Below are 144179 nucleotides of genomic sequence, written 5' to 3' on the forward strand. Positions count from 1 at the left end.
AGGAGCATCCAGGGTTAGGAGCATCCAGGGTTAGAGTTAGGAGCATCCAGGGTTAGGGTTAGGAGCATCCAGGGTTAGAGTTAGGAGCATCCAGGGTTAGGGTTAGGAGCATCCAGGGTTAGGAGCATCCAGGGTTAGGGTTAGGAGCATCCAGGGTTAGAGTTAGGAGCATCCAGGGTTAGGGTTAGGAGCATCCAGGGTTAGGGTTAGGAGCATCCAGGGTTAGGGTTAGGAGCATGCAGGGTTAGGGTTAGGAGCATGCAGGGTTAGGGTTAGGAGCATCCAGGGTTAGAGTTAGGAGCATCCAGGGTTAGAGTTAGGAGCATCCAGGGTTAGAGTCAGGAGCATCCAGGGTTAGGGTTAGGAGCATCCAGGGTTAGGGTTAGGAGCATCCAGGGTTAGGGTTAGGAGCATCCAGGGTTAGGGTTAGGAGCATCCAGGGTTAGAGTTAGGAGCATGCAGGGTTAGAGTTAGGAGCATGCAGGGTTAGGGTTGCAGGGTTAGGAGCATCCAGGGTTAGGGTTAGGAGCATCCAGGGTTAGAGTCAGGAGCATCCAGGGTTAGAGTTAGGAGCATGCAGGGTTAGGGTTAGGAACATCCAGGGTTAGAGTCAGGAGCATCCAGGGTTAGGTTAGGAGCATCCAGGGTTAGGGTTAGGAGCATCCAGGGTTAGGAGCATCCAGGGTTAGGGTTAGGGGCATCCAGGGTTAGGGTTAGGAGCATGCAGGGTTAGAGTAAGGAGCATGCAGGGTTAGAGTAAGGAGCATCCAGGGTTAGAGTCAGGAGCATCCAGGGTTAGAGTCAGGAGCATCCAGGGTTAGAGTCTGGAGCATCCAGGGTTAGAGTTAGGAGCATCCAGGGTTAGAGTTAGGAGCATCCAGGGTTAGAGTTAGGAGCATCCAGGGTTAGAGTTAGGAGCATTCAGGGTTAGGAGCATCCAGGGTTAGGAGCATCCAGGGTTAGGAGCATCCAGGGTTAGGAGCATCCAGGGTTAGGAGCATCCAGGGTTAGGGTTAGGAGCATCCAGGGTTAGAGTTAGGAGCATCCAGGGTTAGAGTTAGGAGCATCCAGGGTTAGGGTTAGGAGCATCCAGGGTTAGGGTTAGGAGCATCCAGGGTTAGAGTTAGGAGCATCCAGGGTTAGAGTTAGGAGCATCCAGGGTTAGAGTTAGGAGCATCCAGGGTTAGAGTTAGGAGCATCCAGGGTTAGAGTTAGGAGCATCCAGGGTTAGAGTTAGGAGCATCCAGGGTTAGAGTTAGGAGCATCCAGGGTTAGAGTTAGGAGCATCCAGGGTTAGGCTTAGGAGCATCCAGGGTTAGGGTTAGGAGCATGCAGGGTTAGGAGCATGCAGGGTTAGAGTTAGGAGCATCCAGGGTTAGAGTCAGGAGCATGCAGGGTTAGGAGCATCCAGGGTTAGGAGCATCCAGGGTTAGAGTTAGGAGCATCCAGGGTTAGGTTAGGAGCATCCAGGGTTAGAGTTAGGAGCATCCAGGGTTAGGGTTAGGAGCATCCAGGGTTAGGGTTAGGAGCATCCAGGGTTAGGGTTAGGAGCATCCAGGGTTAGGGTTAGGAGCATCCAGGGTTAGAGTTAGGAGCATCCAGGGTTAGGGTTAGGAGCATCCAGGGTTAGGGTTAGGAGCATCCAGGGTTAGGGTTAGGAGCATCCAGGGTTAGGGTTAGGAGCATCCAGGGTTAGAGTTAGGAGCATCCAGGGTTAGAGTTAGGAGCATCCAGGGTTAGGAGCATCCAGGGTTAGGAGCATCCAGGGTTAGAGTTAGGAGCATCCAGGGTTAGGGTTAGGAGCATCCAGGGTTAGGAGCATCCAGGGTTAGGAGCATCCAGGGTTAGAGTTAGGAGCATCCAGGGTTAGGGTTAGGAGCATCCAGGGTTAGGGTTAGGAGCATGCAGGGTTAGGAGCATGCAGGGTTAGGGTTAGGAGCATCCAGGGTTAGAGTCAGGAGCATGCAGGGTTAGGAGCATCCAGGGTTAGGAGCATCCAGGGTTAGAGTTAGGAGCATCCAGGGTTAGGGTTAGGAGCATCCAGGGTTAGAGTTAGGAGCATTCAGGGTTAGGGTTAGGAGCATCCAGGGTTAGGAGCATCCAGGGTTAGGGTTAGGAGCATCCAGGGTTAGGAGCATCCAGGGTTAGGAGCATCCAGGGTTAGAGTTAGGAGCATCCAGGGTTAGGGTTAGGAGCATCCAGGGTTAGAGTTAGGAGCATCCAGGGTTAGAGTTAGGAGCATCCAGGGTTAGGGTTAGGAGCATCCAGGGTTAGGGTTAGGAGCATCCAGGGTTAGAGTTAGGAGCATCCAGGGTTAGGAGCATCCAGGGTTAGGAGCATCCAGGGTTAGAGTTAGGAGCATCCAGGGTTAGGGTTAGGAGCATCCAGGGTTAGGGTTAGGAGCATCCAGGGTTAGGGTTAGGAGCATCCAGGGTTAGGGTTAGGAGCATCCAGGGTTAGGGTTAGGAGCATCCAGGGTTAGAGTTAGGAGCATCCAGGGTTAGGAGCATCCAGGGTTAGGAGCATCCAGGGTTAGGTTAGGAGCATCCAGGGTTAGGGTTAGGAGCATCCAGGGTTAGGAGCAGCATCCAGGGTTAGGAGCATCCAGGGTTAGAGTTAGGAGCATCCAGGGTTAGGGTTAGGAGCATCCAGGGTTAGGAGCATCCAGGGTTAGGGTTAGGAGCATCCAGGGTTAGGGTTAGGAGCATCCAGGGTTAGGGTTAGGAACATCCAGGGTTAGGGTTAGGAACATCCAGGGTTAGGGTTAGGAGCATCCAGGGTTAGGGTTAGGAGCATCCAGGGTTAGGAGCATCCAGGGTTAGGAGCATCCAGGGTTAGAGTTAGGAGCATCCAGGGTTAGGGTTAGGAGCATCCAGGGTTAGAGTTAGGAGCATCCAGGGTTAGGGTTAGGAGCATCCAGGGTTAGGAGCATCCAGGGTTAGGGTTAGGAGCATCCAGGGTTAGAGTTAGGAGCATCCAGGGTTAGAGTCAGGAGCATCCAGGGTTAGGGTTAGGAGCATGCAGGGTTAGGGTTAGGAGCATCCAGGGTTAGAGTTAGGAGCATCCAGGGTTAGAGTTAGGAGCATCCAGGGTTAGAGTCAGGAGCATCCAGGGTTAGGGTTAGGAGCATCCAGGGTTAGGGTTAGGAGCATCCAGGGTTAGGGTTAGGAGCATCCAGGGTTAGGGTTAGGAGCATCCAGGGTTAGAGTTAGGAGCATGCAGGGTTAGAGTTAGGAGCATGCAGGGTTAGGAGCATCCAGGGTTAGAGTTAGGAGCATCCAGGGTTAGGGTTAGGAGCATCCAGGGTTAGGAGCATCCAGGGTTAGGAGCATCCAGGGTTAGAGTTAGGAGCATCCAGGGTTAGGGTTAGGAGCATCCAGGGTTAGAGTTAGGAGCATCCAGGGTTAGGGTTAGGAGCATCCAGGGTTAGGAGCATCCAGGGTTAGGAGCATCCAGGGTTAGAGTTAGGAGCATCCAGGGTTAGGGTTAGGAGCATCCAGGGTTAGGGTTAGGAGCATCCAGGGTTAGAGTTAGGAGCATCCAGGGTTAGAGTTAGGAGCATCCAGGGTTAGGGTTAGGAGCATCCAGGGTTAGGGTTAGGAGCATCCAGGGTTAGGGTTAGGAGCATGCAGGGTTAGGGTTAGGAGCATCCAGGGTTAGAGTTAGGAGCATCCAGGGTTAGAGTTAGGAGCATCCAGGGTTAGAGTCAGGAGCATCCAGGGTTAGGGTTAGGAGCATCCAGGGTTAGGGTTAGGAGCATCCAGGGTTAGGGTTAGGAGCATCCAGGGTTAGGGTTAGGAGCATCCAGGGTTAGAGTTAGGAGCATGCAGGGTTAGAGTTAGGAGCATGCAGGGTTAGGAGCATGCAGGGTTAGGAGCATCCAGGGTTAGGGTTAGGAGCATCCAGGGTTAGAGTCAGGAGCATCCAGGGTTAGAGTTAGGAGCATGCAGGGTTAGGGTTAGGAACATCCAGGGTTAGAGTCAGGAGCATCCAGGGTTAGAGTTAGGAGCATCCAGGGTTAGGGTTAAGAGCATCCAGGGTTAGGGTTAGGAGCATCCAGGGTTAGGAGCATCCAGGGTTAGGGTTAGGGGCATCCAGGGTTAGGGTTAGGAGCATGCAGGGTTAGAGTAAGGAGCATGCAGGGTTAGAGTAAGGAGCATCCAGGGTTAGAGTCAGGAGCATCCAGGGTTAGAGTCAGGAGCATCCAGGGTTAGAGTCTGGAGCATCCAGGGTTAGAGTTAGGAGCATCCAGGGTTAGAGTTAGGAGCATCCAGGGTTAGAGTTAGGAGCATCCAGGGTTAGAGTTAGGAGCATTCAGGGTTAGGGCATCCAGGGTTAGGAGCATCCAGGGTTAGGAGCATCCAGGGTTAGAGTTAGGAGCATCCAGGGTTAGGGTTAGGAGCATCCAGGGTTAGAGTTAGGAGCATCCAGGGTTAGAGTTAGGAGCATCCAGGGTTAGAGTTAGGAGCATCCAGGGTTAGGGTTAGGAGCATCCAGGGTTAGGGTTAGGAGCATCCAGGGTTAGAGTTAGGAGCATCCAGGGTTAGAGTTAGGAGCATCCAGGGTTAGAGTTAGGAGCATCCAGGGTTAGAGTTAGGAGCATCCAGGGTTAGAGTTAGGAGCATCCAGGGTTAGAGTTAGGAGCATCCAGGGTTAGAGTTAGGAGCATCCAGGGTTAGAGTTAGGAGCATCCAGGGTTAGGGTTAGGAGCATCCAGGGTTAGGGTTAGGAGCATGCAGGGTTAGGAGCATGCAGGGTTAGGGTTAGGAGCATCCAGGGTTAGAGTCAGGAGCATGCAGGGTTAGGAGCATCCAGGGTTAGGAGCATCCAGGGTTAGAGTTAGGAGCATCCAGGGTTAGGGTTAGGAGCATCCAGGGTTAGAGTTAGGAGCATCCAGGGTTAGGGTTAGGAGCATCCAGGGTTAGGGTTAGGAGCATCCAGGGTTAGGAGCATCCAGGGTTAGGAGCATCCAGGGTTAGGAGCATCCAGGGTTAGGAGGAGCATCCAGGGTTAGGGTTAGGAGCATCCAGGGTTAGGGTTAGGAGCATCCAGGGTTAGGGTTAGGAGCATCCAGGGTTAGGGTTAGGAGCATCCAGGGTTAGAGTTAGGAGCATCCAGGGTTAGAGTTAGGAGCATCCAGGGTTAGGAGCATCCAGGGTTAGGAGCATCCAGGGTTAGAGTTAGGAGCATCCAGGGTTAGGGTTAGGAGCATCCAGGGTTAGGAGCATCCAGGGTTAGGAGCATCCAGGGTTAGAGTTAGGAGCATCCAGGGTTAGGGTTAGGAGCATCCAGGGTTAGGAGCATCCAGGGTTAGGGTTAGGAGCATCCAGGGTTAGGGTTAGGAGCATGCAGGGTTAGGGTTAGGAACATCCAGGGTTAGGGTTAGGAGCATCCAGGGTTAGAGTTAGGAGCATCCAGGGTTAGGGCTAGGAGCATGCAGGGTTAGGGTTAGGAGCATCCAGGGTTAGGGTTAGGAGCATCCAGGGTTAGGGTTAGGAGCATCCAGGGTTAGGGTTAGGAGCATCCAGGGTTAGAGTTAGGAGCATCCAGGGTTAGGGTTAGGAGCATCCAGGGTTAGGGTTAGGAGCATCCAGGGTTAGAGTTAGGAGCATCCAGGGTTAGAGTTAGGAGCATCCAGGGTTAGGAGCATCCAGGGTTAGAGTTAGGAGCATCCAGGGTTAGGGTTAGGAGCATCCAGGGTTAGGAGCATCCAGGGTTAGGAGCATCCAGGGTTAGGAGCATCCAGGGTTAGAGTTAGGAGCATCCAGGGTTAGGGTTAGGAGCATCCAGGGTTAGGAGCATCCAGGGTTAGGGTTAGGAGCATCCAGGGTTAGGGTTAGGAGCATCCAGGGTTAGGGTTAGGAACATCCAGGGTTAGGGTTAGGAGCATCCAGGGTTAGGGTTAGGAGCATGCAGGGTTAGGGTTAGGAACATCCAGGGTTAGGGTTAGGAGCATGCAGGGTTAGGGTTAGGAGCATCCAGGGTTAGAGTTAGGAGCATCCAGGGTTAGGGCTAGGAGCATGCAGGGTTAGGGTTAGGAGCATCCAGGGTTAGGGTTAGGAGCATCCAGGGTTAGAGTTAGGAGCATCCAGGGTTAGGGCTAGGAGCATGCAGGGTTAGGGCTAGGAGCATGCAGGGTTAGGGTTAGGAGCATCCAGGGTTAGGGTTAGGAGCATCCAGGGTTAGAGTTAGGAGCATCCAGGGTTAGGGTTAACTTCCATTGACATTGGTGATCTGTTCTAAAAGTAAACATATGGATGAAGTCAGGGATTAAATGCTAAAACAAACCTCAGATAGTTTTCTCTTATATAATGAGGGATTTATTATACTGTGATTAAAGTCCTTGGACGAGGTCAGATGGTAGATTGTACTGTGGTTTCTTAAAATGAATATTATTTTGAGTACAAAGAAAAACTACAATTTAATATGACCCGAGGAAGACTAGAGTAGAACAAAACGACTAGAGTGGATTGTATATATGTGATCAGTGGTATGACTGATTGTGATAGCTACGTTTATCCAACTAGTTGACTCTCTCTGATACAGACAAGCCATCACTGACAACAAACTTAACAATCAATGTTCACAAAAGTAACAAATGAAATCTTACCTTCTCAGACACTTCCTTAATCCTTCACCCCTGACCTCGTGAAACAGGTCTCTCCAGTGACGATCACCTTATATTTTAGGTCATGTTTCAGAACAATGTCCCGGGGACAACATGTCTGTGATTTTACAACAAAGCGCTCCTGGGGAAGGCAGACTGTAATCCCTCTCTATCCCAGTTAATCTCAGAGCCAGCAGCAGAGCGTATGAACAGAGCTATCTCTTTATCTCCCCCCTCTTTCCCTCTCTCCTCTCCTCCCCCTCTCTCCTCTCCTCCTCTCTCTGGGAGAAGAGCACTCTTCATTGGCAGTCCTAAACTGGCACACAAAGCTTCTTAACCCTTTCTGTTTTTAGCCAGAGGGCCAGCGGGCATTAAGGACTGGCAGGAACAAGTCTTTCTGTTTTTAGCCAGAGGGCCAGCGGGCATTAAGGACTGGCAGGAACAAGTCTTTCTGTTTTTAGCCAGAGGGCCAGCGGGCATTAAGGACTGGCAGGAACAAGTCTTTCTGTTTTTAGCCAGAGGGCCAGCGGGCATTAGGGACTGGCAGGAACAAGTGAAATGGCACAGTCTCATTGAAGATCTTGATCACTTTTCTAGCCTCTCTGTACTAAAACCTAATTATGACAAGTGCACCATGTTATGTATTGGATCGTTAAAAGACAGTGTGTTTACACTACCTTGTAGTTTACCAATAAAATGGGCGGATGGTGAAGTAGATGGGGCGCCAGGGTAGCCTAGTTGTTAGAGCTTTGGACTCGCAACAGGAAAGGTTGCAAGTTCAAACCCCCGAGCTGACAAGGTACAAATCTGTCGTTCTGCCCCTGAACAGGCAGTTAACCCACTGTTCCTAGGCCGTCATTGAAAATAAGAATTTGTTCTTAACTGACTTGCCTAGTTAAATAAAGGTAAAAAAATATTTTTTTAAAGACATACTTGGTATTCACATCTCAAAAAATATAAATGAATTTACCACAATTCATTTCAATAGAGAGTTAGCAAAAATAGATAAGATTCTGCACCATAGAGAGGAAAATACTTGTCTATTTATGGAAAAATCACATTGACTAACTTTGGTCCTGTGACAGTTTACTGACTTACTAATGGCACTGCCTAGTCCAGATGACTCATTTTTTAAATTATATGAGCAAAACATATTTCATTTTATTTAGAATGCAAAGCCAGACAAAATTAAACGTGCCTATTTATAAAATGAATATGAGTTTGGGGGGGGATAACATGATGAAATACTACAGCCTTAAACCTCTCACTAAAAGCTTCACTCATATATAAATTATACTTAAACCCCAAATGGTTCTCCAGTAGATTATTATGGAAGGCTCATCCTTTGATCAAAAAATGCCTTTTCCCTCCTTTATACAGATTAAAGCCCTTTTCTTAAACAATTACTTATCCTCCAGAAAAGACGAAAAGAAGAAATATTACGACGAATGTTTAACGCAAATATACTGATTAAACAAAACAACATTATTTATTATGGTTAAACCCAATATACTGATTAAACAAAACAACATTATTTATGGATTTTTTATATATTTTTTATATGTATGAATAATGATATTATGAATGAAAATTGAGTTTAGGTGTAATGGATTTTAATGGAGGAGTCATGTCACAAATGCAGCTATCGAAAATATCTGGGAATATCTGCTCAATCAACTGGTTGCAGTATTACAGGGAAGGTAGGGAACTTGTTTGTCTGTCATATATTAAAGATACTAATTGGCTGAAAGGAACTGCGATTAAATAGAAAAATATACCAGTTTCATTTGAGGACCAACATGTCCTACAATGTGATTTTCTGGATTTTTTTTCATTTTGTCTGTCATAGCTGAAGTGTACCTATGATGAAAATTACAGGCCTCTCATCTTTTTAAGTGGGAGAACTTGCACAATTGGTGGCTGACTAAATACTTTTTTGCCCCACTGTATGTAACATGTACGTGTAACAAAAAAGCTGTAAAAATATATATATTTGTTGCACTACTTTTTACCCCATCGGGTCCTGGTCAAAAGTAGTGCACTATATAGGGAATAGGGTGCCATTTGGGACCTAGGCAGAAAGTAATCCACAGATCAAGCTCTACAGTACCAGGTCCAGTTGGTCACCAGAGCTTCTTTAATCAGGAAAACAGTTTTCAGTTGTGCTAACATGATTGCAAACATTTTCCACCGCAGTTCCTGGGAAGGTTATTAAAAACAATTACAACAACAATACAGACAAACAATGAGCAGTGACCTCACCTGCAGAGAAACAAAGGACACGTAGCACGCAGACAGACACGTAGCACGCAGACAGACACGTAGCACGCAGACAGACACGTAGCACGCAGACAGACACGTAGCACGCAGACAGACACGTAGCACGCAGACAGACACGTAGCACGCAGACAGACACGTAGCACGCAGACAGACACGTAGCACGCAGACAGACACGTAGCACGCAGACAGACACGTAGCACGCAGACAGACACGTAGCACGCAGACAGACACGTAGCACGCAGACAGACACGTAGCACGCAGACAGACACGTAGCACGCACAGACACGTAGCACGCAGACAGACACGTAGCACGCAGACAGACACGTAGCACGCAGACAGACACGTAGCACGCAGACAGACACGTAGCACGCAGACAGACACGTAGCACGCAGACAGACACGTAGCACGCAGACAGACACGTAGCACGCAGACAGACACGTAGCACGCAGACAGACACGTAGCACGCAGACAGACACGTAGCACGCAGACAGACACGTAGCACGCAGACAGACACGTAGCACGCAGACAGACACGTAGCACGCAGACAGACACGTAGCACGCAGACAGACACGTAGCACGCAGACAGACACGTAGCACGCAGACAGACACGTAGCACGCAGACAGACACGTAGCACGCAGACAGACACGTAGCACGCAGACAGACACGTAGCACGCAGACAGACACGTAGCACGCAGACAGACACGTAGCACGCAGACAGACACGTAGCACGCAGACAGACACGTAGCACGCAGACAGACACGTAGCACGCAGACAGACACGTAGCACGCAGACAGACACGTAGCACGCAGACAGACACGTAGCACGCAGACAGACACGTAGCACGCAGACAGACACGTAGCACGCAGACAGACACGTAGCACAGACACGACACGTAGCACGCACGACAGACACGTAGCACGCAGACAGACACGTAGCACGCAGACAGACACGTAGCACGCAGACAGACACGTAGCACGCAGACAGACACGTAGCACGCAGACAGACACGTAGCACGCAGACAGACACGTAGCACGCAGACAGACACGTAGCACGCAGACAGACACGTAGCACGCAGACAGACACGTAGCACGCAGACAGACACGTAGCGCGCAGACAGACACGTAGCACGCAGACAGACACGTAGCACGCAGACAGACACGTAGCACGCAGACAGACACGTAGCACGCAGACAGACACGTAGCACGCAGACAGACACGTAGCACGCAGACAGACACGTAGCACGCAGACAGACACGTAGCACGCAGACAGACACGTAGCACGCAGACAGACACGTAGCACGCAGACAGACACGTAGCACGCAGACAGACACGTAGCACGCAGACAGACACGTAGCACGCAGACAGACACGTAGCACGCAGACAGACAGTAGCACGCAGACAGACACGTAGCACGCAGACAGACACGTAGCACGCAGACAGACACGTAGCACGCAGACAGACACGTAGCACGCAGACAGACACGTAGCACGCAGACAGACACGTAGCACGCAGACAGACACGTAGCACGCAGACAGACACGTAGCACGCAGACAGACACGTAGCACGCAGACAGACACGTAGCACGCAGACAGACACGTAGCACGCAGACAGACACGTAGCACGCAGACAGACACGTAGCACGCAGACAGACACGTAGCACGCAGACAGACACGTAGCACGCAGACAGACACGTAGCACGCAGACAGACACGTAGCACGCAGACAGACACGTAGCACGCAGACAGACACGTAGCACGCAGACAGACACGTAGCACGCAGACAGACACGTAGCACGCAGACAGACACGTAGCACGCAGACAGACACGTAGCACGCAGACAGACACGTACCCCCACTACCCTGACCTGTAGCACCCCCCCACTACCCTGACCTGTAGTACCCCCATTACCCTGACCTGTAGTACCCCCCACTACCCTGACCTGTAGTACCCCCCCACTACCCTGACCTGTAGTACCCCCCACTACCCTGACCTGTAGTACCCCCACTACCCTGACCTGTAGTACCCCCACTACCCTGACCTGTAGTATCCCCCCACTACCCCTGGCCTGTACTCCCCCCACTACCCTGGCCTGTAGTATCCCCCCACTACCCTGACCTGTAGTATCCCCCCCCACTACCCTGACCTGTAGTATCCCCCCACTACCCTGACCTGTAGTATCCCCCCACTACCCTGACCTGTAGTATCCCCCCCACTACCCTGACCTGTAGTACCCCCCACTACCCTGACCTGTAGTATCCCCCCCACAGACCTGTAGTAGCCCCCCACAGACCTGTAGTACCCCCCACTACCCTGACCTGTAGTACCCCCCACTACCCTGACCTGTAGTATCCCCCCCCACTACCCTGACCTGTAGTATCCCCCCACTACCCTGACCTGTAGTATCCCCCCCACTACCCTGGCCTGTAGTATCCCCCCACTACCCTGGCCTGTAGTATCCCCCCACTACCCTGGCCTGTACCCCCCACTACCCTGGCCTGTAGTATCCCCCCACTACCCTGACCTGTAGTATCTCCCCACTACCCTGACCTGTAGTATCCCCCCACTACCCTGACCTGTAGTATCCCCCACTACCCTGACCTGTAGTATCCCCCCCCACTACCCTGACCTGTAGTATCCCCCCCCACTACCCTGACCTGTAGTATCCCCCCCACTACCCTGACCTGTAGTATCCCCCCACTACCCTGACCTGTAGTATCCCCCCACTACCCCTGACCTGTAGTACCCCCCACTACCCTGACCTGTAGTATCCCCCCACAGACCTGTACCCTGACCTGTAGTACCCCCCACTACCCTGACCTGTAGTACCCCCCACTACCCTGACCTGTAGTATCCCCCCACTACCCTGACCTGTAGTATCCCCCCACTACCCTGACCTGTAGTACCCCCCCACTACCCTGACCTGTAGTATCCCCCCACTACCCTGACCTGTAGTATCCCCCCCCACTACCCTGACCTGTAGTATCCCCCCCCCCTGACCTGTAGTATCCCCCCTACCCTGACCTGTAGTATCCCCCACTACCCTGACCTGTAGTATCCCCCCACTACCCTGACCTGTAGTATCCCCCCACTACCCTGACCTGTAGTACCCCCCACTACCCTGACCTGTAGTACCCCCCCCATTACCCTGACCTGTAGTACCCCCCCACTACCCTGACCTGTAGTACCCCCCCACTACCCTGACCTGTAGTACCCCCCCATTACCCTGACCTGTAGTACCCCCCCACTACCCTGACCTGTAGTACCCCCCCCCACTACCCTGACCTGTAGTACCCCCCCCACTACCCTGACCTGTAGTACCCCCCCCCACTACCCTGACCTGTAGTACCCCCCACTACCCTGACCTGTAGTACCCCCACTACCCTGACCTGTAGTATCCCCCCACTACCCTGACCTGTAGTATCCCCCCACTACCCTGACCTGTAGTATCCCCCCACTACCCTGACCTGTTGTATCCCCCCACTACCCTGACCTGTAGTATCCCCCCACTACCCTGACCTGTAGTACCCCCCACTACCCTGACCTGTAGTACCCCCCACTACCCTGACCTGTAGTACCCCCCCACTACCCTGACCTGTAGTATCCCCCACTACCCTGACCTGTAGTATCCCCCCCCACTACCCTGACCTGTAGTATCCCCCCCACTACCCTGACCTGTAGTATCCCCCACTACCCTGACCTGTAGTATCCCCCACTACCCTGACCTGTAGTATCCCCCCCACTACCCTGACCTGTAGTATCCCCCCACTACCCTGACCTGTAGTATCCCCCCACTACCCTGACCTGTAGTATCCCCCCACTACCCTGACCTGTAGTACCCCCCACTACCCTGACCTGTAGTATCCCCCCCACTACCCTGGCCTGTAGTATCCCCCCCCCACTACCCTGGCCTGTAGTATCCCCCCCCACTACCCTGGCCTGTAGTATCCCCCCACTACCCTGGCCTGTAGTATCCCCCCCACTACCCTGGCCTGTAGTATCCCCCCCCACTACCCTGGCCTGTAGTATCCCCCCCCACTACCCTGGCCTGTAGTATCCCCCCACTACCCTGGCCTGTAGTCTCCCCCACTACCCTGGCCTGTAGTATCTCCCCCCACTACCCTGACCTGTAGTATCCCCCCCCACTACCCTGACCTGTAGTATCCCCCCCCACTACCCTGACCTGTAGTATCCCCCCCACTACCCTGACCTGTAGTATCCCCCCCACTACCCTGACCTGTAGTATCCCCCCACTACCCTGACCTGTAGTACCCCCCACTACCCTGACCTGTAGTATCCCCCCACAGACCTGTACTACCCCCCACAGACCTGTAGTATCCCCCCACTACCCTGACCTGTAGTACCCCCCACTACCCTGACCTGTAGTATCCCCCCCCCCACTACCCTGGCCTGTAGTATTCCCCCCCCCACTACCCTGGCCTGTAGTATCTCCCCACTACCCTGGCCTGTAGTATCTCCCCCACTACCCTGACCTGTAGTATCCCCCCACTACCCTGACCTGTAGTATCCCCCCCCACTACCCTGACCTGTAGTATCCCCCCACTACCCTGACCTGTAGTATCCCCCCCACTACCCTGACCTGTAGTATCCCCCCCCACTACCCTGACCTGTAGTATCCCCCCACTACCCTGACCTGTAGTATCCCCCCCACTACCCTGACCTGTAGTATCCCCCACTACCCTGACCTGTAGTATCCCCCCCCACAGACCTGTAGTAGCCCCCCACAGACCTGTAGTACCCCCACTACCCTGACCTGTAGTACCCCCCACTACCCTGACCTGTAGTATCCCCCCACTACCCTGACCTGTAGTACCCCCCACTACCCTGACCTGTAGTATCCCCCCACTACCCTGACCTGTAGTATCCCCCCCACTACCCTGACCTATAGTATCCCCCTACCCTGACCTGTAGTATTCCCCCTACCCTGACCTGTAGTATCCCCCCACTACCCTGACCTGTAGTATCCCCCCACTACCCTGACCTGTAGTATCCCCCACTACCCTGACCTGTAGTATCCCCCCACTACCCTGACCTATAGTATCCCCCCACTACCCTGACCTGTAGTATCCCCCACTACCCTGACCTGTAGTATCCCCCACTACCCTGACCTGTAGTATCCCCCCACTACCCTGACCTGTAGTATCCAATAACTATTTGTTCACATGGAAATTAAGTAATAAAACAATTTCTAGTCTCAGCCATTTATTTTATTGTCCTTTTTAAATAGTTATCTTTTTGTTCAGAAACACATTTCATAATCAGATTTGATACATTTTAGTTAATGACATTTCATACATTTTAGTTAATGAAGTGTTAGAAACATGTCACAAAGTGTTAAAAAATGTTAGTAATTTTGTCACAATAACAAACTCACATAGATCTGCTGGAATAAACAAGTTATGACATAATGACCAGGTATGCCATAATGACCAGGTATGCCATAGGGATGACATAGTGACCAGGTATGACATAATGACCAGGTATGCCATAATGACCATGTATGCCTATCAGGGATGACATAGTGACCAGGTATGCCATAATGACCAGGTATGACATAGTCACCAGGTAAGCCTATCAGGGATGACATAGTCACCAGGTAAGCCTATCAGAGATGACATAGTCACCAAGTAAGCCTATTAGGGATGTCATAGTCACCAGGTAAGCCAATTAGGGATGACATAATGACCAGGTATGCCTATCAGGTATGACATAATGACCAGGTATGCCTATCAGGATGACATAGTCACCAGGTAAGCCTATCAGGGATGACATAGTGTCCAGGTATGCCTATCAGGGATGACATAGTCACCAGGTATGCCTATCAGGATGACATAGTCACCAGGTATGCCTATCAGGGATGACATAGTCACCAGGTAAGCCTATCAGGGATGACATAATGACCAGGTATGCCTATCAGGTATGACATAATGACCAGGTATGCCTATCAGGGATGACATAATGACCAGGTATGCCTATCAGGGATGACATAATGACCAGGTATGCCTATCAGGGATGACATAGTGTCCAGGTATGCCTATCAGGGATGACATAGTGACCAGGTATGCCTATCAGGGATGGCATAATGACCAGGTATCCCTATCAGGGATTACATAGTGACCAGGTATGACATAATGACCAGGTATGCCTATCAGGGATGACATAGTGACCAGGTATGCCTATCAGGGATAACATAGTGACCAGGTATGACAATGACCAGGTATGCCTATCAGGGATGACATAGTGACCAGGTATGACTTGGTCACCAGGTAAGCCTATCAGGGATGACATGGTCACCAGGTAAGCCTATCAGGGATGACATAGTCACCAGGTAAGCCTATCAGGGATGACATAGTCACCAGGTAAGCCTATCAGGGATGACATAGTCACCAGGTAAGCCTATCAGAGATGACATAGTCACCAAGTAAGCCTATTAGGGATGTCATAGTCACCAGGTAAGCCAATTAGGGATGACATTGTCACAGGTAATGCCCAGGGATGACATAGTGACCAGGTATGACAATGACCAGGTATGACATAATGACCAGGTTTCCTAAACAGGGATGACATAGTGACCAGGTATGCCTATCAGGTATGACATAATGACCAGGTATGCCTATCAGGATGACATAGTCACCAGGTAAGCCTATTAGGGATGACATTGTCACCAGGTAAGCCTATCAGGGATGACATTGTCACCAGGTAAGCCTATCAGGGATGACATAGTGACCAGGTATGACATAATGACCAGGTATGACATAATGACCAGGTATGCCTATCAGGGATGACATAGTGACCAGGTAAACCTATCAGGGATGACATTGTCACCAGGTAAGCCTATTAGGTATGACATTGTCACCAGGTATGCCTATCAGGTATGACATAATGACCAGGTAAGCCTATCAGGATGACATAGTCACCAGGTAAGCCTATTAGGGATGACATTGTCACCAGGTAAGCCTATCAGGGATGACATTGTCACCAGGTAAGCCTATCAGGGATGACATTGTCACCAGGTAAGCCTATCAGGGATGACATTGTCACCAGGTAAGCCTATCAGGGATGACATTGTCACCAGGTAAGCCTATCAGGGATGACATTGTCACCAGGTAAGCCTATCAGGGATGACATTGTCACCAGGTAAGCCTATCAGGGATGACATTGTCACCAGGTAAGCCTATCAGGATGACATTGTCACCAGGTAAGCCTATCAGAGCCCTTTTCTGCACTCCCCAGTCACGTGTCTGTCCCCCTAATGTGTTTCTCTGGCAGGTCCTCTGTTTAGATAGGCTATATATGTCCCCCTTTCTTTAACAGAATGCCCTTCGTATGAATACTATCCCTTTATCAGGTTAAATGAACCTCAATGAACTTTTCCTAAACCCCTGAGGAGTATCAATACCTCCAGTGCATGATGAAATGTAACTTTGATCTCTCTCTCTAATGAAATGCCATAAGGAGAATTTTTAATTGTTAGTCTATTAGCAGCGTAGTAATTTTTGGTGATTTTGTCAAAAAAATTATAAGTTCACCATCATTTGCTCAAAGTGAAGTCTGTGTTAGTATTTGTTTCACGCCAGGCCTTCCTAACCAGCCTGTCACGCCAGGCCTTCCTAACCAGACTGTCACGCCAGGCCTTCCTAACCAGACTGTCACGCCAGGCCTTCCTAACCAGACTGTCACGCCAGGCCTTCCTAACCAGACTGTCACGCCAGGCCTTCCTAACCAGACTGTCACGCCAGGCCTTCCTAACCAGACTGTCACGCCAGGCCTTCCTAACCAGACTGTCACGCCAGGCCTTCCTAACCAGCCTGTTAGGCCTTCCTAACCAGACCTTCCTAACCAGACTGTCACGCCAGGCCTTCCTAACCAGACTGTCACACAAGGCCTTCCCAACCAGACTGTCACACAAGGCCTTCCAAACCAGACTGTGGCACAGCAGGCCTTCCTAACCAGACTGTCACGCCAGGCCTTCCTAACCAGACTGTCACGCCAGGCCTTCCTAACCAGACTGTCACGCCAGGCCTTCCTAACCAGACTGTCACGCCAGGCCTTCCTAACCAGACTGTCACGCCAGGCCTTCCTAACCAGACTGTCACGCCAGGCCTTCCTAACCAGACTGTCACGCCAGGCCTTCCTAACCAGACTGTCACGCCAGGCCTTCCTAACCAGACTGTCACGCCAGGCCTTCCTAACCAGACTGTCACGCCAGGCCTTCCTAACCAGACTGTCACGCCAGGCCTTCCTAACCAGACTGTCACGCCAGGCCTTCCTAACCAGACTGTCACGCCAGGCCTTCCTAACCAGACTGTCACGCCAGGCCTTCCTAACCAGACTGTCACGCCAGGCCTTCCTAACCAGACTGTCACGCCAGGCCTTCCTAACCAGACTTCCTCAGACTGTCACAGGCCTTCCTAACCAGACTGTCACGCCAGGCCTTCCTAACCAGACTGTCACAGGCCTTCCTAGGCCTTCCTAACCAGACTGTCACGGCAGGCCTTCCTAACCAGACTGTCACGCAGGCCTTCCTAACCAGACTGTCACGGCAGGCCTTCCTAACCAGACTGTCACGCCAGGCCTTCCTAACCAGACTGTCACGCCAGGCCTTCCTAACCAGACTGTCACGCCAGGCCTTCCTAACCAGACTGTCACGCCAGGCCTTCCTAACCAGACTGTCACGCCAGGCCTTCCTAACCAGACTGTCACGGCAGGCCTTCCTAACCAGACTGTCACGCCAGGCCTTCCTAACCAGACTGTCACGCCAGGCCTTCCTAACCAGCCTGTTAGGCCTTCCTAACCAGACTGTCACACCAGGCCTTCCTAACCAGACTGTCACGCCAGGCCTTCCTAACCAGACTGTGTCACAGTATAAAGACACATCTATGTGCCAAATTGCAAATAGCCTTTATTAGTTGCATATTTTGTTTTACACAAATCAAATCTAAAAAGGGATCAATCATGAGAACTATATTTCTTAGTGATTTTATAATGGCTAACTATTAGCTTGGATTATTCAGTTGAACAATAATAGCAGTCTTGATTTAAGGCAGTCTACAGTGTCTGAACTACAAAGATAATGTAACACAGTACCCATACTAAGGGCGGCAGATAAGCTACCGAATAACATTGGGCAAGTAACCAAAAAAAGGTTTCTGGATTGAATCCCTGAGCCGACCAGGTGAAAAATATTTGACACCTGGACGTGACTCTCCGAGCGTGTCTTATGGCGAGGTGGGATATGCAAAAATACGTTTCCATTTCACACCTCATACAGGTTACCCACTTGTACATGCAATGATACAGGACAAATATAAGTTCTCCCTAGTTGACCCCTTTTCAAAATGCTAACATGCTACAACTCTTTAATACAGACTGTAATATAATAACAATAAAATATACACCCCTTGACATATTTTAATATATTCTGTATTTTTCTCCCAATACATTTTTTTTCCTAAATATTTTGTAAACATTTTCCAGTGTCTTTCATGATTTTAAAATCTGTCTTTCCCTCATTAGAATGAGTTGGCACAATCCTATCAGTGTTAACAAAATCATTGCACATTCCAACTCAATGTGGAGTTTCTCAATAGTTATCGGTTGCAAGAAACATAAAGATATTTCTGAGTCAGGATTAAAGAAAGTCAGGATTAAAGAAAGTCAGGATTAAAGAAAGTCAGGATTAGGGTTGCAAAGGGTCGGAAACTTTCTGGTAAATTTCCGGAATTTTTCCATGGGAAGTTAAGCCCCGGGAATTTGGGGAATTCTGCTTAAATTCATTAAAAAAAGTTCTTATAACAGTGAACCTTTTTGTGGGATACACATAAGGCAATTCTAGGTCTTGTGCCATATTTTGGTCAAACTATCCCCAATCCAATGGAATTGCAACCCTCTGCATGTGCAGTGCATTCTTCCATCACATGTACAGCTGATTCTCAAGATCTTACACACTAATGAGATGCTATTGAGCCCACACTACTATACTGTCTGAGCCAAGGACTAGATGCTTTCTGGTAAGTTTTTATTACAATACTGGGTAGGGGTGAATATATTTTATATGACACACGTGATTTTTTGTTAACCTCTTGAAGCTAGGGGGCACTATTTTTATGTTTGGAAAAATAACGTGCCCAAAGTAAACGGCCTATTTCTCAGGACCAGATGCTAGAATATGAATATAATTGACAGATTAGGATAGAAAACACTCTAAAGTTTCCAAAACTGTAAAAATATTGTCTGTGGTTATAGCAGAACTGATATTGCAGTTGATATATTATCGAATATATATTTTAAAAACTACCCGAGGAATGATGATAAAAAACGTTTGTTTCTGTGGACATTATGAAGACTCTTTGGAATTTCCGTCTGCGTTGTCGTGATCGCTCTTTCCTGTGAATTTCTGAACATAACGCGACAAACAAACGTCGGTATTTTGGGTATAAAATAATTTTTATGGAACAAAAGGAACATTTGTAACTGGGAGTCTCGTGAGTGAAAATATCCGAAGATCATCAAAGGTAAACGGTTCATTTGATTGGCTGTGCTGCTCATGCATTGAATCTTCTCCTCAAGGACATCATGGCACTGAAAACAATGGATACACTCTACAAGAGAGCCAAGTAAATGGTTAGGTATGTGAAGGGTCGTCAAGTTATAGCAGCAATCTACCTCACCAAGCAAAGTGAGAAGAGCACCACATTGAAGCTGCCCAGCAACACCCGTTGGGGTGGTGTTGTCATCATGTTTGACAGTCTCCTGGAGTGGAAGGAGTCTCTCTAAGGAATGGCCATATCACAGTCTGCCAATATGGACCGCTCCATCAAGAGGATCCTCCTGGATGATGTATTTTGGCAGAGAGTGGTAAGCTGCCTGAAACTCCTGAAACCTATAGCAGTAGACATTGCACAGATTGAGGGAGACAATGCCATCCTGTATGATGTTCAGACTCTGCTTGCAGATGTAAGAGAAGAAATCCGTACTGCCCTGCCCACTTCACTGTTGCTCCAAGCAGAGGAAACTGCAGTTCTGAAATACATCAAAAAGCGTGAAGACTTCTGCCTGAAGCCCAAACACACTGCAGCGTGTTGGACCCCAAGTATGCTGGCAAGAGCATCCAGTCTGGTGCAGAGATCAACAAGGCCTATGGTGTCATCACTACAGTATCTCACCACCTTGGCCTGGATGAGGGCAAGGTTCTTGGCAGTCTGGCAAAGTACACTTCCTAGCAAGGGCTTTGGGATGGAGATGCAATATGGCAGTCGTGCCAACATATCTCATCAGCCACTTGGTGGAAGGGACTTTGTGGATCTGAGGCTCTTTCCCCTGTTGCCTCCATCATCCTCCAAATCCCACCAACATCAGCCGCCTCAGAGCGCAACTGGTCCTTGTTAGGGAACCCACACACACCAAAGCACGCAACAGGCTGACCAAGGGTTGAAATATTAGTGTCAATCCAAGGCATATTTGAGGCTTTTTGAGCCTGACAACGAGCCATCCCCAACAAGGTTGGAAAGTGACAGTGAAGATGAAGCCTCCGAGTCTGATGTTAAAGAGGTGGACATTGAGGAGGTCCAGGGAGAAGACATGGAAGCCTGAGAGGATGACAACCAAAGCTTTCATTTCTAGACTATCATTTTACAGATGTATGTTGAAAACATTTTTGGGAGATGCAATGGATCATTCAATATTCCCTTTCTTTTGTTGTTCAGTGAAATCATCCCATGTGAAGAGTCAACTCATTTAATTAAAGTTCAATTCGTAACTAAAATATATTCACTGCTCAAAAAAATAAAGGGAACACTAAAATAACACATCCTAGCTCTGAATGAATTAAATATTCTTTTTAAATACTTTTTTCTTTACATAGTTGAATGTGCTGACATCAAAATCACACAAAAATTATCAATGGATATCAAATTTATCAACCCATGGAAGTCTGGATTTGGAGTCACACTCAAAATTAAAGTGGAAAACCACACTACAGACTGATCCAACTTTGATGTAATGTCCTTAAAACAAGTCAAAATGAGGCTCAGTAGTGTGTGTGGCCTCTACGTGCCTGTATGACTGTATGACCTCCCTACAACACCTGGGCATGCTCCTGATGAGGTGGCGGATGGTCTCCTGAGGGATCTCCTCCCAGACCTGGACTAAAGCATCCGCCAACTCCTGGACAGTCTGTGGTGTTGGTGGATGGAGCGAGACATGATGTCCCAGATGTGCTCCATTGGATTCAGGTCTGGGGAATGGGCGGCCCAGTCCATAGCATCAATGCCTTCCTCTTGCAGGAACTGCTGACACACTCCAGCCACATGAGGTCTAGCATAGTCTTGCATTAGGAGGAACCCAGGGCCAACCGCACCAGCATATGGTCTCACAAGGGGTCTGAGGATCTCATCTCGGTACCTAATGGAAGTCAGGCTACCTCTGGCGAGCACATGGAGGGCTGTGCGGCCCCCCCAAAGAAATGCCACCCCACACCATGACTGACCCACTGCCAAACCGGTCATGCTGGAGGATGTTGCAGGCAGCAGAACGTTCTCCATGGCGTCTCCAGACTCTGTCACGTCTGTCACATGTGCTCAGTGTGAACCTGCTTTCATCTGTGAAGAGCACAGAGCGCCAGTGGCGAATTTGCCAATCTTGGTCTTCTCTGGCAAATGCCAAACGTCCTGCACGGTGTTGGGCTGTAAGCACAACCCCCACCTGTGGACGTCGGGCCCTCATACCACCCTCATGGAGTCTGTTTCTGACCGTTTGAGCAGACACATGCACATTTGTGGCCTGCTGGAGGTCATTTTGCAGGGCTCTGGCAGTGCTCCTCCTGCTCCTCCTTGCACAAAGGCGGAGGTAGCGGTCCTGCTGCTGGGTTGTTGCCCTCCTACGGCCTCCTCCACATCTCCTGATGTACTGGCCTGTCTCCTGGTAGCGCCTCCATGATCTGGACACTACGCTGACAGACACAGCAAACCTTCTTGCCACAGCTCGCATTGATGTGCCATCCTGGATGAGCTGCACTACCTGAGCCACTTGTGTGGGTTGTAGACTCCGTCTCATGCTACCACTAGAGTGAAAGCACCTCCAGCATTCAAAAGTGACCAAAACATCAGCCAGGAGGCATAGGAACTAAGAAGTGGTCTGTGGTCACCACCTGCAGAACCACTCCTTTATTGGGGGTGTCTTGCTAATTGCCTATAATTTCCACCTGTTGTCTATTCCATTTGCACAACAGCATGTGACATTTATTGTCAACCAGGGTTGCTTCCTAAGTGGACAGTTTGATTTCCCAGAAGTGTGATTGACTTGGAGTCACATTGTGTTGTTTAAGTGTTCCATTTATTTTTTTGAGCAGTGTATATTTTTTCTATTGGAAGAATTGAATCATTTGCAAAAATGTCTACTTATGATAAGGTAAAAGGTTTATGTTTCTGTCTCCATATATGGTAAATATATCCAACGCAAAAATAATCTACATTGAAATGGTATTCATATAAATTTGCATATATTTCCATTAATTCCCATATTTTCCCGTTAATTCCCACGTGAAGTTTCCACCTCTGAATATTCCCCAAAAAGTGCAACTCTAGTCAGGATAAAAGACAGTCAGGATTAATAATAATCAGGATTAAAGAAAGTCAGTCAGGATTAAAGAAAATCAGTCAGGATTAAACATAGTCAGGATCAAAGATAGTCAGTCAGGATTAAACATAGATAGTCAGGATTAAACATAGATAGTCAGGATTAAACATAGATAGTCAGGATTAAACATAGATAGTCAGGATTAAACATAGATAGTCAGGATTAAACATAGATAGTCAGGATTAAACATCGATAGTCAGGATTAAAGATAGTCAGGATTAAAGATAGTCAGTCAGGATTAAAGATAGTCAGTCAGGATTAAACATAGTCAGGATTAAAAAGTCAGGATTAAAAAATCAGGATTAAAAATAGTCATGATTAAAGATAGTCAGGATCAAAGATAGTCAGTCAGGATTAACCACAGTCAGGATTAAAGATAGTCAATTAAGATTAAAGATAGTCAGTCAGGATTAAACATAGTCAGTCAGGATTAAAGATAGTCAGGATTAAAGATAGTCAGTCAGGATTAAAGATAGTCAGTCAGGATTAAAGATAGTCAGGGTTAAAGATAGTCGGTCAGGATTAAACATAGTCAGGATTAAAGATAGTCAGTCATGATTAACGATAGTCAGTCAGGATTAAAGATAGTCAGTCAGGATTAAAGATAGTCAGTCAGGATTAAAGATAGTCAGTCAGGATTAAAGATAGTCAGTCAGGATTAAAGATAGTCAGTCAGGATTAAAGATAGTCAGTCAGGATTAAAGATAGTCAGTCAGGATTAAAGATAGTCAGTCAGGATTAAACAGTCAGGATTAAAGATAGTCAGTCAGGATTAAAGATAGTCAGTCAGGATTAAACAGTCAGGATTAAAGATAGTCAGTCAGGATTAAAGATAGTCAGGATAAAACAAAAAAAGGCTGTGATTCTTCAATCTTGTCAGGGTGGTTGCATAAAAGTTCCCTTTGTCATAAGGCAGCAGTACCTGAAATCTAGACCTCTCTTTTCACTGTATCTCTTAAACATTTAGTATACATTTTTCTAATTGTATTTCTCATGCGCCGGCCTTTGATTGTTATAATTGTTTCACAAATTCCCTTTGTGTACTTTGTATTGTTTTGTTACTTTTTGTGAAGCAGGGTTCCCTTGCAAAAGAGACGTCGGCCTCAATGGGACTTCCCTGTATAAATAATGGTAAAAAAAAGAATAATGTTTTTAGCCAGGGGATAATCCATCTCTGGTTGTCTGGAGTCGACGGAATGAAAAATGGGACCCTCCGTCGACCTCCATTGTAGAAGGCACCTCTTCTTCCCTATGTCGTCTTCTCCTGTTGGATCTGAAAACAGCAAGCCTGGACAAGGACATGTCGAGAAAATCAATCAATCAATGGATCCCTCATAATAAATTCAGAAATAATCAATAAATCCACTTTCCAAACTAGAAAAGGAATATGTTCTTGAAGAAAAATAGTTTGCTTGCTTCAGCTGCGGAAAAGTACTGAGTGTTACCTTGAGTGTGGTGAACATGAGTCCCAGCTCTCCGTGCTGCAGATAGGGGTCCATTAGATCTTCTATCAAACTCACCTCAGCAGCCAGGTTCCTCATCCTAAAACAGGGACAAAGCTATCTGCACCTTGACTGGGACTGCAATGTAGGAAACTAGCTTTAAAACATAGAAATGTTGTCTCTGCAGCCTGTTGTCAGTAGGAGTAATGCCTCCTGTCCTCAGTAGTAATGTCTCCTGTCCTCAGTAGTAATGTCTCCTGTCCTCAGTAGTAATGCCTCCTGTCCTCAGTAGTAATGCCTCCTGTCCTCAGTAGTAATGCCTCCTGTCCTCAGTAGTAATGCCTCCTGTCCTCAGTAGTAATGCCTCCTGTCCTCAGTAGTAATGCCTCCTGTCCTCAGTAGTAATGCCTCCTGTCCTCAGTAGTAACGGTAGTAATACCTCCTGTCCTCAGTAGTAACGGTAGTAAATACCTCCTGTCCTCATTAGTAATGGTAGTAAATACCTCCTGTCCTCAGTAGTAATGCCTCCTGTCCACAGTAGTAACGGTAGTAATGCCTCCTGTCCTCAGTAGTAATGCCTCCTGTCCTCAGTAGTAATGCCTCCTGTCCTCAGTAGTAATGCCTCCTGTCCTCAGTAGTAATGCCTCCTGTCCTCAGTAGTAACAGTAGTAAATACCTCCTGTCCTCAGTAGTAATGCCACCTGTCCTCAGTAGTAAATACCTCCTGTCCTCAGTAGTAAATACCTCCTGTCCTCAGTAGTAAATACCTCCTGTCCTCAGTAGTAAATGCCTCCTGTCCTCAGTAGTAAATGCCTCCTGTCCTCAGTAGTAATGCCTCCTGTCCACAGTAGTAACGGTAGTAATGCCTCCTGTCCTCAGTAGTAATGCCTCCTGTCCTCAGTAGTAATGCCTCCTGTCCTCAGTAGTAACAGTAGTAAATACCTCCTGTCCTCAGGAGTAATGCCTCCTGTCCTCAGTAGTAAATACCTCCTGTCCTCAGTAGTAAATACCTCCTGTCCTCAGTAGTAATGCCTCCTGTCCTCAGTAGTAAATACCTCCTGTCCTCAGTAGTAAATACCTCCTGTCCTCAGTAGTAATGCCTCCTGTCCTCAGTAGTAAATACCTCCTGTCCTCAGTAGTAAATACCTCCTGTCCTCAGTAGTAAATACCTCCTGTCCTCAGTAGTAAATACCTCTTGTCCTCAGTAGTAATGCCTCCTGTCCTCAGTAGTAATGCCTCCTGTCCTCAGTAGTAACAGTAGTAAATACCTCCTGTCCTCAGTAGTAATGCCTCCTGTCCTCAGTAGTAAATACCTCCTGTCCTCAGTAGTAAATACCTCCTGTCCTCAGTAGTAAATACCTCCTGTCCTCAGTAGTAAATACCTCCTGTCCTCAGTAGTAAATACCTCCTGTCCTCAGTAGTAAATGCCTCCTGTCCTCAGTAGTAATGCCTCCTGTCCTCAGTAGTAACGGTAGTAATGCCTCCTGTCCTCAGTAGTAATGCCTCCTGTCCTCAGTAGTAATGCCTCCTGTCCTCAGTAGTAACAGTAGTAAATACCTCCTGTCCTCAGTAGTAATGCCTCCTGTCCTCAGTAGTAAATACCTCCTGTCCTCAGTAGTAAATACCTCCTGTCCTCAGTAGTAATGCCTCCTGTCCTCAGTAGTAAATACCTCCTGTCCTCAGTAGTAAATGCCTCCTGTCCTCAGTAGTAATGCCTCCTGTCCTCAGTAGTAAATACCTCCTGTCCTCAGTAGTAAATACCTCCTGTCCTCAGTAGTAAATGCCTCCTGTCCTCAGTAGTAAATGCCTCCTGTCCTCAGTAGTAAATGCCTCCTGTCCTCAGTAGTAATGCCTCCTGTCCTCAGTAGTAACGCCTCCTGTCCTCAGTAGTAACGGTAGTAATGCCTCCTGTCCTCAGTAGTAACGGTAGTAATGCCTCCTGTCCTCAGTAGTAACGGTAGTAATGCCTCCTGTCCTCAGTAGTAATGCCTCCTGTCCTCAGTAGTAATGCCTCCTGTCCTCAGTAGTAACGGTAGTAATGCCTCCTGTCCTCAGTAGTAACAGTAGTAATGCATCCTGTCCTCAGTAGTAACAGTAGTAATGCATCCTGTCCTCAGTAGTAACAGTAGTAATGCCTCCTGTCCTCAGTAGTAATGCCTCCTGTCCTCAGTAGTAACAGTAGTAATACCTCCTGTCCTCAGTAGTAACAGTAGTAATGCATCCTGTCCTCAGTAGTAACAGTAGTAATGCATCCTGTCCTCAGTAGTAACAGTAGTAATGCATCCTGTCCTCAGTAGTAACAGTAGTAATGCCTCCTGTCCTCAGTAGTAACAGTGGTTAATACCTCCTGTCCTCAGTAGTAACGGTAGTAATACCTCCTGTCCTCAGTAGTAACGGTAATAATGCCTCCTGTCCTCAGTAGTAACGGTAGTAATGCCTCCTGTCCTCAGTAGTAACGGTAGTAATACCTCCTGTCCTCAATAGTAACAGTAGTAATGCCTCCTGGCCTCAATAGTAACGGTAGTAATGCCTCCTGCCCTCAGTAGTAATGCCTCCTGTCCTTAGTAGTAACAGTAGTAATGCCTCCTGTCCTCAATAGTAACGGTAGTAATGCCTCCTGACCTCAGTAGTAACAGTAGTAATGCCTCCTGTCCTCAGTAGTAATGCCTCCTGCCCTCAGTAGTAATGCCTCCTGTCCTCAGTAGTAATGCCTCCTGCCCTCAGTAGTAATGCCTCCTGCCCTCAGTAGTAATGCCTCCTGTCCTCAGTAGTAACAGTAGTAATGCCTCCTGTCCTCAATAGTAACGGTAGTAATGCCTCCTGACCTCAGTAGTAACAGTAGTAATGCCTCCTGTCCTCAGTAGTAACAGTAGTAATGCCTCCTGTCCTCAGTAGTAATGCCTCCTGTCCTCAGTAGTAATGCCTCCTGTCCTCAGTAGTAATGCCTCCTGTCCTCAGTAGTAATGCCTCCTGTCCTCAGTAGTAATGCCTCCTGTCCTCAGTAGTAATGCCTCCTGTCCTCAGTAGTAATGCCTCCTGTCCTCAGTAGTAATGCCTCCTGTCCTCAGTAGTAACAGTAGTAATGCCTCCTGTCCTCAGTAGTAACGGTAGTAATGCCTCCTGTCCTCAGTAGTAACAGTAGTAATGCATCCTGTCCTCAGTAGTAACAGTAGTAATGCCTCCTGTCCTCAGTAGTAATGCCTCCTGTCCTCAGTAGTAACAGTAGTAATACCTCCTGTCCTCAGTAGTAACAGTAGTAATGCATCCTGTCCTCAGTAGTAACAGTAGTAATGCATCCTGTCCTCAGTAGTAACAGTAGTAATGCCTCCTGTCCTCAGTAGTAATGCCTCCTGTCCTCAGTAGTAACAGTAGTAATACCTCCTGTCCTCAGTAGTAACAGTAGTAATGCATCCTGTCCTCAGTAGTAACAGTAGTAATGCATCCTGTCCTCAGTAGTAACAGTAGTAATGCCTCCTGTCCTCAGTAGTAACAGTGGTAAATACCTCCTGTCCTCAGTAGTAACAGTGGTAAATACCTCCTGTCCTCAGTAGTAACGGTAGTAATACCTCCTGTCCTCAGTAGTAACGGTAGTAATGCCTCCTGTCCTCAGTAGTAACGGTAGTAATGCCTCCTGTCCTCAGTAGTAACGGTAGTAATACCTCCTGTCCTCAATAGTAACAGTAGTAATGCCTCCTGTCCTCAGTAGTAATACCTCCTGTCCTCAGTAGTAACGGTAGTAATGCCTCCTGTCCTCAGTAGTAACGGTAGTAATGCATCCTGTCCTCAGTAGTAACAGTAGTATTGCCTCCTGTCCTCAGTAGTAACAGTAGTAATGCCTCCTGTCCTCAGTAGTAATGCCTCCTGTCCTCAGTAGTAATGCCTCCTGTCCTCAGTAGTAACGGTAGTAATGCCTCCTGTCCTCAGTAGTAACAGTAGTAAATACCTCCTGTCCTCAGTAGTAACGGTAGTAATACCTCCTGTCCTCAGTAGTAACGGTAGTAATGCATCCTGTCCTCAATAGTAACGGTAGTAATACCTCCTGTCCTCAGTAGTAACGGTAGTAATGCCTCCTGTCCTCAGTAGTAACAGTAGGAATGCCTCCGTTCCTCAGTAGTAATGCCTCCTGTCCTCAGTAGTAATGTCTCCTGTCCTCAGTAGTAATGCATCCTGTCCTCAGTAGTAACGGTAGTAATGCCTCCTGTCCTCAGTAGTAATGCATCCTGTCCTCAGTAGTAACAGTAGTAAATACCTCCTGTCCTCAGTAGTAACAGTAGTAAATACCTCCTGTCCTCAGTAACGGTAGTAATGCCTCCTGTCCTCAGTAGTAACGGTAGTAATGCATCCTGTCCTCAGTAGTAACGGTAGTAATGCCTCCTGTCCTCAGTAGTAACAGTAGTAATGCATCCTGTCCTCAGTAGTAACAGTAGTAATGCGTCCTGTCCTCAGTAGTAATGCCTCCTGTCCTCAGTAGTAATGCCTCCTGTCCTCAGTAGTAACACTAGTAATACCTCCTGTCCTCAGTAGTAACAGTAGTAATGCATCCTGTCCTCAGTAGTAACAGTAGTAATGCATCCTGTCCTCAGTAGTAACAGTAGTAATGCCTCCTGTCCTCAGTAGTAACAGTGGTAAATACCTCCTGTCCTCAGTAGTAACGGTAGTAATACCTCCTGTCCTCAGTAGTAACGGTAGTAATGCCTCCTGTCCTCAGTAGTAACGGTAGTAATGCCTCCTGTCCTCAGTAGTAACGGTAGTAATACCTCCTGTCCTCAGTAGTAACGGTAGTAATACCTCCTGTCCTCAATAGTAACAGTAGTAATGCCTCCTGTCCTCAGTAGTAATACCTCCTGTCCTCAGTAGTAACGGTAGTAATGCCTCCTGTCCTCAGTAGTAACGGTAGTAATGCATCCTGTCCTCAGTAGTAACAGTAGTATTGCCTCCTGTCCTCAGTAGTAACAGTAGTAATGCCTCCTGTCCTCAGTAGTAATGCCTCCTGTCCTCAGTAGTAATGCATCCTGTCCTCAGTAGTAACGGTAGTAATACCTCCTGTCCTCAGTAGTAACGGTAGTAATGCATCCTGTCCTCAGTAGTAACGGTAGTAATACCTCCTGTCCTCAGTAGTAACGGTAGTAATGCCACCTGTCCTCAGTAGTAACAGTAGGAATGCCTCCGTTCCTCAGTAGTAATGCCTCCTGTCCTCAGTAGTAATGTCTCCTGTCCTCAGTAGTAATGCATCCTGTCCTCAGTAGTAACGGTAGTAATGCCTCCTGTCCTCAGTAGTAATGCATCCTGTCCTCAGTAGTAACAGTAGTAAATACCTCCTGTCCTCAGTAGTAACAGTAGTAAATACCTCCTGTCCTCAGTAACGGTAGTAATGCCTCCTGTCCTCAGTAGTAACGGTAGTAATGCATCCTGTCCTCAGTAGTAACGGTAGTAATGCCTCCTGTCCTCAGTAGTAACGGTAGTAATGCCTCCTGTCCTCAGTAGTAATGCCTCCTGTCCTCAGTAGTAACGGTAGTAATGCCTCCTGTCCTCAGTAGTAATGCCTCCTGACCTTAGTAGTAATGGTAGTAATGCCTCCTGTCCTCAGTAGTAACGGTAGTAATGCCTCCTGTCCTCGGCAGTAATGCCTCCTGTCCTCAGTTAGTAATGCCTCCTGTCCTCAGTAGTAATGCCTCCTGTCCTCAGTAGTAATGCCTCCTGTCCTCAGTAGTAATGCCTCCTGTCCTCAGTAGTAATGCCTCCTGTCCTCAGTAGTAACGGTAGTAATACCTCCTGTCCTCAGTAGTAACGGTAGTAAATACCTCCTGTCCTCAGTAGTAATGGTAGTAAATACCTCCTGTCCTCATTAGTAATGGTAGTAAATACCTCCTGTCCTCAGTAGTAATGCCTCCTGTCCTCAGTAGTAACAGTAGTAATACCTCCTGTCCTCAGTAGTAACAGTAGTAATGCATCCTGTCCTCAGTAGTAACAGTAGTAATGCCTCCTGTCCTCAGTAGTAACAGTGGTAAATACCTCCTGTCCTCAGTAGTAACGGTAGTAATACCTCCTGTCCTCAGTAGTAACGGTATTAATGCCTCCTGTCCTCAGTAGTAACGTAGTAATGCCTCCTGTCCTCAGTAGTAATGGTAGTAATACCTCCTGTCCTCAATAGTAACAGTAGTAATGCCTCCTGTCCTCAGTAGTAATACCTCCTGTCCTCAGTAGTAACGGTAGTAATGCCTCCTGTCCTCAGTAGTAACGGTAGTAATGCATCCTGTCCTCAGTAGTAACAGTAGTATTGCCTCCTGTCCTCAGTAGTAACAGTAGTAATGCCTCCTGTCCTCAGTAGTAATGCCTCCTGTCCTCAGTAGTAATGCATCCTGTCCTCAGTAGTAACGGTAGTAATGCCTCCTGTCCTCAGTAGTAACAGTAGTAAATACCTCCTGTCCTCAGTAGTAACGGTAGTAATACCTCCTGTCCTCAGTAGTAACGGTAGTAATGCATCCTGTCCTCAGTAGTAACGGTAGTAATACCTCCTGTCCTCAGTAGTAACGGTAGTAAATACCTCCTGTCCTCATTAGTAACGGTAGTAAATACCTCCTGTCCTCAGTAGTAATGCCTCCTGTCCACAGTAGTAACGGTAGTAATGCCTCCTGTCCTCAGTAGTAATGCCTCCTGTCCTCAGTAGTAATGCCTCCTGTCCTCAGTAGTAACGGTAGTAATGCCTCCTGTCCTCAGTAGTAACAGTAGTAAATACCTCCTGTCCTCAGTAGTAAATACCTCCTGTCCTCAGTAGTAATGCATCCTGTCCTCAGTAGTAACGGTAGTAATGCCTCCTGTCCTCAGTAGTAATGCCTCCTGACCTCAGTAGTAATGGTAGTAATGCCTCCTGTCCTCAGTAGTAACGGTAGTAATGCCTCCTGTCCTCGGCAGTAATGCCTCCTGTCCTCAGTTAGTAATGCCTCCTGTCCTCAGTAGTAATGCCTCCTGTCCTCAGTAGTAATGCCTCCTGTCCTCAGTAGTAACGGTAGTAAATACCTCCTGTCCTCAGTAGTAATGGTAGTAAATACCTCCTGTCCTCATTAGTAATGGTAGTAAATACCTCCTGTCCTCAGTAGTAATGCCTCCTGTCCACAGTAGTAACGGTAGTAATGCCTCCTGTCCTCAGTAGTAATGCCTCCTGTCCTCAGTAGTAATGCCTCCTGTCTTCAGTAGTAACGGTAGTAATGCCTCCTGTCCTCAGTAGTAACAGTAGTAAATACCTCCTGTCCTCAGTAGTAATGCCTCCTGTCCTCAGTAGTAAATACCTCCTGTCCTCAGTAGTAAATACCTCCTGTCCTCAGTAGTAATGCCTCCTGTCCTCAGTAGTAATGCCTCCTGTCCTCAGTAGTAATGCCTCCTGTCCTCAGTAGTAATGCCTCCTGTCCTCAGTAGTAATGCCTCCTGTCCTCAGTAGTAATGCCTCCTGTCCTCAGTAGTAATGCCTCCTGTCCTCAGTAGTAATGCCTCCTGTCCTCAGTAGTAATGCCTCCTGTCCTCAGTAGTAATGCCTCCTGTCCTCAGTAGTAATGCCTCCTGTCCTCAGTAGTAATGCCTCCTGTCCTCAGTAGTAATGCCTCCTGTCCTAAGTAGTAATGCCTCCTGTCCTAAGTAGTAATGCCTCCTGTCCTCAGTAGTAATGCCTCCTGTCCTCAGTAGTAATGCCTCCTGTCCTCAGTAGTAATACCTCCTGTCCTCAGTAGTAACGGTAGTAAATACCTCCTGTCCTCAGTAGTAATGCCTCCTGTCCACAGTAGTAACGGTAGTAATGCCTCCTGTCCTCAGTAGTAATGCCTCCTGTCCTCAGTAGTAATGCCTCCTGTCCTCAGTAGTAACGGTAGTAATGCCTCCTGTCCTCAGTAGTAACAGTAGTAAATACCTCCTGTCCTCACTAGTAATGCCTCCTGTCCTCAGTAGTAAATACCTCCTGTCCTCAGTAGTAAATACCTCCTGTCCTCAGTAGTAATGCCTCCTGTCCTCAGTAGTAATGCCTCCTGTCCTCAGTAGTAACAGTAGTAATACCTCCTGTCCTCAGTAGTAACAGTAGTAATGCATCCTGTCCTCAGTAGTAACAGTAGTAATGCCTCTTGTCCTCAGTAGTAACAGTGGTAAATACCTCCTGTCCTCAGTAGTAACGGTAGTAATACCTCCTGTCCTCAGTAGTAACGGTAGTAATGCCTCCTGTCCTCAGTAGTAACGGTAGTAATGCCTCCTGTCCTCAGTAGTAACGGTAGTAATACCTCCTGTCCTCAGTAGTAATACCTCCTGTCCTCAGTAGTAACGTAGTAATGCCTCCTGTCCTCAGTAGTAACGGTAGTAATGCATCCTGTCCTCAGTAGTAACAGTAGTATTGCCTCCTGTCCTCAGTAGTAACAGTAGTAATGCCTCCTGTCCTAAGTAGTAATGCCTCCTGTCCTAAGTAGTAATGCCTCCTGTCCTCAGTAGTAATGCCTCCTGTCCTCAGTAGTAATGCCTCCTGTCCTCAGTAGTAATGCCTCCTGTCCTCAGTAGTAATACCTCCTGTCCTCAGTAGTAACGGTAGTAAATACCTCCTGTCCTCATTAGTAATGGTAGTAAATACCTCCTGTCCTCAGTAGTAATGCCTCCTGTCCACAGTAGTAACGGTAGTAATGCCTCCTGTCCTCAGTAGTAATGCCTCCTGTCCTCAGTAGTAATGCCTCCTGTCCTCAGTAGTAACGGTAGTAATGCCTCCTGTCCTCAGTAGTAACAGTAGTAAATACCTCCTGTCCTCACTAGTAATGCCTCCTGTCCTCAGTAGTAAATACCTCCTGTCCTCAGTAGTAAATACCTCCTGTCCTCAGTAGTAATGCCTCCTGTCCTCAGTAGTAATGCCTCCTGTCCTCAGTAGTAACAGTAGTAATACCTCCTGTCCTCAGTAGTAACAGTAGTAATGCATCCTGTCCTCAGTAGTAACAGTAGTAATGCCTCTTGTCCTCAGTAGTAACAGTGGTAAATACCTCCTGTCCTCAGTAGTAACGGTAGTAATACCTCCTGTCCTCAGTAGTAACGGTAGTAATGCCTCCTGTCCTCAGTAGTAACGGTAGTAATGCCTCCTGTCCTCAGTAGTAACGGTAGTAATACCTCCTGTCCTCAGTAGTAATACCTCCTGTCCTCAGTAGTAACGGTAGTAATGCCTCCTGTCCTCAGTAGTAACGGTAGTAATGCATCCTGTCCTCAGTAGTAACAGTAGTATTGCCTCCTGTCCTCAGTAGTAACAGTAGTAATGCCTCCTGTCCTCAGTAGTAATGCCTCCTGTCCTCAGTAGTAATGCATCCTGTCCTCAGTAGTAACGGTAGTAATGCCTCCTGTCCTCAGTAGTAACAGTGGTAAATACCTCCTGTCCTCAGTAGTAACGGTAGTAATACCTCCTGTCCTCAGTAGTAATGCATCCTGTCCTCAGTAGTAATACCTCCTGTCCTCAGTAGTAATACCTCCTGTCCTCAGTAGTAACGGTAGTAAATACCTCCTGTCCTCAGTAGTAATGCCTCCTGTCCTCAGTAGTAACGGTAGTAAATACCTCCTGTCCTCATTAGTAACGGTAGTAAATACCTCCTGTCCTCAGTAGTAATGCATCCTGTCCACAGTAGTAACGGTAGTAATGCCTCCTGTCCTCAGTAGTAACAGTAGTAAATACCTCCTGTCCTCAGTAGTAAATACCTCCTGTCCTCAGTAGTAAATACCTCCTGTCCTCAGTAGTAATGCCTCCTGTCCTCAGTAGTAATGCCTCCTGTTCTAAGTAGTAATGCCTCCTGTCCTAAGTAGTAATGCCTCCTGTCCTCAGTAGTAATGCCTCCTGACCTCAGTAGTAATGCCTCCTGTCCTCAGTAGTAATGCCTCCTGTCCTCAGTAGTAACGGTAGTAATACCTCCTGTCCTCAGTAGTAACGGTAGTAAATACCTCCTGTCCTCATTAGTAATGGTAGTAAATACCTCCTGTCCTCAGTAGTAATGCCTCCTGTCCACAGTAGTAATGGTAGTAATGCCTCCTGTCCTCAGTAGTAATGCCTCCTGTCCTCAGTAGTAACGGTAGTAATGCCTCCTGTCCTCAGTAGTAACAGTAGTAAATACCTCCTGTCCTCAGTAGTAATGCCTCCTGTCCTCAGTAGTAAATACCTCCTGTCCTCAGTAGTAAATACCTCCTGTCCTCAGTAGTAAATACCTCCTGTCCTCAGTAGTAAATGCCTCCTGTCCTAAGTAGTAATGCCTCCTGTCCTCAGTAGTAATGCCTCCTGTCCTCAGTAGTAATGCCTCCTGTCCTCAGTAGTAAATGCCTCCTGTCCTCAGTAGTAATGCCTCCTGTCCTCAGTAGTAATGCCTCCTGTCCTCAGTAGTAATGCCTCCTGTCCTCAGTAGTAATGCCTCCTGTCCTCAGTAGTAATGCCTCCTGTCCTCAGTAGTAACGGTAGTAATACCTCCTGTCCTCAGTAGTAACGGTAGTAAATACCTCCTGTCCTCATTAGTAATGGTAGTAAATACCTCCTGTCCTCAGTAGTAATGCCTCCTGTCCACAGTAGTAACGGTAGTAATGCCTCCTGTCCTCAGTAGTAATGCCTCCTGTCCTCAGTAGTAATGCCTCCTGTCCTCAGTAGTAACAGTAGTAAATACCTCCTGTCCTCAGTAGTAATGCCTCCTGTCCTCAGTAGTAAATACCTCCGGTCCTCAGTAGTAAATACCTCCTGTCCTCAGTAGTAAATACCTCCTGTCCTCAGTAGTAAATACCTCCTGTCCTCAGTAGTAAATACCTCCTGTCCTCAGTAGTAAATGCCTCCTGTCCTCAGTAGTAAATGCCTCCTGTCCTCAGTAGTAAATGCCTCCTGTCCTCAGTAGTAAATACCTCCTGTCCTCAGTAGTAAATGCCTCCTGTCCTCAGTAGTAAATGCCTCCTGTCCTCAGTAGTAAATGCCTCCTGTCCTCAGTAGTAAATGCCTCCTGTCCTCAGTAGTAATGCCTCCTGTCCTCAGTAGTAATGCCTCCTGTCCTCAGTAGTAATGCCTCCTGTCCTCAGTAGTAATGCCTCCTGTCCTCAGTAGTAATGCCTCCTGTCCTCAGTAGTAATGCCTCCTGTCCTCAGTAGTAATGCCTCCTGTCCTCAGTAGTAATGCCTCCTGTCCTCAGTAGTAATGCCTCCTGTCCTCAGTAGTAATGCCTCCTGTCCTCAGTAGTAATGCATCCTGTCCTCAGTAGTAACAGTAGTAATGCATCCTGTCCTCAGTAGTAACAGTAGTAATGCATCCTGTCTTCAGTAGTAACAGTAGTAATGCCTCCTGTCCTCAGTAGTAATGCCTCCTGTCCTCAGTAGTAATGCCTCCTGTCCTCAGTAGTAATGCCTCCTGTCCTCAGTAGTAATGCCTCCTGTCCTCAGTAGTAATGCCTCCTGTCCTCAGTAGTAATGCCTCCTGTCCTCAGTAGTAATGCCTCCTGTCCTCAGTAGTAATGCCTCCTGTCCTCAGTAGTAATGCCTCCTGTCCTCAGTAGTAATGCCTCCTGTCCTCAGTAGTAATGCCTCCTGTCCTCAGTAGTAATGCCTCCTGTCCTCAGTAGTAATGCCTCCTGTCCTCAGTAGTAATGCATCCTGTCCTCAGTAGTAACAGTAGTAATGCATCCTGTCTTCAGTAGTAACAGTAGTAATGCCTCCTGTCCTCAGTAGTAATGCCTCCTGTCCTCAGTAGTAACGGTAGTAATACATCCTGTCCTCAGTAGTAATGCCTCCTGTCCTCAGTAGTAATGCCTCCTGTCCTCAGTAGTAATGCCTCCTGTCCTCAGTAGTAATGCCTCCTGTCCTCAGTAGTAATGCCTCCTGTCCTCAGTAGTAATGCCTCCTGTCCTCAGTAGTAATGCCTCCTGTCCTCAGTAGTAACGGTAGTAAATACCTCCTGTCCTCATTAGTAATGGTAGTAAATACCTCCTGTCCTCAGTAGTAATGCCTCCTGTCCACAGTAGTAACGGTAGTAATGCCTCCTGTCCTCAGTAGTAATGCCTCCTGTCCTCAGTAGTAATGCCTCCTGTCCTCAGTAGTAACGGTAGTAATGCCTCCTGTCCTCAGTAGTAACAGTAGTAAATACCTCCTGTCCTCAGTAGTCATGCCTCCTGTCCTCAGTAGTAAATACCTCCTGTCCTCAGTAGTAAATACCTCCTGTCCTCAGTAGTAATGCCTCCTGTCCTCAGTAGTAATGCCTCCTGTCCTCAGTAGTAACAGTAGTAATGCCTCTTGTCCTCAGTAGTAACAGTGGTAAATACCTCCTGTCCTCAGTAGTAACGGTAGTAATACCTCCTGTCCTCAGTAGTAACGGTAGTAATGCCTCCTGTCCTCAGTAGTAACGGTAGTAATGCCTCCTGTCCTCAGTAGTAACGGTAGTAATACCTCCTGTCCTCAGTAGTAATACCTCCTGTCCTCAGTAGTAACGGTAGTAATGCCTCCTGTCCTCAGTAGTAACGGTAGTAATGCATCCTGTCCTCAGTAGTAACGGTAGTATTGCCTCCTGTCCTCAGTAGTAACAGTAGTAATGCCTCCTGTCCTCAGTAGTAATGCATCCTGTCCTCAGTAGTAATGCATCCTGTCCTCAGTAGTAACGGTAGTAATGCCTCCTGTCCTCAGTAGTAACAGTAGTAAATACCTCCTGTCCTCAGTAGTAACGGTAGTAATACCTCCTGTCCTCAGTAGTAACGGTAGTAATGCATCCTGTCCTCAGTAGTAACGGTAGTAATACCTCCTGTCCTCAGTAGTAACAGTAGTAAATACCTCCTGTCCTCATTAGTAATGGTAGTAAATACCTCCTGTCCTCAGTAGTAATGCCTCCTGTCCACAGTAGTAACGGTAGTAATGCCTCCTGTCCTCAGTAGTAATGCCTCCTGTCCTCAGTAGTAATGCCTCCTGTCCTCAGTAGTAACGGTAGTAATGCCTCCTGTCCTCAGTAGTAACAGTACTAAATACCTCCTGTCCTCAGTAGTAATGCCTCCTGTCCTCAGTAGTAAATACCTCCTGTCCTCAGTAGTAAATACCTCCTGTCCTCAGTAGTAATGCCTCCTGTCCTCAGCAGTAATGCCTCCTGTCCTCAGTAGTAATGCCTCCTGTCCTCAGTAGTAATGCCTCCTGTCCTCAGTAGGAATGCCTCCTGTCCTCAGTAGGAATGCCTCCTGTCCTCAGTAGGAATGCCTCCTGTCCTCAGTAGTAACAGTAGTAATGCATCCTGTCCTCAGTAGTAACAGTACTAATGCATCCTGTCCTCAGTAGTAACAGTAGTAATGCCTCCTGTCTTCAGTAGTAACAGTAGTAATGCATCCTGTCCTCAGTAGTAACAGTAGTAATGCATCCTGTCCTCAGTAGTAACAGTAGTAATGCATCCTGCCTTCAGTAGTAACAGTAGTAATGCCTCCTGTCCTCAGTAGTAATGCCTCCTGTCCTCAGTAGTAACGGTAGTAATGCATCCTGTCCTCAGTAGTAACGGTAGTAATGCCTCCTTACCGTGCTCTAAGCACCACGTAGAGAAACAGAGGTAAGAGGTCATCCATGGACAACAGGAAGTTCCCCTCTAGCAGGGCTTGTACTTCCTGGGTCAGCTCCTCAAAGGTACGCTGGATCACCTGCAGCTTGTCTGACGGGGTGAAGGTGGTGCTGCGAGAGGTAAACAAACAAACAACACACAAACAAACAACACACAAACAAACAACACACAAACACACAAACAAATCCAAGTTTATTTGTCACGTGCGCCCAATACAACAGGTGTAGTAGACCTTACAGTGAAATGCTGAATACAACAGGTGTAGTAGACCTTACAGTGAAATGCTGAATACAACAGGTGTAGTAGACCTCACAGCGAAATGCTTACTTACAGGCTCTAACCAATAGTGCGGAGAAAAAAAAGTGTGTGTGTGTGTAAGTAAAGAAATAAAACAACAGTAAAAAGACATTTGAAAATAACAGTAGAGAGGCTATATACAGACACCGGTTAGTCGGGTTGATTGAGGTAGTATGCACATGTAGATATGACTAAAGTGACTATGCATATATGATGAACAGAGTTAGCAGTAGCATAAAAGAGGGGTTGGGGGAATGCAGATAGCCCGGTTAGCCACTGTACGGGGCACTGGTTGGTTGGGGGGTGCAGATAGCCCGGTTAGCCACTGTACGGGGCACTGGTTGGTCGGGGGAATGCAGATAGCCCGGTTAGCCACTGTACAGGGGCACTGGTTGGTCGGGGGTTACAGATAGCCCGGTTAGCCACTGTACAGGGGCACTGGTTGGTGGGGGGATGCAGATAGCCCGGTTAGCCACTGTACGGGGCACTGGTTGGTCGGGGGAATGCAGATAGCCCGGTTAGCCAATGTACGGGGCACTGGTTGGTCGGGGGATGCAGATAGCCCGGTTAGCCAATGTACGGGGGCACTGGTTGGTCGGGGGATGCAGATAGCCCGGTTAGCCACTGTACGGGGCACTGGTTGGTCGGGGGATGCAGATAGCCCGGTTAGCCACTGTACGGGGGCACTGGTTGGTCGGGGGATGCAGATAGCCTGGTTAGCCAATGTATGGGGCACTGGTTGGTCGGGGGATGCAGATAGCCTGGTTAGCCACTGTACAGGGGCACTGGTTGGTCGGGGGAATGCAGATAGCCTGGTTAGCCACTGTACAGGGGCACTGGTTGGTCGGGGGAATGCAGATAGCCTGGTTAGCCAATGTATGGGGCACTGGTTGGTCGGGGGATGCAGATAGCCTGGTTAGCCACTGTACGGGGCACTGGTTGGTCGGGGGAATGCAGATAGCCTGGTTAGCCAATGTATGGGGCACTGGTTGGTCGGGGGATGCAGATAGCCTGGTTAGCCAATGTATGGGGCACTGGTTGGTCGGGGGAATGCAGATAGCCTGGTTAGCCACTGTACGGGGGCACTGGTTGGTCGGGGGAATGCAGATAGCCCGGTTAGCCAATGTACGGGGCACTGGTTGGTCGGGGGATGCAGATAGCCCGGTTAGCCACTGTACAGGGGCACTGGTTGGTCGGGGGGGATTTGCAGATAGCCCGGTTAGCCACTGTACGGGGGCACTGGTTGGTCGGGCCAATGAAAGACAGAAAAGACTTATACATGATACAAGACAATATCTGCCTCCCAAATGGGCCCCGGATCAAAAGCAGTCACCTATAAAGGGAATGAGGGTCCATTTGGGAGGTTGCCTGAGGGATATGACACTGTAGCATCCCTTACCTGATCTGTTGTAAAGTCTTCACTGCAGAAGCAAAGCAAGCATTTTTGGTGCTGGGAAGGACCTAATCGCAGAAATATATCAGAGGTTTGAGTAACAGATATTTATCAAGTGGACGACATTGATGGAAAAGGGTATAGGACATGAAATATCAAGAGGAGGAAAAGTCTCTGGGTGAAAATAGGGTACTATACCATCCCCTGTAGTAATACCGTAACAAGGTTTGTTAGATATTAATCTCATGAAATCAAGCTGCCCCGGGGGGCTCAAGCTACCTCGGGAGATCCAAGCTACCTCGGGAGATCAAAGCTACCTCGGGAGATCAAAGCTACCTCGGGAGATCAAAGCTACCTCGGGAGATCAAAGCTACCTCGGGAGATCAAAGCTACCTCGGGAGATCAAAGATCACAGATTTCCTAGAAGAGCTAAAGAGGATCAACTGCATGAGGACAAAGGCTACATAGTACAGAAAGAGTTACATGTGTGGGTAAAAGCAAGATGGATTCTAAGAGATGGTTCAAAAGACTGGAGAGAAGCAGGAAAGACCACATAAGAAGAAGAGAGTAGAGATCTAGAGCCCACCTGCTGCTTCTCTCCCAACACGGTGACGGAGACCGGCCAGAACTTCCTGAGAGGTAATCACAGAGGGTCGACATTAATAATCACAGAGGGTTCAGATAATCACAGAGGGTCGACATTAATAATCAGAGGGTCGACATTAATAATCACAGAGGGTCGACATTAATAATCACAGAGGGTTCAGATAATCACAGAGGGTCGACATGAATAATCACAGAGGGTCGACATTAATAATCACAGAGGGTCAGATAATAATCACAGAGGGTCGACATTAATAATCACAGAGGGTTCAGATAATCACAGAGGGTCGACATTAATAATCAGAGGGTCGACATTAATAATCACAGAGGGTCGACATTAATAATCACAGAGGGTCGACATTAATCAGAGGGTCGACATGAATAATCACAGAAAGTAGTTTTTACCATAAAGAGGTACAGAAGATCAGATACTGCACTGATCAGTGTACAGAGAAGAATTCCGCTGTAGTTAACGAGACACTGTGTTGGTTAAATATCCGTCCGCTGCTGAGTAGATACAGCTGTAAGACGGTGTGTGAGTGTGTATGTGAGCGTGCCTGTGCGCTTGTGTACGTGTGTTGGGGTTTGGCAAAATGTTCCCTCTAAACTGCGCACGTGTGCGGGCGTGCAGTAGCTCCGAGACTGCCATTGCCAAGCACAGAAGAAACATCAGCCCATGGAGCATGAGGTTGAATTTCACTCAACTTCCTAGAGTTTTCCCTGTTAGTTAACGTTTCCCTTTACTGTGGGAAATGTGATGCAATGTTATCCACTTTCAATGCAACATGCCGAAACAAAACGAACTATGCAAAAGATTTTGTTGTAGGCAGAACACATCGGAGTAGGATTCTATTGTGCACTACTCAGCCCGTACTCCACACAGACGGTGCGGCATAACCAATCAGAGCTGCAGTAGGCCTATATGCAAATAGACCATTGCCATATATGGATCTGTGCCATTCACTTTGAACTGGACTGTGTTTACAGCATGAGCGGTCATGAGTAGAAGAGCTTGTTTTGAGATCAAAGCAAGTGCTGCAAGTAGCCAAGCGTGAACATTTATTCATATCCTTTACTAGTTATTGAGTTATTATCCCAGTAATAGATTATTTGTAGTCAACAATGGGGGAGTGATTGCTCCCTACAAGAGCACAAAATGTGTACATTTCTAGACATCTTTGGAAAGTGAGTCAGGCAAAGAGCTTTTTTTTTGTCTTAAAGTGGCAGTGTTGTATTTTGAGACAGGCTTGAATAAGCTCAGTAGCCAATAGGCAGGGGGAGCATAATTTGTCTGATTCTCTGTAATATTGGTATTGGAATAATAATACATTTTAATAATACATTTTATTTTGTAAAGTGGCTTCTTGCATAAAACAACACAACAACATTCTCAGTGGATAAACAGGATAAACAGGTTAATGTCAAGCCCTGCATGTTTGTTTCTCATGGAATGTAGACCTACATTGAAAACATTGAACACCACCGATTGGCTGCTAGGTGTTCTAAACCTTTTGACCAGTAGAATACGCCATGTGTCTGACCCGTTGAATTGCGACTCCACTTTGTCTCTGTACTGATGTTTTGCCTCCGATTGCCTTACGGAGGGAATAACTACACTGTTTGTATTTAACCATATTCCCAGTCACCTTGCCATGGTTAAATGCGGTGGTTCTCAGTATTGTGCAAATGCTGCCATGGTTTGGGTAGGTTTTAATAGTCACGGTGGGAACAACATCCACTATGCACTTCCTGATGAACTCAGTCACCGTATCAGTGTATACATCAATGTTATGTTATTCTCAGAGGCAACCCGGAACATATCCCAGTCCGCGTGATCAAAACATCTTGAAGCATGGATTCCGATTGGTCAGAGGCATGATCTGATTTGAAGAAGGGAGGGCGGGGGAGGGCCTTGTAACAATGGTTTTCCTCAGATTTAATTTATCACAGTCCCAAACTACAAATACATGCAAGCCTCAGGATATTTGGTTTCCAGTTTGCACAAAGTCCAGTGTGGTTCCTTGAGAGCCGTCGTGGTATCGGCTTGAGGGGGAATATACACGGCTGTGACGATTACTGAAGATAATTATCTCCGGAGGTAAAGCGGACGGCACTCAATTTGTTTTTCTACTAGCACTGACTTTGTTGATAACTTTTGTGATGTATTGATAACACGATGTATTGATAATACGATTGTGATGTATTGTTGTCTCACCTAGCTATCTGTAGATGAACGCACTAATTGTAAGTCGCTCTGGATAAGAGTGTTAGAGAGCTAAATGACTAAAATGTCGGAAAGAATTCAGACCCTTTGCAATGAAATTGAAATTGAGCTCAGGTGTATCCTGTTTCCATTGATCATCCTTGAGATGTTTCTACAACTTGATGGGAGTCCACCTGTGGTAAATTAAATTGATTGGACATGATTTGGAAAGGCACACACCTGTCTATATTAGGTCCCACAGTTAACAGTGCATGTCAGGCCAAAAACCAAGCCATGAGGTCAAAGGAATTGTCCGTAGAGCTCCGAGACAGGATTGTGTCAAGGCACAGATCTGGGGAAGGGGACCAAAACATTTCTGCAGCATTGAAGGTCCCCAAGAACACAGTGGCCTCTATCATTCTTAACCTGTTGAGTAGGGGGCAGTATTTTAATGTTTGGATGAAAAATGTACCCAAATTAAACTGCCTATTTCTCAGGCCCAGAATCTAGAATATGCATATAATTGTCAGATTAGGATAGAAAACACTGATATTGCAGGGGAAAACCTGAGGAAAATCCAACCCGGCTGTTTTTCCTGAAAGCTCTCTGTTCCATTGCCTGCCTTCGCTCCATTTAAAGGGATATCATTTAAAGGGATATCAACCAGATTCATTTTCCTATGGCTTTCCCATGGTATGAACAGTCTTTAGACATAGTTTCAGTCTTTTATTTTGAAAAATGAGCGAGAAAGATCACATTGCGTCAGTGGATGTCTGGGTGAAGCAGAGTTTTGCATGTACAACAGCTTGGAGCAGATATTTTCTCTCTCCTATTGAAGCAGCTACAGTCCCGGTTGATATATTATAGATTATATGTTGTAAAAAACAACCTGAGGATTGATTATAAAAAAGGTTTGACATGTTTCTACGAACTTTACTATTTGGAATTTTCATCTGCGATGTCGTGACCGCTCGAGCCTGTGGATTTTCTGAATGCGCCAACCAAATGGAGGTATTTTGGATATGAAAATAATCTTTATGGAACAAAAGGAACATTTATTGTGTAACTGGGAGTCTCGTGAGTGCAAACATCCGAAGATCATCAAAGGTAAGCAATTTAATTGATTACTTTTCTGACTTTCGTGACCAATCTACTTGGCTGCTAGCTGTTTGTGATGTTTTGTCTACTGAGAGAGATGTCCTTCCATAAACGCTTGGTATGCTTTCGCCGAAAAGCTTTATTGAAATCTGATACGCCAGGTGGATTAACAACAAGCTAAGTTGTGTTTTGCTATATTGCACTTGTGATTTCATGAAAAATAAATATTTTTAGTAATTTAATTTGAATTTGGCGCTCTGCAATTTGAAAATGATCAGTGCGCCAAGAAGTTAAATGGAAAAAGTTTGGAACCACTATGGTGGAAATTACAACATTATTCTCTACTCTACTCTATTCTAGTCTACTAGAGTAGCAGCATACCACCCTGCATCCCATACCACATTGATTTATATTACATTACAATGTATTCTTAATTGTACTTATTAGTAGTATTTATAACCAGGACCATACAACCCAGCATCCCATTGCTGGCTTGATTCTGAAGCTAAGCAGGGTTGGTCCTGTTCAGTCACTGGATGGGAGACCAGATGCTGCTGGAAGTGGTGTTGGAGGGCCAGTAGGAGGTGCTCTTCCCTCTGGTCGAAAAAAAATATCCCAATGCCCCAGGGCAGTGATTAGGGATATTGCCCTGTGTTGGATGCTGTCTTTCAGATGGGAAGTTAAACGGCTGTCCTGACTCTCTGTGGTCACTAAAGACCCCATGGCACTTATCGTAAGAGTAACCCTGGTGTCCTGGCTAAATTCCCAAGCTGTCCCTCATACCATCACCTAATCATCCCCAGCTTATTCATCCCCCCCTCCTCTCCCCTGTAACTATTCCCCAAGTCGTTGCTGTTAAGAGAACGTGTTCTCAGTCAATTTACCTGGTTAAATAAAGTACTTTCACACTTGTCGGTTTTTCTTAGAGGCCTCAGAGGCTTAATGCTGACAGTTGATTGAGACAATGGTGATAAAACCTAAAGACTGAAATGTTGGCCTGTCTGCCAGGCCCTCCAGTTTATTTCTCCCACATCGCACAGTGAACACTGGGCTTTATCATTTTGAGGAAAGGACCTAGTTGGTATTTCTGGATAACGAAGTAGTAATTTGGCACATTTGGCACCATGTACATCTTGCTGTCTGTTGCGTGACAGCACAAAGTACCCTTTCATGATATTACATATCTGTTCTTTGTCACAGGGACTCAGGTGGACTAAAAAGAGTGGCAACCTAACCCTGCTTGTTTGAGCTCTCTGCATCACACTTCAGAGTGTGGGGGGTCGACCAGCTTCATTACTGCAATAATTAATCAATATTAAATATTTGTAGAAATCTATAAGTCTCTTTCCTTTGAATCAGAAATATTCCACGACACTCCCCGAGACTCTTCCTAGAGCCGTCCGGCCAAACTGAACAATCAGGAGAGAAGGGCCTCAGGGAGGTGACCAAGAACCTGATGGTCACTGACAGACCTCCAGAGTTCCTCTGTGGAGATGGGAGAACCTTCCAGAAGGACAACCATCTCTGCAGCACTCCACCAATCAGCGTCACCTGGCACCATCCCTACGGTGAAGCATGGTGGTGGCATCATGCTGTGGTGATGTAGAATGGAACAAAGTACAGAGAGATCCTTAATGAAAACCTGCTCCAGAGCGCTCAGGACCTCAGACTGGGGTGAAGGTTCACCATCCAACCAACGACCCTGACAGAGCTTGGGACAAGTCTCTGAATCTGCAGCCAGAGCCTGGAGAACCTGGGAGAAACTCCCCCCCATCCAAACAGAGCAGAGGATCTGCAGAGGAGAATGGGAGAAACTCCCCAAAATACAGATTTGCCAAGCGTGTAGTGTCATACCCAAGAAGACTCAAGGCTGTAATCTCTGCCAAAGGTGCTTCAACAAAGTACTGAGTAAAGGGTCTGAATGTTTATAGAAATGTTATATTTCAGTATTTTTATTTTATTTGCAAAAATGTCTAAAAACCTGTTTTTGCTTTGTTATTATGGGGTACTGTGATGTCATTATGGGGTATTGTGATGTCCTTATGGGGTATTGTGATGTCATTATGGGGTATTGTGATGTCCTTATGGGGTATTGTGATGTCATTATGGGGTATTGTGATGTCCTTATGGGGTATTGTGATGTCCTTATGGGGTATTGTGATGTCATTATGGGGTATTGTGATGTCCTTATGGGGTATTGTGATGTCATTATGGGGTATTGTGATGTCATTATGGGGTATTGTGATGTCATTATGGGGTATTGTGATGTCATTATGGGGTATTGTGATGTCATTATGGGGTATTGTGTTTAGATTGATGAGGGGGAAAAAACAATTTAATCCATTTTAGAATAAGGCTCTAATATAACAAAATGTGTAAAAAGTCAAGGGGTCTGAATACTTTCCAAATGCAAATGTAAATTTAAACTGTTCTGGCGAACTACGGTAAACTTCATAATGTAAAAGAATGTGAAAGGTGACATGAAGAACGTGCTCTGCTTTATCTCCTTCACAACCATCGTCTATTTATTGCCTTACTTCTCTTATCCTACCTCATTTACACACACTGTATATAGACTTTTTCTATTGTGTTATTGACTGTATGTTTGTTCATTCCATGTGTAACTGTTTGTGTCGCGCTGCTTTGCTTTATCTTGGCCAGATCGCAGTTGTAAATGAGAACTTGTTCTCAACTGGCCGACCTGGTTAAATAAAGGTGAAATAAAAAATGAAAATAAATCATGCATTGCACAAGTTGACTCCAGGAATTACCTTAAAAAGCAGATACAAATATTAAAATGTATTGAAAAACTTCAGATAAATAGTTATCTGTGTAGTATATACGGTATACCGCACAAGCCTAGTGTGTCTGTGTAGTATATACGGTATACCCATGTGTATGTGTGTGCCTCCATATTTAACTTACTGTAGGACCCCCAGGAAGGCCAACAGGCCCAGGTCAGGCTGTTTGTTGAGCCTCAGGACACAGTCCCAGTACACCTCCTCCTCTCTCTCCTTGTCCAAGGCATACAGGGTGAACAGAGGAGGGTACAGCCTGGGCAGCAGGACTGGTAGTAGGAGAGTGGAGCTACTCACCACCAAGCTACCATAAAGGACAGGAGGTAGGGAGTGACACACAACGCAGATAGACAGAAACGCAGACAGACAGGCAGACAGACAGACAGACACGCAGACAGACAGACAGGCAGACAGACAGGCAGACAGACAGGCAGCCAGACACAGACAGGCAGACAGAGACAGACAGACAGACAGACAGACACGCAGACAGAGACAGACAGACACGCAGACAGGCAGCCAAGCAGACAGACACGCAGACAGACAGACACAGGCAGCCAAGCAGACAGACACGCAGACAGACACGCAGACAGACACGCAGACAGTGGAAAGGAGGGATTCACACAGAGGAAGGGGACTAATTATATTAATATACAGAAGTAAAAAGTCTGAATACAGAAAGCTGATCTGACCAAGGCAGACTCATCTGACCAAGGCAGACTCATCTGACCAAGGCAGACTCATCTGACCAAGACAGACACCCTATTCTAGCCAGTCACGCCCAACATGGTGTTTGATGGAACTTTGATGGTCCACAAATATTATTCAACTGTGTGTGTGACAATAAACACTAACAAAGCCATGCACTATATACAGTAATATAACGTCCATCATATTGGAATCCAGTACCATGACTGGGACTGTAGAGGGCGGATAAAGGTTATGAAGTATAAAGTGTAGACTCACCCTTGTTGGTCTGTTTCTGAGGATCCTTTGGGGTCAGGGTGAATAACACCTCCCTCGTCAGGGAGGTCAGGGAACAGAAACCTGGACAACACAGAGAGGATGAGGTGAGACAGAAACCTGGACAACAGAGATGATGAGGGGAGACAGAAACCTGGACAACAGAGATGATGAGGGGAGACAGAAACCTGGACAACAGAGATGATGAGGGGAGACAGAAACCTGGACAACAGAGATGATGAGGGGAGACAGAAACCTGGACAACACAGAGAGGATGAGGGGAGACAGAAACCTGGACAACATAGAGAGGATGAGGGGAGACAGAAACCTGGACAACACAGAGAGGATGAGGGGAGACAGAAACCTGGACAACACAGAGAGGATGAGGGGAGACAGAAACCTAGACAACACAGAGAGGATGAGGGGAGACAGAAACCTGGACAACACAGAGAGGATGAGGGGAGACAGAAACCTGGACAACACAGAGAGGATGAGGGGAGACAGAAACCTGGACAACACAGAGAGGATGAGGGGAGACAGAAACCTGGACAACAGAGAGGATGAGGTGAGAACATGTCACTCAGGTGTTGTGGAACATATCCCTGTAATTAGACAACAGGTGCTGTGGAACATATCATCTAGTGTCCTGTACCTGTAGCATCTCTACATCTAGTGTCCTGTACCTGTAGCATCTCTACATCTAGTGTCCTGTACCTGTAGTATCTCTACATCTAGTGTCCTGTACCTGCAGTATCTCTACATCTAGTGTCCTGTACCTGTACCTGTAGTATCTCTACATCTAGTGTACTGTACCTGTACCTGTAGTATCTCTACATCTAGTGTCCTGTACCTGTAGCATCTCTCTATACTGGGGCATCAGTTTAGACAGTGGTACAACATCTAGTGTCCTGTACCTGTAGCATCTCTACATCTAGTGTCCTGTACCTGTAGCATCTCTACATCTAGTGTCCTGTACCTGTAGCATCTCTCTATACTGGGGCATCAGTTTAGACAGTGGTACAACATCTAGTGTCCTGTACCTGTAGTATCTCTACATCTAGTGTACTGAACCTGTAGTATCTCTCTATACTGGGGCATCAGTCTAGACAGTGGTACAACATCTAGTGTCCTGTACCTGACCAGCTGGAAGATCCGTATGAGGTAGGACCTGATCTCTTCCACAGCCTGTTGTAGCAACCTTCTGTTAGATCCTACCCCTATATAGGTAATCCTGTACACAGTCACGAGGGTCTCCAGTAACCCCCCCAATGGGTGGAGGGGGGTTTCGCAGGCCTGGAGAAGGACAGGACAGGGGAGGAGGAGGATGATGGAGAAGAGAGGTGCAATGAGGGGAAGAAGAAGAATCATCTACAGACAAATCATCTAGCACAAGGTCTTACGCAACAACAGCCCCAATCTGTTAGCGTATCATGTCGAAACATAACTAGGTATACTGGGAATATCAGTCTGCTATCAGTCTGCTACCCTTGACAGCTGTTGACCTTATCAGTCTGCTATCAGTCTGCTACCCTTGACAGCTGTTGACCCTATCAGTTTGCTACCCTTGACAGCTGTTGACCATATCAGTCTGCTACCCTTGACAGCTGTTGACCCTATCAGTCTGCTACCCTTGCCAGCTGTTGACCTTATCAGTCTGCTACCCTTGACAGCTGTTGACCCTATCAGTCTGCTACCCTTGACAGTTGTTGACCCTATCAGTCTGCTACCCTTGACAGCTGTTGACCTTATCAGTCTGCTACCCTTGACAGCTGTTGACCATATCAGTCTGCTACCCTTGACAGCTGTTGACCCTATCAGTCTGCTACCCTTGACAGCTGTTGACCCTATCAGTCTGCTACCCTTGACAGCTGTTGACCTTAGTCTGCTACCCTTGACAGCTGTTGACCCTATCAGTCTGCTACCCTTGACAGCTGTTGACCCTCAGTCTGCTACCCTTGACAGCTGTTGACCTTATCAGTCTGCTACCCTTGACAGCTGTTGACCTTATCTGTCTGCTATCAGTCTGCTACCCTTGACAGTTGTTGACCTTATCAGTCTGCTAACAGTCTGCTACCCTTGACAGCTGTTGACCATATCAGTCTGCTATCAGTCTGCTACCCTTGACAGTTGTTGACCTTATCAGTCTGCTACCCTTGACAGCTGTTGACCTTATCAGTCTGCTACCCTTGACAGCTGTTGACCCTCATTCTGCTACCCTTGACAGCTGTTGACCTTATCAGTCTGCTATCAGTCTGCTACCCTTGACAGCTGTTGACCTTATCAGTCTGCTAACAGTCTGCTACCCTTGACAGCTGTTGACCATATCAGTCTGCTTTCAGTCTGCTACCCTTGACAGTTGTTGACCTTAGTCTGCTACCCTTGACAGCTGTTGACCCTATCAGTCTGCTACCCTTGACAGCTGTTGACCTTATCAGTCTGCTGCCCTTGACAGCTGTTGACCCTATCAGTCTGCTACCCTTGACAGCTGTTGACCCTATCAGTCTGCTACCCTTGACAGCTGTTCACCTTATCAGTCTGCTACCCTTGACAGCTGTTGCCCTTATCAGTCTGCTACCCTTGACAGCTGTTGCCCTTATCAGTCTGCTACCCTTGACAGCTGTTGACCTTATCAGTCTGCTACCCTTGACAGCTGTTGACCTTATCAGTCTGCTACCCTTGACAGCTGTTGACCTTAGTCTGCTACCCTTGACAGCTGTTGACCTTATCAGTCTGCTACCCTTGACAGCTGTTGACCCTCAGTCTGCTACCCTTGACAGCTGTTGACCTTAGTCTGCTATCAGTCTGCTACCCTTGACAGCTGTTGACCTTATCTGTCTGCTATCAGTCTGCTACCCTTGACAGTTGTTGACCTTATCAGTCTGCTACCCTTGACAGCTGTTGACCTTATCAGTCTGCTATCCGTCTGCTACCCTTGACAGCTGTTGACCTTATCAGTCTGCTACCCTTGACAGCTGTTGACCCTATCAGTCTGCTGCCCTTGACAGCTGTTGACCTTATCAGTCTGCTATCAGTCTGCTACCCTTGACAGCTGTTGACCATATCAGTCTGCTACCCTGTTGACCTACAGTACGGTGTGTAAAATGTGTGTTATTCACCTTGGTGAGGTATCGTTGGATGACGTCATACCCCCTAGCAGTAACTGGACCTGTGTGTTGAGGAATCACCTCCAGCTTCTCTAGGACTCGACTCTGAGACCTGCTCAGCAGCTCTGGACTGGAGACAGACATCATAGACCCATCACTATAGAAACCATGCACCGTGAGTGTTTGTTCAGGTGTGTAAATGAACATAATACAAAAATCTGCATAAAGCAAGACACATATTTTTTTTGCATGGTCTGGGTGGTCTCAGTCCACCGCATCCGCAGATGTCGCACTTTCACATTTGAGGTGAAAGGTGACCGAGTTAGAGAGGTGTTTGTCAGACCAGGAGACATCCCATCTGAGGTGAAAGGGGACAGAACTAGAGAGGTGTTTGTCAGACCAGGAGACATCCCATCTGAGGTGAAAGGTGACCGAGTTAGAGAGGTGTTTGTCAGACCAGGAGACAGTTTGGCCTACAAACTATTAGACAGGTCCTCACCCCGGGGTTAGACAGGTCCTCACCCCGGGGTTAGACAGGTCCTCACCCCGGGGTTAGACAGGACATCACCCCGGGGTTAGACAGGACATCACCCCGGGGTTAGACAGGACATCACCCCGGGGTTAGACAGGACATCACCCCGGGGTTAGACAGGACATCACCCCGGGGTTAGACAGGACATCACCCCGGGGTTAGACAGGTCATCACCCCGGGGTTAGACAGGTCATCACCCCGGGGTTAGACAGGTCATCACCCCGGGGTTAGACAGGACATCACCCCGGGGTTAGACAGGTCATCACCCCGGGGTTAGACAGGTCATCACCCCGGGGTTAGACAGGTCATCACCCCGGGGTTAGACAGGTCATCACCCCGGGGTTAGACAGGTCATCACCCCGGGGTTAGACAGGACATCACCCCGGGGTTAGACAGGTCATCACCCCGGGGTTAGACAGGTCATCACCCCGGGGTTAGACAGGTCATCACCCCGGGGTTAGACAGGTCATCACCCCGGGGTTAGACAGGTCATCACCCCGGGGTTAGACAGGTCATCACCCCGGGGTTAGACAGGTCATCACCCCGGGGTTAGACAGGTCATCACCCCGGGGTTAGACAGGTCATCACCCCGGGGTTAGACAGGTCATCACCCCGGGGTTAGACAGGACATCACCCCGGGGTTAGACAGGACATCACCCCGGGGTTAGACAGGACATCACCCCGGGGTTAGACAGGACATCACCCCGGGGTTAGACAGGACATCACCCCGGGGTTAGACAGGTCATTACCCCGGGGTTAGACAGGTCATTACCCCGGGGTTAGACAGGTCATTACCCTAAGACTACTAAGAACACACTAACTTCTGTCTGTCGGGTCCCAACAGTTCAGGCTACACACTAATATGACCCCTCTGTGGAAAGGTGAGACTCTCTCGAACACGTACGTGTTGGTTGTTTTGCTTTAGGATCCCAACAGGACTTACAAAGACTCGTCTGATTGGTCCACTGACCCGTTAAAACATTCTATGAAAGTATAATGAACAAAAAATATACACGTTTTGAGGTTGTGTGCAATTGGCTGACTGCAGGAATGTCCACCAGAGCTGTTGGGCGGAGAATGTAATGTTCATTTCTCTACCATAAGCCGCCTCCAACGTCATTTTAGATAATTTGTCAGTACGTCCAACCGGCCTCACAACCACAGACCACGCCAGCTCAGGACCTCCACATTCGGCTTCTTCACCTGAGGGATCATCTGAGACCAGCCACCAGGACAGCTGATGAAACTGAGGAGTATTTCTGTCTGTAATAAAGCCCTTTTTGTGGGGAAAAACTCATTCTGATTGGCTTGGCCTGGCTCCCCAGTGGGTGGGCCCATGCCCTCCCAGGCCCCTGCCCAGTCATGTGAAATCCATAGATTAGGGCCTAATGAATTTATGTATTATTTATTTTCAACTCTTTGAAAATAGTTATATTTTTGTTTATATTTTTGTTCAGTATATATAAAATTGCAGTTTAAACATTAAGAAAAATTGTCAAGGTATGTGTGTATGTGTGTGTACCTGTCTCTGCGTCCTGTGGTGAGTGTAACAGCGATGTTTTCCCAGGCCCTCATTCTCTCCTCAGGCTGTCCCGGGGCCTCACAGCCCAGCCTGCTCCAACACTCTGAGAACACTGCCTTCCACTTCTGCTCTGGGCATACGGCTAGACGGCCCAACTCACTGTAGAGAAACACAGACAGCCTCACTGTAGAGAAACACAGGCAGACAGGCAGCGAGCCACAGGCAGACAGGCAGAGAGCCACAGGCAGACAGGCAGAGAGCCACAGACAGACAGGCAGAGAGCCACAGACAGACAGTCAGAGAGCCACAGACAGACAGTCAGAGAGAGGCAGAGAGAGAGACGCGCAGGAAGAGATGAAAGCTCACACTTTACACCAGATGACATTAGATTTCTAGAGTATAAAGAAGACGATCCTTACAGCACCCTGGTTGATTGCTTCTTGTCAAGTTCATAGAGATTAGGCTTCATGTAGGTTCCCGTGATCTTCAGCCCTGAGGTCCACTCTCCACTAAACAGACCCTCTATGGAGTCTCCATTGGACATGGACAGGTAACCCTGTGGACAGACGGCAACACAAGATTAGTATTTAATGCAGTGTCTTCTGACAGAGGGCGTCAATTCTGACGACTAACGTCTCACGTAATTGGTCAGCTGCTCGAAAAGTTATTGACCGAGGCTAGTTAGTTAAGAACAAAATGATGGCCTAGGAACAGTGGGTTAACTGGTCTAGGAACAGTGGGTTAACTGGCCTAGGAACAGTGGGTTAACTGGTCTAGGAACAGTGGGTTAACTGGCCTAGGAACAGTGGGTTAACTGGTCTAGGAACAGTGGGTTAACTGGCCTAGGAACAGTGGGTTAACTGGCCTAGGAACAGTGGGTTAACTGGCCTAGGAACAGTGGGTTAACTGGCCTAGGAACAGTGGGTTAACTGGCCTAGCAACAGTGGGTTAACTGGCCTAGCAACAGTGGGTTAACTGGCCTAGCAACAGTGGGTTAACTGGCCTAGGAACAGTGGGTTAACTGGCCTAGGAACAGTGGGTTAACTGGCCTAGGAACAGTGGGTTAACTGGCCTAGGAACAGTGGGTTAACTGGCCTAGGAACAGTGGGTTAACTGGCCTAGGAACAGTGGGTTAACTGGCCTAGGAACAGTGGGTTAACTGGCCTAGGAACAGTGGGTTAACTGGCCTAGGAACAGTGGGTTAACTGGCCTAGGAACAGTGGGTTAACTGGCCTAGGAACAGTGGGTTAACTGGCCTAGGAACAGTGGGTTAACTGGCCTAGGAACAGTGGGTTAACTGGCCTAGCAACAGTGGGTTAACTGGTCTAGCAACAGTGGGTTACCTGGTCTAGGAACAGTGGGTTACCTGGTCTAGGAACAGTGGGGTTACCTGGTCTAGGAACAGTGGGTTACCTGGTCTAGGAACAGTGGGTTACCTGGTCTAGGAACAGTGGGTTAACTGGTCTAGGAACAGTGGGTTAACTGGTCTAGGAACAGTGGGTTAACTGGCCTAGGAACAGTGGGTTAACTGGCCTAGGAACAGTGGGTTAACTGGTCTAGGAACAGTGGGTTAACTGGCCTAGGAACAGTGGGTTAACTGGCCTAGGAACAGTGGGTTAACTGGCCTAGGAACAGTGGGTTAACTGGCCTAGGAACAGTGGGTTAACTGGCCTAGGAACAGTGGGTTAACTGGCCTAGGAACAGTGGGTTAACTGGCCTAGGAACAGTGGGTTAACTGGTCTAGGAACAGTGGGTTAACTGGCCTAGGAACAGTGGGTTAACTGGCCTAGGAACAGTGGGTTAACTGGCCTAGGAACAGTGGGTTAACTGGCCTAGGAACAGTGGGTTAACTGGCCTAGGAACAGTGGGTTAACTGGCCTAGGAACAGTGGGTTAACTGGCCTAGGAACAGTGGGTTAACTGGCCTAGGAACAGTGGGTTAACTGGCCTAGGAACAGTGGGTTAACTGGCCTAGGAACAGTGGGTTAACTGGCCTAGGAACAGTGGGTTAACTGGCCTAGGAACAGTGGGTTAACTGGCCTAGGAACAGTGGGTTAACTGGCCTAGGAACAGTGGGTTAACTGGCCTAGGAACAGTGGGTTAACTGGCCTAGGAACAGTGGGTTAACTGGCCTAGGAACAGTGGGTTAACTGGTCTAGGAACAGTGGGTTAACTGGTCTAGGAACAGTGGGTTAACTGGTCTAGCAACAGTGGGTTAACTGGTCTAGGAACAGTGGGTTAACTGCCTTGTTCAACACTCTAACCACTAGGCTACCCTGCATCCCTCTCTATCTATACCTTACCTTGCCATTAGGGGTCCAGTCTTCTGAGAACTCTCCCTCAAAAGCTGTGTCATCATCAGATACTAGCAGACCAGTACCCTAACAGAGAAAATATTACATTCAACATTGAGATCAAGTTAGATAGGAAGGGTTGAGGGTAGCTGAAGAATGGGATTAAAAACAAACATATAAACTAGGTTGTGACAGTAAAATGTATATAGTATGTATAAACAGGAAGTAGAAGCCTAAGTGTTGTTGTTTATTAGTTTACTCCAATTAGAAGAGGGATGGTAGGGTTAGGGGACAATAATAAAGGAAAATATATATACAGTATATTTATATATATTTACCCCCCCAAAATATATATGAGGGATTGGAAATAATGCAGATAATTACATTGATAGAAATCACAATCTATTTGCAATATTAAAGCTGATCTACAGCCTAAAAGATATAATGACTCACCACCATCTTGTTGTTGCTGAAGGTCCCTTCATAGTAAAGACCAAACTGAGTGACTACCACACCACTGCCTTGTCGCTGGTCATCAGTCCACAGGCCCATGTACTTCTCTCCTCTGAAACAAGACAGATGGACTGGAGCAAAGCAGAGCAGCAACCTGAGACCAGGCCATTCAACCACAGACCTGAGACCAGGCCATTCAACCACAGACCTGAGACCAGGCTATTCAACCACAGATCTGAGACCAGGCTATTCAACCACAGACCTGAGACCAGGCTATTCAACCACAGACCTGAGACCAGGCTATTCAACCACAGACCTGAGACCAGGCCATTCAACCACAGACCTGAGACCAGGCCATTCAACCACAGACCTGAGACCAGGTTATTCAACCACAGACCTGAGACCAGGCCATTCAACCACAGACCTGAGACCAGGATATTCAACCTGAGACCAGGCCATTCAACCACAGACCTGAGACCAGGCTATTCAACCACAGACCAGGCTATTCAACCACAGACCTGAGACCAGGCTATTCAACCACAGACCTGAGACCAGGCCATTCAACCACAGACCTGAGACCAGGCCATTCAACCACAGACCAGGCTATTCAACCACAGACCTGAGACCAGGCCATTCAACCACAGACCTGAGACCAGGCCATTCAACCACAGACCTGAGACCAGGTTATTCAACCACAGACCTGAGACCAGGCTATTCAACCACAGACCAGGCCATTCAACCACAGACCTGAGACCAGGCCATTCAACCACAGACCAGACCAGGCCATTCAACCACAGACCTGAGACCAGGCCATTCAACCACAGACCAGGCTATTCAACCACAGACCTGAGACCAGGCCATTCAACCACAGACCAGGCCATTCAACCACAGACCTGAACCACAGACCAGGCCATTCAACCACAGACCAGGCCATTCAACCACAGACCAGGCCATTCAACCACAGACCAGGCCATTCAACCACAGACCAGGCCATTCAACCACAGACCAGGCCATTCAACCACAGACCAGGCCATTCAACCACAGACCAGGCCATTCAACCACAGACCAGGCCATTCAACCAGACAGACCAGGCCATTCAACCACAGACCAGGCCATTCAACCACAGACCAGGCCATTCAACCACACTGAGACCAGGCCATTCAACCACAGACCAGGCCATTCAACCACAGACCAGGCCATTCAACCACAGACCAGGCCATTCAACCACAGACCAGGCCATTCAACCACAGACCAGGCCATTCAACCACAGACCAGGCCATTCAACCACAGACCAGGCCATTCAACCACAGACCAGGCCATTCAACCAGACCTGAGACCAGGCCATTCAACCAGACAGACCAGGCCATTCAACCACAGACCAGACCCATTCAACCACAGACCTGAGACCATTCAACCACAGACCTGGCCCATTCAACCACAGACCTGAGACCAGGCCATTCAACCACAGACCTGAGACCAGGCCATTCAACCACAGACCTGAGACCAGGCCATTCAACCACAGACCTGAGACCAGGCCATTCAACCACAGACCTGAGACCAGGCCATTCAACCACAGACCTGAGACCAGGCCATTCAACCACAGACCTGAGACCAGGCCATTCAACCACAGACCTGAGACCAGGCCATTCAACCACAGACCTGAGACCAGGCCATTCAACCACAGACCTGAGACCAGGCCATTCAACCACAGACCTGAGACCAGGCCATTCAACCACAGACCTGAGACCAGGCCATTCAACCACAGACCTGAGACCAGGCCATTCAACCACAGACCTGAGACCAGGCTATTCAACCACAGACCTGAGACCAGGCTATTCAACCACAGACCTGAGACCAGGCTATTCAACCACAGACCTGAGACCAGGCTATTCAACCACAGACCTGAGACCAGGCTATTCAACCACAGACCTGAGACCAGGCCATTCAACCACAGACCTGAGACCAGGCTATTCAACCACAGACCTGAGACCAGGCTATTCAACCACAGACCTGAGACCAGGCTATTCAACCACAGACCTGAGACCAGGCTTTTCAACCACAGACCTGAGACCAGGCTATTCAACCACAGACCTGAGACCAGGCTATTCAACCACAGACCTGTGACCAGGCTTTTCAACTACAGCTGTACGTTTGTATCAACAGATCTGAGACCAGGCTAAGAAACCACAGATGTACGTTTTCATCAAAAGATTTGAGACCAGGCTAAGAAACCACAGATGTACGTTTTCGATGACAAATCAAGTCAATCAAGCGCTGTACTATACCTAGTGATGTCATCAAACACTCCATATCCCATCTTCTTGTCTTGAAGCCACTGGCCAACGAAAACACTGGAAGAAGAACCAATCAGCTTCCCAGAGCTCAGCATCCCATGGCCCTGACGGATGTTCTCATGGAAGGATCCCTCATACACCTGACCTGTAGCATACCTGGAGAGAACTACAATCATTCACCTGTAACATACCTGGAGAGAACTACAACCATACACCTGTAGCATACCTGGAGAGAACTACAACCATACACCTGTAGCATACCTGGAGAGAACTACAATCATACCTGGAGAGAGCTATAATCATTCACCTGTAACATACCTGGAGAGAACTACAATCATTCACCTGTATCATACCTGGAGAGAACTACAATCATTCACCTGTATCATACCTGGAGAGAACTACAATCATTCACCTGTATCATACCTGGAGAGAACTACAATCATACACCTGTAACATACCTGGAGAGAACTACAATCATCCACCTGTAACATACATGGAGAGAACTACAATCATCCACCTGTAACATACCTGGAGAGAACTACAATCATACCTGGAGAGAATTACAATCATTCACCTGTAACATACCTGGAGAGAACTACAATCATACACCTGTAACATACCTGGAGAGTACCACAATCATACACCTGACCTGTAGCATGCCTGGAGAGAACTACAATCATACCTGAGGAGAACTACAATCATACACCTGTAGCATACCTGGAGAGAACTACAATCATACACCTGTCTGTAGCATACCTGTAGAGAACTACAATCATACACCTGTATCATACCTGGAGAGAACTACAATCATACACCTGTAACATACCTGGAGAGAACCACAATCATACACCTGACCTGTAGCATGCCTGGAGAGAACTACAATCATACCTGAGGAGAACTACAATCATACACCTGTAGCATACCTGGAGAGAACTACAATCATACACCTGTCTGTAGCATACCTGTAGAGAACTACAATCATACACCTGACCTGTAGCATACCTGGAGAGAACTACAAACATACACCTGTAGCATACCTGGAGAGAACTACAATCATACCTGGAGAGAACTACAACCATTCACCTGTAACATACCTGGAGAGAACTACAAATATACACCTGACCTGTAGCGTACCTGGAGAGAACTACAATCATACACCTGTAGCATACCTGGAGAGAACTACAAATATACACCTGTAGCATACCTGAAGAGAACAACAATCATACCTGGAGAGAACTACAATCATACACCCGTCTGTAGCATACCTGTAGAGAACTACAATCATACACCTGTAACATACCTGGAGAGAACAACAATCATACCTGGAGAGAACTACAATCATACACCTGTAACATACATTGAGAGAACTACAACCATACACCTGTAGCATACCTGTAGAGAACTACAATCATACCTGGAGAGAACTAAAATCATACACCCGTCTGTAGCATACCTGTAGAGAACTACAATCATACACCTGACCTGTAGCATACCTGGAGAGAACTACAATCATACCTGGAGAGAACTACAATCATACACCTGTAACATACATTGAGAGAACTACAACCATACACCTGTAGCATACCTGGAGAGAACTACAACCATACACCTGTAGCATACCTGTAGAGAACTACAATCATACCTGTAACATACCTGGAGAGAACTACAATCATACACCCGTCTGTAGCATACCTGTAGAGAACTACAATCATACACCTGACCTGTAGCGTACCTGGAGAGAACTACAATCATACACCTGACCTGTAGCATACCTGGAGAGAACTACAATCATTCACCTGTAACATACCTGGAGAGAACTACAATCATACCTGGAGAGAACTACAATCATTCACCTGTAACATACCTGGAGAGAACTACAATCATACCTGGAGAGAACTATAATCATTCACCTGTAACATACCTGGAGAGAACTACAATCATACCTGGAGAGAACTACAATCATTCACCTGTAACATACCTGGAGAGAACTACAATCATACACCTGTAACATACCTGGAGAGAGCTACAATCATACCTGGAGAGAACTACAATCATTCACCTGTAACATACCTGGAGAGAACTACAAACATACACCTGTAGTATACCTGGAGAGAACTACAATCATACCTGGAGAGAACTACAATCATACCTGGAGAGAACTACAATCATACACCGGTAGCATACCTGGAGAGAACTAATCATACCTGGAGAGAACTACAATCATAAACTGTAACATACCTGGAGAGAACTACAATCATACACCTGTAGCATACCTGGAGAGAACTACAATCATTCACCTGTAACATACCTGGAGAGACTACAATCATCCACCTGTAACATACCTGGAGAGAGCTACAATCATACCTGGAGAGAACTACAATCATTCACCTGTAACATACCTGGAGAGAACTACAATCATACACCTGTAGCATACCTGGAGAGAACTACAATCATACCTGGAGAGAACTACAATCCTTCACCTGTAACATACCTGGAGAGAACTACAATCATACCTGGAGAGAACTACAATCATACCTGAAGAGAACTACAATCATACCTGGAGAGAACTACAATCATTCACCTGTAACATACCTGGAGAGAACTACAATCATCCACCTGTAACATACCTGGAGAGAACTACAATCATCCACCTGTAACATACCTGGAGAGAACTACAATCATCCACCTGTAACATACCTGGAGAGAACTACAATCATACCTGTAGAGAACTACAATCATTCACCTGTAACATACCTGGAGAGAACTATAATCATACACCTGACCTGAACACAGTAACTCCCTGTCTGTAGTATATACAGGTGAACACAGTAACTCCCTGTCTGTAGTATATACAGGTGAACACAGTAACTCCCTGTCTGTAGTATATACAGGTGAACACAGTAACTCCCTGTCTGTAGTATATACAGGTGAACACAGTAACTCCCTGTCTGTAGTATATACAGGTGAACACAGTAACTCCCTGTCTGTAGTATATACAGGTGAACACAGTAACTCCCTGTCTGTAGTATATACAGGTGAACACAGTAACTCCCTGTCTGTAGTATATACAGGTGAACACAGTAACTCCCTGTCTGTAGTATATACAGGTGAACACAGTAACTCCCTGTCTGTAGTATATACAGGTGAACACAGTAACTCCCTGTCTGTAGTATATACAGGTGAACACAGTAACTCCCTGTCTGTAGTATATACAGGTGAACACAGTAACTCCCTGTCTGTAGTATATACAGGTGAACACAGTAACTCCCTGTCTGTAGTATATACAGGTGAACACAGTAACTCCCTGTCTGTAGTATATACAGGTGAACACAGTAACTCCCTGTCTGTAGTATATACAGGTGAACACAGTAACTCCCTGTCTGTAGTATATACAGGTGAACACAGTAACTCCCTGTCTGTAGTATATACAGGTGAACACAGTAACTCCCTGTCTGTAGTATATACAGGTGAACACAGTAACTCCCTGTCTGTAGTATATACAGGTGAACACAGTAACTCACCTGTATGTCCCAAAGCCATGCATCTTCCCATCTCGCCAGTGGCCCTGGTAACGATCACTCTTGTTGAGGATCTTGTTTGGCATTATACAGTCTCCATAGCTACAGGCACAAGAGACAAAAACACATTGGTTACAACATCTGCATGTTGACCATGCCTCTCACACTGCCTGGTTTAACCACTGTGAACTCTGAACTCTGCATTAATCGGGCTAACACTGACCCGTCCTCCAGTCCTTGTTTAAAGGTCCCCGTGAACTTTCTGCCATCTGGCCATTTCATGATCCCTCTGTTCGAAAAAGAAGAAGACAATCTGTCAACAAAACAAAAAGTGTAGTTTGTCCTTATTATACAATAATGCAGAATTGTATGTTAAGGATAGACCTACTAGAAAGTGTAAATAATCTAGCTAATACAAACGACTGGTCTTAGAACACCTTCAGTCCCCTGTTCTCTGTAAGGTTCTCGGTAAGGTTCTCGGTTCTCTGTAAGGTTCTCGGTAAGGTTCTCGGTAAGGTTCTCGGTAAGGTTCTCTGTAAGGTTCTCGGTAAGGTTCTCGGTAAGGTTCTCGGTAAGGTTCTCTGTAAAGTTCTCTGTAAGGTTCTCTGTAAGGTTCTCTGTAATGTTCTCTGTAAACCCGTCCCTCCTTTAGACTCACTTGCCGTGGGGTTTGCCAGACAGCCAGCGGCCTGAGTAGGAGGCATCCTTCAGACGTAGGTCTTTGTAGAAGATGTAGGAGGCGGTACGAGAGACAGCGGGGACCCCAGGACCGCTCCCCTCTCCGGTCAACACCGCCTCCACGGCCTGGTTAATAGCCCTCAGCCACTTAGCCTAGAGGGACAGAGGGACACAGTGGGATAACACGTCCACCTTAAGAGTCAAAGACAGCTGTGGTTAGTCTGATGTGGATATACTGGGAGAGTTGGGATTATGAGGTGTGTCAACCAGACACTAGACTGAGAGCTGTACCTTCTCCTGAGGAGAGGATGCTATCAGAGTTGGGATTATGAGGTGTGTCAACCAGACACTAGACTGAGAGCTGTACCTTCTCCTGAGGAGAGGATGCTATCAGAGTTGGGATTGTGAGGTGTGTCAACCAGACACTACACTGAGAGCTGTACCTTCTCCTGAGGTGAGGATGCTATCAGAGTGAAACTCTCCTCTGGAGTTGTCACCTTAATTCCATACCTGGGGGGCAGAAGAAGACAACATTAGATAGAACAGTAGGAGATTTAAAAACAAGCTTTCTAGGGGTGTTGGTCGGATTCGCGTTTATCGTCAAAGGAATGAGCGTTACACCGAGGCCTGTACTCTGGAGCGGGATCGATTTGGAGGTGGAGGGTCCGTCATGGTCTGGGAAGGTGTGTCACAGCATCATCGGACTGAGCCTGTTGTCATTGCAGGCAATCTCAATGCTGTGCGTTACAGGGAAGACATCCTCCTCCCTCATGTGGTACCCTTCCTGCAGGCTCATCCTGACACGACCCTCCAGCATGACAATGCCACCAGCCTTACTGCTCGTTCTGTGAGTGATTTCCTGCAGACAGGAATATCAGTATTCTGCCATGGCCAGTGAAGAGCCCAGATCTCAATACCATTGAGCACGTCTGGAACCTGTTGGATCGGAGGGTGAGGTCTAGTGCCATTCCCCCCAGAAATGTCCGGGAACTTGCTGGTGCCTTGGTGGAAGAGTGGGGTAACATCTCACAGCAAGAACTGACAAATCTGGTGCAGTCCATGAGGAGGAGATGCACTGCAGTACTTAATGCAGCTGGTGGCCACAACAGATACTGACTGTTACTTTTGATTTTGACCCCCCTTTGTTCAGGGACACAATATAACAATTGTGTTAGTCACATGTCTGTGGAACTTGTTCAGTTTATGTCTCAGTTGTTGAATCTTGTTATGTTTATACAAATATTTACACATGTTAAGTTTGCTGAATATAAACTCAGTTGACAGTGAAAGGACGTTTATTTTTTAGCTGAGTTTACATTAGTTATTGATTAGTCTGGTGTTACCAGACCTCAACCCCATACTCTCCCTTGCTAGAACAGGCTAGTCAGTTATTGGTTGACAGAAGGATAGCAGGTAGACTAAACTTACAGGTTGCTGCTGGCAGTGATGGGTTCCACCCAGAGAGTGGCCAGGGAGTAGACATGATGAGATGAGAACTGGAGGGAGACAGAACAGTGATGAGTTCCACCCAGAGAGTGGCCAGGGAGTAGACATGATGAGATGAGAACTGGAGGGAGACAGAACAGTGATGAGTTCCACCCAGAGAGTGGCCAGGGAGTAGACATGATGAGATGAGAACTGGAGGGAGACAGAACAGTGATGAGTTCCACCCAGAGAGTGGCCAGGGAGTAGACATGATGAGATGAGAACTGGAGGGAGACAGAACAGTGATGTCAGTGATGGGTTCCACCCAGAGAGTGGCCAGGGAGTAGACATGATGAGATGAGAACTGGAGGGAGACAGAACAGTGATGTCAGTGATTGGTTCCACCCAGAGAGTGGCCAGGGAGTAGACATGATGAGATGAGAACTGAAGGGAGACAGAACAGTGATGAGTTCCACCCAGAGAGTGGCCAGGGAGTAGACATGATGAGATGAGAACTGGAGGGAGACAGAACAGTGATGTCAGTGATTGGTTCCACCCAGGAAGTGGCCAGGGAGTAGACATGATGAGATGAGAACTGGAGGGAGACAGAACAGTGATTGGTTCCACCCAGAGAGTGGCCAGGGAGTAGACATGATGAGATGAGAACTGAAGGGAGACAGAACAGTGATGAGTTCCACCCAGAGAATGGCCAGTGAGTAGACATGATGAGATGAGAACTGGAGGGAGACAGAACAGTGATTGGTTCTACCCAGAGAGTGGCCAGGGAGTAGACATGATGAGATGAGAACTGGAGGGAGACAGAACAGTGATTGGTTCCACCCAGAGAGTGGCCAGGGAGTAGACATGATGAGATGAGAACTGGAGGGAGACAGAACAGTGATGTCAGTGATTGGTTCCACCCAGAGAGTGGCCAGGGAGTAGACATGATGAGATGAGAACTGAAGGGAGACAGAACAGTGATGAGTTCCACCCAGAGAGTGGCCAGGGAGTAGACATGATGAGATGAGAACTGGAGGGAGACAGAACAGTGATGAGTTCCACCCAGAGAGTGGCCAGGGAGTAGACATGATGAGATGAGAACTGGAGGGAGACAGAACAGTGATGAGTTCCACCCAGAGAGTGGCCAGGGAGTAGACATGATGAGATGAGAACTGGAGGGAGACAGAACAGTGATGTCAGTGATGGGTTCCACCCAGAGAGTGGCCAGGGAGTAGACATGATGAGATGAGAACTGGAGGGAGACAGAACAGTGATGAGTTCCACCCAGAGAGTTGCCAGGGAGTAGACATGATGAGATGAGAACTGGAGGGAGACAGAACAGTGATGAGTTCCACCCAGAGAGTTGCCAGGGAGTAGTCAAGCAGAAGTCAAGCAGAAGTCAAGCAGAACAAGCAGAACAAGTAGAAGTAAAGCAGAAGTCAAGCAGAACTCCACATGTTACAGGATGACTTGCCTCTGGTAACAAAACTACACTGAGGGCACAAAACATTAGGAACACCTTCATAATATTGAGTTGAACCCCCTTCCCTTTTCCCCTCAGAACAGCCTCAATACGTCGGGGTCATGGACTCTACAAGGTGTCTAAAGTGTTCCACAGGGATGCTGGTCCATGTTGTCTCTACAAGGTGTTGAAAGCAGGGATGCTGGTCCATGTTGACTCTACAAGGTGTTGAAAGCGTTCCCCAGGGATGCTGAACCATGTTGACTCCAACGCTTCCCACACTGGCGTCAAGTTGGCTGGGTGTCCTTTGGGTGGTGGACCGTTCACAAAGGAAACTGTTGAGCGTTAAAAACCCAGCAGCGTTGTAGTTCTTTGACACAAACCTCCCCTTCATCTACACTGATTGATGACATCAATAAGGGATCATATCTTTCACCTGGATTCACCTGGAGGGTCACTGTCATGGAAAGAGCAGGTATTCCTAATGGTTTGTCCACTCAGTGTACATTGTAGATATCATTTTTAACCACGTTATGAAACTTTAAAAGAAATGTCATTGTTTATATTGTGAGAACTTATAGATTGTTTCATTTCTGTATTTCTTCGGTTTATGTTACTGTACATGTAGAGTCATTTTTCAGTATCTGCTGAATCAATAGGTTTCTGGACAAGTCTCTTCCCCTTCTGCTGTGTGTGTGTGTGTGTGTGTGTGTGTGTGTGTGTGTGTGTGTGTGTGTGTGTGTGTGTGTGTGTGTGTGTTCAAGAGACAAAGAGGAGAAGGACATTCTGGGAACTCTAATGACACCGTCAAAAAGTAAAATTTGAGAAAATTATAAAACACACAGAGAGCAGTAGCCTATAGCAGTCACCACAGCTCCAACAGAGAGAGCAGTAGCCTATAGCAGTCACCACAGCTCCAACAGAGAGAGCAGTAGCCTATAGCAGTCACCACAGCTCCAACAGAGAGAATAGTAGCCTATAGCAGTCACCACAGCTCCAACAGAGAGAGCAGTAGCCTATAGCAGTCACCACAGCTCCAACAGAGAGAGCAGTAGCCAATAGCAGTCACCACAGCTCCAACAGAGAGAATAGTAGCCAATAGCAGTCACCTCACACAGCTCCAACAGAGAGAATAGTAGCCAATAGCAGTCACCACAGCTCCAACAGAGAGAGCAGTAGCCTATAGCAGTCACCACAGCTCCAACAGAGAGAGCAGTAGCCAATAGCAGTCACCACAGCTCCAACAGAGACAGCAGTAGCCAATAGCAGTCACCACAGCTCCAACAGAGAGAGCAGTAGCCAATAGCAGTCACCACAGCTCCAACAGAGAGAGCAGTAGCCAATAGCAGTCACCACAGCTCCAACAGAGAGAGCAGTAGCCAATAGCAGTCACCACAGCTCCAACAGAGAGAGCAGTAGCCAATAGCAGTCACCACAGCTCCAACAGAGAGAGCAGTAGCCTATAGCAGTCACCACAGCTCCAACAGAGAGAGCAGTAGCCTATAGCAGTCACCACAGCTCCAACAGAGAGAGCAGTAGCCTATAGCAGTCACCACAGCTCCAACAGAGAGCAGTAGCCAATAGCAGTCACCACAGCTCCAACAGAGAGAGCAGTAGCCAATAGCAGTCACCACAGCTCCAACAGAGAGAGCAGTAGCCAATAGCAGTCACCACAGCTCCAACAGAGAGAGCAGTAGCCAATAGCAGTCACCACAGCTCCAACAGAGAGAATAGTAGCCTATAGCAGTCACCACAGCTCCAACAGAGAGAATAGTAGCCTATAGCAGTCACCACAGCTCCAACAGAGAGAATAGTAGCCTATAGCAGTCACCACAGCTCCAACAGAGAGAGCAGTAGCCAATAGCAGTCACCACAGCTCCAACAGAGAGAGCAGTAGCCAATAGCAGTCACCACAGCTCCAACAGAGAGAGCAGTAGCCTATAGCAGTCACCACAGCTCCAACAGAGAGAATAGTAGCCTATAGCAGTCACCACAGCTCCAACAGAGAGAATAGTAGCCTATAGCAGTCACCACAGCTCCAACAGAGAGAGCAGTAGCCTATAGCAGTCACCACAGCTCCAACAGAGAGAATAGTAGCCTATAGCAGTCACCACAGCTCCAACAGAGAGAGCAGTAGCCTATAGCAGTCACCACAGCTCCAACAGAGAGAGCAGTAGCCTATAGCAGTCACCACAGCTCCAACAGAGAGAGCAGTAGCCTATAGCAGTCACCACAGCTCCAACAGAGAGAGCAGTAGCCTATAGCAGTCACCACAGCTCCAACAGAGAGAGCAGTAGCCTATAGCAGTCACCACAGCTCCAACAGAGAGAGCAGTAGCCTATAGCAGTCACCACAGCTCCAACAGAGAGAGCAGTAGCCTATAGCAGTCACCACAGCTCCAACAGAGAGAGCAGTAGCCTATAGCAGTCACCACAGCTCCAACAGAGAGAGCAGTAGCCTATAGCAGTCACCACAGCTCCAACAGAGAGAGCAGTAGCCTATAGCAGTCACCACAGCTCCAACAGAGAGAGCAGTAGCCTATAGCAGCTCCAACATAGGCGGTTCATCAACTGTCAACAAACCAGAATAAAGGACAACAGTGTTCATTGAAAAGGACCTTCTCAAAGGACAGTGTTGCAATGTTATAGCCAGGTTGCAACAGGGTAAGTTGTACTGTAAGTCACTGCTGATAAGGCTCTGTGCTGTGTAAATACAACAGGAGGACAAAGCCTGGTGCAAATCTCCTAACCCAGGCCATTGTTCCACAATCACACCCAAAACAGACATACAGGCAGCCAAGGACAGCCCCTTCAGTAGCTTGGAAAATGGATGACAAGCTTTATCAAGCCAAGCCATAAGAACCCAGGAGATACAATACCAGGAGAGGACAGGTTCAATCCCAAGACAGCACACAGTGTATACTTACAAAGCTCTTAGAAGGGATGGTACCCTGATGGAATAAAGACACAATATCAGCCTTATAGAATCAAATCTTACCAACTCTTTCACTGGTTTCAATGGTTCCTTACCAACTCTTTCATTGGTTTCAATGGTTCCTTACCAACTCTTTCATTGGTTTCAATAGTTCCTTACCAACTCTTTCACTGGTTTCAATAGTCCCTTACCAACTCTTTCACTGGTTTCAATAGTTCCTTACCAACTCTTTCACTGGTTTCAATAGTTCCTTACCAACTCTTTCACTGGTTTCAATAGTTCCTTACCAACTCTTTCACTGGTTTCAATAGTCCCTTACCAACTCTTTCACTGGTTTCAATAGTCCCTTACCAACTCTTTCACTGGTTTCAATAGTCCCTTACCAACTCTTTCACTGGTTTCAATAGTCCCTTACCAACTCTTTCACTGGTTTCAATAGTCCCTTACCAACTCTTTCACTGGTTTCAATAGTCCCTTACCAACTCTTTCACTGGTTTCAATAGTTCCTTACCAACTCTTTCACTGGTTTCAATAGTTCCTTACCAACTCTTTCACTGGTTTCAATAGTTCCTTACCAACTCTTTCACTGGTTTCAATAGTTCCTTACCAACTCTTTCACTGGTTTCAATAGTTCCTTACCAACTCTTTCACTGGTTTCAATAGTTCCTTACCAACTCTTTCACTGGTTTCAATAGTTCAATAGTTTTCTACGTGAAAACTATTTCTAAGATGCATACTTTCAGTTTTTTCCGAACTCACTTCCCTCTTTAGACACCCTCAGATAAACCTCGACAGTCGATGTAGCCTACGCCGGCTCAGATCAAACCTCGACAGTCGATGTAGCCTACGCCGGCTCAGATCAAACCTCGACAGTCGATGTAGCCTACGCCGGCTCAGATCAAACCTCGACAGTCGATGTAGCCTACGCCGGCTCAGATCAAACCTCGACAGTCGATGTAGCCTACGTCGGCTCAGATCAAACCTCTACAGTCGATGCAGCCTATGTCGGCTCAGATCAGACCTCTACAGTCGATGTAGCCCACGCCGGCTCAGATCAGACCTCTACAGTCGATGCAGCCTATGTCGGCTCAGATCAAACCTCTACAGTCGATGTAGCCTACGCCGGCTCAGATCAAACCTCGACAGTCGATGTAGCCTACGTCGGCTCAGATCAAACCTCTACAGTCGATGCAGCCTATGTCGGCTCAGATCAGACCTCTACAGTCGATGTAGCCCACGTCGGCTCAGATCAGACCTCTACAGTCGATGCAGCCTATGTCGGCTCAGATCAAACCTCTACAGTCGATGTAGCCTATGCCGGCTCAGATCACACTGCTGCCCTCGATGTAGCCTACGTCGACTGACGTAGCCTCGCAAGCCAATCGTAGAATGCGTACAATCTGGCCAGGTTGATATCAATATTTTAATCTGGTAACATCGCACAGTGTGACGTGATTGTAACAGATTAGTCTGCTAAGGCCTTAAATGCCTGATTCAGAGTTGAGATAAACGTGTGCTACCCAGCCCTTCACTAGCCTTATCGATGTTGATGTGTGCCTACTGTTTAGAGATTATGGTTCCCATAGACTCTTACCTGTGCATGAATCAGAGCGTCGTTGAACAGGATGAACCAGTTAACAGAGAACCTCCCGGCGTTCTGGAGGGTCAGGCTCTTGTTGCTACTCTCATACACCAGCCTGCGCTGGGGATTACGGAGGACATCCTGGGAGCAGAGCAGAGTACTACTGTATTTAGAGAGTAACTTATTCTCTACACAGCAGCCTGGGGCTTCTGAAGGAAATCCTGCAGACAAGCAGGACCTAACACAGTATAAACACATCTGAGATGAGGCTAACAGTATTAGATCTATAGACAGGATAACTAGTGAGATCTACAGACAGGATAACTAGTGAGATCTACAGACAGGATAACTAGTGGGATCTATAGACAGGATAACTAGTGAGATCTACAGACAGGATAACTAGTGGGATCTATAGACAGGATAACTAGTGAGATCTACAGACAGGGTAACTAGTGGGATCTACAGACAGGATAACTAGTGGGATCTATAAACAGGATAACTAGTGAGATCTAGACAGGATAACTAGTGAGATCTACAGACAGGATAACTAGTGAGATCTACAGACAGGATAACTAGTGGGATCTACTACAGACAGGATAACTAGTGGGATCTATAGACAGAATAACTAGTGGGATCTACAGACAGGATAACTGGTGAGATCTACAGACAGGATAACTGGTGAGATCTACAGACAGGATAACTAGTGATATCTAGACAGGATAACTAGTGAGATCTACAGACAGGATAACTAGTGAGATCTACAGACAGGATAACTAGTGGGATCTACAGACAGGATAACTAGTGGGATCTACAGACAGGATAACTAGTGAGATCTACAGACAGGAAAACTAGTGAGATCTACAGACAGGATAACTAGTGAGATCTACAGACAGGATAACTAGTGGGAACTATAGTAGACAGGATAACTAGTGGGATCTACAGACAGGATAACTAGTGGGATCTACAGACAGGATAACTAGTGGGATCTACAGACAGGATAACTAGTGAGATCTACAGACAGGATAACTAGTGAGATCTACAGACAGGATAACTAGTGAGATCTACAGACAGGATAACTAGTGAGATCTACAGACAGGATAACTAGTGAGATCTACAGACAGGATAACTAGTGAGATCTACAGACAGGATAACTAGTGAGATCTACAGACAGGATAACTAGTGAGATCTAGTGGTTAGAGGAGGCAGGTAGCCTAGTGGTTAGAGGAGGCAGGTAGCCTAGTGGTTAGAGGAGGCAGGTAGCCTAGTGGTTAGAGGAGGCAGGTAGCCTAGTGGTTAGAGGAGGCAGGTAGCCTAGTGGTTCGAGGCAGGTAGGTAGCCTAGTGGTTAGAGGCAGGTAGGTAGCCTAGTGGTTAGAGGAGGCGGGTAGCCTAGTGGTTAGAGGAGGGAGGCAGGTAGCCTAGTGGTTAGAGGAGGGAGGCAGGTAGCCTAGTGGTTAGAGGAGGCAGGTAGCCTAGTGGGTAGAGGAGGCAGGTAGCCTAGTGGTTAGAGGAGGCGGGTAGCCTAGTGGGTAGAGGAAGCAGGTAGCCTAGTGGTTAGAGGAGGCAGGTAGCCTAGTGGTTAGAGGAGGCAGGTAGCCTAGTGGTTAGAGGAGGCAGGTAGCCTAGTGGTTAGAGGAGGCAGGTAGCCTAGTGGTTAGAGGAGGCAGGTAGCCTAGTGGTTAGAGGAGGCAGGTAGCCTAGTGGTTAGAAGAGGCAGGTAGCCTAGTGGTTAGAGGAGGCAGGTAGCCTAGTGGTTAGAGGAGGCAGGTAGCCTAGTGGTTAGAGGAGGCAGGTAGCCTAGTGGTTAGAGGAGGCAGGTAGCCTAGTGGTTAGAGGAGGCAGGTAGCCTAGTGGTTAGAGGAGGCAGGTAGCCTAGTGGTTAGAGTGCTGGGCCTGTAACCAAACGGTTGCTGGATCGAATCCCTGAGCTGACAAGGTCAAATCTGTCGTTCTGCCCCTGAACAAGGCAGTTAACCCACTGTTCCTAGGCCGTCATTGTAAATAAGAATCTGTTCTTAACTGACTTGCCTAGTTAAATAAAGGTTAAATAATATATATATTTGTTTTTTAATCGTTCAATATTTCGTGATAGTTCACCAATAACATGTCTACGGTTCTATAGTCTTGCATCATCATACGCCCAAGTCTCATTGAAAATCAATCAGTGCTCTTCCAGTACAGTACTGGAGATGGCTCAATAACTTTTGATATTTAAATGGAGCCACAACAAAATGTCTATGGTTCTGTAACATCAGTAACAGGACCACTCTACTCACAGTAGTTTTCCCAGAATATGTCCTCCAGAATTGGTTCGTTGTCTCTGCCTCCTTCCTCTTCCTCCCCAGGCTGAGAGACAGTGCCTCATACTTGGAGCAGCCCTCCTGCAGCCTCTGGTATTCCACTGTACTCTGAGATTACCAGGAGAAAGGCTTTAAATGTGATTGATTGATTGATTGATTGATTGATTGATTGACTGATTGATTGAGAAGAAAAGAGAAGAGAAGAGAAGCAAATATATAGTGACAACATTCCACAAAGACTTCAGAACCTGTTGGAAGTACTGATAGATGGAAGGTACGTACCACATCGAAACAGGTGGCCAGTTTGAGCAGCAGCCTGGCGTACTCGTGGATGTGTTGCATAGGAGAGTAGAACAGCAACACCAACAGGTCCAACAGAGGAACCTTGTCTTCACTGGACTCTGACAGCTGTCGCAAAACCTCAAACTTCTTACCAAAACACTCCCTGGAGAGGACATCAAGGGGAGTTGTATCAGGAATGTGAATGTACTATGAATATAAACTCAGCTAAAAAAATTATAATAAACGTCCTCTCACTGAGTTTATATTCAGCAAACTTAACATGTGTAAATATTTCTATGAACATAACAAGATTCAACAACTGAGACATAAACTGAACAAATTCCACAGACATGTGACTAACAGAAATTGAATAATGTGTCCCTGAACAAAGGCAGGGTCAATATCAAAAGTAACAGTCAGTATCTGGTGTGGCCACCAGCTGCATTAAGTACTGCCGTGCATCTCCTCCTCATGGACTGCACCAGATTTGCCAGTTCTTGCAGTGAGATGTTAACCCACTCTTCCACCAAGGCACCTGCAATTTCCTGGACATTTCTGGGGGGAATGGCCTAAACCCTAGATCAGTTCCTCCGATCACCAGTCAGTTCCACTGATCACCAGTAAGTTCCACTGATCACCAGTCCGTTCCTCCGATCACCAGTCCGTTCCTCCGATCACCAGTCCGATCACCAGTCCGTTCCTCCGATCACCAGTCCGATCACCAATCCGTTCCTCCGATCACCAGTCTAGCGGTGATAGAGCTGCCAACGGAGCTAATGCAGTCACTCTACAGCTGGAGGTGGGGGACCAGGTCTCCATACGCCCAATGGCTAACATACCTGTATGGGACTCTGTGGAACATCCGTGAACCTCACGGTCCTCTACAGGTCAGTTGGTAGAGCATGGTGCTTGCTACCGGCAGCATTGTGGGTTTGATTCCAGGGACCACATGACAATAAGTGGGTTTGGATAAAAACCATCTGCTAAATTGCATATTACTATTTGTTAATATTATTTTTGTAAACAGTGACTCTTTCCCACATAACTGTAACACCTGTATTGGATGCATCCAGATGGGAATCGTTGGGAGAAATACATTGGTTGGCTAGCTGTCCTCTACTGTCTAGGTAGAGTCACATTACCACGTTATCTTGTCGTTACACTCTTGCTCAACACCAAGACAAATTTCTCTCACCACTGCTGCACATTGCAATGCATTCTTTAAGAGAAGTAGAGAGTTTCTACCTGATCAATACACAGTTAGCGATGAGGAAGTCAATGTGGTTAGCGATGAGGAAGTCAATGTGATTAGCGATGAGGAAGTCAATGTGGTTAGCGATGAGGAAGTCAATGTGATTAGCGATGAGGAAGTCAATGTGGTTAGCGATGAGGAAGTCAATGTGGTTAGCGATGAGGAAGTCAATGTGGTTAGCGATGAGGTCAATGTGGTTAATGAACATGTACAGAGTTAATACAAAGAGATAGTAGTAACTGGGATAAGGTAAAAATGTGGTTAGCGATGAGGAAGTCAATGTGGTTAGCGATGAGGAAGTCAATATGGTTAGCGATGAGGAAGTCAATGTGGTTAGCGATGAGGAAGTCAATATGGTTAGCGATGAGGAAGTCAATATGGTTAGCGATGAGGAAGTCAATGTGGTTAGCGATGAGGAAGTCAATGTGGTTAGCGATGAGGAAGTCAATGTGATTAGCAATGAGGAAGTCAATGTGGTTAGCGATGAGGAAGTCAATGTGGTTAGCGATGAGGAAGTCAATATGGTTAGCGATGAGGAAGTCAATATGGTTAGCGATGAGGAAGTCAATATGGTTAGCGATGAGGAAGTCAATATGGTTAATGTAACTGGGGTGATGTACAGTACAATAGACAGTAAGAGTTTACACAAAAGATAGTGTAACTGGGATAAGGTAAAATAGAAGGACTTACACAGAGGGCTTCATGAGGGCTTGGAATCCCCCCATAACCAGGAAATTACCCACTGAGCAACAGTACCTGCAGAGAGAGAGAGAGAGAAAACAGATGGTGAGCAGACGCAGGAGGAGGAGAAGGGAACACTCAGGAGGAGGAGGAGGAGAAGGGAACACTCAGGAGGAGGAGAAGGGAACACTCAGGAGGAGGAGAAGGGAACACTCAGGAGGAGGAGAAGGGAACACTCAGGAGGAGGAGAAGGGAACACTCAGGAGGAGGAGAAGGGGAACACACTCAGGAGGAGGAGAAGGGAACACTCAGGAGGAGGAGAAGGGAACACTCAGGAGGAGGAGAAGGGAACACTCAGGAGGAGGAGAAGGGAACACTCAGGAGGAGGAGAAGGGAACACTCAGGAGGGAGGAGAAGGGAACACTCAGGAGGAGGAGGAAGGGAACACTCAGGAGGAGGAGAAGGGAACACTCAGGAGGAGGAGGAGGGGAACACTCAGGAGGAGGAGAAGGGAACACTCAGGAGGAGGAGAAGGGAACACTCAGGAGGAGGAGAGGGGAACACTCAGGAGGAGGAGAAGGGAACACTCAGGAGGAGGAGAAGGGAACACTCAGGAGGAGGAGAAGGGAACACTCAGGAGGAGGAGAAGGGAACACTCAGGAGGAGGAGGAGGAGAGGGGAACACTCAGGAGGAGGAGGAGGAGAAGGGAACACTCAGGAGGAGGAGGAGGAGAAGGGAACACTCAGGAGGAGGAGGAGAAGGGAACACTCAGGAGGAGGAGGAGGAGGAAGGGAACACTCAGGAGGAGGAGGAGGAGAAGGGAACACTCAGGAGGAGGAGGAGGAGGAACACTCAGGAGGAGGAGGAACACTCAGGAGGAGGAGGAGGAGGAGGAGGAGAACACTCAGGAGGAGGAGGAGGGAGGAGGAAGGGAACACTCAGGAGGAGGAGGAGGAGAAGGGAACACTCAGGAGGAGGAGGAGGAGAAGGGAACACTCAGGAGGAGGAGGAGGAGAAGGGAACACTCAGGAGGAGGAGGAGGAGAAGGGAACACTCAGGAGGAGGAGGAGGAGAGGAGGGAACACTCAGGAGGGAACACTCAGGAGGAGGAGGAGGAGGGGAACACTCAGGAGGAGGAGGAGGAGAAGGGAACACTCAGGAGGAGGAGGAGGAGAAGGGAACACTCAGGAGGAGGAGGAGGAGGAGAAGGGAACACTCAGGAGGAGGAGGAGAAGGGAACACTCAGGAGGAGGAGGAGGAGGAGGAGGAGGGAACACTCAGGAGGAGGAGGAGGAGGAGAAGGGAACACTCAGGAGGAGGAGGAGGAGAAGGGAACACTCAGGAGGAGGAGGAGGAGAAGGGAACACTCAGGAGGAGGAGGAGGAGAAGGGAACACTCAGGAGGAGGAGGAGGAGAAGGGAACACTCAGGAGGAGGAGGAAACACTCAGGGAACACTCAGGAGGAGGAGAAGGGAACACTCAGGAGGAGGAGGAGAGGGAACACTCAGGAGGAGGAGGAGGAGGGGGAACACTCAGGAGGAGGAGGAGAAGGGAACACTCAGGAGGAGGAGGAGAAGGGAACACTCAGGAGGAGGAGGAGAAGGGAACACTCAGGAGGAGGAGGAGAAGGGAACACTCAGGAGGAGGAGGAGAAGGGAACACTCAGGAGGAGGAGGAGAAGGGAACACTCAGGAGGAGGAGGAGAAGGGAACACTCAGGAGGAGGAAGAGAAGGGAACACTCAGGAGGAGGAGGAGAAGGGAACACTCAGGAGGAGGAGGAGAAGGGAACACTCAGGAGGAGGAGGAGAAGGGAACACTCAGGAGGAGGAGGAGAAGGGAACACTCAGGGGGAGGCCATTTGACAGTGTGACTACTACAAAAGAAACACTAAAACAGACATCTTAGCCTAGTAATTGTGTACTTGCTCTTTATACATGTCCAGGAAGGTGTTAGCGTGTTTCAGGATGACCAGTCCCTTGACGTCCCGGTCAGTATGGAGGAAGGCTGTAAGGGAGACGGAGTGTTGTCCTGTCAGGTGACAGAGCCTGCTGTAGCTACTAGCCAGGGACTGGAACAGCAGGCTGGACGTCTGGCCCAACACCGTGCACACAGACTCTAGAGGAGACACAGAGAGTACACAGATCAATCCACCACCCTCTCTACAACACATAGATCAGCCAGAAGAGGACTGGCCACCCCTCATAGCCTGGTTCCTCTCTAGGTTTCTAATCACCACCCAGCACAGCCAGAAGAGGACTGGCCACCCCTCATAGCCTGGTTTCTCTCTAGGTTTCTTTGTAGTTTCCTGCCTTATATGGAGTTTGTCCTAGCCACCGTGCTTCTACACCTGCATTGCTTGCTATTTGGAGTTTTAGGCTGGGTTTCTGTACAGCACTTTGTGATATTGGCTGATGTATAAAGGGCTTTATAAATACATTTGATTGATTGCGATCAGTCCACCACACTCTTTACCACTGTTGTGTCATCAGAAAACTTAATGATTGAGTTGGAGACGTGCGTGGCCACACAGTCATGGGTGAACAGGGAGTATAGGAGGGGGCTGGGCATGCACCCCTGTGGGGCCCCTGTGTTGAGGACAAGTGTGGCGGAGGTGTTGTTGCATACAACACAGGGAATGTCAGTGAAGACATTCACCACCTGGGGTAGACCCGTCAGGAAGCTTAGTGATGAGCATGGAGGGTGTTGAAGGCTGTGCTTTAGTCCATGAACAACATTCTTACAAAAGTATTCCTCTAGTCCAGCTGGGAAAGGGCAGTGTGCAGTCAAATCAAATCAAATGTTATTTGTCACATATGCCGAATAAAACAGGTGTAGACCGTGAAACTTACAAGCTCTTAACCAACAATGCAGTTAAGAAAATAGAGTTAAGAAAATATTTACTAAATAAAATAAAGTAAAAACGTTTAAATAACACAATAAAGAGGTGGTGACACCTGACACCGCCTGGTATAGAGGTCCTGGATGGCAGGAAACTTGGCCCCAGTGATGTACTGGGCCGTACGCACTACCCTCTGTAGTGCCCTGCGGTCGGATGCTGAGCAGTTGCCATACCAGGTGGTGATGCAACCAGTTCACTGGTGCAGCTGTAGAACCTTTTGAAGATCTGAGGACCAATGCCACATCTTTTCAATCTCCTGAGGGGGAATAGGTTTTGTCGTGCCCTCTTCACGACTGTCTTGGTGTGTTCGGACCATTCTAGTTTGTTGGTGATGTGGACACCCAGGAACTTGAAGCTCTCAACCTGCTCCACTGCAGCCCCGTTAATGAGAATGGAGGTGTGCTCGTCCTCTTCATCCTGTAGTCCACAATCATCTCCTTTGTCTTGATCACGTTGACGGAGATGTTGTTTTCCTGGTACCACACTGCCAGGTCTCATCATTGTTGGTGATCAGGTCTACCACCATTGTATCGTCAGCAGGCTTAATGATGGTGTTGGAGTCATGCTTGGCCATGCAGTCGTGGGTGAACAGGGAGTACAGGAGGGGCCTAAGCACGCACCCCTGAGGGGCCCCCATGTTGAGTATCAATGTGGCAGATGTTTTTGCTATTTAGGCAGGTTACCTTCTCTTTCAGGGATTATGGTTGTCTGCTTGAAACATGTAAGTATTAAAGACTCGGTCAGGGAGAGGTTGAAAATGTCAGTGAAGATACTTGCCAGTTGGTCCGAGCATGCTCTGAGTACACGTCCTGGTAGTCCGTCTGGCCCTACGGCCTTGTGAATGTTGACCTGTTTAAAGATCTTGCTCACATCGGCTACAGAGAGCGTGATCACACAGTTGTTCAGAACAGCTGGTGCTCTCATGCATGCTTCAGTGTTGCTTGCCTTGAAGCAAACATAAAAAGGCATTTAGCCCGTCTGGTAGGCTCGCATCACTGGGCAGCTCACGGCTGAGTTTCCCTTTGTAGTAATTAACCGTTTGCAAGCTCTGCCACATCCGACGACTGTCAGAGCCGGTGTAGTAGGATTCAAACTTAGTCCTGTATTGTAGTTTTTCCTGTTTGATAGTTCGTCTGAGGGCATAGCGAGATTTCTTATAAGCGTCCATATTAGTGTCCCGCTCCTTGAAAGAGGCAGCTCTAGCCTTTAGCTCAGTGCGGATGTTTCTCTAACTCAGGCGAGCAAGACCTTGAGATGACCTTAATATTAGACATTGCGCATCAGCTGTTATTGACAAATTGAAACACACCTCCACCTCTCCTCTTGCCGGACATAGCTGTTCTGTCCTGCCGATGCACGGAAAACCCAGCCAACTGTATGGGTTAGGGTTAGGGAAAACCAACTGTATATTATCCATGTCGTTGTTCAGCCACGACTCGGTGAAACATAAGATATCACAGGTTTTGATGTCAAGTTGGTAGGATAGTCTCAAACGGAGACCATCCAGTTTATTCAAAATCAAATCAATTTTTATTGGTCACATACACATGGTTAGCAGATGTTAATGTGAGTGTAGCGAAATGCTTGTGCTTCTAGTTCTGACAGTGCAGTAATATCTAACAAGTACTTTAACAATTCCACAACAACTACCTAATACACACACATCTAAAGGGGTGAATGAGAATATGTACATATAAATATATGGATGAGCGATGGACCGAGAGGCATAGGCAAGGTGCAGTAGATGGTAAAAAATACAGTATATACATGTGATATGTGTAAACTAGAGGTTGACCGATTAATCGGAATAGCCGATTAATTAGGGCCGATTTCAAATTTTCATAACAATCGGAAATCGGTATTTTTGGGCGCCGATTTTCCATTTTTTTTTAATATATTTTTTTACACCTTTATTTAATCTTTATTTAACTAGACAAGTCAGTTAAGAACACATTCTTATTTTCAATGACGGCCTAGGAACGGTGGGTTAACTGCCTGTTCAGGGGCAGAAAGACAGATTTTCACCTTGTCAGCTCGGGGGATCCAATCTTGCAACCTTACAGTTAACTAGTCCACCGCAATAACGACCTGCCTCTCTCTCGTTGCACTCCACAAGGAGACTGCCTGTTACGCGAATGCAGTAAGCCAAGGTAAGTTCCTAGCTAGCATTAAACTTATCTTATAAAAAACAATCAATCATAATCACTAGTTAACTACACATGGTTGATATTATCTAGCGTGTCCTGTGTTGCATATAATCTGACTGAGCATACAAGCATACAAGTATCTGACTGAGCGGTGGTAGGCAGAAGCAGGCGCGTAAACATTCATTCAAACAGCACCTTCGTGTGTTTTGCCAGCAGCTCTTCGTTGTGTGTCAAGCATTGCGCTGTTTATGACTTCAAACCTATCAACTCCCGAGATGAGGCTGGTGTGACCGCAGTGAAATGTCTAGTAGCGCGCGCTAATAGCATTTCAAACGTCACTCGCACTGAGCCTTTGGGTGGTTGTTTCCCTAGCTCTGCATGGGTAACGCTGCTTACGGAGGCTATACTGTTACACTGGCAATACTAAAGTTCCTATAAGTACATCCAATAGTCAAAGGTTAATGAAATACAAATTGTATAGAGGGAAATAGTCCTATAATAACTGAATTGTTGAAGTGTACCTATGAAAAAAATTACAGGCCTCTCTCATCTTTTTAAGTGGGAGAACTTGCACAAATGGTGGCTGACTAAATACGTTTTTTGCCCCACTGTATGTTGAACACACATCCTCAGCCTTTGCCACCTTCTATAGGAATTAAACGACTGCATAGGGCTGTGTTTTGGATGACTGGCTGCAAATGTTTATTGAATTGTGTTATTTCTGCCTTTTCTATTCCAGACATTCTGAAGCATCCCATGTATGTAACTTTAGTCTTTCACTTTTCGTTTGTCTTTTGCCTCACCTTTCCTCAGTAGAGGGCTGACCACCCGCTTGTTGACGTCTCTGAGCCTGCAGTAATACTTCCTGTCTGCTGCAGCCAGCTCGTGAAGAGCAGAGATGAACCCCATCACGTTGAGGTCAGCCTGGGCTAGACAGGACTGTCCTCCGCCATACACACTGCTGATGTAGCCCATCTAGACGGGAAGACACCAACACATTAAAGAGCAATATTTTATGTGGCTTGTTATGATATTGCCCAGATACATGACTGTAGGCTCTTACGGAGTTAGCCTACGAGTCTACAGCCAAGTCTCAGGGGACAAGTTACTGGTAGGAGTCTACAGCCAAGTCTCAGGGGACAAGTTACTGGTAGGAGTCTACAGCCAAGTCTCAGGGGACAAGTTACTGGTAGGAGTCTACAGCCAAGTCTCAGGGGACAAGTTACTGGTAGGAGTCTACAGCCAAGTCTCAGGGGACAAGTTACTGGTAGGAGTCTACAGCCAAGTCTCAGGGGACAAGTTACTGGTATGTTTAATAAGTTATAATAAATTATAAAATCAAGAAAAAGTAGCACTCTGTTTCCGAACAGATGTGATTAATTTATTAACAGGGGAAATTAACAGACAGTATCTAAACAGAGTGCTCTTTTTCCATTCTCCTGGATAGTCACCTGTCGAAGTGTTCTGGGGTAAAGGAATGTTGTGGGATTTTACTCAGTTCCTCAGTCGAGCACCCTTTCGTTCAAGCTGGGCCGAAGTGCGTTTGGGTTAAAACGTTCTTTCTACATATTATAGAGAGGTATTAAGTTCGACTCACATTCACACAGAAGGGCAGTAGGACAGGTCTGAGGGTGTACGTGTCAGTTCTAGACGGAGAGCTCTCAGTTGACCCTGTCCCAGGTATGTGGTTCTCAGGTGTGGTCTCCATCACCTGAATTAATTCATTAATACTTTATTGTTCCATAGGGAAATTTGTTCAACTATAAAGGCATTCCTGTCATACATTCACTGACTATACAAAAACACACACACACACACACACACACACACACACACACACACACACACACACACAGCAGAAGGGGAAGAGACTTGTCCAGAAACCTATTGAATCAGCAGATACTGAAAAATGACTCTACATGTACAGTAACATAAACCGAAGAAATACAGAAATGAAACAATCTATAAGTTCTCACAATATAAACAGTGACAAGTTGGGTAACATGTTTAAAAAATATATCTTTACGCTCGACAGTTTCCCGTGTGTATCAAGAATGATCCACCATTCAAAGGACATCCAGCCAACTTGACACAACTGTGGGAAGCGTTGGAGTCAGTATGGACCAGCATCCCTGTGGAACGCTTTCAACACCTTGTAGAGTCAACATGGGCCAGCATCCCTGCTTTCAACACCTTGTAGAGTCCACATGGACCAGCATCCCTGTGGAACGCTTTGGACACCTTGTAGAGTCAACATGGGCCAGCATCCCTGCTTTCAACACCTTGTAGAGTCAACATGGGCCAGCATCCCTGTGGAACGCTTTCACCACCTTGTAGAGTCAACATGGACCAGCATCCCTGTGGAACGCTTTCACCACCTTGTAGAGTCAACATGGACCAGCATCCCTGTGGAACGCTTTCACCACCTTGTAGAGTCAACATGGGCCAGCATCCCTGCTTTCAACACCTTGTAGAGTCCATGACCCCGACGAATTGAGGCTGTTCTGAACACCTTCCTAACTCAATATTAGGAAGATGCTCCTAATGTTTTGTACACTCAGTGTATTTAGCATCACAAGACACAACACATAACTTATACAGTATACAACACATGTAAAGTCCGGTTCAGATACATTAGCCAACATAAGACGAGACAAAACTATCCCGTTTTAGAATTTGGGATTGTAGAACAGCTGACTAAAGACCAGGCATTCACATTAACTTAGTTTTATTTTATTTATTTAACCTTTATTTCACTAGGTAAGTCAGTTAAGAACAAATTATTTTTTACAATGACGGCCTACCACGGCCAAACCTGGACGACGCTCGGCCAATTGTGCACCACCCTATGGGACTCCCAATTATGGCCCGGTTGTGATACAGCCTGGAATCGAACCAGGGTGTCTGTAGTGACGCCTCTATCACTGAGATGCAGTGTCTTAGACCGCTGCGCCACTCAGGAGCCCAGAGTAAGAAGACCAGCTGTGCAGTTGAGACCGTTTCCAGTTTAGAATGACGTGACGACAGTTTGAAACAAAGCTATCTATGTTGTAGCAAACTGGATACATGCACTTTGTAGTGAAATATCAGCAAGCTAGGCTAGCTACTACTGCAGCTATACAGCTAGCTAGGTGTCCGCTTGGCTAGCTACTACTGCAGCTATACAGCTAGCTAGGTGTCCGCTTGGCTAGCTACTACTGCAGCTATACAGCTGCTAGGTGTCCGCTTGGCTAGCTACTACTGCAGCAATACAGCTAGCTAGGTGTCCGCTTGGCTAGCTACTACAGCTATACAGCTAGCTAGGTGTCCGCTTGGCTAGCTACTACTGCAGCTATACAGCAGCTAGGTGTCCGTGGCTAGCTACTACTGCAGCTATACAGCTAGCTAGGTGTCCGCTAAGAAGAGCTACTACTGCAGCTATACAGCTAGCTAGGTGTCCGCCAGGCTAGCTACTACTGCAGCTATACAGCTAGCTAGGTGTCCGCTAGGCTAGCTACTACTGCAGCAATACAGCTAGCTAGGTGTCCGCTAGGCTAGCTACTACTGCAGCTATACAGCTAGCTAGGTGTCCGCTTGGCTAGCTACTACTGCAGCAATACAGCTAGCTAGGTGTCCGCTAGGCTAGCTACTACTGCAGCTATACAGCTAGCTAGGTGTCCGCTTGGCTAGCTACTACTGCAGCTATACAGCTAGCTAGGTGTCCGCTTGGCTAGCTACTACTGCAGCTATACAGCTAGCTAGGTGTCCGCTTGGCTAGCTACTACTGCAGCTATACAGCTAGCTAGGTGTCCGCTTGGCTAGCTACTACTGCAGCTATACAGCTAGCTAGGTGTCCGCTAGGCTAGCTACTACTGCAGCAATACAGCTAGCTAGGTGTCCGCTAGGCTAGCTACTACTGCAGCAATACAGCTAGCTAGGTGTCCGCTTGGCTAGCTACTACTGCAGCTATACAGCTAGCTAGGTGTCCGCTAGGCTAGCTACTACTGCAGCTATACAGCTAGCTAGGTGTCCGCTTGGCTAGCTACTACTGCAGCTATACAGCTAGCTAGGTGTCCGCTAGGCTAGCTACTACTGCAGCAATACAGCTAGCTAGGTGTCCGCTTGGCTAGCTACTACTGCAGCTATACAGCTAGCTAGGTGTCCGCTTGGCTAGCTACTACTGCAGCTATACAGCTAGCTAGGTGTCCGCTTGGCTAGCTACTACTGCAGCTATACAGCTAGCTAGGTGTCCGCTTGGCTAGCTACTACTGCAGCTATACAGCTAGCTAGGTGTCCGCTTGGCTAGCTACTACTGCAGCTATACAGCTAGCTAGGTGTCCGCTTGGCTAGCTACTACTGCAGCTATACAGCTAGCTAGGTGTCCGCTTGGCTAGCTACTACTGCAGCTATACAGCTAGCTAGGTGTCCGCTTGGCTAGCTACTACTGCAGCTATACAGCTAGCTAGGTGTCCGCTTGGCTAGCTACTACTGCAGCTATACAGCTAGCTAGGTGTCCGCTTGGCTAGCTACTACTGCAGCAATACAGCTAGCTAGGTGTCCGCTTGGCTAGCTACTACTGCAGCTATACAGCTAGCTAGGTGTCCGCTTTGATAAACTACTGCAGCTATACAGCTAGCTTTAAGTGTCCGCTTGGCTAGCTACTACTGCAGCAATACAGCTAGCTAGGTGTCCGCCTAGGCTGAAAAACTACTGCAGCTATACAGCTAGCTAGGTGTCAGCTTGGCTAGCTACTACTGCAGCTATACAGCTAGCTAGGTGTCCGCTTGGCTAGCTACTACTGCAGCTATACAGCTAGCTAGGTGTCCGCTAGGCAAGCTAGCAAGCTAGCTGCTTGGCTGAACACAGAACGTCAGCGCGCTGTTCTCTGATTGGCCAAAGGGACCCGTCTCGCCGTAAGTCTTCGGTCAAGATTTGATAAAGGGCGGCAGATAGCATAGTGTTTAAGAGTGTTGGGCCAAAAACCGAATGATCGCTGGTTCAAAACCCCGGACCGCCTAGGTGAAAAAAATGTCGATGTACTGAGCAGGGCACTTATTTCTAATTGCTCCTGTAAGTCTGCAAAATTACTCAAATGTAATACTGTATTTTGGAAACTTCAACAGCCGACGTGAGACATTGTAAAACTACATCGTTCAGACGAAGCAAACTGTTGTAGAACGAACTCATTACGAACATTGTGTCACGTCTACTGTATCTGAACTGGGCTTTACAGGACATACTGACCTGTTGACCTCTGTAGCAGGGGACATACTGACCTGTTGACCTCTGTAGCAGGGGACATACTGACCTGTTGACCTCTGTAGCAGGGGACATACTGACCTGTTGACCTCTGTAGCAGGGGACATACTGACCTGTTGACCTCTGTAGCAGGGGACATACTGACCTGTTGACCTCTGTAGCAGGGGACATACTGACCTGTTGACCTCTGTAGCAGGGGACATACTGACCTGTTGACCTCTGTAGCAGGGGACATACTGACCTGTTGACCTCTGTAGCAGGGGACATACTGACCTGTTGACCTCTGTAGCAGGGGACATACTGACCTGTTGACCTCTGTAGCAGGGGACATACTGACCTGTTGACCTCTGTAGCAGGGGACATACTGACCTGTTGACCTCTGTAGCAGGGGACATACTGACCTGTTGACCTCTGTAGCAGGGGACATACTGACCTGTTGACCTCTGTAGCAGGGGACATACTGACCTGTTGACCTCTGTAGCAGGGGACATACTGACCTGTTGACCTCTGTAGCAGGGGACATACTGACCTGTTGACCTCTGTAGCAGGGGACATACTGACCTGTTGACCTCTGTAGCAGGGGACATACTGACCTGTTGACCTCTGTAGCAGGGGACATACTGACCTGTTGACCTCTGTAGCAGGGGACATACTGACCTGTTGACCTCTGTAGCAGGGGACATACTGACCTGTTGACCTCTGTAGCAGGGGACATACTGACCTGTTGACCTCTGTAGCAGGGGACATACTGACCTGTTGACCTCTGTAGCAGGGGACATACTGACCTGTTGACCGCTGTAACAGAGGATGGGCTGGCAGCAGTCACCATCAGCCAGGAAAACACTGTGGCTCTGCCCAGCTGCCAGGTCCCACACACGCAGACCCTTTGACATCTGAGAGGAGGTCAAAACACACACACACAAAGATCAGCAAGGAACACACTGTGGCTCTGCCCTGCCACCAGGTCCCACACAAACAGACCCTCTGACATCTGAGTGTGATTTGCCCCCCCCCTGTGAGATGTCAGAGTGTGAGGGACCTGCTGGCAACAGTATCAGTAGTGGGCCCAGATCTGTTTCTGCTGTGAAGCCAACTCCTATGGTTGTTGACAGGCCAAATATAATGATGACAACAACCGTAGGAATTGGCTTTGCAGCAGATAACAGATCTGGGACCACTAAGCTAGAACTGCAGGCTAGACCACCAGACCAGCAGGCTAGACCACCAGACCAGCAGGCTAGACCAACAGGCTAGACCACCAGACCTGCAGGCTAGACCACCAGACCAGCAGGCTAGACCACCAGACCAGCAGGCTAGACCAACAGGCTAGACCACCAGACCTGCAGGCTAGACCACCAGACCAGCAGGCTAGACCAACAGGCTAGACCACCAGACCAGCAGGCTAGACCAACAGGCTAGACCACCAGACCTGCAGGCTAGACCACCAGACCAGCAGGCTAGACCAACAGGCTAGACCACCAGACCTGCAGGCTAAACCACCAGACCAGCAGGCTAGACCAACAGGCTAGACCACCAGACCTGCAGGCTAGACCAACAGGCTAGACCACCAGACCAGCAGGCTAGACCAGCAGCCTAGACCAGACCAGGCTAGACCACCAGACCAGGCTACCAGAGGCCACCAGACCAGCAGGCTAGACCACCAGACCAGCAGCCTAGACCACCAGACCAGCAGGCTAGACCACCAGACCAGCAGGCTAGACCAACAGGCTAGGCTAGACCACCAGACCAGCAGGCTAGACCACCAGACCAGCAGGCTAGACCAACAGGCTAGACCACCAGACCAGCAGGCTAGACCACCCAGCAGCCAGACCAGCAGGCTAGACCACCAGACCAGCAGGCTAGACCAACAGGCTAGACCACCAGACCAGCAGGCTAGACCACCAGACCAGCAGGCTAGACCACCAGACCAGCAGGCTAGACCAACAGGCTAGACCACCAGACCAGCAGGCTACCAACAGGCTACCACCAGACCAGCAGCCTAGACCACCAGACCAGCAGGCTAGACCACCAGACCAGCAGGCTAGACCAACAGGCTAGACCACCCAGACCTGACCAGGCCTAGACCACCAGACCAGCAGGCTAGACCACCAGACCAGCAGGCTAGACCACCAGGCTAGACCACCAGACCTGCAGGCTAGACCACCAGACCAGCAGGCTAGACCACCAGACCAGCAGGCTAGCCACCAGACCAGCAGGCTAGACCACCAGACCAGCAGGCTAGACCAACAGGCTAGACCACCAGACCTGCAGGCTAGACCACCAGACCAGCAGGCTAGACCACCAGACCAGCAGGCCTAGACCACCAGACCAGCAGGCTAGACCAGACCACCAGACCTGCAGGCTAGACCACCAGACCAGCAGGCTAGACCACCAGACCAGCAGGCTAGACCACCAGACCAGCAGCCTAGACCACCAGCCTAGACCACCAGACCAGCAGGCTAGACCACCAGACCAGACCACCAGACCAGCAGGCTAGACCAGCAGGCTAGACCAGCAGCGCAGCATAACCAGGAAGAACTAAAGACAAGAACATATGCCCTCCAAAGTAGGTAAATGTAGGTAGAGTACCTTGGCCTGTTGAGGCATGGTAGTGGGGCTGTTCATGTGTCCCAACTGGCCGGATCTGTTGCTGCCCCACGAAAACACCTGGGGTGATAGAGCCTGGTTATATTACACACCAGTCTCTCCATTTATAGGACGCTACAATATTAGCTACGTTGCGCTACATTTGCTCACACCATAACAACTTCTTAACAGTCTCTCCTCTAAATTCAAAAGAAGAGAGGCAATCAAATAAATACAATGCTAAAATGGCTAATGACTTGGCAATAGGATAAAGCGATAGGATAAGGCGATGGGATTAGGCGATGGGATGAGGCGATAGGATAAGGGAACTGTGAGTGTGATGGGGACTGTGTTTTTACCTGACACTGTGCAGAAAGGGCCAGAGAGTGGTGTGTTCCTGCCACTACCTTCACTACCTCCTCTCCATTCAGGCTCTTGATACACAGCGGCTGGAGCCTGGGTAGCTGGTCTCCGTGGCCCAGCTGTCCCTCCTGCCCCCGGCCCCAGCTCCACACCTCTGTGTTCAGGGAGGGCAGAGACTCCACTACCTCCTCCTTCCTGGGCACATTGGGCCTGGAGCGGGCGCTCCTCCTGCCGGGGAGCTCAGGGGATGCTGGAAGGAAAAACAAAAGGCTTCAAAACGCTATTTGACATACGAGTGGCGTAGAATGAGTAATATAAATGAGTTAGAATTGAGTTATAGAGAGAGGGGATGCTGGAAAACCCAGCATCGGACATACAACATAGTTGATACAGCTATTTCAACACGTTTCTCATCTCAAGAGTCTTTCTGGGTTAAATAAAGGATGAATCACACAATATAATATGAAAGTGCTGTAAACCAGCGCTTAGCAGACAATATGACAGAAATAGAAACTTCTGGAATGCAATTTTAAACATCTAAAAACCAGAAGTCTATCAGGGTTGACCATGGGACTGAACACATTCCTCTACAACTGGATCCTGGACTTCCTGACGGGCCGCACCCAGGCGGTGAGAGTAGGTAACAACACATCCGCTACGTTGACCCTGAACACTGGGGTCAATAGTTGCCAGCAGTTGTGAAAAACTGAAATCACGAACCACCGCGTTTAACCAAGGCAAGGGGGCTGGGAATATGGTTGAACACAGACAGTCCAGTTATGTCCTCCGTAAGGCAATCCAACACGCTGTCAGTACAGAGACAAAGTGGAGATGAAATTCAACGACTCAGACACAAGACGTATGTGGCAGGGTCTACAGACAATCACGGATTACAGTGGCAAAACTGGCCACGTCGCTGACACCGATGTCTTGCTCCCGGACAAGATAAACACCTTCTTCACCTGCTTTGACAATAACACAGTGCCACGGAAGCAGGCTGAACCCGAGTACCGTGGGCTCTCGTTCACCGTGACCGATGTAAGACATTTAAGCATGTTAACCCTTGCAAGGCTGTTGGCCCAGACGTCAACCCAACATCCAGCTGGGTGAAGTGTTTACGGACGTATTCAATCTCTCCCTATCCCAGTCTGCTGTCCCCACTTGCTTCAAGATGGCCACCATTGTTCATGTACCCAAGAAAGCGAAGGTAACTTAACTAAATGACTATCACCCAGAAGCACTCACTTCTGTCATCATGAAGTGCTTTGAGAGACTAGTCAAGGATCATATCACCTCTACCTTACCTGACACCCTAGACCAAAGGGGGGCAAAGCACGGCCTGTGGGCCATAACTGGCCCGTCGGGCACTTCAACGAGACATTTTACCCATTTTTATCTCCCCAATTTCATGGTATCCAATTGGTAGTTACAGTCTTGTTCCCTCAACTGCAACTCCCGTACGGACTCAGGAGAGGCAAAGGTCGAGAGCCGTGCGTCCCCCGAAACACGACCCAACCAGGCCGCACTGCTTCTTGACACAATGCCCGCTTAACCCAGAAGCCAGTCGCGCCAATGTGTCAGAGGAAACACCGTACGCCTGGCGACCGTGTCAGCGTACATGCACCTGGCCTGCCACAGGAGTCGCTAGAGCGCGACGGGACAAGGAAATTTCGGCCCGCCAAACCCTCTCCTAACCCAGACGACGCTGGGCCCATTGTGTGCAGTCTCGGGGGTCTCCCAGTCACGGCCAGCTGTGACACAGCCACAGGTCTGTAGTGACGCCTCAAGCACTGCGATGCAGTGCCTTAGACCGCTGCGCCACTCGGGAAGCCCCCGCAAATTGATTTGAACAAACAATTGGTTGCCCAAAAAATGCATCCCTCAGTTGAATTACAAAATCCCGATGTGGCCCTCGAGCCAAAAGGTATGCCCACACCTGCCCTACACCCACTTCAGTTTGCAAACCGCCACAATAGTTCCACAGACGATACAATCGCCATCTCACCTGGACAAGAGGAAGAATGCTGTTCATTGACTACAGAACAGCCTTCAACACCATAACCCTCCAAGCTCATCATTAAGCTCGGGAACCTGGGTCTGTACCCCGCCCAGTCCAACTATGTCTTGGACCCCAGGTGGTGAAGGTAGGAAACAACACCTCCACTATGCTGATCCTCAACACATGGGCACCACAAGGGTGCGTGCTCAGCCCCCTACTGTACTCCCTGTTCACCCATGACTGGGTGGCCACGCAAGCCTCCAACTCAATCATGAAGTTTGTAGACGACCCAACAGTTGTAGGCCTGATTACCAACAATGACAAGACAACCTGCAGGGAAGAGGTGAGGGCACTCGGAGTGTGGTGTCAGGAAAACAACCTCTCACTCAACGTCAACACAACAAAGGAGATGATCGTGGACTACAGGAGACAGCAGACGCCCCCTACCCTACAGGAGACGCCCCCTACCCACATTGACGGGACCGCAATGGAGAAAGTGAAAAGCTTCAAGTTCCTCGGCGTACACATCACTGACAATCTGAAATGGTCCACCCACACAGAGATGCCTCTTCAACCTCAGGAGGCTGAAGAAATGTGTATTGGCCCCTAAGACCCTCACAAACTTTTACAGATGCACAATTGAGAGCATCCTGTCAGGCTGTATCACCGCCTGGTATGACAACTGCACCGGCAGCAACCACAGGGCTCTCTAGACGGTGGTGCGTTCTGCCCAACGAATCACCAGCGGGCACACTGCCCTCCAGGACACCTACAGCACCTAATGTCACAGGAAGGCCAAAAAAGGTAATCATGGACATCAACAACCTGAGCCAATGCCTGTTCACCCCGCGACCATCCAGAAGGCGAGGTCAGTACAAGTGCATCAAAGCTGGGACCGAGAGACGAAAAAACAGCTTCTATCTCAAGGCCATCAGACTGTTAAATAGACATCACTAGCCGGCCTCCACCCAGTACCCTGCCCTGAACTTAGTCACTGTCACTAGCCAGCCTCCACCCGGTACCCTACCCTGAACTTAGTCACTGTCCCTAGCCGGCCACCACCTGGTGCTCTACCCTGAACGTAGTCACTGTCACTAGCCGGCCACCACCTGGTGCTCTACCCTGAACGTAGTCACTGTCACTAGCCGGCCACCACCTGGTGAACTTAGTCACTGTCCCTACCGGCCACCACCTGGTGGTCTACCCTGAACGTAGTCACTGTCACTAGCCGGCCACCACCTGGTGCTCTACCCTGAACGTAGTCACTGTCACTAGCCGGCTACCACCTGGTGCTCTACCCTGAACGTAGTCACTGTCACTAGCCGGCTACCACCTGGTGCTCTACCCTGAACTTAGTCACTGTCACTAGCCAGCTACCACCTGGTGCTCTACCCTGAACTTAGTCACTGTCACTAGCCGGCTACCACCTGGTGCTCTACCCTGAACGTAGTCACTGTCACTAGCCGGCTACCACCTGGTGCTCTACCCTGAACGTAGTCACTGTCACTAGCCGGCTACCACCTGGTGCTCTACCCTGAACGTAGTCACTGTCACTAGCCGGCTACCACCTGGTGCTCTACCCTGAACGTAGTCACTGTCACTAGCCGGCTACCACCTGGTGCTCTACCCTGAACGTAGTCACTGTCACTAGCCGGCTACCACCTGGTGCTCTACCCTGAACTTAGTCACTGTCACTAGCCGGCTACCACCTGGTGCTCTACCCTGAACGTAGTCACTGTCACTAGCCGGCTACCACCTGGTGCTCTACCCTGAACTTAGTCACTGTCACTAGCCGGCTACCACCTGGTGCTCTACCCTGAACTTAGTCACTGTCACTAGCCGGCTACCACCTGGTGCTCTACCCTGAACTTAGTCACTGTCACTAGCCGGCTACCACCTGGTGCTCTACCCTGAACTTAGTCACTGTCACTAGCCGGCTACCACCTGGTGCTCTACCCTGAACTTAGTCACTGTCACTAGCCGGCTACCACCTGGTGCTCTACCCTGAACGTAGTCACTGTCACTAGCCGGCTACCACCTGGTGCTCTACCCTGAACTTAGTCACTGTCACTAGCCGGCTACCACCTGGTGCTCTACCCTGCACCTTAGAGGCTGCTGCCCTATATACATCACTGGTTACTTTAATAATGGAACACCAGTCACTTTAATAACGTTTACATACTGTTTTACTCATGTTATATGCATTTGCCCTATTCTAGTCAATACCATCCTATTCAACTATAGCTCTATATACTATTCTACCCTACGTATTCTACAGTTATACCGTGTCATTCAAGTTTTTTATCTTTATTATTTGTACTGTTTTCTACATTGTAGAATAATAGTGAAGACATCAAAACTATGAAATAACACAGATGGAATAATGTAGTGTCCAAACATTGGACTGGGACTGTACATGTACATACAGTGGGCTCCAAAATTACTGGTACCCCTGACTGGCAATGCACAAACAATAAAATATAAACAATATAATTATAGAGAAAATCAAAATACCAACATGTGAGAAATGCTGTGTTTTATTAATGTTTCAATGGAACCCACCAAAATCACTTATTGATTTAATTTTAAAAATCTATCTCCCCCAAATCAAGGTTTCCCAATTAAATTGTAAATAACTAAATTAAAGATGATTGTAAATAACATCTACCAAAATTAAAACAGGAATTACATACCACTTATTTAAGTGTATCTAAGTCTTAGGGAACTATGTTGAGCCATTACATCACTTCCTGTTTCACTAGATTATAAAAATGAGGTCACACCAATGCAATATCCCTTTGTAGTCCAACACCATGAAGAAAACAAAAGAACTGGTTCTCTCCAGACCTGACTGCCCTTGACCAGCACAAAGACATTCTGTGGTGTACTGCATTAGCATCGAATAGCCCCCGTGATATGCAACTTCTCAGGGAAGTTAGGAACCAATATACACAGGCAGTTAGGAAAGCAAAGGCTAGCTTTTTCAAACAGAAATTTGCGTCGTGTTGCACAAACTCCAAAAAGTTCTGGGACACTGTAAAGTCCATGGAGAACAAGAGCACCTCCTCCCAGCTGCCCACTGCACTGAAGCTAGGAAACATTGTCACCACCGATAAATCTGCGATAATTGAGAATTTCAATAAGCATTTTTCTACGGCTGGCCATGCTTTCCACGTGGTTACCCCTACCACGGTCAAAAGCCCTGCGCCCCCCACAGCAACTTGCCCAAGCCACCCCCATTTCTCTTTCATCCAAATCCAGAAACAATACTGTGCAGCTGTATTCATTGACCTGGCCAAGGCTTTCGACTCTGTCAATCACCACATCCTCATCGGCAGGCTCGACAGCCTAGGTTTCTCAAATGACTGCTTCGTCTGGTTCACCAACTACTCAGACAGAGTTCAGTGTGTCAAATAGGAGGGCCTGCTGGTCAGACCTCTGGTAGTCTCTATGGGGGTGCCACAGGGTTCAATCCTCGGGCCGACTCTCTTCTCTGTATACATCAATGATGTCGCTCTTGCTGCTGGTGATTCTCTGATACACCTCTACGCAGACGACACCATTCTGTATACTTCTGGCCCTTCTTTGGACACTGTGTTAACTAAACTCCAGATGAGCTTCAATGCCATACAACTCTCCTTCCGTGGCCTCCAACTGCTCTTAAATGCAAGTAAAACTAAATGCATGCTCTTCAACCGATCGCTGCCTGCACCTGCCCGCCTGTCCAGCATGACTACCCTGGACGGTTCTGACTTAGAATATGTGGACAACTACAAATAACTAGGTGTCTGGTTAGACTGTAAACTCTCTTTACAGACTCACATTAAGCATCTCCAATCCAAAATTAAATCTAGAATCGGCTTCCTATTTCGCAACAAAGCATCCTTCACTCATGCTGCCAAACATACCCTCGTAAAACTGACTATCCTACTGATCCTTGACTTCGGTGATGTCATTTACAAAATAGCCTCCAACACTCTACTCAGCAAATTGGATGCAGTCTATCACAGTGCCATCCGTTTTGTCACCAAAGCCCCATATACTACCCACCATTGCGACCTGTATGCTCTCGTTGGCTGGACCTCGCTTCATACTCGTCGCCAAACCCACTGGCTCCAGGTCATCTATAAGTCTTTGCTAGGTAAAGCCCCGCCTTATCTCAGTTCACTGGTCACCATAGCAGCACCCACTCGTAGCATGCGCTCCAGCAGGTATATCTCACTGGTCACCCCCAAAGCCAATTCCTCCTTCGGCCGCCTTTCCTTCCAGTTCTTTGCTGCCACTGACTGGAACGAACTGCAAAAATCTCTGAAGCTGGAGACTCATATCTCCCTCACTAACTTTAAGCATCAGCTGTCAGGGCAGTTCACAGATCACTGCACCTGTACATAGCTCATCTGTAGATAGCCCATCCAACTACCTCATCTGCATACTATTAATTATTTTGCTCCTTTGCACCCCAGTATCTCTACTGGCACATTCATCTTCTGCACATCTATCACCCCAGTGTTTAATTGCTATATTGTAATTACTTCACCACCATGGCCTATTTATTGCCTTACCTCCCTTATCGTACCTCATTTGCACACATTGTATACTTTTTCTATTGTATTATTGACTGTATGTTTGTTTATGTGTAACTCTGTGTTGTTGTATGTGTCTCACTGCTTTGCTTTATCTTGGCCAGGTCACAGTTGTAAATGAGAACTTCTCAACTGGCCTACCTGGTTAAATAAAGGTGAAATATTAAAAATTAAAACTGGCAGTTGAAAAGAGACAGATGGTCGTAGACCTTCATAAATCTGGTCATGGCTACAAGAAGATCCACAAACTATTGAATATACCACTGAGCACTGTCAGTTTTTTTTTAAATCAAAATATATGGAACGGTTGAAAACATCACGGGTAGAGGACGGATAGGGTTATATATAGGTAGGGGACGGATAGGGTTATATATAGGTAGGGGACGGATAGGGTTATATATAGGTAGGGGACGGATAGGGTTATATATAGGTAGGGGACGGATAGGGTTATATATAGGTAGGGGACGGATAGGGTTATATATAGGTAGGGGACGGATAGGGTTATATATAGGTAGGGGACGGATAGGGTTATATATAGGTAGGGGACGGATAGGGTTATATATAGGTAGAGGACGGATAGGGTTATATAGGTAGGGGACGGAGGGACGGATAGGGTTATATATATAGGTAGGGGACGGATAGGGTTATATATAGGTAGGGGACGGATAGGGTTATATATAGGTAGGGGACGGATAGGGATATATATAGGTAGAGGACGGATAGGGTTATATATAGGTAGAGGACGGATAGGGTTATATATAGAGGTAGAGGACGGATAGGGTTATATATAGAGGTAGAGGACTGATAGGGTTATATATAGGTAGGGGACGGATAGGGTTATATATAGGTAGAGGACTGATAGGGTTATATATAGGATAGGATGATAGGGTTATATATAGGATGGATAGGGTTATATATAGGTAGAGGACGGATAGGGTTATATATAGGTAGAGGACGGATAGGGTTATATATAGGATAGGATGGATAGGGTTATATATAGGTATAGGATGGATAGGGTTATATATATAGGTATAGGATGGATAGGGTTATATATATAGGTATAGGATGGATAGGGTTATATATAGGATAGGATGGATAGGGTTATATATAGGTAGAGGACTGATAGGGTTATATATAGGATAGGATTATATATAGGTAGGGGATGGATAGGGTTATATATAGGTAGGGGATGGATAGGGTTATATATAGGTAGAGGACTGATAGGGTTATATATATAGGTAGAGGACAGATAGGTTTATATATAGGTATAGGATGGATAGGGTTATATATAGGTAGGGGATGGATAGGGTTATATATATAGGATAGGATGGATAGGGTTATATATAGGTAGAGGATGGATAGGGTTATATATAGGATAGGGGACTGGATAGGGTTATATATAGGTAGGATAGGATGGATAGGGTTATATATATATAGGTAGGATAGGATATATATATAGGGTTATATATATATATAGGATAGGATGGATAGGGTTATATATAGGTAGGGGATGGATAGGGTTATATATAGGTAGGGGATGGATAGGGTTATATATAGGTAGGGGACGGATAGGGTTATATATAGGTAGGGGACGGATAGGGTTATATATAGGTAGGGGACGGATAGGGTTATATATATATATAGGGGACGGATGGATAGGGTTATATATATATAGGATAGGATGGATAGGGTTATATATAGGTAGAGGACGGATAGGGTTATATATAGGTAGAGGATGGATAGGGTTATATATAGGTAGGTATAGGATGGATAGGGTTATATATATAGGATAGGATAGGATGGATAGGGTTATATATATAGGATAGGATGGATAGGGTTATATAGGGTTTAGGGTATATATAGGTAGGGGACGGATAGGGTTATATATAGGTAGAGGACGGATAGGGTTATATATAGGATAGGATGGATAGGGTTATATATAGGTAGGGGACGGATAGGGTTATATATAGGTAGAGGACGGATAGGGTTATATATAGGATAGGATGGATAGGGTTATATATATAGGATAGGATGGATAGGGTTATATATATAGGATAGGATGGATAGGGTTATATATAGGTAGGGGACGGATAGGGTTATATATAGGTAGAGGACGGATAGGGTTATATATAGGATAGGATGGATAGGGTTATATATAGGTAGGGGACGGATAGGGTTATATATAGGTAGAGGACGGATAGGGTTATATATATAGGATAGGATGGATAGGGTTATATATATAGGATAGGATGGATAGGGTTATATATATAGGATAGGATGGATAGGGTTATATATAGGTAGGGGACGGATAGGGTTATATATAGGTAGAGGACGGATAGGGTTATATATAGGATAGGATGGATAGGGTTATATATAGGTAGAGGATGGATAGGGTTATATATAGGATAGGATGGATAGGGTTATATATAGGTAGAGGATGGATAGGGTTATATATAGGATAGGATGGATAGGGTTATATATAGGATAGGATGGATAGGGTTATATATATAGGATAGGATGGATAGGGTTATATATAGGATAGGATGGATAGGGTTATATATATAGGATAGGATGGATAGGGTTATATATAGGATAGGATGGATAGGGTTATATATATAGGATAGGATGGATAGGGTTATATATAGGTAGAGGATGGATAGGGTTATATATAGGATAGGATGGATAGGGTTATATATAGGATAGGATGGATAGGGTTATATATAGGTAGAGGACGGATAGGGTTATATATAGGATAGGATGGATAGGGTTATATATATAGGATAGGATGGATAGGGTTATATATAGGTAGAGGACGGATAGGGTTATATATAGGATAGGATGGATAGGGTTATATATAGGTATAGGATGGATAGGGTTATATATAGGATAGGATGGATAGGGTTATATATATAGGATAGGATGGATAGGGTTATATATAGGTAGAGGACGGATAGGGTTATATATAGGATAGGACGGATAGGGTTATATATAGGATAGGATGGATAGGGTTATATATAGGTAGAGGATGGATAAGTAGGATGGTAAGAGAAGCAACAAAACCCCCAAGAATCACTGTGACAGAATTGCTGGCCTTGGTGGTGTCTTGGGATCACCAGGTTTCAAACCACACCTACCATGAGAGAGGAGAGAAGGTAGTGACCACACCTACCATGAGAGAGGAGAGGAGGTAGTGACCACACCTACCATGAGAGAGGAGAGGAGGCAGTGACCACACCTACCATGAGAGAGGAGAGGAGGCAGTGACCACACCTACCATGAGAGAGGAGAGGAGGCAGTGACCACACCTACCATGAGAGAGGAGAGGAGGTAGTGACCACACCTACCATGAGAGAGGAGAGGAGGCAGTGACCACACCTACCATGAGAGAGGAGAGGAGGCAATGAGTGCCGTCTACTCCCCTCGATGACCTCCTCCAGCAGGATATCAGTCAGACTGGAGCATTTCTTCCCTTGCAAGGAGTCCTCCTCCATACAGAGACGCACTTCCTGGTTGGTCTTCCTGTATGCCATGACAGGCCCAGACAGAGCCTCGCACAGCCCTGCGACTGGGATACACCCTTCACTCTTAGATGAGTCACAGAGGCTGCAGGTGGAGCCGATGCCTAAAGGGTTGTTTACCTCGAAGGGTGAGGCTGAGGCAGCACGGCCCGTTAAGGCTAAGGTATGTTCCATAACTAAGGCACCCGTGTAGTTCTCTAGTAGTGAACATGATAGGCTGGATGCCATGGTGGTGTCGTCTGTAGATTGTGGTAGAAGATATGGTGTTAAGGTAGAAGGTTGGTCTTGATCAGGTAGGTCACCGTTTAGGCACTGTCCTGGGACATGACTTACCAGGGTGAGTAGATCTCCTGAGCTATGACTGGCTAAGGTGAGTGAATCCTCTGCTGTTTGATTGGCTAAGGAGAGTGAATCCCCTGTTGTCTGATTGGCTAAGGTGAGTGAATCCCCTGTTGTCTGATTGGCTAAGGTGATTGGATTCCCTGTGTTGTTATTGTCATTCTGTTCAGACAGGATGTGATCAGACGTTCTCTTGAGGTATTCCTTCAGTTCCTTCTCGTCGGTTGAAGATGTGGTTTTCCTCCTCGCCTGTGTTCGAGCCGAGTTACTGTCTGTCTCTGTCAAAGTCCCAGGGCCTTGTCTTTGAAGGTCAGAGGTACCAGTATCCTCTTGGTTAGTTTGTTCTTTGGAGCCAGACTCTCTGAGAGAACTGTCAGTGTCATCAGGAAATAGGTATTCTGGGACTATAATGGGGTCTGGGTCTTGGGCTAGGTCTGGGTCAAGGCCCAGATCAAGGCTGACTGTCTGAGAGAGCGGGCAGGCTGAGGCTCTGTGTCTCTGGGCTAGAGAGGCCTGTCTCGAGCAGCTCCCTGGTTTGCTATCAGCCAACTCAATCCCTAGGGGGCAATAGTGGCTGTGGCTGATGATGACATGGTCCTCTTGATCCACCATAGAGAAGAGCAGCTGGTTGCACTGGGAACACTTATCAGTAGCTGTCGGCCGAGGGAACTGAGAGTCTTGTGCAGGGAAGCGACGCACCAGGGCCAGGCTGTGGTATCCTCCACACGCCACCTGGACCACAACAAGTCAGTCGGACTTCATTATATTGGCTTTTAAATCCTCCATTTTCTTTTATGTACAGTATGTATTGTTGAACTGACTGAGGCGTATTGTTGAACTGACTGACTGAGGTATATTGTTGAACTGACTGAGGCGTATTGTTGAACTGACTGAGGCATATTGTTGAACTGACTGAGGCGTATTGTTGAACTGACTGAGGCGTATTGTTGAACTGACTGAGGCGTATTGTTGAACTGACTGAGGCGTATTGTTGAACTGACTGAGGCGTATTGTTGAACTGACTGACGTGTTGAACTGGCGTATTGTTGAACTGACTGAGGCATATTGTTGAACTGACTGAGGTATATTGTTGAACTGACTGAGGTATATTGTTGAACTGACTGAGGCATATTGTTGAACTGACTGAGGCATATTGTTGAACTGACTGAGGCATATTGTTGAACTGACTGAGGCGTATTGTTGAACTGACTGAGGCATATTGTTGAACTGACTGACTGAGGCGTATTGTTGAACTGACTGACTGAGGCGTATTGTTGAACTGACTGAGGTATATTGTTGAACTGACTGAGGTATATTGTTGAGCTGACTGAGGTATATTGTTGAGCTGACTGAGGTATATTGTTGAACTGACTGAGGTATATTGTTGAGCTGACTGAGGTATATTGTTGAACTGACTGACTGAGGCGTATTGTTGAACTGACTGACTGAGGCGTATTGTTGAACTGACTGAGGTATATTGTTGAACTGACTGAGGTATATTGTTGAGCTGACTGAGGTATATTGTTGAACTGACTGAGGTATATTGTTGAGCTGACTGAGGTATATTGTTGAACTGACTGAGGCATATTGTTGAACTGACTGACTGAGGTATATTGTTGAACTGACTGAGGTATATTGTTGAACTGACTGAGGCGTACTGTTGAACTGACTGACTGAGGTATATTGTTGAACTGACTGAGGCATATTGTTGAACTGACTGAGGTGTATTGTTGAACTGACTGAGGTATATTGTTGAACTGACTGAGGCGTATTGTTGAACTGACTGACTGGGCGTATTGTTGAACTGACTGAGGCGTATTGTTGAACTGACTGAGGTATATTGTTGAACTGACTGAGGTATTGTTGAACTGACTGACTGAGGTATATTGTTGAACTGACTGAGGCGTATTGTTGAACTGACTGACTGAGGCGTATTGTTGAACTGACTGACTGAGGCGTATTGTTGAGCTGACTGAGGCGTATTGTTGAACTGACTGACTGAGGTATATTGTTGAACTGACTGAGGCGTATTGTTGAACTGACTGAGGCGTATTGTTGAACTGACTGACTGAGGTGTATTGTTGAACTGACTGACTGAGGTATATTGTTGAACTGACTGAGGTATATTGTTGAACTGACTGACTGGTGTATTGTTGAACTGACTGACTGAGTGTATTGTTGAACTGACTGAGGTGTATTGTTGAACTGACTGAGGTGTATTGTTGAACTGACTGAGGTGTATTGTTGAACTGACTGACTGAGGTATATTGTTGAACTGACTGAGGTATATTGTTGAACTGACTGAGGTATATTGTTGAACTGACTGAGGTATATTGTTGAACTGACTGAGGTATATTGTTGAACTGACTGAGGTGTATTGTTGAACTGACTGACTGAGGTATATTGTTGAACTGACTGACTGAGGTATATTGTTGAACTGACTGAGGTATATTGTTGAACTGACTGAGGCGTATTGTTGAACTGACTGAGGTATATTGTTGAACTGACTGAGGTATATTGTTGAACTGACTGAGGCGTATTGTTGAACTGACTGAGGTAACTCTAGATGTATGTCCAATGAGAAGCACTCACTCACCTGAACTACGTGCCTCCCAGCCAGGTGCTCCACTTTCTGGGGTCTCCACACAGGGAACACACTGGTGACCAGACCCAGCTGGCAGCCGCTGCCCCAGGCCCACACCTCATTCTGGGTAGACAGAGCCAGAGTGTGCTGCTCCCCACAGGTTACCTCCAGGATCCTGATGATCTGTTGGGAGGGACAGAATCACAATTACCAAGTCTGTTTACATGTACAGGGGATTTGACCTGGTGAAGTGGTGTTGTCATCGTCTAACAATAATTATAAAAACGGGTTGTTTGGATTCTGGATGCTGATTGGTTGATAGCAGGGATATATAGCACCACAGTCCCACAGCCCAGCCAGTCAATTTATAATCTCCCTTGGAATTTGGAATTAGGCAGGAATTTGGTTTGGAACAGTTGGGGTTTCTATAAACCTTGCTGTCTGCCTCTCCGACCAGTGGAACAATATTGCAGTTTGTTTGGTGATCTCCACTGTCCCATGCATATGAATGTGACAAGACAGACTGCTTCTCTGATCCAGGCCAATTCATTTATCAGGATCATTATAATGGATATATCCAACGAAAGTAAAACAAACTAAAGTGCACTTCGTTTGCTGTCCTTTCAGCTGCTTGATGTGATTGTGTATTAGCTTTAGTTGGCTAGCTAGCAAAGGAGAAGTAGCTAGCCTGCATAGCTACATGCCACTGTTTTGTTTAGCATAGCAACCATTTGGCTAGCAACTACAGAATCTCAGAATGAACGACCAGCCCATTTGGCTAGCAACTACAGAATCTCAGAATGAACGACCAGCCCATTTGGCTAGCAACTACAGAATCTCAGAATGAACGACCAGCCCATTTGGCTAGCAACTACAGAATCTCAGAATGAAACGACCAGCCCATTTGGCTAGCAACTACAGAATCTCAGAATGAATGAACGACCAGCCCATTTGGCTAGCAACTTCAGAATGAATGACCAGCCCATCTGGCTAGCAACTACAGAATGAATGAACGACCAGCCCATTTGGCTAGCAACTACAGAATGAACGACCAGCCCATTTGGCTAGCAACTACAGAATCTCAGAATGAATGAACGACCAGCCCATTTGGCTAGCAACTACAGAATCTCAGAATGAACGACCAGCCCATTTGGCTAGCAACTACAGAATCTCCGAATGAACGACCAGCCCATTTGGCCAAACTATTTTGTATGGTAGTTAAATAAAACAAATATACTTATTAAAATACAGTTTTTAATGAAAACATGTTGTTAATCTTCTTTTAATATGTTACCAACCGTTTTATAAAAGCAATAAGGCAATAAGTTATCGTGAATAACTCCTCCGGCCCTTGGCTTCGCCTCAGGCCTAACAACAGCACTTCGTCAGAAGTTATTCACACGACAATCCCTGGGTTCTTCTTATTGCTTCACCAGAATAGACAGACAGAATACTGGGATGGGCGGCAGGTAGCCTAGTGGTTACAGTGTTGGGCCAAAAACCGAAAGGTTGCTAGATCTGTCTGTTCAAATCTGTTCAAATCCAAAAACCGAAAGGTTGCTAGATCTGTCTGTTCAAATCTGTTCCTCAGCTGTCATTGTAAATAATAATTTGTTCTTAACTGACCTGCCTAGATAAATAAAGGTTCCTTTTAAAAAAATATGGAAACATATTACTGGTGGGAATATGCGCATATTATTTATATGCAGATTTTTTAAATATTTGCATGAAAATCTGTCACCAATTGGATGGAAACTCAGCTATTGTCATTGTTTTATCTGTTGTTTTCAAAGATGTCTGAAATGTTTTCTATAATTTTGGTGTTTTGTGATGAAAATAAGACTATAAACAGATACATCACCTGTGGAGGGACAGCCTCAGAGTCCACCATACTGACGAGGCTAGGATCTGGGACCAGGCCTCTCTCTGACAGACCACACTGCCCCGAGGAGTTCTCTCCCCACATGTACACAGCCCCTTCCCGTGTGACTGCGCCACAGTGGAAGGAGCCTGCAGCTACAGACACAACACATTGACCAGAGAGGACAGACTCAAGGAGAGGGTAAGTAGGAGAAACCCTCAGGCCCTGCCGCCACGTCAGGTCCCCGAAGCTGTACACCAGCCCACCTGGAGGATGGTGAAGAGAGCAGGTATACAGTGATCTTCATCAGGTTATCCCAAACGGTGTAAAACACCTTTTCAAGTATATGTTTTATGTGTAACGGATGAAATAAAGTGGAAATCTGACTCAATATTCAAATCTATACGCTACATATGGACGCTTAGTCATCGTTATAACTCATTATAAGTGTGTTTATAATACAATATGACGTTATAAAGCATTATGCATTTAAAAGGTCGTAGAAAGATTATCTTATTAGAGTCCAAAGAGAAGTCTCACCTTCGGCCAGGAGGATACCATGGCTGATGCCGAGGGCAGCCTGGAGGACTGGACGGGACAGAAGCACCCGTTCGGGGGTCACACTACTGCTGTAGCCTCTCCATAAGTGGAGCAGGCCTCGTTCTCTGGAGCTCTCCTCCTTCACTGGGCTGAAGGGGAGGGACAGACAGACAGACAACTCTGTCACTACAGTCGCAGAACCAGAGACAGACCCTTGGCCTTGTAACCGCACCATAGACAGAACATGTGAGTGTGAGTGTGGTGTGTGTGTGTGTGAGGTGTGTGTGTGAGGTGTGTGAGGTGAGTGAGTGAGTGAGTGAGTGAGTGAGTGAGTGAGTGAGTGAGTGAGTGAGTGAGTGAGTGGTTACAGTACCTCTTCTGGTACTCCATCATCACTGGGGCTTCTCCATTTTAAGGCATCTATTGTAAATTACTGTCAATATCCAATCTAGGAGGAAGAAATCGTTTTTGCAATGATCAGGTTCATGTCTTTGTTCCCTAAGTATATTTCATATAGCTATAAAGTACAACTAGCTCATTTGCAGCAACCTGTCAGATTTTCATGATGCCAAAGCTAAATCGAAAGCAAATATGCATTTAACAGTATAGGATACAGTTACAGTAGTAACGTTATACCTACTCGATAACAAAAAAATACATGGTTTGCTATTACATTTAACAAAAGCACGACATGTAGCTTGCTAATGTAGCCGATGTGAAATGGCTAGCTAGTTAGCGGTGGTGCGCGCTAGTGGCGTTTCAATCGGTCACGTCACTCGCTCTGAGACCTGCAAGGGCCGCGGCTTTTGTGGAGCGATGGGTAACGATGCCTAGCTAACTAGTGAATCGACAACAACAAAATGAAGTTACTTACGAAGTTTTTGAAAGTAGTTCTCCATTACCCATGGGATTTACAGCCGTATTCTTTCTTTAATTATACAAAACTATGGCTGTCACTGTCATGTTTGTATAAACAAAGCTAGCTAGCATGTTAGCTTATATAATCACTGCAGTGAAGTGGAGAACTTTCGTTTTGTCATTCAACTCTGTGACAGCTGAGTTTGTTTTGGGACCAGCCCTCCGATGGAAAGCGTCGAGGGTCAAAAAAGCCGTTTGAGTTTCACCACACAACAGTTGTGCTGTGGAATTTGCTCTAATTCCAACGAGCTAGAGGAAAAAACATGCATTTATATATATATTTATTTTTTATTCCCAGTTTGTGTTTTCGGGAACCGTTTGCAACAAAAATTGTCCAAGATATTATGGTTGAAGATGTTTTAGCTTTTAAATGACTGATCAGATCATTGCAAAAATATTACTCCAGAGGAATCATAACACTGTATTGAAAGGGCTCTGTGTGTAATAACTGACTCAATCACTGACAGCATAGGCTGTTTATTAGGGTTTGGGAATCATTAGTGGCATTTGGAGCTGTCATATCTGTGAATAAACCAACAGCAGAGACATGTCGGCTTCAGGCCAGACATCAAAACTTCCCTTTATAGTAATATATATATATATACATATATATATATATACTCTCTCCCTCTGTCTCCTCTTTTCTCTTACCTCTCTCTCTCTCTTTCTCCCTCTCTCTCCTCTTTTCTCTTACCTCTCGCTCTCTCCCTCTCTCTCTCTCCTCTTTTCTCTTACCTCTCTCCCTCTCTCTCTCTCCTCTTTTCTCTTACCTCTCTCTCTCTCTTTCTCCCTCTCTCTCCTCTTTTCTCTTACCTCTCGCTCTCTCTTTCTCCCTCTCTCTCCTCTTTTCTCTTACCTCTCGCTCTCTCCCTCTCTCTCTCTCCTCTTTTCTCTTACCTCTCTCTCTCTCTTTCTCCCTCTCTCTCCTCTTTTCTCTTACCTCTCGCTCTCTCCCTCTCTCTCTCTCCTCTTTTCTCTTACCTCTCGCTCTCTCCCTCTCTCTCTCTCTCCTCTTTTCTCTTACCTCTCGCTCTCTCTTTCTCCCTCTCTCTCCTCTTTTCTCTTACCTCTCGCTCTCTCCCTCTCTCTCTCTCCTCTTTTCTCTTACCTCTCTCTCTCTCTTTCTCCCTCTCTCTCCTCTTTTCTCTTACCTCTCGCTCTCTCTTTCTCCCTCTCTCTCCTCTTTTCTCTTACCTCTCGCTCTCTCCCTCTCTCTCTCTCCTCTTTTCTCTTACCTCTCTCTCTCTCTTTCTCCCTCTCTCCTCTTTTCTCTTACCTCTCGCTCTCTCCCTCTCTCTCTCTCTCTCTTTTCTCTTACCTCTCTCCCTCTCTCTCTCTCTCTCTTTTCTCTTACCTCTCTCTCTCTCTCTCTCTCTTTTCTCTTACCTCTCTCTCTCTCTTTCTCCCTCTCTCTCCTCTTTTCTCTTACCTCTCGCTCTCTCTTTCTCCCTCTCTCTCCTCTTTTCTCTTACCTCTCGCTCTCTCCCTCTCTCTCTCTCCTCTTTTCTCTTACCTCTCTCTCTCTCTCTCTCTCCTCTTTTCTCTTACCTCTCCCCCTCTCTCTCCTCTTTTCTCTTACCTCTCTCCCTCTCTCTCTCCTCTTTTCTCTTACCCCTCTCTCTCCCTCTCTCTCCTCCTTTCTCTTACCTCTCTCTCTCTCTCCTCTTTTCTCTTACCTCTCTCCCTCTCTCTCTCTCTCTTTTCTCTTACCTCTCTCCCTCTCTCTCCTCTTATCTCTTACCTCTCTCCCTCTCTCTCTCCTCTTTTCTCTTACCCCTCTCTCTCCCCCTCTCTCTCCTCTTTTCTCTTACCCCTCTCTCTCCTCTTTTCTCTTACCTCTCTCCCTCTCTCTCTCCTCTTTTCTCTTACCTCTCTCCCTCTCTCTCTCTCCTCTTTTCTCCTACCTCTCTCCCTCTCTGTCTCCTCTTTTCTCTTACCTCTCTCCCTCTCCCTCTCCCTCTCTCCTCTTTTCTCTTCCCTCTCCCTCTCCCTCTCTCTCACCTCTCTCTCTCTCTCACCTCTCTCTCTCTCATCAAACATCATGTTTTCTATACATTTTGTGTTCATGTACATTACTTGTGTCTTTCTGGCCCTTTCTGGGGCTGTATGTGTACCTAGATGCCATCGAGCAGGGTAAACTGGGTAGGGAAAAAAGGCACTTATCCCCCACTACAACTGCTCCTCAGGCACCAGTGTGGAAGCCCCCCTCCCCATATGTGTATATGTGACTTTAAATTAACCTTAATCTGACCTGATTTAGTTTTATTTATTTCTACATTTCTGTTTTCAACCTTTCTACAAATACGAAGTGAACTATAGTATAGACTGTATACCCTGCCATTTGAAAACTTTCTCTCTTATTCTCTCATAGACATGAGTTTGTTTCCCTCTGCTGGAAGTAGAGGGTACAGCAACATGGAATAACCAGGAGGGAATTGTGGGATGAAACTCATTTTATTTAACCAGCCAAACCCGGACGACGCCTGTTGTGAGCCGCCCTATGGGACTCCCAATACAGCCTGGATTCGAACCAGGGACTGTAATGACGCCTCTTGCATTGAGATGCAGTGCCTTAGACCAAATTTTACTTCCGCTTTTTAACCCAAACCCTCTGAAAGACACAGGTTCTGGAGGGGGGGGGGGACAGCCACACTGGGAATTGATACCATTACTTGTTAAACAAGATACATTCTCTGAGGGATTGTATAAGTATCAAATAGTATAATTTCACAATTTATTTTTAAAATATGGCTCAGTATTTGAATTATTTATTTTATACAGTCATTATTGCTCATCTTTACTGTACTGTAAGTAGGGGTAAAGGATAGATAATAGACAGTAACAGCAGTATACTGTAGGTAGGGGTAAAGGATAGATAATAGACAGTAACAGCAGTATACTGTAGGTAGGGGTAAAGGATAGATAATAGACAGTAACAGCAGTATACTGTAGGTAGGGGTAAAGGATAGATAATAGACAGTAACAGCAGTATACTGTAGGTAGAGGTAAAGGATAGATAATAGACAGTAACAGCAGTATACTGTAGGTAGGGGTAAAGGATAGATAATAGACAGTAACAGCAGTATACTGTAGGTAGGGGTAAAGGATAGATAATAGACAGTAACAGCAGTATACTGTAGGTAGGGGTAAAGGATAGATAATAGACAGTAACAGCAGTATACTGTAGGTAGGGGTAAAGGATAGATAATAGACAGTAACAGCAGTATACTGTAGGTAGGGGTAAAGGATAGATAATAGACAGTAACAGCAGTATACTGTAGGTAGGGGTAAAGGATAGATAATAGACAGTAACAGCAGTATACTGTAGGTAGGGGTAAAGGATAGATAATAGACAGTAACAGCAGTATACTGTAGGTAGGGGTAAAGGATAGATAATAGACAGTAACAGCAGTATACTGTAGGTAGGGGTAAAGGATAGATAATAGACAGTAACAGCAGTATACTGTAGGTAGGGGTAAAGGATAGATAATAGACAGTAACAGCAGTATACTGTAGGTAGGGGTAAAGGATAGATAATAGACAGTAACAGCAGTATACTGTAGGTAGGGGTAAAGGATAGATAATAGACAGTAACAGCAGTATACTGTAGGTAGAGGTAAAGGATAGATAATAGACAGTAACAGCAGTATACTGTAAGTAGGGGTAAAGGATAGATAATAGACAGTAACAGCAGTATACTGTAGGTAGGGGTAAAGGATAGATAATAGACAGTAACAGCAGTATACTGTAAGTAGGGGTAAAGGATAGATAATAGACAGTAGCAGCAGTACGCTGTAGGTAGGGGTAAAGGATAGATAATAGACAGTAACATCAGTATACTGTAGGTAGGGGTAAAGGATAGATAATAGACAGTAACAGCAGTATACTGTAGGTAGGGGTAAAGGATAGATGATAGACAGTAACAGCAGTATACTGTAGGTAGGGGTAAAGGATAGATAATAGACAGTAACAGCAGTATACTGTAGGTAGGGGTAAAGGATAGATAATAGACAGTAACAGCAGTATACTGTAGGTAGGGGTAAAGGATAGATAATAGACAGTAACAGCAGTATACTGTAGGTAGGGGTAAAGGATAGATAATAGACAGTAACAGCAGTATACTGTAGGTAGGGGTAAAGGATAGATAATAGACAGTAACAGCAGTATACTGTAGATAGGGGTAAAGGATAGATAATAGACAGTAACAGCAGTATACTGTAGGTAGGGGTAAAGGATAGATAATAGACAGTAACAGCAGTATACTGTAGGTAGGGGTAAAGGATAGATAATAGACAGTAACAGCAGTATACTGTAGGTAGGGGTAAAGGATAGATAATAGACAGTAACAGCAGTATACTGTAGGTAGGGGTAAAGGATAGATAATAGACAGTAACAGCAGTATACTGTAGGTAGGGGTAAAGGATAGATGATAGACAGTAACAGCAGTATACTGTAGGTAGGGGTAAAGGATAGATAGACAGTAACAGCAGTATACTGTAAGTATGGGTAAAGGATAGATAATAGACAGTAACAGCAGTATACTGTAGGTAGGGGTAAAGGATAGATAATAGACAGTAACAGCAGTATACTGTAGGTAGGGGTAAAGGATAGATAATAGACAGTAACAGCAGTATACTGTAAGTAGGGGTAAAGGATAGATAATAGACAGTAACAGCAGTATACTGTAAGTAGGGGTAAAGGATAGATAATAGACAGTAACAGCAGTATACTGTAGATAGGGGTAAAGGATAGATAATAGACAGTAACAGCAGTATACTGTAAGTAGGGGTAAAGGATAGATAATAGACAGTAACAGCAGTATACTGTAGGTAGGGGTAAAGGATAGATAATAGACAGTAACAGCAGTATACTGTAGGTAGGGTAAAGGATAGATAATAGACAGTAACAGCAGTATACTGTAAGTAGGGGTAAAGGATAGATAATAGACAGTAACAGCAGTATACTGTAGTAGGGGTAAAGGATAGATAATAGACAGTAACAGCAGTATACTGTAGGTAGGGGTAAAGGATAGATAATAGACAGTAGCAGCAGTATACTGTAGGTAGGGGTAAAGGATAGATAATAGACAGTAACAGCAGTATACTGTAGATAGGGGTAAAGGATAGATAATAGACAGTAACAGCAGTATACTGTAGGTAGGGGTAAAGGATAGATAATAGACAGTAGCAGCAGTATACTGTAGGTAGAGGTAAAGGATAGATAATAGACAGTAACAGTATACTGTAGGTAGGGGTAAAGGATAGATAATAGACAGTAACAGCAGTATACTGTAGGTAGGGGTAAAGGATAGATAATAGACAGTAACAGCAGTATACTGTAGGTAGGGGTAAAGGATAGATAATAGACAGTAACAGCAGTATACTGTAGGTAGGGGTAAAGGATAGATAATAGACAGTAACAGCAGTATACTGTAGGTAGGGGTAAAGGATAGATAATAGACAGTAACAGCAGTATACTGTAGGTAGGGGTAAAGGAAAGTGTATGTGCCAAAAGTGTGGATGCAGATAGCTATTGGTTAACTATTTAATTAACTATTTAGCAGTCAGTAAGCCTTATGGATTGGTGGTGGAAGCTGTTCAGGGTCCTGTTGGTTCCATCGGTACTACTTGCCGTGCGGTATCAGTGAGAACAGTCTATGACTTGGGTGGCTGGAGTCTTTGACCATTTTTAGGGCCTTCCTCTGACACCGCCTGGTATAGAAGTCCTGTATGGCAGGGAGCTCAGCCCAAGTGATGTACTTGGCCGTATACACTACCCCCTGTAAGGCCTTGCGGTCGGAGGCTGAGCAGTTGCCATACCAGGCGGTGATGCAGCTAATCAAGATGCTCTCAATGGTGCAGCTGTAGAACTGTTTGAGGATCTGGGGACCCATGGCAAATCTTTTCAGCCTCCTGATGGGGAAGAGGCGTTGTCGTGCTCTCTTCATGACTGTGTTGATGTGTGTGGACCATGATCATTTGTTGGTGATTGTGGACACCGATGAACTTGAAGCTCTCGACCCTCTTCACTGTCAGCCCCGTCGATGTGGATGTGGGGCTTGGCCCTCTTCACTGTCAGCCCCGTCGATGTGGATGTGGGGCTGGATGTGGGGCTGTCAGCCCTCTTCACTGCCCTCTTCACTGTCAGCCCCGTCGATGTGGATGTGGGGTTTGGCCCTCTTCACTGTCAGCCCTGTCGATGTGGATGTGGGGCTTGGTCCTCTTCACTGTCAGCCCCGTCGATGTGGATGTGGGGTTTGGCCCTCTTCACTGTCAGCCCCGTCGATGTGGATGTGGGGCTTGGCCCTCTTCACTGTCAGGCCCGTCGATGTGGATGTGGGGTTTGGCCCTCTTCACTGTCAGCCCCGTCGATGTGGATGTGGGGTTTGGCCCTCTTCACTGTCAGCCCTGTCGATGTGGATGTGGGGCTTGGTCCTCTTCACTGTCAGCCCCGTCGATGTGGATGTGGGGCTTGGTCCTCTTCACTGTCAGCCCCGTCAATGTGGATGTGGATGCGGGGCTTGGTCCTCTTCACTGTCAGCCCTGTCGATGTGGATGTGGATGTGGGGCTCGGCCCTCTTCACTGTCAGGCCCGTCGATGTGGATGTGGGGCTCGGCCCTCCGTTTCCTGTAGTCCACGATCACCTCCTTTCTCGTTTCTGACGTTGAGGGAGATGTTGTTGCACCACACTGCCAGGTCATTGACCCCCTCCATATAGATACACATCGCTGTCAGTGATCAGGCCAACCAACCAGAAAACTTAATGATGGTGTTGACACCGTGTCCTCAGAAAACTTAATGATGGTGTTGACACCACCGTGTCTGGTGTTGAAGCTCAGCTATGTGCTTTTACCACCTGACTACATTTAACATGACTTTTGAATGACTACCTCATCTCTGTAGCCCATACATACAGGTCCCTCAGTGGAAACAGTGAATTTAAAACTCAGATTCAACCACAAAGACCAGGGAGGATTCCCAATGCCTCAATAAGAAGGGCACCTATTGGTAGATGGGGTAAAAAAATATATATTTTAAAAAAAGAGTGAAATATCCCTTTAAGTTTTGTGAAATAATTTACACTTTGGATGGTGTATCAATACACCCAGTCACTACAAAGATACAGGCGTCCTTCCTAACTCAGTTGCCGAAGAGGAAGGAAACTGCTCAAAGATTTCACCATGAGGCCAATGGTGATTTTAAAACAGTTACAGAGTTTAATGGCTGTGATAGGAGGAAACTGAGAATAGTTACTCCACAATACCAAACCTAAAGGACAGAGTGAAAAGAAGGAAGCCTGTGCAGAATACAAATATTCCAAAACATGCATCCCGTTTGTTACAAGGATTTAAGGTAAAACTGCATCAAAATTGTGTCAAAGAAAGTAACTTTATAGCCTGAATACAAAGTGTTGTGTTTGGGGCAAATCCAATAATCCACATAACTGAGTATCACACTCCATATTTTCAAGTATAGTGGTGGCTGCATCATGTTGTTTTACTCAGATACTCTTATCCAGAGTGACAATTAGGGTTAAGTGCATTGATCAAGGGCACATCGGTATATTTTTTTCACCTAGGGGATTCAAACCAGCAAACTTTCACTTACTGACTCAACACGCTTAACCGCTACCTGTCATCTACATGGAATATTTTGGGTGGCTGGAGTCTTTGACCTGAGTTTATTGGGGGATAAAACTAAATGGAACGGAGCTAAGCACAGCCAAAAATCCTGGAGGAAAACCTGGTTCAGTCTGTTTTCCACTAGACACTGGGAGATGAATTCACCTTTCAGCAGAACAATAACCTAAAACACAAAGCCAAATATACACTGAGCTAAACGACTACCGCCCACTGTAGCACTCACATCCGTCATCATGAAGTGCTTTGAGAGACTAGTCAAGGACCATATCACCTCCACCCTACCTGACACCCTAGACCCACTCCAATTTGCTTACCGCCCAAATAGGTCCACAGACGATGCAATCTCAACCACACTGCACACTGCCCTAACCCATCTGGACAAGAGGAATACCTATGTGAGAATGCTGTTCATCGACTACAGCTCGGCATTCAACACCATAGTACCCTCCAAGCTCGTCATCAAGCTCGAGACCCTGGGTCTCGACCCCGCCCTGTGCAACTGGGTTCTGGACTTCCTGACGGGCCGCCCCCAGGTGGTGAGGGTAGGCAACAACATCTCCTCCCCGCTGATCCTCAACACTGGGGCCCCACAAGGGTGCGTTCTGAGCCCTCTCCTGTACTCCCTGTTCACCCACGACTGCGTGGCCACGCACGCCTCAACTCAATCATCAAGTTTGCGGACGACACAACAGTGGTAGGCTTGTTTACCAACAACGACGAGACGGCCTACAGGGAGGAGGTGAGGGCCCTCGGAGTGTGGTGTCAGGAAAATAACCTCACACTCAACGTCAACAAAACTAAGGAGATGATTGTGGACTTCAGGAAACAGCAGAGGGAACACCCCCATCCACATCGATGGAACAGTAGTGGAGAGGGTAACAAGTTTTAAGTTCCTCGGCATACACATCACAGACAAACTGAATTGGTCCACTCACACAGACAGCATCGTGAGGAAGGCGCAGCAGCGCCTCTTCAACCTCAGGAGGCTGAAGAAATTCGGCTTGTCACCAAAAGCACTCACAAACTTCTACAGATGCACAATTGAGAGCATCCTGGCGGGCTGTATCACCGCCTGGTATGGCAACTGCACCGCCCTCAACCGTAAGGCTCTCCAGAGGGTAGTGAGGTCTGCACAACGCATCACCGGGGGCAAACTACCTGCCCTCCAGGACACCTACACCACCCGATGCTACAGGAAGGCCATAAAGATCATCAAGGACATCAACCACCCGAGCCACTGCCTGTTCACCCCGCTGTCATCCAGAAGGCGAGGTCAGTACAGGTGCATCAAAGCTGGGACCGAGAGACTGAAAAACAGCTTCTATCTCAAGGCCATCAGACTGTTAAACAGCCACCACTAACATTGAGTGGCTACTGCCAACACACTGTCAATGACACTGACTCTACTCCAGCCACTTTAATAATGGGAATTGATGGGAAATGATGTAAATATATCACTAGCCACTTTAAACAATGCTACCTTATATAATGTTACTTACCCTACATTATTCATCTCATATGCATACGTATATACTGTACTCTATATCATCGACTGCATCCTTATGTAATACATGTATCACTAGCCACTTTAACTATGCCACTTTGTTTACATACTCATCTCATATGTATATACTGTACTCGATATCATCTACTGTATCTTGCCTATGCTGCTCTGTACCATCACTCATTCATATATCCTTATGTACATATTCTTTATCCCCTTACACTGTGTATAAGACAGTCGTTTTTTTGTGGAATTGTTAGTTAGATTACTTGCTCGTTATTACTGCATTGTCGGAACTAGAAGCACAAGCATTTCCTACACTCGCATTAACATCTGCTAACCATGTGTATGTGACAAAGAAAATTTGATTTGATTTGACACTGGAGTTGCTTACCAAGACGACATTGAATGATCCTGACTGGCCAGGTTACAGTTTTGACTTAAATCAGCTTGAAAATCTATGGCAAGACTTGAAAATGGCTGTCTAGTAATGATCAACAATCAACTTGACAGAGCTTGAAGAATTTCTTAAAGAAAACAAATAAATAATGTACAATCCAGGTGTGCAAAGCTCTGTGAGACTCTTCACAGTTGTAACTGACAAAGGTGATTCTAACATGTGTTGCCTCAGTGGTGTCAACACTTATTTAAATTCATATTTCTGTCTTTCATTTTTAATAAATGTGCAAAAATGTCTGAAAACATGTTTTCACTTTGTCATTCTGGGGCATCTGTGTAGATGGGTGAGAAACAAAAACTATTTAATCCATGTTGAATTCAGGCTGTAACACAACAACATGTGGAATAAGTCTCGGGGTATGAATACTTCCTGAAGGCACTGTATATGGTTGTCTGCTACATGACTAAAAATGTCAATGTAAAATGACACACACACACACACACACACACACCTGAGACACCCAGCCCTCAGAAGGAGGAGATCTGATGGTTCACGGGGTTGAAGAGATGAGAGGATGAGTTACTTTAACTATATTCTGTTTTGGCAGAGTCAATGTACAAACGCTTACCACATGCGAACACATACACGAGAGACACTCACATTACCCCCCTCCCCCACTCAAAGAGACACTCACATTACCCCCCCTCCCCCCACTCAAAGAGACACTCACATTAACCCCCTCAAAGAGACACTCACATTACCCCCCAAAGAGACACTCACATTAACCCCCAAAGAGACAGTCACATTAACCCCCCAAAAGAGACAGTCACATTAACCCCCCAAGAGACAGTCACATTAACCCCCCAAAGAGACACTCACATTAACCCCCCTCAAAGAGACACTCACATTAACCCCCCAAAGAGACACTCACATTAACCCCCCTCAAAGAGACACTCACATTAACCCCCCAAAGAGACACTCACATTAACCCCTCAAAGAGACACTCACATTACCCCCCCCAAAGAGACAGTCACATTAACCCCCCAAAGAGACACTCACATTAACCCCCAAAAGAGACAGTCACATTAACCCCCCAAAAGAGACAGTCACATTAACCCCCCAAAAGAGACACTCACATTAACCCCCCAAAGAGACACTCACATTAACCCCCCCCAAAGAGACACTCACATTAACCTCCCCCAAAGAGACACTCACATTAACCTCCCCCAAAGAGACACTCACATTAACCCCCCAAAGAGACACTCACATTAACCCCCCAAAGAGACACTCACATTAATCCCACCCCCCAAAGAGACACTGACATTAACCACCCCCAAAGAGACACTCACATTAACCCCCTCTCACCCCAAAGAGACACTCACATTAACCCCCCCCAAAGAGACAGTCACATTAACCCCCACCCCAAAGAGACAGTCACATTAACCCCCCAAAGAGACACTCACATTAAAGCCCCCGATCTGTGGAACTACAGCTCCCCTTTATAGCCCCCTAGCTGTGGAACTACAGCTCCCCTTTATAGCCCCCTAGCTGTGGAACTACAGCTCCCCTTTATAGCCCCCTAGCTGTGGAACTACAGCTCCCCTTTATAGCCCCCTAGCTGTGGAACTACAGCTCCCCTTTATAGCCCCCTAGCTGTGGAACTACAGCTCCCCTTTATAGCCCCCTAGCTGTGGAACTACAGCTCCCCTTTATAGCCCCCTAGCTGTGGAACTACAGCTCCCCTTTATAGCCCCCTAGCTGTGGAACTACAGCTCCCCTTTATAGCCCCCTAGCTGTGGAACTACAGCTCCCCTTTAAAGCCCCCTAGCTGTGGAACTACAGACACATTCTCTTCTTACCTTTCTCTCTCTCCTCCTCCTCTTTTCTCTTACCTCCCTCACTCTCTCTCTCTCTTCCTCTTCTTTTCTCTTACCTCCCTCACTCTCTCTCTCTCTCTCTCTTCTCTTACCTCAATCTCTCTCTCCTCCTCCTCTTTTCTCTTACCTCCCTCTCTCTCTCTCTCTCCTCCTCCTCTTTTCTCTTACCTCCCTCTCTCTCTCTCTCTCTCCTCCTCTCTTTTCTCTTACCTCCCTCTCTCTCTCCTCTTTTCTCTTACCTCCCTCTCTCTCTCTCTCTCCTCTTTTCTCTTACCTCCCCCTCTCTCTCTCTCTCTCTCTTTTCTCTTACCTCCCTCTTCCTCCTCTTTTCTCTTACCTCTCTCTCTCTCTCTCCTCTTTTCTCTTACCTCCCCCTCTCTCTCTCTCTCTCTTTTCTCTCTCTCTCTCTCTCTCTCTCCTCTTTTCTCTTACCTCTCTCTCTCTCTCCTCTTTTCTCTTACCTCCCCCTCTCTCTCTCTCTCTCTCTCTCTCTTCCTCCTCTTTTCTCTTACCTCTCTCTCTCTCCTCCTCCTCTTTTCTCTTACCTCTCTCTCCTCCTCTTTTCTCTTACCTCTCTCCTCCTCTTTTCTCTTACCTCTCTCTCTCTCTCCTCCTCCTCTTTTCTCTTACCTCTCTCTCCTCCTCTTTTCTCTTACCTCTCTCTCCTCCTCTTTTCTCTTACCTCTCTCTCTCTCTCTCTCCTCTTTTTTCTCTTACCTCTCTCTCCTCCTCTTTTCTCTTACCTCTCTCTCCTCCTCTTTTCTCTTACCTCTCTCTCTCTCTCTCCTCCTCCTTTTTCTCTTACCTCTCTCTCCTCCTCTTTTCTCTTACCTCCCTCTCTCTCTCACTCTCTCTTCTCATTTTCACACTATTTATTTTAACACTCATTATTAGTTTAAGAAAATCCCAAACTATTTCATGACGCAAGTGTCTGGAACTCTGATGTCATCCCAAGAGAACTCAAACACATCGAGCACAGAACGCTCTCTCTCTCTAACCCGCAGTGACTACCCATCATCCTCCAGTCAGACACACAGGAAGCAGCTGCACAGAGAAAACTGCTCTGCTCTCATGGTGAGGTAGGGGGAGAAGGAGAGAGGTAGAGGGAGATAAATGTTTGAGGAATCAGGATGCATCATGGTCCCATAGCAGTTTAGCACTGATCAAAGACCAGACCTGTCAGGCTGAGGTAGAGTGAGGGACTCAGAGAGAGAAGGGGGCTGGAATGGAGGGATGCCCGGGTGGAGGTCCAGGGAGAGAGGGAGATTGGGGTGGAAGGCAGCGTGTTGACCCTAACAGTGAGAGGCTTGTGCAGGGTGTTGGAGAATGAGCTGTGTCAAGGCGGAGGAGAAGAGAGGCGAAGAGAGAGAGAGGGAGATAAAAAGGGAGGATGCAGAGGAGAGGGAGAGGGGGAGAGGAGGAGAGGCAGAGTGGAGAGGGGGAGAGGAGAGGCAGAGAGGGAGAGGGGGAGAGGAGAGGCAGAGAGGGAGAGGGGGAGAGGAGAGGCGGAGGAGAGGCAGAGAGAGGGGGAGAGTAGAGGCAGAGAGGGGAGGGATAGAGGCAGAGAGGAGGAGAGGCAGAGAGGGGGAGAGAGAGGCAGAGAGGGGAGGGATAGAGGCAGAGAGGGGGAGAGGAGAGGCAGAGAGGGGAGGGATAGAGGCAGAGAGGGGGAGAGGAGAGGCAGAGGGGAGGGATAGAGGCAGAGAGGAGGAGAGGCAGAGAGGGGGGAGAGGAGAGGCAGAGAGGGGAGGGATAGAGGCAGAGAGGGGGAGAGGAGAGGCAGAGAGGGGAGGGATAGAGGCAGAGAGGGGGAGAGGAGAGGCAGAGGGGAGGGATAGAGGCAGAGAGGAGGAGAGGCAGAGAGGTGCAGGACTCAGCACTGAGCAAGCTGCTGCTGCTAGATGGTAATAACATGTGTAGAGGGGTGAGGGGCAGGCAGGGGTGTGTGTGTGAGTGTGTAACAGGCCTGTTTGAAGTGGCCGAACGGTCCACAGCTGCGGATGAGGTGATGGATAGGAGGGGGAGAGAGCTAAGAGACCAGAGTGAGGGGTGAAGGAGGGAAAGCAGGAGAGAGAGAATAGGAGAGAGAGAGAGAGGAGAGAGAGAGAGAGAGAGAGGGGGAGTAGAATAGAGAGGAGAGAGAGAGAGAGAGAGAGAGGAGAGAGAGAGGAGTAGAATAGAGAGGAGAGAGAGAGCAGGAGAGAGAGAGAATAGGAGAGAGTAGGAGAGTGAGAGAGAGAGAGAGAGAGAGAGAGAAAGAGAGAGAGAGAGAGAGAGAGAGAGGGAGTAGAATAGAGAGGAGAGAGAGAGAGAGAGAGAAAGAAAGAAAGAGAGAGAGAGAGAGAGAGAGAGAGTAGAATAGAGAGGAGAGAGAGAGTAGGAGAGAGAGAGAGAGAGAGAGGGGAGTAGAATAGAGAGGAGAGAGAGAGAGAGAGAGAGTAGAATAGAGAGGAGAGAGAGAGTAGGAGAGAGAGAGAGAGAGAGGGAGTAGAATAGAGAGGAGAGAGAGAGAGAGAGAGAAAGAGAGAGAGAGAGAGAGAGAGAGAGAGACAGAGAGAGAGAGAGGGAGTAGAATAGAGAGGAGAGAGAGAGTAGGAGAGAGAGAGAGAGAGGGAGGGAGTAGAATAGAGAGGAGAGAGAGAGAGAGAGAGAGAGAGAGAGACAGAGAGAGACAGAGAGAGAGCAAGGGAGATTAATTTCAATGTAATATTTGGTTGAGATGTTTATCAATGAGATTTCAAACTTTATTCACCAAAAAAGACAGCCAGAAGTTGTTTGAATTCTCACTGTGTCTCAACCATTTAAACGCACGAGTTCAAATGGCTATACATTGTCAGATATTTGGTATTTATAGAACAACGTAATGTTGTTCTATAATGTTGAACGCGGTGCTTCATCAAACAGCAGAACCAAATGGTTTGCATTTGAGATGACATTAAAAGTAAATAGTGCAGATTGTTTACAGCATTGTGAATAGCTCCACAGACTTGCATATTATCTTGAAAAATGTTTTCTACGCTAAACTCAAAATGTGGGTTAGGGTTAGGCCACTCCAGGACCTTGAGATGCTTCTTACGAAGCCACTCCTTAGTTGCCCTGGCTGTTTGTTTTGGGTCGTTGTCATGCTGGAAGACCCAGACACGACCCATCTTCAATGCTCTTACTGAGGGAAGGAGGTTGTTGGCCAAGATCTCGCAATACATGGCCCCATCCATCCTCCCCTCAATACGGTGCAGTCGTCCTGTCCCCTTTGCAGAAAAGCATCCCCAAAGAATGATGTTTCCACCTCCATGCTTCACGGTTGGGATGGTGTTCTTGGGGTTGTAATGATCCTTCTTCTTCCTCCTAACACGGCGAGTGGAGTTTAGACCAAAAAGCTCAATTTTTATCTCATCAGACCACATGACCTTCTCCCATTCCTCCTCTGGATCATCCAGATGGTCATTGGCAAACCTCAGACCGGCCTGGACATGCACTGTCTTGAGCAGGGGGACCTTGCGTGCGCTGCAGGATTTTAATCCATGACGGCGTAGTGTGTTACTAATGGTTTTCTTTGAGACTGGTCCCAGCTCTCTTCAGGTCATTGACCAGGTCCTGCCATGTAGTTCTGGGCTGATCCCTCACCTTCCTCATGACCTTTGATGCCCTACAAGGTGAGCTCTTGCATGGAGCCCCAGGGTGATTGACCGTCATCTTGAGCTTTTTCCACTTTCTAATAATTGCGCCAACAGTTGTTGCCTTCTCACCAAGCTGCTTGCCTATTGTCCTGTAGCCCATCCCAGCCTTGTGCAGGTTTACAATTTTATCCCTGATGTCCTTACACAGCTGTCTGGTCTTGGCCATTTTGGAGAGGTTGGAGTCTGTTTGATTGAGTGTGTGGACAGGTGTCTTTTGTAACGAGTTCAAACAGGTGCAGTTAATACAGGTAATGAGTGGAGAACAGGTGGGCTTCTTAAAGAAAAACGGTCTGTGAGAGCTGGAATTCTTACTGGTTGGTAGGTAATCAAATACTTATGTCATGCAATAAAATGCAAATTAATTACTTAAATCATACAATGTGATTTTCTGGATTATTGTTTTAGATTCCGTCTCTCACAGTTGAAGTGTACCTATGATAAAAATGACAGACCTCTACATGCTTTGTAAGTAGGAAAACCTGCAAAATCAGCAGTGTTTCAAATACTTGTTCTCCCCACTGTATTTAGCAGTTGTTATTGGTCACATACACATATTTATATGTGAGGGTGTATATATGGGTATGTGAGGGTGTATATGTGGGTATGTGAGGGTGTATATATGGGTATGTGAGGGTGTATGTGACCGACCACCCATTCTTTAAGGATTCGCCATTTGGCTGTTGGTTGTTTACATTCCAGACATGCAGCTAGAGACAACCTTATCTTAATGCCTCCCTTCATCATTCATCATCTATCATCCCACACCCCTACTCCTGTCAGTTATCACTCCTTTCTTCATCCCCCTTCCTTCAATCAACACAACAAAACAAAAAAATGATAGGCTAAAAACAACCCAATTTGGGTTATTTGTTAACCCAGCGCTTGTTAAATAGTGGACAGAGCACATTAGGTTATTTTGACCCGGCCAATTGGGTCGTTTGGATTACCCAAACATGGGTTAATTTAACCATCAGTTTTTTTTTTTCTTGTCTAAGTGGATGGGTCTCTACAGAAGGCGTAAATGGTACAGTGAAATAGTTACTTGCATAGTAGCAATATGATAATTAGATAGTGTCAATATAAAGAATATTAAATACAGTATGTACAAGAACAACATCAAAATGATTTCAGTGATATATGCCCTTGGTGTACACATCCCTGACAAATTGAAATGGTCCACACAGTCAGTGAGGTGAAAAAAGCGCAACAGCGCCTCTTCAACTTCAGGAGGCTGAAGAAATTTGGCTTGGCACCTAAAACCCTCACAAACTTTTACAGATGCACATTTGAGAGCATCCTGTCGGGCTGTATCACTGCCTGGTACGGCAACTGCACCGCCCTCAACCGCAGGGCTTTCCAGAAGGTGGTGCAGTCTGCCCAATGCATCAGTGGGGGGCAAACTACCTGCCCTCCAGGACACCTACAACACCCAATGTCACAGGAAGTCCAAAAATATAATCAAGGACAACAACCACCCGAGCCACTGCCTGTTCACCCCGCTATCATCCAGTAGGTGAGCTCAGTACAGGTGCTGGGACAAGGAGACTGGGACGAGGAGACTGAAAAACAGCTTCTATCTCAAGGCCATCAGACTGTTAAATAGCCATCACTAACACATTAGAGGTTGCTGGCAACTTTAATAATGGAACACTAGTCACTTTAATAATGTTTACATATCTTGTATTACTAATCTCATATGTATATACTGTATTCTATTCTCCTGTATCTTAGTCTATGCTGCTCTGACATTGCTCATCCATATATTTATATATTCTTAATTCCATTACTTTAGATTTGTGTGTGTTGATGTGAAATTGTTAGATATTACTGCACTGTTGGAGCTGGGAACACAAGCATTTAGTTAGATACTACTGCACTGTTGGAGCTAGGAACACAAGCATTTAGTTAGATATTACTGCACTGTTGGAGCTAGGAACACAAGCATTTAGTTAGATATTACTGCACTGTTGGAGCTAGGAACACAAGCATTTAGTTAGATATTACTGCACTGTTGGAGCTGGGAACACAAGCATTTAGTTAGATACTACTGCACTGTTGTAGCAGAAACACAAGCATTTAGTTAGATATTACTGCACTGTTGGAGCAGGAACATAAGCATTTAGTTAGATATTACCACTGTTGGAGCAACACAAGCATTTAACATTGCTAAACCTGTTAGTATACTGACTGTTGGAGCAATACAATTTGACCTGATTTGATTTGGAAAATTTAGGTTTACTGTTATATTAGTTATATTACAATCAGTGGTATATGACCAATACAATTTGACCTGATTTGATTTGGCATGTGTGTTAGGAGAGAGTCATTTGAATAGAGGCACTGCAGATAGTGCTGATGACTGGGAACTCTCCCCCAGTGATCAACTGGTCCGTCCGAACTACGCATGAACAACAGAATCTATATTTGGAGAGCCTGTTTCTGTCCTGCCTTTGACTTTGGTGCAGGGCATGTGATGTCCATAGCCTCGTTGTCGCAAAAGTCCTCTGATCTTCTCAAAAAAACAAGTTTGTCTAACTGTGTCCAGTACAGGTGGTGCTTGGGAGGAAGGATGTCAGCATTGCTGAAACCAGCTGAAACCTGGTCTCGACTGAGTCCGAACGCTCCTTGGCAACAACAACACCAGACTCCAGAGCATTAAAGCTGTAAAATAGGAAATAACAAAACAAATTGAGAAGACATTACAACCTTGCACAACACCAATTCACCTCCCAAGTTCAGATAAGAAGAATAACCTCATATAATGCAATGAGAATGATATTCACCTGAAGAGCTGGTGCTGCTTGAAATGTGGCTGCGGCCTGAAGAACGGAGTCAGGTGTTGTTGCCAACCATAGCTTTCCACCAGCACCGTACCATCCTCCAGTCCAACCAGCTGTGGGATGGTGACCCCTGTCACAGTGCTGTCCTTCACAACACCAGTAATCTCAGACAAAGTGTTCACTCTGGTCTTTCTGAAGTGCTGCTTGATGGGGCTGAAGCACCAGTCTTGGTGTGGCCTGTGATCAGGAATAACCCCCACTGAGGACACACACAAGCCACAGATTGTACTCCTTACAAAACACCCAGTGCTCCTTATAGACTGAAATGGGAAATACGTGAATGAGAAAACAAAGTGGCAAAACTATTGTGCCCAAACACTAGGCGTGCCCTGGAGCTGCTGTCAGAGGACCGACTAGCCACAGCACCCAAGGGAGGGATTGAAAATGCTTTGTCGTGTCTTTGGCTATACCGGAGTAAGTGATATGACATGCTTTAAACATCTATAAAGTCGTTTCTCTGTAATTAATATTACCTGATTGAGCTAATCATGTAAATGTAATTAACTAGAAAGTCGGGGCACCACGAAATAATATTTATAGAGCTGTTATCTTCCGAATAAACTCTTAAAGACCTAGTAATATTTTAATATTAATATTTTACATCAATAGCAGTCAATATTAATCGTCATCTTAATTCAGTCTCATCTGAAAGTTGTACATTCTTGGTTATCTACACAAACCCTGGCTAACAAGTTGAATCAGCAATACAACATTGGCTTTAATTATTTATTTACTAAATACCTAACTAATCACACAGAATTACATATACACAGAATGAAGCATACCTTGATTACAAATGATGTCATAAAGGAAAACGTCCCTAGCGGACGGAACAGATATGACAGCTGGTTACACAAAAGAAAAGGTGGCTGGGTTTGAGTGAAAGAGCAGGAAGACAGAAGAACAAAGGGAGAAGCCATGCTATCGTAAATATTTGGAAAAAGAAAATGCAATCAATATTTACTCTGAGCCGCGCTTCGGTAGGTCGGTGGTAGATGGAAGGCCGTGCTGCCCAACAGAGTCTATATATATATATATAGCATTCTGTCATGGCAAGAATTTTATATAATTTAAATTGAAAAACTCAGTGTTGTGTTTTGTACCGGTTCATCAACCAGGTGCCATGGAAACAGAACATCGAACATCTCCTCCCATTTATTCTGCTGCACGGCTGGCAACATGTTGGTCCTCAAATGAAACTGGTATATTTTTATATTTAATCGCAGTTCCTTTCAGCCAATTAGTATCTTTAATATATGGCAGACAAACAAGTTCCCTACCTTCCCTGTAATACTGCAACCAGTTGGTTAAACGTGTGGATTGAGCAGATATTTTCGATAGCTGCATTTGTGACATAACTCCACCGTTAATATTTATAATATCATTAATAAATGCATTTTAAAACATTTTATCCATAAAGAATGCTTTTTTAATGAATTATTGTAAGTCAGCATGTCACGGTAAGTTCTACACTTGTTGTATTCGGAGCATGTGACTAATACAATTTGATTTGATTCACCTGGTCGGTCTATGACATGGAAAGATGTCCTTATTGTTTTCTACAGTATATATTTCCACACTATGACATTGGAATAACACTGTAAAATGGTGATAATACCCTTTTGGTGTAAGAGCTGTTTGAAAAGGCGCCTGGAATTTCAGCCTGTTTTGGTGGGATGGAGTTTTGGCCTGCCTGGTGACTAAATTAGTTCATGTATATTTGCCCTTGTGTTTTAGGTTATTGTCCTACTGAAAGGTGACTTCATCTCCCAGTGTCTGGTGGAAAGCAGACTGAACCAGGTTTTCCTCCATGATTTTGCTTGTGCTTAGCTCCAAACTATTATTTTTTTTTATCTTAAGAAACAATCCAGTCTTTAATGATTACAAGCATACCCATAACATGATGCAGCCACCACTATGCTTGAAAATATGGAGAGTGGTACTCAGTAATGAGTTGTATTGGAGAGTGGTACTCAGTAATGTGTTGTGTTGGAGAGTGGTACTCAGTAATGTGTTGTGTTGGAGAGTGGTACTCAGTAATGTGTTGGATTGGAGAGTGGTACTCAGTAATGTGTTGTATTGGAGAGTAGTACTCAGTAATGTGTTGTATTGGAGAGTGGTACTCAGTTATGTGTTGGATTGGAGAGTGGTACTCAGTAATGTGTTGGATTGGAGAGTGGGACTCAGTAATGTGTTGGATTGGAGAGTGGTACTCAGGAATGTGTTGGATTGGAGAGTGGTACTCAGGAATGTGTTGGATTGGAGAGTGGTACTCAGTAATGTGTTGTATTGGAGAGTAGTACTCAGTAATGTGTTGTATTGGAGAGTGGGACTCAGTAATGTGTTGGATTGGAGAGTGGTACTCAGGAATGTGTTGGATTGGAGAGTGGTACTCAGGAATGTGTTGGATTGGAGAGTGGTACTCAGTAATGTGTTGGATTGGAGAGTGGTACTCAGTAATGTGTTGTGTTGGAGAGTGGTACTCAGGAATGTGTTGGATTGGAGAGTGGTACTCAGGAATGTGTTGGATTGGAGAGTGGTACTCACTAATGTGTTGGATTGGAGAGTGGTACTCAGTAATGTGTTGGATTGGAGAGTGGTACTCAGGAATGTGTTGGATTGGAGAGTGGTACTCACTAATGTGTTGGATTGGAGAGTGGTACTCAGGAATGTGTTGGATTGGAGAGTGGTACTCAGTAATGGGTTGTATTGGAGAGTAGTACTCAGTAATGTGTTGTATTGGAGAGTGGGACTCAGTAATGTGTTGTATTGGAGAGTAGTACTCAGTAATGTGTTGGATTGGAGAGTGGTACTCAGGAATGTGTTGGATTGGAGAGTGGTACTCAGTAATGTGTTGTATTGGAGAGTAGTACTCAGTAATGTGTTGGATTGGAGAGTGGTACTCAGGAATGTGTTGGATTGGAGAGTGGTACTCACTAATGTGTTGGATTGGAGAGTGGTACTCAGGAATGTGTTGGATTGGAGAGTGGTACTCAGTAATGTGTTGTATTGGAGAGTAGTACTCAGTAATGTGTTGTATTGGAGAGTGGGACTCAGTAATGTGTTGGATTGGAGAGTGGTACTCAGGAATGTGTTGGATTGGAGAGTGGTACTCAGGAATGTGTTGGATTGGAGAGTGGTACTCAGTAATGTGTTGGATTGGAGAGTGGTACTCAGTAATGTGTTGTGTTGGAGAGTGGTACTCAGGAATGTGTTGGATTGGAGAGTGGTACTCAGAATGTGTTGGATTGGAGAGTGGTACTCACTAATGTGTTGGATTGGAGAGTGGTACTCAGTAATGTGTTATATTGAAGTGGTACTCAGTAATGTGTTGTATTGGAGAGTGGTACTCAGTAATGTGTTGTATTGGAGAGTGGTACTCAGTAATGTGTTGTATTGGAGAGTGGTACTCAGTAATGTGTTTTATTGGAGAGTGGTACTCAGTAATGTGTTGTATTGGAGAGTGGTACTCAGTAATGTGTTGTATTGGAGAGTGGTACTCAGTAATGTGTTGGATTGGAGAGTGGTACTCAGTAATGTGTTGTATTGGAGAGTGGTACTCAGTAATGTGTTGTATTGGAGAGTGGTACTCAGTAATGTGTTGTATTGGAGAGTGGTACTCAGGAATGTGTTGGATTGGAGAGTGGTACTCAGTAATGTGTTGTATTGGAGAGTAGTACTCAGTAATGTGTTGTATTGGAGAGTGGTACTCAGTAATGTGTTGGATTGGAGAGTGGTACTCAGTAATGTGTTGGATTGGAGAGTGGTACTCAGGAATGTGTTGGATTGGAGAGTGGTACTCAGTAATGTGTTGTATTGGAGAGTGGTACTCAGTAATGTGTTGTATTGGAGAGTGGTACTCAGTAATGTGTTGTATTGGAGAGTGGTACTCAGTAATGTGTTGGATTGGAGAGTGGTACTCAGTAATGTGTTGTATTGGAGAGTGGTACTTAGTAATGTGCTGTATTGGATTGGAGAGTGGTACTCAGTAATGTGTTGTATTGGAGAGTGGTACTCAGTAATGTGTTGGATTGGAGAGTGGTACTCAGTAATGTGTTGTATTTGAGAGTGGTACTCAGTAATGTGTTGTATTGGAGAGTGGTACTCAGTAATGTGTTGTATTGGAGAGTGGTACTCAGTAATGTGTTGGATTGGAGAGTGGTACTCAGTAATGTGTTGTATTGGAGAGTGGTACTCAGTAATGTGTTGGATTGGAGAGTGGTACTCAGTAATGTGTTGGATTGGAGAGTGGTACTCAGGAATGTGTTGGATTGGAGAGTGGTACTCAGTAATGTGTTGGATTGGAGAGTGGTACTCAGGAATGTGTTGGATTGGAGAGTGGTACTCAGTAATGTGTTGGATTGGAGAGTGGTACTCAGGAATGTGTTGGATTGGAGAGTGGTACTCAGTAATGTGTTGGATTGGAGAGTGGTACTCAGGAATGTGTTGGATTGGAGAGTGGTACTCACTAATGTGTTGTATTGGAGAGTGGTACTCAGTAATGTGTTGGATTGGAGAGTGGTACTCAGTAATGTGTTGTATTGGAGAGTGGTACTCAGTAATGTGTTGGATTGGAGAGTGGTACTCAGTAATGTGTTGGATTGGAGAGTGGTACTCAGGAATGTGTTGGATTGGAGAGTGGTACTCAGTAATGTGTTGGATTGGAGAGTGGTACTCAGGAATGTGTTGGATTGGAGAGTGGTACTCAGGAATGTGTTGGATTGGAGAGTGGTACTCAGGAATGTGTTGGATTGGAGAGTGGTACTCAGTGATGTGTTGGATTGGAGAGTGGTACTCAGGAATGTGTTGGATTGGAGAGTGGTACTCACTAATGTGTTGGATTGGAGAGTGGTACTCAGTAATGTGTTATATTGGAGAGTGGTACTCAGTAATGTGTTGTATTGGAGAGTGGTACTCAGTAATGTGTTGTATTGGAGAGTGGTACTCAGTAATGTGTTGTATTGGAGAGTGGTACTCAGTAATGTGTTGTATTGGAGAGTGGTACTCAGTAATGTGTTGTATTGGAGAGTGGTACTCAGTAATGTGTTGTATTGGAGAGTGGTACTCAGTAATGTGTTGTATTGGAGAGTGGTACTCAGTAATGTGTTGGATTGGAGAGTGGTACTCAGTAATGTGTTGTAATGGAGAGTGGCACTTAGTAATGTGCTGTATTGGAGATGGGTACTTAGTGATGTGTTTTATTGGATATTGGTACTCAGTAAAGTATTGGATTGGAGAGTGGTACTCAGTAATGCATTGTATTTGAGAGTGGTACTCAGTAATGTGTTGTATTGGAGAGCGGTACTCAGTCATGTGTTGTATTGGAGAGTGGTACTCAGTAATGTGTTGGATTGGAGAGTGGTACTCAGTAATGTGTTGGATTGGAGAGTGGTACTCAGTAATGTGTTGGATTGGAGAGTGGTACTCAGTAATGTGTTGTATTGGAGAGTGGTACTCAGTAATGTGTTGTATTGGAGAGTGGTACTCAGTAATGTGTTGTATTGGAGAGTGGTACTCAGTAATGTGTTGTATTGGAGAGTGGTACTCAGTAATGTGTTGTATTGGAGAGTGGTACTCAGTAATGTGTTGGATTGGAGAGTGGTACTCAGTAATGTGTTGGATTGGAGAGTGGTACTCAGTAATGTGTTGTATTGGATTGGAGAGGGGTACTCAGTAATGTGTTGTATTCCAGATTGGTACTCAGTAATGTGTTTTATTGGAGAGTGGTACTCTGTAATGTGTTGTATTGGAGAGTGGTACTCAGTAATGTGTTGTATTGAAGAGTGGTACTCATTAATGTGTTGTATTGGAGAGTGGTACTCAGTAATGTGTTGGATTGGAGAGTGGTACTCAGTAATGTGTTGGATTGGAGAGTGGTACTCAGGAATGTGTTGGATTGGAGAGTGGTACTCAGTAATGTGTTGGATTGGAGAGTGGTACTCAGGAATGTGTTGGATTGGAGAGTGGTACTCAGTAATGTGTTGGATTGGAGAGTGGTACTCAGGAATGTGTTGTATTGGATTGGAGAGTGGTACTCAGTAATGTGTTGTATTGGAGAGTGGTACTCAGTAATGTGTTGTATTGGAGAGTGGTACTCAGTAATGTGTTATATTGGAGAGTGGTACTCAGTAATGTGTTGTATTGGAGAGTGGTACTCAGTAATGTGTTATATTGGAGAGTGGTACTCAGTAATGTGTTGTATTGGAGAGTGGTACTCAGTAATGTGTTGTATTGGAGAGTGGTACTCAGGAATGTGTTGGATTGGAGAGTGGTACTCAGGAATGTGTTGGATTGGAGAGTGGTACTCAGTAATGTGTTGTATTGGAGAGTGGTACTCAGGAATGTGTTGGATTGGAGAGTGGTACTCAGGAATGTGTTGGATTGGAGAGTGGTACTCAGGAATGTGTTGGATTGGAGAGTGGTACTCAGTAATGTGTTGTATTGGAGAGTGGTACTCAGTAATGTGTTGTATTGGAGAGTGGTACTCAGGAATGTGTTGGATTGGAGAGTGGTACTCAGGAATGTGTTGGATTGGAGAGTGGTACTCAGTAATGTGTTGTATTGGAGAGTGGTACTCAGGAATGTGTTGGATTGGAGAGTGGTACTCAGGAATGTGTTGGATTGGAGAGTGGTACTCAGTAATGTGTTGTATTGGATTTGCCCCAAACATAAGACTTTGTATTCAGGACAAAAAGTAGGCAGAATGACTTTAGTGCCTTGCTGCAAACAGGATGTTTTATTCTCTACAAGCTTCCTTCTTTACTCTGTCAATTGTTGTTTTCCCCATCTACCAATAGGAGCCCGTCTTTGCGAGGCATTGGAAAATCTTTCTGGTCTTTTGAGGTTGAATCTGTGTTTGATATTCACTGCACAACTGAAGAGCCTTATAAGATAATTATTTGTGTGGGGTACAGAGATGAGGTAGTCATTCAAAAATCATGTTAAACACTATTATTGTACACAGAGTGAGTCCATGCAACTTATTATGTGACTCGTTAAGCACATTTTTTACTCCTGAACTTTAGGCTCCTCGCCATAACAAAGGGGTTGAATACTTATTGACTTTTCAGCTTTTAATTTTTAATCCATTAGGAAAAGAACACATATTTCCATGTAGACATTATGAGGTATTGTGTGTAGGCCAGTGACACAACATCTCTGTTGTATCCATTTAACACATTTGGAGAAAAGTCCATGGGTCCACTGATGAACCACTAATGTTCAGTGGAACCCACCCAAGCATGAGACATCATCCTAACTCCTCCTAACCCTCACACCAACTCAAAGCTCCCCCCCACACACCGCTTTTGACTAAAATAATACCCCGTCTTCTATCACCTTCTATTCATAGTGTTCATTATCCCTCCTTCTACTTCGTCCTTTGAGAAGAGTGGCGAAGGGAATACTAGACAATACTGCTGCCAGTGATCTGCTGCCCCTGTTCTAGATAATACTGCTGCCCCTGTTCTAGATAATACTGCTGCCCCTGTTCTAGATAATACAGCTGACCCTGTTCTAGATAATACTGCTGACCCTGTTCTAGATAATACTGCTGCCCCTGTTCTAGATAATACTGCTGCCCCTGTTCTAGATAATACTGCTGCCCCTGTTCTAGATAATACTGCTGCCCCTGTTCTAGATAATACTGCTGCCCCTGTTCTAGATAATACTGTTGCCCCTGTTCTAGATAATACTGTTGCCCCTGTTCTAGATAATACTGCTGCCAGTGATCTGCTGACCCTGTTCTAGATAATACTGCTGCCCCTGTTCTAGATAATACTGCTGACCCTGTTCTAGATAATACTGCTGCCAGTGATCTGCTGCCCCTGTTCTAGATAATACTGCTGCCCCTGTTCTAGATAATACTGCTGCCGGTGATCTGCTGACCCTGTTCTAGATAATACTGCTGACCCTGTTCTAGATAATACTGCTGCCAGTAATCTGCTGACCCTGTTCAAGATAATACTGCTGCCGGTGATCTGCTGACCCTGTTCTAGATAATACTGCTGACCCTGTTCTAGATAATACTGCTGCCCCTGTTCTAGATAATACTGCTGACCCTGTTCTAGATAATACTGCTGCCCCTGTTCTAGATAATACTGCTGCCCCTCTTCTAGATAATACTGCTGCCCCTGTTCTAGATAATACAGCTGACCCTGTTCTAGATAATACTGCTGCCCCTGTTCTAGATAATACTGTTGCCCCTGTTCTAGATAATACTGCTGCCCCTGTTCTAGATAATCCTGCTGACCCTGTTCTAGATAATACTGCTGCCCCTGTTCTAGATAATACTGCTGCCCCTGTTCTAGATAATACTGCTGCCCCTGTTCTAGATAATACTGCTGCCCCTCTTCTAGATAATACTGCTGCCCCTGTTCTAGATAATACAGCTGACCCTGTTCTAGATAATACTGCTGCCCCTGTTCTAGATAATACTGTTGCCCCTGTTCTAGATAATACTGCTGCCCCTGTTCTAGATAATCCTGCTGACCCTGTTCTAGATAATACTGCTGCCCCTGTTCTAGATAATACTGCTGCCCCGTTCTAGATAATACTGCTGCCCCTGTTCTAGATAATACAGCTGACCCTGTTCTAGATAATACTGCTGCCCCTGTTCTAGATAATACTGCTGCCCCTCTTCTAGATAATACTGCTGCCCCTGTTCTAGATAATACTGCTGCCGGTGATCTGCTGACCCTGTTCTAGATAATACTGCTGACCCTGTTCTAGATAATACTGCTGACCCTGTTCTAGATAATACTGCTGACCCTGTTCTAGATAATACTGCTGACCCTGTTCTAGATAATACTGCTGCCAGTGATCTGCTGACCCTGTTCTGTATGGCCTGTCTCCTGCCTCTTCTTGAACTACAGGCAAACTCACTGAATTGTCTGGAGTATATCTAGCTGTGTACTGTGAAAGTGTTATTTTAACAGCTAGCTATCATTAACGGTGTTGTAATAGGAAAGAGAGCACGACCACCCATCTTTATTTTTTTTAGGGAGGGGGCATGTTTCTCCTCCTCCGTGTGTTTAGTTTAACAGTCTATTATATGTTATTTGATGTTTTATAAACAGGCACATCTCTGGACCACTAACAGCACTGTCCCAAATGGACCCCTATATAGTGGACCGCCATACGGCTCTGGTCAAAAGGAGTGCACAGGGTGTCGTTTGGAACGCTGTCCACGTTCTGTTTCTGTGTGTTGCTCTAACAGCAGATAACATCATGCCAGTCAGCCTCCCGCCCTGCTCTCTGTTTACACCGTCTGATGTGGATACATGGAAAAATGTCTGGTCTGATCACAACTACAGAGCAGCACAGACCACAGCCACTTCCCCCGCTGTGTTTGTGTGAGTTCGTGTGTGTGTGTTTGTGTGTGTGTTTGTGTGTGTGTGTTTGTGTGTGTGTTTGTGTGTGTGTGTTCGTGTGTGTGTTTGTGTGTGTGTTTGTGTGTGTGTTCGTGTGTGTGTGTGTGTTCATTGTGTGTGTATGTGTGTGTTTGTGTGTGTGTGTGTCCGTGTGTCCGACTGCCCGCCTGTGTGCGTGTCAGACTGTGGGTGGCCTAATCACTTAATTGCATAGGCCGGATGGTTGGTGAGAGATCACAGTGTCCGTTCTCCCAGTCCCATAAACACCCCTGGAGTGATGCCAAACCAACGGGTCTGTTCTCCCCATGGTCCTGGGGAGTGATGCCAAACCAACAGGTTCCCCATGGTCCTGGGGAGTGATGCCAAACCAACAGGGTCTGTTCTCCCCATGGTCCTGGGCAGTGATGCCAAACCAACAGGTTCCCCATGGTCCTGGGGAGTGATGCCAAACCAACAGGTTCCCCATGGTCCTGGGGAGTGATGCCAAACCAACAGGGTCTGTTCTCCCCATGGTCCTGGGCAGTGATGCCAAACCAACAGGTTCCCCATGGTCCTGGGGAGTGATGCCAAACCAACAGGTTCCCCATGGTCCTGGGGAGTGATGCCAAACCGACAGGTTCCCCATAGTCCTGGGGAGTGATGCCAAACCAACAGGTTCCCCATGGTCCTGGGGAGTGATGCCAAACCAACAGGTTCCCCATGGTCCTGGGGAGTGATGCCAAACCAACAGGGTCTGTTCTCCCCATGGTCCTGGGGAGTGATGCCAAACCAACAGGTTCCCCATGGTCCTGGGGAGTGATGCCAAACCAACAGGGTCTGTTCTCCCCATTGTCCTGGGGAGTGATGCCAAACCAACAGGTTCCCCATGGTCACTCTACTATGTTTCCCCAAACCCTCTACTCTGCTGCACCACCAGCCATCACTACACATCACTACACATCACTACACATTTTCCACTATACTGGTGTTCCAAAGGATGGGCCTAATATTGTCATATTTTTTTGTAGTGATTCCTATGTTGTTGATGTAAGGTATATTTGTTTGTCTGCGGTGTGTAATGAGGAGCAACCAGACGCTGCACTTGACACATTTATGAAACTCCTTATTCCAGTTACTAATAAGCACCCATTCAGAAAATGACTGTTAAATCCCTGAAGATTGATGAGGAATTGAAAAATGGAATGGTTGAGAGGGATGAGGCAAAATAAATGGCAAATAACTCTGGCTGCAGAACCGATTGGCAAAACGTCCCGCAAACTGAGAAATTGTGTCTAAACAGAATAAAAAGAAGGGGAAACTATGAAACAAAGATAAATGACATAAAGAATGATAGTAAAAAGCTCTGGAGCACCTTCAATTAAGTTTTGGGGGAGGGGAAAGCGAACTCAGCTCAGCTACATCATTCATTTTAATCAGTTCATCACAAAACCAGCTGATATTGCCAACTACTTTAATGATTTTTTCATTGGCAAGATTAGCAATTTACAGATGATATGCCAGCAAATAACACGGACTCTACACATGCAGGTATAACTGATCACATTATGAAAGACAAGCATTGTAATTTTGAATTATGTAAAGTGAGTGTGGAAGAGGTGACAAAAGTATTGTTGTCTATCAACAATGACAAGCCAACTTGGATGGAAAATGCCTGAGGAAAATAGCAGACGATATTGCCACTCCTATTTGCGATATCTTCAATATAAGCCTACTAGAAAGTGTGTGGCCCTCAGGACTAGAGGGAAGCAAAAGTAATATCTAACTAAATGCTTGTGTTCCTAGCTCCAACAGTGCAGTAATACCTAACTAAATGCTTGTGTTCCTAGCTCCAACAGTGCAGTAATATCTAACTAAATGCTTGTGTTCCCAGCTCCAACAGTGCAGTAATATCTAACTAAATGATTGTGTTCCTAGCTCCAACAGTGCAGTAATATCTAACTAAATGCTTGTGTTCCTAGCTCCAACAGTGCAGTAATATCTAACTAAATGCTTGTGTTCCTAGCTCCAACAGTGCAGTAGTATCTAACTAAATGATTGTGTTCCTAGCTCCAACAGTGCAGTAATATCTAACTAAATGCTTGTGTTCCTAGCTCCAACAGTGCAGTAGTATCTAACTAAATGATTGTGTTCCTAGCTCCAACAGTGCAGTAATATCTAACTAAATGCTTGTGTTCCTAGCTCCAACAGTGCAGTAGTACCTAACTAAATGCTTATGTTCCTAGCTCCAACAGTGCAGTAATATCTAACTAAATGCTTGTGTTTCTAGCTCCAACAGTACAGTAATATCTAACTAAATGCTTGTGTTCCTAGCTCCAACAGTGCAGTAGTACCTAACTAAATGCTTGTGTTCCTAGCTCCAACAGTGCAGTAGTATCTAACTAAATGCTTGTGTTCCTAGCTCCAACAGTGCAGTAGTACCTAACTAAATGCTTGTGTTCCTAGCTCCAACAGTGCAGTAATATCTAACTAAATGCTTGTGTTTCTAGCTCCAACAGTACAGTAATATCTAACTAAATGCTTGTGTTCCCAGCTCCAATAGTATCTCAACCGGCCGTGATTGGGAGTCCCATTAGGGCGGCACACAATTGGCCCAGTGTCGTCCGGGTTAGGGTTAGGCCTCGGTAGGCCGTCAATTGTAAATAATACCTCACAATCAAATGCTGACCATAATTGTAAAGAATTTGTTCTCAACCGGCTTGCCTCGTGAAATCAAGGTTAAACATAAATGTTTTTACAATTTTTTGATTGTGAGGTATTCTAGGTTCAGGGGAACAAAAGGACATGAGTTCCTGTATGTTATCACAACCACACCATGAGTAGTTAATCATTAAACACACACCTCTGCTTTTCTTCTTCCCAGAGAGTTCTTTATTCCTATTTTTAAAAAATCTGGGATAATAACGTGAGAAATAACACACACAAAACCAAAATACTGCAAATTTGTCATCAAATCATGTCCGTCATGTCTTAGGAGCTACAAGCAGAGCTGTCATGTCTTAGGAGCTACAAGCAGAGCTGTCATGTCTTAGGAGCTACAAGCAGAGCTGTCATGTCTTAGGAGCTACAAGCAGAGCTGTCATGTCTTAGGAGCTACAAGCAGAGCTGTCATGTCTTAGGAGCTACAAGCAGAGCTGTCATGTCTTAGGAGCTACAAGCAGAGCTGTCATGTCTGTCATTTCTGTCGGGACCATCTTACATCTATGAGAATGTACAGATTCTCCTGGCATCCTCCAAACCCAGATTTATCAGTCGGAATGCCAGATGGTGAATCACGTCGCCACGGCTCCAGAGTCAAATGTTGGCGAGCTTTACACACCACTCCAGCCTATGCTTAGCCTTGCTCACGGTGATCTTAGGCTTTACATACACTACAGCCTACGCTTGGCCTTGCTCACGGTGATCTTAGGCCTGTGAATCTCCCGACGAACAGTTCTTGTGCTGACGTTGCTTCCAGAGGCAGTTTGGAACTCTGTAGTGAGTGTTGCTTCCAGAGGCAGTTTGGAACTCAGTAGTGAGTGTTCCTTCCAGAGGCAGTTTGGAACTCAGTAGTGAGTGTTGCTTCCAGAGGCAGTTTGGAACTCAGTAGTGAGTGTTCCTTCCAGAGGCAGTTTGGAACTCTGTAGTGAGTGTTCCTTCCAGAGGCAGTTTGGAACTCTGTAGTGAGTGTTGCTTCCAGAGGCAGTTTGGAACTCAGTAGTGAGTGTTCCTTCCAGAGGCAGTTTGGAACTCAGTAGTGAGTGTTGCTTCCAGAGGCAGTTTGGAACTCAGTAGTGAGTCTTACAATCGAGGACAGACAATTTTTTGTTGTTGTTGCTCCTTGACGTTTCCACTTCACAATAAAAGGCACTTACAGTTGACCAGGGCAGCTCTGACCTGTAGGGGCCATACTACTGCCAATGTTTGTCTATGGAGATTGCACGGCTGTGGGCTTGATTTTTATACACCTGTCAGCAATGGGTGTGGCTGAAATAGCCCGAATCCACTAATTTTGTACTGAGGGTCACCATGTTGTACTGAGGGTCACCATGTTGTTCTGAGGGTCACCATGTTGTACTGAGGGTCACCATGTTGTACTGAGGGTCACCATGTTGTACTGAGGGTCACCATGTTGTTCTGAGGGTCACCATGTTGTTCTGAGGGTCACCATGTTGTTCTGAGGGTCACCATGTTGTACTGAGGGTCACCATGTTGTTCTGAGGGTCACCATGTTGTACTGAGGGTCACCATGTTGTTCTGAGGGTCACCATGCTGTTCTGAGGGTCACCATGTTGTTCTGAGGGTCACCATGTTGTTCTGAGGGTCACCATGTTGTACTGAGGGTCACCATGTTGTACTGAGGGTCACCATGTTGTACTGAGGTTCACCATGTTGTTCTGAGGGTCACCATGTTGTTCTGAGGGTCACCATGTTGTACTGAGGGTCACCATGTTGTACTGAGGGTCACCATGTTGTATAGTTCATAGTGATGGGTGAGTGGTCTTGCGTTAGTGATGAACTGAAGCCCTCCATAATACATTGAGTCTAGCACCTTAAAAGGTACTGGTGGAACCTTGGTACTGGTGGAACCTGGTCCTGGTGGAACCTGGTCCTGGTGGAACATGGTCCTGGTGGAACATGGTCCTGGTGGAACCTTGGTACTGGTGGAACCTGGTCCTGGTGGAACATGGTACTGGTGGAACATGGTCCTGGTGGAACCTGGTACTGGTGTAACCTTGGTACTGGTGGAACCTGGTACTGGTGGAACCTGGTCCTGGTGGAACATGGTCCTGGTGGAACATGGTCCTGGTGGAACCTGGTACTGGTGGAACCTGGTCCTGGTGGAACCTGCTACTGGTAGGGCTGGTCAGGCAGGCTGTATTCCTCACACACAGCAGAGGCTTGGCAGTAGAGGTCTTCACGGATCCAACTGTACCCAAATACCGAGACCCAATCTGTAACCAGAGTGGGTCCGCATCCAGAATTATAAATAATGTCACGGGTCTGGGTCGGTTATGATATGATATGATTTTCACGGGTCTGGGTTGGTTATGATATGATTTTCACGGGTCTGGGTCTGGGTTGGTTATGATATGATTTTCACGGGTCTGGTTCTGGGTCAGTTATGATATGATTTTCACGGGTCTCGAGTATGTGTAATTTGAACTGACTTGTCTGGGAAATGCCCGTAGGCCACAAATCCAAACATGACTGCTGCAGTAGAGAGAGTATCACTTTATAATGCCTTTTCACCAGAGTGGAGCATCCAGTTTGTTGTTGTTGGCCAATCAGAAGTCATCAAAGCGACAACAGGCTAAAGTCATGGAGCCTCTGTGTGGGGTGAAAGCTAGGAGATACACTACACAATCAAAAGTAAGTGGACACCTGCTCATCGAACATCTCATTCCAAAATCAAGGGTATTAATATGGAGTTGGTCCTCCCTATGCTGCTATAACAGCCTCCACTCTTCTGGGAAGGCTTTCCACTAGATGTTGGAACATTGCTGCTATAACAGCCTCCACTCTTCTGGGAAGGCTTTCCACTAGATGTTGGAACATTGCTGCTATAACAGCCTCCACTCTTCTGGGAAGGCTTTCCACTAGATGTTGGAACATTGCTGCTATAACAGCCTCCACTCTTCTGGGAAGGCTTTCCACTCGATGTTGGAATATTGCTGCTATAACAGCCTCCACTCTTCTGGGAAGTCTTTCCACTAGATGTAGGAACATTGCTGCGGGGACTTGCTTCCATTCAGCCACAAGAGCATTAGTGAGGTCGGGCACTGATGTTGGGGTGATTAGGCCTGGTTCACAGTCAGCGTTCCAATTCACCCCAAAAGGTGTTTGATGGGGTTGAGGTCAGGACTCTGTGCAGGCTAGTCAAGTTCCTCCACACTGATCTCAACAAGCCATTTCTGTATTGACCTCTCTTTGTGCACGGGGGCATTGTCATGCTCAAACAGGAACGGGCCTTCCCCAAACTGTTTACCACAAAGTTGGAAGCACAGAATCTTCTAGAATGTCATTGTAGCGTTACGATTTCCCTTCACTGGAACTAAGGGGCCCGAACCATGAGAAACAGCCCCAGACCATTATTCCTCTTCCACCAAACTTTACAGTTGTCAATATGCATTGGGGCAGGTTCTCCTGGCATCCGCCAAACCCAGATTCTTCCCTCGGACTGCCAGATGGTGAAGCATGATTCATCACTCCAGAGAACGACTGGCTAGCTCAGCACACCTAACATGGACATTTCAGTATTGTCAGCTTGCTGTTAGCTAGCTGTTAGCTGTTAGTTGTTAGCTGTTAGCTGTTAGCTGTTAGCTGTTAGCTAGCTGTTAGCTGTTAGCTGTTAGCTAGCTGTTAGCTGTTAGCTAGCTAGCGTCACTAAATTGGCAGCAAGTTTGCTGTGAACCAACTAACCAAATTATTCATCATCGCTACCGACACACAAACAGAGTAAGTGAGTAAGCTATATATCGACAATTACATTTTTAGAGATGGAGTGTTTCTCCAGACAAAGGTGGAATAGATGGAGATACTCTTATTTCCTGATGTTAGTTTACATTAGTTGACTAGCTTACGTCAGTCAAAGACAGAATGATCAAACAAACATGTTAACTCTGCTGAAGGTAGCTACCAGTCTAGCAGTGACTGGCATGGCATCGGGCCAAATTGATTGACAGTGTTGGCTAGCTGTACGATTTAGTTGATGGCTTTCGGAGTTCAGGAAGGAGATAAAAGTACGAGTTGGTCCCATGACACATCTGTTTCATTAATGTCACAGCAGGGCTCCTCTCTATTCCTGAAGACACACACACACACACACACACACACATGCACATACACACACGCACACACACACACAGGGTAACACACACACACACACGCACACGCACACGCACACGCACACACACACACACACAGGATGACGCACACGCACACATTACTATTGACACACTCATTACCATACAGATGAAGAATGTCATCTGATATTAATTAATTAAATTATAATTATATTAATAATAAATATGAATGTATTTAGATTTAATCATCAACGTTGTGGCTCTTAGAGACAGATAGGGAGGCTCCTGCTTATTGTTATTCAGCTCAGCTCCAGAGATGGGATACGTCCCAATTGACACCCTATTCCCTATGGGCCCTGGTCAAAAGTAGTGCACTACATAGGGAATAGGGTGCCATTTGAGATGCAGATTAGAGATTGGGACTTTGAGTTGACAGGCCGGCTCACATCAAGGCCAGGATGGAGATAGATAATGCTGTTTAAAGAAGTAAGTGTGTGTGTGTGTGTGCTTGTGCGTGTGTGCGTTTGTGTGTACTCGTGGATGTGTGTGCGTGTGCATGTGTGTGTGTTTGTGTGTGCACGTGTGTAGGGGGAATCAGCCAACACTTATCAACATGCTAGGCGCCTCGTTGAATTTACTCAACGTTGCTTGTAGCTCCACATTGACAGAGGCAGGGAAACAACAGCACAGCTATCAGCTATCACACTCTCTAGAACTCCGCGTCTGTCTGCACACTAGTCCCTTGTACCTGTATACCAGTGGAGGCTCCTCGAGGAGGAAGTGGAGGACCACCCTCCTCAGTAAATTTAGAAAATAATTAAATATTGAAAAAGTTATCCTTTTTAGATAAAACTATACTAAATATATTCACGTCACCAAATCATTGGTTAATAAACGTTGTTTTGTAATGAAGGTCTACAGTAGCCTCAACAGCAGTCTGTAGGGTAGTACCATGGTGTAGCCTGGAGGACAGCTAGCTTCTGTCCTCCTCTGGGTACATTGACTTCAATACAAAACCTAGGAGGCTCATGGTTCTCACCCCCTTCCATAGACTTACAAAGTAATTATGACAACTTCCAGAGGACGTCCTCCAACCTATCAGAGCTCTTGCACCATGAACTGACATGTTGTCCAGCCAATGAAAGGATCAGAGAATGAATCTAGAGAATAAGCTATAGCTAGCTGGCAGTGCAGTGTATAAAATGTGGTGGGTAGAGAAAAGAGAGAGACAGACAATAGTTTTAATAACAGTTTTGAAGGAGGAACGAGAGATAGAGACAGAGAGAGAGAGAGAGAGAGAGAGAGAGAGAGAGAGAGAGAAAAGGTTTTGTAGTCTATTATATGGGGCAGCAGCCTCTAAGGTGCAGGGTTACGTAACCGGGTGGAAGCCGCCTAGTGATGGCTATTTAACAGTCTGATGGCCTTGAGATAGAAGCTGTTTTCAGTCTCTCTGTCCCAGCTTTGACCTCACCTTCTGGACGATAGCGGGGTGAACAGGCCGTGGCCCGTGTGATTGATGTCCTTCCTGTGGCATCGGGTGCTGTAGGTGTCCTGGAGGGCAGGCAGTTTGCCCCCGGTGATCCATTGGGCAGAACGCACCACCCTCTGGAGAGCACTGCGGTTGCGGGTGGTGCAGTTGCCGTACCAGGTGGTGATACAGCCCGACACAATTGTGCATCTGTAAAAGTTTAAGGTGTCAAGCCAAATTTCCTCAGCCTCCTGAGGTGCTGTTGCACCTTCTTCCCCACACTGTCTGTGTGAGTGGACCATTTCAGTTTGTCCGTGATGTGTACACCGAGGAACTTGAAGCTTTCCACCTTCTCCACTACTGTCCTGTCGATGTGGATTTTGTTGAGGAAGGATTTTCCTGACCCGAGTTGGTAATCGTCATCTGTAAACTTGGAGTCCGTGGGTGAACGTGGCTGGTTTTCCCTTTGTAGTCCGTGATTGTCTGTAGTCCCTGCCACATGTCTTTATAGTCCGTGATTGTCTGTAGTCCCTGCCACATGTCTTTATAGTCCAATGTGATTGTCTGTAGTCCCTGCCACATGTCTTTATAGTCCGTGATTGTCTGTAGTCCCTGCCACATGTCTTTATAGTTCGTGATTGTCTGTAGTCCCTGCCACATACGACTCGTGTCTGAACTGTTGAAATGCGACTCCACTTTGTCTCTATACTGATGTTTTGCCTGTTTGATTGCCTTACGGAGGGAATAACTACACTGTTTGTATTTGGCCACCTTGCCATGGTTAAATGAGATGGTTCGCTCTTTCAGTTTTGCACGAATGCTGTCATATACTGTAACCACGGTTTCTGGATAGAGTAGGTTTTAATAGTCACAGTGGGTACAACATCTCCACTTCCTGATGAACCCACAAATTACCCAAGGAATATGGCTGTCTAAATATGGTTCCAAATCAGAGACAACGATAAACAGCTGCCTCTAATTGAGAACCAATCTAGGCAACCATAGACATACAGAAACCCTAGACAGGACAAAAACACAACAAACCACCCCTCGTCACGCCCTGACCTAACCAAAATAATAAATAAAACAGAGATAACTAAGGTCAGGGCGTGACACTGGCGTACCTGGTTAAATAAAAACATGTGAAAACCTCCCTCCAAATGGCCATATTAGAGACACATATTCCCCTCAGATTACACAGACCCACAAAGAATCCCCCCCCAATTTTTGGGGGATAAACTCTCATATCTACTGGGTGAAATACCACAGTGCCATCACTGCAGCAAGATTTGTGACCTGTTGCCACAAGAAAAGGGCAACCAGTGAAGAACAAACAGCGTCGTCTGGGTTTGGTCGGTGTAGGCCATCATAAGAAAATAAGAATTTGTTCTTAACTGACTTGCCTGGTTAAATAAAGTTGAAATGAAATGTAAAAATTAAACATAATTTTGGGATGAACTCCCATGCCAAGAAAGCCCTTAGAGCCACCTAGGGGTCAGTAACCAGAAGGTTGCTGGCTCGAATCCCCAACTGACAAGGTAAAAATCTGTCGTTCTGCCCCCCGGACAAGGCACTTAACTCACTGTTTCACCGGGCGCCGAAGACGTGGATGTCGATTGTGGCAAAGACACACCTCTCTGATTCAGAGGGGTTGGGTTAAATGGGGAAGACACACCTCTCTGATTCAGAGGGGTTGGGTTAAATGGGGAAGACACACCTCTCTGATTCAGAGGGGTTGGGTTAAATGGGGAAGACACACCTCTCTGATTCAGAGGGGTTGGGTTAAATGGGGAAGACACACCTCTCTGATTCAGAGGGGTTGGGTTAAATGGGGAAGACACATTTCAGTTGAATACATTCAATTGGACAACTGACCAGGTATCCTGTTTTCCCTTAAATTGAATTGAATGAAAAATGGAGGGCGAGGAAGGGAGGTAGGTGGAGCAGAGACTGAGAGAGATATTTCCCTCAGATTACACAGATCCACAAAGAATTCGAAAACAAATCCAATCTTGAAAAACTCCCATATCTACTGGGTGAAATTCCACAGTGTGCCATCACAGCAGCAAGATTTGTGACCTGTTGCCACGAGAAAAGGGCAACCAGTGAAGAACAAACACCATTGTAAATACAACCCATATCTCTGCTTATTTATTTTATCTTGTGTCCTTTACCATTTGTACATTGTTAAAACACTGTATACAGTGCCTTGCGAAAGTATTCGGCCCCCTTGAACTTTGCGACCTTTTGCCACATTTCAGGCTTCAAACATAAAGATATAAAACTGTATTTTTTTGTGAAGAATCAACAACAAGTGGGACACAATCATGAAGTGGAACGACATTTATTGGATATTTCAAACTTTTTTAACAAATCAAAAACTGAAAAATTGGGCGTGTATAATATGACATTTGTAATGTCTTTTGTTTTGAAAGGGAGGGAGGTAGAGCAGAGACTGAGAGAGGAAGAGAGGAAGGGAGGGAGGTGGAGCAGAGACTGAGAGAGGAAGGGAGGGGAGGAGACTGGAGCAGAAGGGGAGGGAGGTGGGAGAGGAAGAGAAGAGGAAGGGAGGGAGGTGGAGCAGAGACAGAGAGAGGAAGGGAGGGAGGGAGGTGGAGCAGAGGAGAGAAAGGGAGGGAGGTGGAGGAGACTGAGAAGGGAGGGAGGGAGGTGGGGCAGAGACAGAGACTGAGACTGAGAGAGGAAGAGGGAAGGGAGGTAGGACTGGAGAGGAAGGGAGGGAGGTGGAGAGAGACTGAGAGACTGAGAGAGAGAAGAGAGGAAGGGAGGGTGGAGCAGAGACTGAGAGGGAGGGGTGGAGAGACTGAGAGAGGAAGAGAGGAAGGGAGGGAGGTGGGGCAGAGACTGAGAGAGGAAGAGAGCAGGAAGGGAGGGAGGTGGGGCAGAGACTGAGAGAGGAAGAGAGGAAGGGAGGGAGGTGGGGCAGAGACTGAGAGAGGAAGGGAGGGAGGTGGAGCAGAGACTGAGAGAGGAAGAGAGGAAGGGAGGGAGGTGGGGCAGAGACTGAGAGAGGAAGAGGGAGGGAAGGGAGGGAGGTGGGAGCAGAGACTGAGAGAGGAAGGGAGGGAGGTGGGGCAGAGACAGAGAGCAGGAAGAGAGGAAGGGAGGGAGGTGGAGCAGAGACATAGAGAGGAAGAGAGAAAGGGGAGGGAGGTGGAGCAGAGACTGAGAGAGAAAGAGAGGAAGGGAGGGAGGTGGAGCAGAGACTGAGAGAGACTGAAGAGAGAGAGGAAGGGAGGGAGGTGGAGCAGAGACTGAGAGAGGAAGAGAGGAAGGGAGGGAGGTGGAGCAGAGACATAGAGAGGAAGAGAGGAAGGAAGGTGGAGGGAGGTGGAGCAGAGACTGAGAGAGAAGAGAGAAGAGGGAGGGAGGGAGGGAGGTGGAGCAGAGACTGAGAGAGGAAGGGAGGGAGGGAGGGAGGTGGAGCAGAGACATAGAGAGGAAGAGAGGAAGGGAGGGAGGTGGGGCAGAGAGAGAAGCACCTGTTTAAGAGTAGAAGTGTAATGTGCTGAAGCAGAACAGTGAGTGTGTTTCCTCTGATGTGTTCTGGGGTTTGACAGGAAGAGAAAAGATGAGAAAACAAAGCAAAGATCAAGGTGGAGGAGAGGAGAGGAGAGGAGAGGAGAGGAGAGGAGAGGAGAGGAGAGGGAGAGGAGAGGAGAGGAGAGGAGAGGAGAGGAGAGGAGAGGAGAGGAGTTTGAGAGGAAGGTGGAGGAGAGGAGAGGAGAGGAGAGGAGAGGAGAGGAGAGGAGAGGAGAGGAGAGGAGAGGAGAGGAGAGGAGGAGAGAGGGAGAGGAGAGGAGGAGGGAGAGGAGAGGAGGAGAGGAGAGGGAGAGGAGAGGAGAGGAGAGGAGAGGAGAGGAGAGGAGAGGAGAGGAGGAGAGGAGAGGAGAGATGAGATGAGGAGGTGGGATCCATTCCTATGATGTTTGGTTTACTGTTTATCTTTCACACCCAGTGGCAATCCCTGGTTCCCGCCCCTCTCCCCAGCCCTGCCCAGCCCCAAGTAGATGGGTCTTTCAGGGGGAGGAGAATCTCATTCAGCTAGGTCTGGAGGATTCTGGATGATTTCCCAACAGCAAAGGCACTCTATCCACCCCCCACTCGTTATTGGTATTCCCCCTACCCTATACCCCTCACCCCTCCATCCCATGCTAGCATTACCTTCCAGAGGAGATTCAAATTCTATCCCTCTGTGGTTCTACCCTCCCCCTCCCCTCCTAGCTGACTAGTGACTAAGTTCAGGGTTGAGTACCGGGTGGTAACTGACTAGTGACAGTGAATAAGTTCAGGGTTGAGTACCGGGTGGTAGCTGACTAGTGACAGTGACTAAGTTCAGGGTTGAGTACCGGGTGGTAACTGACTAGTGACAGTGACTAAGTTCAGGGTTGAGTACCGGGTGGTAGCTGGCTAGTGACAGTGGATCATCCATACTGATAAACACTAGGCTGGTGAGAACAGGCTGGCTGGGGAGGACAGGCTGGCTGGGAGGACAGGCTGATCATCCATACTGATAAACACTAGGCTGGTGAGAACAGACTGGCTGGTGAGAACAGGCTGGCTGGGGAGGACAGGCTGATCATCCATGATAAACACTAGGCTGGTGAGAACAGGCTGGCTGGGAGGACAGGCTGGCTGGTGAGAACAGGCTGATCATCCATACTGATAAACACTAGGCTGGTGAGAACAGGCTGGCTGGGGAGTTCAGGCTGGCTGGTGAGAACAGGCTGGCTGGGGAGGACAGGCTGGCTGGTGAGAACAGGCTGATCATCCATACTGATAAACACTAGGCTGGTGAGAACAGGCTGGCTGGGAGGCAGGCTGGCTGGTGAGAACAGGCTGGCTGGGAGGACAGGCTGATCATCCATACTGATAAACACTAGGCTGGTGAGAACAGGCTGGCTGGTGAGAACAGGCTGGCTGGTGAGAACAGGCTGATCCTCCATACTGATAAACACTAGGCTGGTGAGGACAGGCTGGCTGGGGAGGACAGGCTGATCATCCATACTGATAAACACTAGGCTGGTGAGAACAGGCTTGTTGGTGAGAACAGGCTGGCTGGGGAGGACAGGCTGATCATCCATACTGATAAACACTAGGCTGGTGAGAACAGGCTGGCTGGGGAGGACAGGCTGGCTGGTGAGAACAGGCTGGCTGGGGAGGACAGGCTGGCTGGGGAGGACAGGCTGGCTGGGAGGACAGAGCCTGGTGAAAATCCACACGGTTTAAAACCAGTCAGACTGAAAGTAGCTAATGGAAGGTCACGAGGGGGTATACATCCATCTCAGCTTTATCTACTTTACACCTAATATATTTCTACACCTAATGAAGTTCTAAATAATAATTGATTTATTGTAGTCGTTCCTTAGATTTTTTTATGCCAGGCAGAGTTACTACAATGATTATCTTCACTTGCCCCTATTAGGAAAGGCTAATGATTTGGATCCCAAAATGGGGGTCTCATTTTGAAGAAATCCCTAGTAATCCCATCAAACAGACAGAGGCACAAAGTCGGTTTAGCAGAGCCAGCCAAGGAGATTACAAATCATTCCAGGGTTCAGGAGTAGGAGAGGAGGAGGAACAATAGGAGGAGGAGGAAAGGGAGGCACACTGGACAAAGGGCCTGGGGAGGACAAGACAGTGGAGAGAGAGGAGAGAGAGAGAGAAGAGGAGAGGAGGATAGGAGAGAGGAGGAGAGAGGGGAGAGGGGGGATAGGAAAGATATGTTGCCATTGATGTTCAAGCAATATACATTTTACCGTACCTTGTCTTGGAGGTCCTCAAAACATTTAAAAATTGTTAGATTTAAGTTTTACCTAATATTATCAGCATGTGA

The 144179-nt window shown here is 46.7% G+C and overlaps 3 protein-coding genes across 5 annotated transcripts in view; all 3 read right to left on the reverse strand.

Moving 5' to 3' along the window:
- The window catches only part of LOC121841035 (MAGUK p55 subfamily member 4), a 76631-nt gene extending 69809 nt beyond the window's left edge, over positions 1-6822 (reverse strand). For 2 of the 3 annotated variants that reach the window (XM_042306965.1, XM_042306964.1), the window contains exon 1: positions 6611-6822. The gene's annotated coding sequence lies outside the window, so the exon portion shown is untranslated. The remainder of the gene's footprint in view (positions 1-6610) is intronic. The other variant, XM_042306963.1, reaches the window with a different exon arrangement.
- Positions 6823-15464: 8642 nt separating this feature from the next.
- LOC121840980 lies at positions 15465-18170 on the reverse strand. Its single transcript, XM_042306387.1, has 4 exons — positions 18166-18170; positions 17641-17803; positions 16735-17276; positions 15465-16698 (listed from the first exon to the last, which is right to left on the reverse strand). Exons 1-4 carry the CDS (start codon positions 18168-18170, stop codon positions 16443-16445), a joined length of 966 nt encoding a protein of 321 aa, XP_042162321.1. The 3' UTR covers positions 15465-16442.
- A 5607-nt stretch (positions 18171-23777) lies between these two features.
- als2a (alsin Rho guanine nucleotide exchange factor ALS2 a) lies at positions 23778-102874 on the reverse strand. The gene is made up of 36 exons (XM_042306817.1): positions 102717-102874; positions 102216-102290; positions 101843-101991; positions 101303-101568; positions 99454-99624; positions 96380-97589; positions 86415-86668; positions 86059-86136; positions 84255-84362; positions 79829-79942; positions 79035-79206; positions 75111-75300; positions 73193-73258; positions 71251-71413; positions 70945-71076; positions 68682-68810; positions 67080-67103; positions 62695-62762; positions 61710-61776; positions 61247-61419; positions 60812-60877; positions 60592-60690; positions 57062-57226; positions 54777-54888; positions 54333-54410; positions 52450-52586; positions 52031-52189; positions 49989-50106; positions 48008-48165; positions 46876-46956; positions 46040-46216; positions 39797-39842; positions 39217-39278; positions 37481-37630; positions 23984-24080; positions 23778-23826 (listed from the first exon to the last, which is right to left on the reverse strand). Exons 2-36 carry the CDS (start codon positions 102233-102235, stop codon positions 23788-23790), a joined length of 5298 nt encoding a protein of 1765 aa, XP_042162751.1. The 5' UTR covers positions 102236-102290; positions 102717-102874; the 3' UTR covers positions 23778-23787.
- Positions 102875-144179: the final 41305 nt, after the last annotated feature.

The sequence above is a fragment of the Oncorhynchus tshawytscha genome, linkage group LG26, assembly GCF_018296145.1.
Source record: "Oncorhynchus tshawytscha isolate Ot180627B linkage group LG26, Otsh_v2.0, whole genome shotgun sequence".
In the NCBI taxonomy this organism is placed as follows: domain Eukaryota; kingdom Metazoa; phylum Chordata; class Actinopteri; order Salmoniformes; family Salmonidae; genus Oncorhynchus; species Oncorhynchus tshawytscha.

What these genes read in the sequence shown, in the direction of transcription:
- als2a (XM_042306817.1), bottom strand. Translation starts at nt 102,235, where the DNA reads ATGATGGAGTACCAGAAGAG. An exon ending in TCCAACGATACCTCACCAAG is followed by an intron (nt 48,166 to 49,988) that starts GTGAATAACACA and finishes GTCCTTCTCCAG; the next exon opens with GCCTGCGAAACCCCCCTCCA. An exon ending in TCAGAAACAGACCAACAAGG is followed by an intron (nt 46,217 to 46,875) that starts GTGAGTCTACAC and finishes CCTTTATGGTAG; the next exon opens with CTTGGTGGTGAGTAGCTCCA.
- LOC121840980 (XM_042306387.1), bottom strand. An exon ending in GTGACAGTCTGGTTAGGAAG is followed by an intron (nt 17,277 to 17,640) that starts GCCTGGCGTGAC and finishes CTGGTTAGGAAG; the next exon opens with GCCTGGCGTGACAGTCTGGT. An exon ending in GTGACAGTCTGGTTAGGAAG is followed by an intron (nt 16,699 to 16,734) that starts GTCTGGTTAGGA and finishes CTGGTTAGGAAG; the next exon opens with GCCTGGCGTGACAGTCTGGT.